We start from the raw sequence: 144,179 nt of genomic DNA on the forward strand, positions 1-144,179 counted from the left end.
TTTTTCTTTAATCTTCCATTTTAAAGTGGTTATTTTCCTTAAACATTAAAAAAAAAGGAAAAGAAAGCAGGGTCTCTTGTTTCTCCTGAAACAGCTGAATCCTTAGTCATTTTCCTAAGAAGCCACTTCAATATAAAACAAAGAAAACTTTGGACTAGACAGATGGCTTTATTTACTTAGGTAAAGTTCATATCTGAAGCGCTTGCCAGACGAGTAAAACCACATCTTCCAAATGAGATTGCCAAGCAGGGTTCACACATTCAGGCAGCATAAATGGCCACCATAGGATGTGTGTCTTCCCCCTGAGGCACCTTACAGTGCAAACACCCCTCCAGGGGCCTCCCCCCAGCCCCCCTCTCCCCCCCCCCCCACCTCTCCTGGACCGGCCACCTGGTCTCCCCTTATAGGGAAAACTGACCACCAGCCATCTCACTGGGCCAAAGAGGTCATGTAATCATAGCGCATCACTTCCTTTATGCATGCAAACCCTGAAAACCCTACCTCACAAAGATCTCTATTTTATCTCCACTCTTGACATTTCTTTGCTAACAGCTTGGCATTGTTTTGCAAGACGGTTTCTGCTGCAGAGTGAGGGGTTTGTAATTACTTCAGACGCAGGGCACCTGGCCGCCACAGCCACCAGGACGTGAGAAGAGGATTTTCTAAAGAGCGGACTCTTGCACAGCTCTCAGGAGCTGGAACAAAAGATAAATTATGCACACCTGGCGTGCCCATTTGCCTACAGACGCCAACAAGTTGGACTGGCTGCTTGTTAATGTAGATATATTCCCCCCCATTTTCTCTGTTTCTTGGGCATCTTTATTCTCATGTTCATATATCAGAATAAACTTATATTTAAAAATGTAACCTTTTGCCGGCGTGGCTCAGTGGTTGAGCGTCGACCTGTGAACCTGGAGGACAGGGTTCAATTCCCGGTCAGGGCACGTGCCCAGGTTGCGGGCTCGATCCCCAGTGTGGGGCGTGCAGGAGGCAGCTGATCAATGATTCTCTCTCATCATTGATGTTTCTATCTCTCTCTCCCTTCCTCTCTGAAATCAGTAAAAATATTTTTTTAGAAGATAAAAAATGCAACTTTTGCCCTTTCCCAACACCCACTTCTTAAATTTAAAAAACCTGACTCTGGTGTGACTAAATTGTATTCTCTCTGTTCTCTGTTTGGTACTCACACCAATTCTGTGAGAAGACACTAAATCTTAGAAGGGACATACTTTCTTACAGTAAAAATTCTCTTGATATTTTGTAAAAATAAATGTTTTAATTATGTTTAAATTGGAAAAGAGATTCCAATGAAAAGTTTCCCTAACCTATTTCACAGGTGAGGAGACTGAGGACCTGGGAATTGCAGAAGCCTGCCCAGGATCGCACAGCCATGCCTGCCCGCAGCCTCCCATCGGCAGACTCTGAAAGGAGCTACCCTCCGTAGTATTTCTTCAATCGATGTTTCTCTCTCTCTCTTTCTGTCTCTCCCTCTCCCTTCCATTCTCTCTAAAATTCAATGGGAACATGTTCTCAGATGAGGGTTAACAAAAAATAAAATAAAATAAAATATAGCCGTCAGAATAAATCACGACTGAAACATACAGACACTGTAAGACAGTGTTATGTTTTACAGTGTTTGTTTACTTCACCCTTTTTTAAAAAAAATTTTATTGATTTCAGAGAGAATGGGAGAGGGAGAGATAGAAACATCAATGATGAGAATCATTGACCTGCTGCCTCTTGCACGCCCCCTGCTGGAGATTGAGCCCACAACTTGGGCATGTGCCCTTGACCGGAACTGAACCTGAACCGCTTCAGTCCGCAGGCCAATGCTATATCCACTGAGCCAAACCGTCTAGGGCTGTTTACTTTACCTTAACATTCCATGGGTACAAATTAAATCACAAATTTGTTCAGATACTGGAAACAAGAGTGTGTTCTTTGTAAGCGGTAATAAGCCAACATTTGGTTTCAAAATGGTAATGCTTAATAAACTATATGTGCATCCAATATGTTACACGTACAGAATGGTGTCTCATGATTAAAGGAGCTGTAGTTAGTCATAAAAAATATATATAAATGAGGTCACTGAATTTCATAATAGAGGTGCATTAATCTCAGAAACCTTTATTACAGAAAGCCATTTGCACCATTTGAACTACCAATAAGGAATAATTTGAGTCAAGAACGTACCTTACAACTTCTCGTATTACAAACGTATGGGGCAATGTTATGTGCTGTAATTAATCTGTTCGTGAGAGCAAAAACAAGGAGGTTCTGTGCCCCAAGGAAAGTCTTTTTCCTTTTGGTGAACTAAAGGAATATAGCTTTTTAAATAATGTCTCATTTTATTATTCTACAATTAGAATTATATAATTAGAGCTATATTTTATAATATAATATAATATAATATAATAAATATAATATAATAAATTAATATATTCTAAATATAATTAGAATGATATTTGTTTCCCAAATAAATAGTAAGGTGTAAGATAGAGAAACAAAAATTGAATCTGGGTGTTTTTTTAATTACCAATTCTTGTTTTATGTACTTTATAAGTTATTTCTATTTATTCCATAAAGGCAGAAAGAAGCTTTTTCTGTACCACCAGTGAAAAATACCAGCTGTTATGATTTATTGATTTGTGCCATTAATTTTCCTCATGCCTTTTTCTGCAAATGTAGTAGATAATTCTGAGAAGGACCAGTAGGGGGAGTTCTTACTACAACTATAAAACAAAGATGGCTCTTGCCCTTTACTGATGGGAGCCAGTGGTATTTTCCTTCCATTTGTCTGTGTACTGCAATTGGCAAACGAAATGCACTCTCCATAGCCAGCAGACGCGAAATATAAAAACATTTAAATAAAAGTTTATTAAATCAAAGAAACAAGATGGAAATGTAGGATCATTTTTATAAAACTTTTTTTTACCATCTAGATTAAGGCAAAAAATATGTACATCTGAAGACAATTAAACATTAACTAATGTCTTTAAAAAAATGATATACTTTAACAGGAGCACATAAATCTGAGACTTTCTTAAATGTTCAATTAAATATTTTCATTTCAAAAACATTCCATTTCTATACTGATCAACTGTGTTCCTGCTAAATGCTTCAACAGAATTCAAAAGCTCACCTGCAGGCCCATGTCGTGTTCCCTCAGGTGGCCTTGATGTTCCATCGGTGACTGTACTGACTCTTTCCATCTCTTAAGTATTTTTTTATGATTATAATTTTAACTTGGCATCTATTATGAAAAATATAATCTATACATATATGCTCTCATATACAAAGTTTTAGCAAAATACACCTCTGGGAAATTTATTTTGAACTCCTGTGTGAGTGTGTGTACATGTGTGTGTGTGTGTGTGTGTGTGTGTGTGTGTGTTAGTATGTTCCTATGGTTGTCTGTATTAGCAATCTTGTGCTGGCCCATTAATATTAATGGTAAGATGATCCATCTTTTCTTTTTTTTAATTTGAGAATTAGCTCAAGGTTTCATGGCATTCAATCATCTGTGGAAAGAATGGAGAAGACAGTAAACAAACGCATGAGAGACAGCAAGGCTGCATTTTTAACCTTTCCTGGCGCCGTGCGCCTGACTTCCAGGCCTGGCAGCGGAGCCAGGCCTCCATGCGTGAGGAGCAGATGGAACAGGCAGTAGTAAGACATTATAAACATTTTTGAAAATGAGTCTGCAAGGCCAAGTGGCCTGTGGAGCAGTGACGGGGGAGAGGAGATGGAGGAGAGAACCGCATCCTGACTTTGAGCCTTTCAGCAGGTGGCGATCACTACCAAACGATGCTGGTATGAAAACCGTGGGGCCGGGGAGGGGCGGCGAGAGCATGGGGGGAGGAGCAGCTGCTCCCCTCCCTGTCCTGTGTCGGCCTCTGTGTCCCGGCAGATATTGTCTATGCTACGCCCATTTGTTTAGTTCACATTTTAGGCCAATAGCTACAGTGGATGCAACCCAGCCAAAGGCAGGGCGTTCCATGAAAATACGCAAGATGCTATGCAGATGGGCACTAAAACCCTCATTACCTGCAGGATGGAATCCAAACCCTTAGCATGACATTCAGGGTCTCCACAGTCCAGCCTCGCACAGCCGCTCCCCGCTGGCCCCCGCCACGCCATTTCTGAGAGGCCACACTCGCCTGAAGTAACGGTCAGGCCGTCCTCTTCACGCTCTTGCCCACCTGAGCTGCCCTCCTGTCCACCTGCCAAAACCCACCCCGGCTCTGCTGCGAGGCCACTTCCTGGGACAGCGCCTCTCACCTCCTCACCAGCCCAAATTGCTCTCCTCTGTGCCCCAACAGCACTTCGTTATTTCTTCATTCCATCTTTTCGGCCCAGCCCGGCCGGTGTGGCTCAGTGGTTGAGTGTCAACCCATGAACCAGGAGGTCACGGTTGGATTTGACACAGGCCCGGGTTCCTGTCTCCATCCCCACTAGGGGGCGTGCAGGAGGCAGCCAATGGATGATTCTTTCTCATCTTGGATGTTTCTCTCCCCTTCTCCCTTCCCGTCTCTGAAAGCAATAAAACATATTTTTAAAAAAACACAAACATGTTTTGGGTGTAAATGTTGAACCTCCCTCTTAGCCTGCCAGCCCTTTAAGGGAAGGCGCTCAGCCGTGCAAACGCGCAGAAGGGCCCTTGTGTCCCGGGCAGCCCACGGCGCTGCCAGGCCTTCCCCGCAGCCTCATGGTCACCTGCCTGGGTTAGAACCCTCCATTCGCCGTCACCGTGGTGCCACCTTGGGTCTGTTGCTTCGATTGTTGGTGCCTGCGTGACCCCATTTGCAAACTGGGGTAACACTGGTCCTTGCTCACGCAGTAACTGTGAGGCGTGTAACAGATGGTGTGAGGCGGGTTCCTGGCCAACAGGAAAAGCTTACAATCCACTGTTTGTATTATTTTTGCTGCTGCTGTTGTTTACTCTAGATAGCCACGCTGTAAGGTAGGCGCGATCTTAACCTTTTCCCAGAGCTCCCAGCGGGAAAGGGGGGATCGGGACTCCACGCCAGGCTGACCCCAGGGACAGCGGTCCCGATCGCGCTTGCCTGAACATGTAGCACTTAGCACTGTTTCTCAAATAAAAGGAAAGTAAGTTTTAGTAATGTTGTTGAGTGTGTAACAAATGAATGAAAAGAACTGGCTTACAACCTTGCTTTGTGTGAGGGGATCAGAACCAGAAAAAGCCTCCGAGATCATTGAATCTGAACTCTGTTCTTTAGCGATGAGGACACGCAGGCACATCCATGCACTTAGGGAGTTTCCTGAACAGCTACTAACTGTGAAGCGCTGATGTGAGCCCTTGGTGGGTGGGGGAGCGGAAGGCATGGTGCCTGCCCTCAAAGAGGGTGTGGACCAAGGGAAAAACCTTCGCGTCTCCTGGCCCTGCGAGGGGCGTGGCATGTGGAACTTCTGAGTGACAGCCAAGACCCCAAATGTCCTGGCTTCCAGCTCCATAAGCTCTCCATTTTATTGTTGCTTTATAGGGTTAGAGCAGGAAAGCAACTCAGTGGAACGTGGACATTTCTCAAGGAAAGGGTTTGCTTTTAATAAGTCTCATGTCCAGCCCTGGCCGGTATGGCTCAGTCGGCTGGAGCATCGTCCTGTACATCGAAAGGTGGCGGTTCGATTCCCAGCCAGGGCACATACCCAGGCTGCAGGCTTCCATCCCTGGCCAGGGGAGTACAAGAGGCACCCGATCAATGTCTCTCTCTCTCTCTCTCTCTCTCTCTCTCTCTCTCTCTCTCTCTCTCTCTCTCTCGTCAATGAAAAACACACCCTTGTGTGAGGAATAAATAAATAGATAAGTCTCTTATCCAAGGGATTGGCCCTGAGCATATCTTGAAGGAGTGGCATCACACAGGATTAAATACACAATCTGCCGTCTGCTCTCACTGAGCTTCAAATGCAAGAAAAACTCCACATGGCCTCCAGGCAGGTGTGTGCAGCCTGAATCACTGCTACTGCCTTTCCCCACCCGCCTTTCCATGCATTCTCTCCTTCCTGTGGATTCCTGGTGAGGGACTTCGTGTCCATTGCATGGGACCATGTGAAGATTAAGTAAGTCAAACAGATAATGAAAAAAAATGGCAGTTTAAGTAAATTAATAATAAATGGTGATTTGCTTAGGAATAAAGGACAGACGCCACGTAAAGAGATTCATACTAATGCCTGTAGCTGAACTGGCAATGGCATATATCTGAGTACAGGCCTCATTCAGATCTTTAGTGATCTTCCCCAAGCAACAGGTGAAGTTAGGCTCTGTGCTTGCTTACTGCAGGCTAGATTTAATCGTGGGTTATAAAACGGATTGAGTGAAACCAGCAAGAGGAGCAAGGAAGGGACAACCCAAGGCCATCCCTCCACAGAAACACGAAAAACTAAAATCAACCTTATCACAGCCCTATAAAGTAACCCAAGGGTTACAGCAACCGAGTGAGCACGCAGCCAGTGTTCACAGTGTCGCAGGGAGGAGATCTTCGTGGTGTTAGCCTAGCCTCCCCTCCCCCCCGGCTTGGTGGAGGCCTTAAACACAGCCATCTGCGTTCCCAGTGTGGGTGCCTAGATGGGGAGGGAGCCAGGAGGTCCTCGCTCCCACAGACAATAGAAGAAAAGTCAACCAGAAAGTCTATATCTGCAGAGGCAGAGCTGCCTCAAACAGACTGTCAAACTACAGCGGGAAGGCTGGGGAGGGCTGAGGGGCGGGGGGGGGGGGGGGGGGGGGGGGGTAAGACGGTGTAAGAGATCAACCGAAGGGCTTGTATGCATGCATATAAGCATAACCAATGGACATAAGACACTGGGGGGTAGGGGAGGCCGGGGGATTGTTAAGGGCGGGGAAAAAAGGAGACATATGTAATACTCTTTGTAATACTTTAAGCAATAAAACAATTTTTAAAAAAGTCTATATCTGGCAAAGCTATCATTCTTAAGAGATTCTCAGGTAAACAGAAGCTGAGGGATGTCATTACTAGGAGGACCTGCTCTATGAGAAATGCTCAAGGGCGTCCTTGAAGCCGAAGTGAGAGGACACAGGCAGTGCTGCGAAGCCACGAGAAGAGACGAAGAGCACTGAGACAGTGTCGACTAAGGTACATACGGAAGCAAACATTACTGTATTTTTGGTTTGTCACTCCCTTTTCGTTTCCTCTGTGATTTGAAAGACAAATACATCTAACAATGATTGGAAATCTATGCTAACGGACATGAAATGTATAAAGATGTCGTCTATGACAACATCAAGAGGAAGGAACAGAGATGTACAGGGTCAGAGTGTGTACATGCTACTGAAGTTAAGTTGGTATTCATTCAAACTAGGTTGTTTTAAGTTTAAGATACTAATTGTACTTCTCAAGATAACACTTAAGAAAATAACTAAAAATCACCATTAAGAAAATAAGAAGGGCCCTGGAGGGTTTGGCTCAGTGGATAGAGTGCCGGCCTGCAGACTGAAGGGTTCCTGGTTTGATTTCGGTCAAGGGCACATGCCTGTGTTGTGGGCTCGATCCCCAGAACGGGACGTGCAGGAGGCAGCCGATCAATGATTCTCTCTCATCTATCTCTCTCCCTGAAATCAATAAAAATGTATTAAAGAGAGAGAGAGAGAGAGAGAGAGAGAGAGAGAGAGAGAGAAATAAATTTCAAATAGAGATAATGAACCGGTAGCCCTTTCATTGTCTGTGTAGAGGAGTGACTTGCAAGAACACTGAAAAAGAGTTACATGCTTTGTTATTTTGACATAAAATATCAACGTGTATGAAGATCACTGTGGTAGGCAGAATGGGACATTCAGAGATGTCCATGTCCCTGTCCCTGTCACCAGAATCTATGACTACACTAGGCCACATAGAAAAGGGAATTAAGGTTGCAGATGGAATGAAGGTTGCTCATCAACTGACCTCTAGATGGGAGAGTGTCCTGGATTACCCGATGAAGCCCAGGGTCGCCACAAGGGTCCTGAGAAGCGGGGGCAGAGGCAGAGAGAGATTTGGAGAAGGCGCGAGGCTGCTGGCTTTGGAGATGGAGGCAGGGGACACAAGCCACGGAATGCAGGCAGTCACTGGATGCGGGAAAAGGAAGGGAGCGGGCTGTCCCCGGGACCTCCAGCAGCAACCAAGCCCCGTTGAAACCTTGATTTTAACCCCTAGGGTCCATTTGGGCCTCTCTTCGTAAGAGAATAATCCTGACCTGTTTTTAACCACAAAGTATGCAGTAACCTGCCACAGTGGCAATAGGAAACTAATGCAACACCATAAAACTTGAAATACTGCAACAAGTGGTTAGAGAATCAAAATTCAAAAAGCATTTAGTTGTAGGCTCTGCCCAGGGAAGCTTGAAATGCCCTCAACCTCACAGCTTATTTATAAAAGACAAGTGATAGAGGCTTTCCCCAATTGGATAATCACCCTATTTGTGAAGCTGAAAGAAATTTAATTTCTTAAACTGTTAATAATTTTTAAGAAGCAGACTTTGATCAATCATACTAAAGGTAAGACTGAATTTTCTTTCTAATTTCGGCATAGAAAACCATTTCAGCACAGAGTATTTCTCATATGGAGAGGTAATTATGGAAAATGAAGGCAAAATTGCAGAAAAGAATTACTATTAAAAAGATGTGTCAGACAAATCATTGATAAAAGTATGATGGTTTACTATATTTTCTGGCAATGTGACATTGATCAGCTTTCTAGATATCTGATTTTGCCTTTATTTTCTCATTCTAAATAAATATATAACTCTAACCCAATTTTACATTTGTAACTTTGTATTTCATCTCAAATTTGTATAAGCTTCGGGGCCCACAAAATCCAGCTTCTCCCTGGACACCAGGCTCTCTGCTAAACTGCCACATAGACGGTCCCAGCCTTCCCTTCCCACCATCAGCATCTCCATTTAAACACAAGTCTCCTGCCCAGGTTACTCCGTGGTCTCGAGCACCCTGTCACAGGGCACAGGTTCTCAAAGTGTGTTCCCTGAGCCAGCCACATCAGATTCCTTGCCAAGTCAGAAGCCCTGGTTACCAAGCCGTCCAGGTGATTCTGAGGAGCTAGTTTGAGAACCACTGTCATAAACTGTACTAACACCTCTATTCTGGAAGGCCAACAACAATTACTCAGGCACCGCGGGCCCTCACCGCATGGCATGGCTGCCCCGGTGTGACAGCACCCGGGCCCACTCAGCAATGGCTCTCAGGAATTCCGCTCATTCGCGTGATGAGAATAAAGAATTATACGGAGGAGCAATCGACGAGCATTGGTCGTTTTCAGGACGGATGCTGTGTTCTAAACCTTTAACTGGAACCGTGTCAGAGGGCAAAGCCAATGTGGGGGCGTCTCCATCCTTTGCAAGACCGACTCCGGCAGTAAGGCGACATCTTGTGGACAAACGTGGGCATTTCACAAAAGTAACACGTGTGGGGTGGGCAAGGTTTTGGGTTTGTTTTTGGTTTTTTTGGTTTTTTGCTTTATTTTTCCTCCAATCTGTCATAGACTAAAAATACTTTGTAAACGACAAGTTTTCGAAAAATAAAATTAAGCAAAGATGTCAAAAAACAAAATTCAACTGAGGAAATTTTAAAGATCTTACTGGCTTCATTCAATGATTCATGAATCGGGCAGCATCCAATCCAACATAGAAAGAAGCTCTGAGGAGCTGGAGAGGGAGCCAGACAAAGTGCTCTCATACAAGGACATAATTCAGATATTCTGATTGCAAAAATAATAGCACCAAGGCCTATAGAACCTATAGCTCTAATTGGTCTTTTAAAATTTTTACTGATTTCAGAGAGGAAGGGAGAGGGAGACAGAGATAGAAACATCACTAATGAGAGAGAATCATTGATCAGCTGCCTTCTGCATGACCCACACTGGGGATCGAGCCCGCAACCCAGATGTGTTCCCTGACCAGGAATCAAACCGTGACCTCCTGGTTCATAGGTCGATGCTCAACCACTGAGCCATGCCAGCCAGGTTCTAACTAGTCTTTATGAAATGCTATTAGTACAGATATCTTACCTGTCTTCATAGGGATTATTGAAAATATTTATCTTCTGTGAATACCTACCACTTGAGAAATCTTTTATGCTTTTCTCCACTGCCAACTTCTGTATGTCAAAGCTTGCTTATTTATCATATAAATCGATTGTCATAATAATGTTACATCTTTGTAAATTTGTCAGTGTAAATATGTGTGTGTGTTTAAGGACTATTCAACAAATATGTGCCTTCTCTTCCTCAGGGAATTTTAAATGTGTAGCAGCATCAGAAATCACCACAAGCTGTGTTCTGAGGCTTAAAATGGTGTTTGATTAATTTTTCAGATGCCAAGACTTTGAGCCAAATTATTCTGATTCTGATCCTAGAGTTTGAAGAACAATAATAAGCCACCACCTTCCTTCTTATATACAGTTGAAGGTTCTGATTTAATTCCAAGTGGGCCCCATCTGCTGCTTCCTTCTCGTTTGGTGTTCTCTTTGAAGCACTTATATCTCTCTTTGGGAAAAAAAGACCCCACTAATGTCACTTGAAATATACTCTTTTTGTCACTGGTCCTACCTTGGGAATGAGGCTAGCGCATCCATCCCACGGAGACTAATGGCTTGCTTGCTCTGTCACACACGGGGCTAAGCATGAGATGCATTTAAAAACTTAAAGGCAAGTATTTGTATTTCATTTTCAGTGGATTCGCCAAACCTGATGCCTGATTACCCTGGCTGGCTACTGGAACACCACACTCCATTTCTGCCCAATCTCAGCATGCAGGAGAAACACTGATTTTTCAACCAAAGACCTTGTATGCAGATATGGACACAGACAATAGGGAGCTGAAGGCCTGGGGCCGGGGGCAGGGCAGGCTGGAGGGGGCCAATAGGGGGGAGAGGGGACATGTGTAGCACTTTCAACAATAAAGAATTATTTTAAAAGAAACACTGATTTTTGTCCATGTGCTCATCAGTGAATCTGCTGGTCATTCCAGCCGGGCAAGGACCTTGCGTGACCAGCCTTGAGAGTGAGGGAATGGCCAGGAGATCCTCCTCAAGGCTGACAAAACCGCCAAGGCCCAGACACAGGCAAATTAGACACAATTTATAGTTTTAGTTATAACAACCTTCTCCTTTCTCTGACTGACAAGAGGTCATTGTAGATGGTTCCTTGGCTTTCCCCATCTGTTAAATAAGAAAAACTGTAATGAAAACAGTCATGCCCTGGCCAGTTTTGCCCAGTGGATAGAGCATTGGCCCACGGACTGAAGGGTCCCAGGTTTGATTCTGGTCAAGGGCATGTACAGGCTCCATCCCAGGCCCTGGTTGGGCTCATGCAGGAGGCAAGCAATCAATGTGTCTCTCTTACATCAATGTTTCTCTCTCTCTCTAGAAATCCCTTCCTCTCTCTCTAAAAATCAATGGAAAAAATATCCTCACAACAACAAAAAGTCATAAACTAGGGTTCTTGCAGTGTGGACTGTGTCATGACTGAGGAGAGGCAATACCTCAGGCAGACTTCTCCAATGAACAGTGTTTTATGGGATGACCTACAATGTACCAACCTGTCAATGTGTTTCTGCCAAAAGTAAGCCAGACTCATTGTTGTGGTGCTTACAGAAGGTTGGATTCTTCAACTCTAGCCGCTTCTTATGGTATCATTTAAACATGACCCATAATAAATACTTAATGAGTCATTTAATAACAATAACAAATAATGTTGAATGACCTTAAACTATTGATGAATTTAACTTTGTATATATATTTTTATATAATTATATATATAATTTTATATATTTATTTATATATATATATAATTTTTTATTGATTTCAGAGAGGAAGGGAGAGGGAGAGAGATAGAAACATCAATGATAAGAGAGAATCATTGATTGGCTGCCTCCTGCACTCCCCCTACTGGGGGGATCGAGCCCACAACCCAGGCATGTGCCCTTGGCCGGAATCGAACCTGGGACCCTTTAGTCAGCAGGCCGAGGCTCTGTCCACTGAGCCAAACTGGCTAGGACTTTAACTTTTTAAACACAGTGTTTAGACATTGATGGAGATGAGGTCTGAAATGGTCACAGAGGCCACTGGGCAAATGCCTAGATTCTCAAAACATATAACATTTTCTAAATATTAAAAAAAAAAAGGAATTATAAAGTCTTCTCTCACACTCCTCCTTATAAAAGAATTCAAAATAATGTAGATATTCCCTTATCCAAGAGGTGGAGCTTAATCGCCATCCCACCTCTTAAGCATGGACTAGTGTCTTGTTTCCAAATACTAGACAAAGGGGGAAATCGTGATTTTGCAGTGGAGAGACCTGGAAAACACCAGCGTACACAGTGATGACGGTGCACATCATCTGGGGTGTCTGGGATGTGATACGTTCCCTGATATGATGGGCACTTAATCTCTGTGGTCTTCATTCCAAATGCCGACAACTCCAGTCTAACCTTGAGAAAAACATCAGACAAACCCAGGTTGGGCAACATTCTGTAGGGCACCAGGCTGCTCCTCCTCAAGGCTGTCAGGATCATGAGAGAAAAGGACTGAGTCACAGGCCAGAGGAGATGACGGGGCCATGATAACGAGATGCAATGTGGTACCTTTTACTGGGTCCTAAAACATGAAGAAGACACGAAAAATCGGGTGAAAGCTACATGAAGTCTGCAATTAAATTAACAGTAATGTAAGTACTGATGCTAACTTTTTAGTCTGACAAATGGTGGTGGAAGATTTTAGTGATGGGGAAACCACCTGAGGGGTATATATGGGAAATCTATACTATCTTTGCCACTGAAATTATTCTAAAATAAAAAGCTTATTTTGAAAAGTCTGTTCTTTCAGAATTGAATCAATAATTGAGAAATGGCAAGATAACACAAGTCACATCAAATTAGCTGTTCGTAATTAATGTAAGGAAAAAGACTAAAATTTGAATGCATGGCCAGATTGTTAAAAAAAAAAAAAAAATTTAATTCTATCATTTCATTACAGTATTCAGCTCTTTTTCTTGCCATTTTACCTTCAGCCATTACATTTTTTTTTTTTTAAGTGTCCCTCCAGCCCAGCCAGCATGGCTCGGTGGCTGAGCATCGACCTATGAACCACGTTATGGTTCGAGTCCCAGTCAGGGCACAGGTTGCGGGCTCGATCCCCAGTGTGGAACTTGCAGAGGCAGTTGATCCATGTTTCTCATCATTGATGTGTGTGTGTGTCTCTCTCTGTGTCTCCCTTCTTCTCTGAAATAAATTTTAAAAAATATTTATAAAGCCTTCCTCTGTTTTTCATTCCATATTTTTCTTAAATGCCTTCGTGAAGCGGGAAGCTGTCATCAGGACTATTTCCGCTCTCCCTGTAGCCCTTTGGCTTGCCCGTCCTTATTCCCAAATAGTTCAGGAGAATCACCTCACCCCCCTGAGCAGTGTCAGTACAACTGTGAGTCAAGTTGTGGAGCCTCCCCTGGCCAAGGCAGGACAGAGGGCCACACTTAGGACAATCCTACCGCCTCCCTAGAACCTCAAGCAGAACAGAGGGACAGAGGATATGCCACTTGGTTATGCCAGCGGCTGGGCTCTCACAAGTCTGCTACTGAGACCTCTCAAGTTCCCCAATTCTGTTTCTGAGCCTGGTTCTCCACCCTCCCATCACCAGTGAACTCTCTGTGCTCCCCACCAAAATGACCTCTGCCCTGGGCCTATTACAGAGCCGGTGACTAAGCGACTAAACTTTGCTTCAAAATAACTCAGGAACAGAGGGAAATGGGTGAAGATAGAGAAAGCATGATTACTAAATCTGGGTGGTGAATACTAGGCATTTTTTACACTATACAATTCCTCTATTTTAGTATGTTTGGAGTTTTCTATAATTTAAAAATATGTTAAGAACGTGTCTAGCTTTATTTTTTTGTACATATCTGTCCAATTTTTCAAACACCATTTATATCCATAAAAAGAAATCAAGATTGTTCACCTTATAGTAAAAAAAAAGTGAGGTAAGCCAGATGATTTCCAATATTTTATAAAGTTTTTAAAATTTTCTCTATTTTCCAGATAGAGGTACAGGAGGGATTTAAAACAGAACTGGACATCAGCTGTTTAATGCCTCACTCCTGAAACTGAGGATAAACAAGGAACACCAGACAATTCAGGAGCACTTCTGACGTGGAATAAAAACAAAATTAATAGAAAAAAATGCCTTGGAGACAATAGAGGACATAAAAGAGAACAAAAGAAAAACAATTTATATCTTCAGAGAAATGTGAAAAGATAATGGACCCTATCACGAAAGATAATCAGCACTCTTGAAAGTTATAACCATAATTGTCAACATAAAAATTCAATGAAATGGTTTAAAATTGAGAAAACTCTCAGAAAAGACTAAAGTTTATCAATCAGATAGAAAATAGGAACTCAGAATACAAGGGAAATGGAGTTCTAAAAGGTTTAACATACATTTGAGAAATAAAGAGAAAATTTTAAGACTTCCCCTAGCCCAGGTGGTGTGACTTGCCATGACCTGCAAGACTAGGTTTGGGATCTGAAGGAGGGGCTGACGCACAAATGAAAATCCTATACAAGAAATATGAATTTAGAAGGCCCTGGGCGGCAGGTGGAGACCTCTTTCCAGAAGAGGCACCCTGAGTTCTGGCCTGGTTCACTTTTTATTTACTTGAATATACATTTGCCCTTTAGCAATGCATACAGGCAGATCAAAGGTAAAGTTTGGTAAACAATGTAAGAATTATCAGGTCAGGAAATTGCCTTGAGCCATTGCGCCCACAGCAGGGTAGTTTTATGCTGATTTTCAGTCCTGCTTAATAACAAAGTCCATTGGCCTTCCAATGTTTCTTTTTGCATTTTTATGCTAACTGCTGCTTGCTTTAGCCTCCAGGCAGTGACTCAGTGGTTGAGTTTCAACCCATGAACCAGAAGGTCATGGTTTGATTCCCAGTCAGGGGAGGCAGCCGATCAATGATTCTCTCTCATCACTGATGTTTCTATCTCTCCCTCTCCCTCCTCTCTAAAATCAATCAAGTATAAAACTTCCCCTACGTGACGTGTATCCTTAGGTTGAAAAGATTCACTGATTAACAGCAAGAAAGGAGGCAGGGAACTGCAAGACATTATCATGCCATTTTATAGTTCTAGGTCTAAAAAGCTCTTAAAGATTTCCGGAGAGCATAGACGTGGGCTAAAAACTATAGAGAACACAAATAAAATGGCATTTGTTTCACAATAACTTGGAAAGTAAAAAACAATGGAGTTAATTTCTGAAAAATTCTATATCCAATTAACTGTCAAGTGTGAGCCTATTTGTTATATTAGCAGAGATTCAGAAAATTTATTTTCTACTATTTTTTCCCCTAGGATCATAAGCTCCAGCAAGAGAAACAAGAAACAATGGCTTTCTAACCAAAAATGCTAGAATGTCATATAGGAGACTTAGAAAGAAATGATTAGTTTGAAGCAGAAGAACTAATGTTTCCAAGATGAGGTCTCCGAGGAAAATGTGACTTGATGGAATAAAATGTGAAGCATTTGAAAAGATTAAAGCTATGGTAATTACACAACAATAGCACCGAAGACAACAGAAAAGCTTCAAATAAAGACCATGAACTGTACAAGACAAGAAATGTAATCACAGTTCAGGACTTGGCTCCGCAGACAATATTTAGAGCAGTGGTTCTCAACCTCGGCTGCACATTAGAATCACCTGGGAATCTTTTTAAAGTCCTGGTTTCTGGGCCTCATCCTCCGGAAATTCCGTTTCTTTGTTATGGGGTGGGGCCACAACATGAGTCACAAAGAAACAGAATTTCCGGAGGATGAGGCCCGGAAATCAGGATTTTACAAAGATTCCCAGGTGATTCTGATGTGCAGACAAGGTTGAGAACCACTGAGTCAGAGGGTCATAATGTAAATGCTAATGAACCAACTAGAAAGTTAACAGAGGTAGCCAAGAAAGTTCTTATGACATAATTAAATCTTCACACCTCATGAGAAAGAGAACATGGACACAGGGCTTGCAGCGAGGAGCCACCGGGGACTGTGCCTGAACACTTACCTCCCATTGGGACTTTATCTGGAAGAGGAGCAGGAGGACGCAGACCTTCACCGCAAGGAGGTACACGGCCACACCCTCATTCAGTGGAGGGGTGGCCACAGCCACAGGCCGGGCGCACGTCTCTAACGTCGGACCACCCAGGCCAAGCAGTGGCTGCTCCTCTTGATCGGGAGCTTGGCAAGTGGGGACTCCGAGAAGCAGGCCCAAGGCCTTGAGATGCCGCAGTGCGTCCGAAGCCAACCACTGTCAGAGTTTGGCTGCCAGCCGTCCCCAGCATTCGGCTGCACCCCACAGCCTCGACTGTGCCAGTCAGGATGGGAAGTTGTATTTCTGTTCCAGGTCCAGAAAAGCAGCAAAATCAGACCAGTGAACCCGAGGCTGACCTCAGGACCAGCTGCATTGAATAATGACCCCCTGCCCTCGTGCTAGCCCATCAACCAGTGGAGACCATAACCCTGAAAGGACACACCTGGAAAACTGCTGAATATTCTATTGCGATCTCCGCCCTTAAAACCCTTAGGATGGAGGACCCAGAGGGCTCTTCCTCCCGGGAGCACACCCGTGCCTTTCTCGGCCCCAAGCAGGTTACCATTAGCTGCCTCACTCCCGAGCTCCGAGGGCCCCTCCTTTACCTCTATAACTTCTGGGGACTACTTTTTATACCTGTGATTAACCACATAAACATTCTCTTATAAATATAAAAAAAGAGAAAGTCAATAATGTAAATTGTTATCAAGAAACAGTAGTATGGTCATATAATTTGGAACATAAGATAAAAATGGCCAAGTAGTATCATCTCTAAGTGGCAAAACTGGGAAATAAGACAAAGGCTTAGGTGCATACTAAATTTGTTTTTACACCATGGTAATTTTTAAAGTAAATGCAAGTAAAAGTTTAATTTTTGCTCATTTCTTCTTAGTATATATCCAGGCATATTTGCCAAAATAAGTAAACTACTCACACAATTTACATACACCTCATTTACTTTGCAGTGAAACATGATTTAAATATCCATCCTTTTAACAATGAAAACATTTCTATTAGAACCTGAATAGTGAAATTCAGATTTTTAAAAAGTTTTACAATAGCTCCTGTTTTCTGAGTAGCCTGTTTTTAGAAATTGTTTGAAGCACTTTAGATTTGTAATTTTTATCACTTAATCTTCAAAATAACCCTATGAAGTTGGTCCTATTATAACACAATTTCATACATGAGAAAACTGGGTTCAGAGTTTATGCAACTTGCCCGAAGTCAAGTTATAGCTAGACCTGGAATGCAAACATTCTGATGCCAAAGCTCTCAGTACATTTTCCTTAATCACCCAAAGGTAAGGATACAATTGATGAGTTCTGATTTGCAGGTTTCATTTTCTTTCTTTTTTATGAATTTTTAATTTATTTTACTAGAGGCCCGGTGCACCGATTTGTGCACCAGTGGGGTCCCTCGGTCTGCCCTGGGGGGATTGGACCGAAACAGGCAGTCCAACATCCCCTGAGGGGTTCCCAGATTGCGAGGGTGCAGGTAAAGTTGAGGGACCCCACCTGTGCACCAGGCCTCTAGTATTCATATAAGATCTTGTTAATCTCTTCCCACCCTCCCCGCCCCCTTCACTCTGAGATTCATCAGTCTGTTCCAGGTTTCCATGCTTGTGCATTGAGCATCTGCCCCCTGGTGGTCAGTGCATGTCATAGCTACTGAACTGTCACTTAGGCCTTTATATATAAAGAAAAGATTGGTTTCAGGGAGGGAGGAGATAGAAACATCAATAGGGAGGAGATAGAAACATCAATGATGAATCACTGATTGGCTGCGTCCCGCATGCCCCCTACTGGGGATGGAGCCTGAAACCCAGGCATGTGCCGTGACCAGTGTCGAACCCAGTGCCCTTCAGTCCGCAGGCCAACACTCTATCCACTGAGCCAAACTGGCTAGGGCTCATTTTTTTTTTCTTTGTTAAGAAAACTGCATTGCCTTTCTGCTTTATAAATGTATATGTGAACACTGACAAGATGGACATAAGAAAAACTATAAGCTACAAAATTAAAGAGCAGCATTAACGAAGCGATGGATGTGACATCATGTGTCAGCCCACTGTAACTCCACAGCACAATGACCACATATTACATTTGAAGGGCTCCAATTAAGTAAAAATGGCCCGACTGGAAGATTCAATTAGACCCAAAAAATCTGCTTTTAAAAACCACTCTGTATATTAAGGAATTTATTGCTTTGGTACTCTTTGCATTAAGATGTCATGAAAGGATTAAATAGAAACATGTTAAGTCATTTGTTCATTTATTCATTAATATGTCAAATTCAGTTTTCTATACACTATGGTGTTTATTCCATTTTATGTACTATTAGACATACATATTTAAAAAAATATTTAACTTATTTTTATGAAGAAATTAAATATTTTCTGGGGGAAAAATCATTTTATTTATTGTTCTCTATAGCAACAAACCTGAAACAAGTCTCATCCAACTCAACTAACTCATTTAAATACCTTTGCTCCATGGCAATTTGTTTAAAATTCTAGTTTAGTTTACACAACTCTATTCTACATAACACTGTTTTACCCTGTTACATAGTATATAATTAAAGAACATTTTTGTAATTAACATGTTTCTTTTGATATAATACAGAACAAGTTTTTCCCATATCCCGCAAGCACTCAAATATATTAAAAAGGTATCCTTCTTAAAAGGCACACACATTTACAGGTTCAAATCTTTATTGTTTTAAAATTCTACATGTCTTTTACAATACAATATTTTGTTATTTAAATGACCTCTAAACAGTTAATGTACAATGAATATGTTTTTTCTGAAACGGAACCATGAATTATAATTTCATCAATATAATTATTCTTAACAGAATAATAAAGATGTTGGGAAGGTTTCCGTGCTGCATTTAAAGTGTCAATAGCACAGACTCTTCCCTTTAGAACCCAAGCGACCGATCTGTTGAAAGTGCTTTTAAAGACTGATAATTATGGCTGATCTTAAAAATCAATCAATCAAATTGAGTTCCTTTTTGTTTTGAAACATCAAAGGGCATTAAAAAAATAAATGAAACAATTTGCTTTAGTAATCTACAGAGGCAAACTCAAAATTATGATTATCTGCATGCAATAACACTCCTCTTTCTTTAAATAGTTTTGAAGAATTTATACATTTTATAAAGAATGTGTTCAGAGTGCAAGTTTTTGATACTGATTTCACAAAAGGACAAATGCTGGTAATAACAACTAACATTTACTATCTAAGTTCAAGCTAATGTATATGTAACAGGCAATTAATATGGCTAATCATAAGCCACAATGCACAGGGTATGCCCTTTGAGAAATGAACTAGTTTGGTCCGCATTTCATTTGGATAAAAACAAAACCAAAACCAAAACCATTTTAATTCAGTCAAATGTCTTGTTAAATTTATTGTTCTAAAGGGTATGTAGCCAGTTAAAAAGTAAATGATGTACACCAATGAAGCATATTGTCACGCTGAACTTTTGTATAAAAAGATGGCTTGCTGTTTTTGGAGTGATGAATGAACACTGTAGGATAAATCAGGAAAATGTCACAGAATGTATTAATTTCTTCCAAGTTATACTTTCTTATTCCACGACACAGCTTTCACTCTGTAAAACTTTGTTCCCAAAGGAACTTTAAATCTGTTTTGTGCCTAAGAAAAAAAGAAACCAAATTACACAGGTGCCATCATATCATCCTACTCAATGCTAGAGTATTGGCGGGAGGGGGGGCTCTTTGTCACACTACACAAGATCTTCCCCTCACCAGTGAAAATATATTGAGCCACTAGTATTGATGAAGAATATAGTACAAAGTGAGCCATAAATCATTATTTTAAAGTACCAAAGAAACTTCAATACTACACAATTTAAGTTCTATTAGTGTTTTGGAGCAAAGGGGCCCAAAATTACAGAGTTAGGAAATATGCTCACTAGATTTCACTGATTGTGTTGTACTGGCACTGCTGATATGACAGTCAGGTGCATTTTTAGCCATCAATATTATACTTCAATGGGAGTAGAGTATGAAAATAAGAAAATATCACTCTATTTATAAATAGATTCACTTTTAATCAGCAGTTATGTTCCCATTAAAGGTCTCACTCAACAGAGCAAAAAGACCAAGACAGCACTATGCAAGATTTCTATATAAAGTAGTGTAAGAATTTTCTACATAATTCCTAGGTTTATAACATATGATATAGTTTTTACCTTTTTGGCTTGACAGTATTCCTTTTCCATTACTTTTCCAAGAACCCAGGGTCTTCTAGATACACCTGAAGCTATTAAATCAAGAGATTAGTTTCTTTTTAAAAGCGCAGTTATAATTATCATAAAATGTAATTGTCAGAATCAAAACAGACTAATGCAAGACTGCTGAAATCACGAAAATGTGTAACCATTTTCAAAACAACACTGAATTCAGTCTACTTTTCAACAGGTAATTTTGATTTCATTTATTCATTAAATATAGGTGGTAAGTCAAATCACAGAACTAACAAAATTAAAGATATACAAATAATCTAAGTATAAATTACAAACAAATCTAGAAATTCTCTAAGTTAGCTCAACAGTGCCATCTACTGAAAGTGCTAAGATGACCTTTTCCATTCTGAAAACAGGCCAAGTTATGCAGACAAAACTTATTTTCTAGATTCTAAGAAAAGCCCTGCTTTTTGAGAGGCACTGCTTTTAACTCCAATGCTCAGGGGCAGGAACTGCACCTTTCTCCCGTCTGTACCCACAGTGCATGGAAGGGTGAACACAGTCAGTGCACAATAAATAACTGGCAAGTCTACAGGGTGGTGCTTGAGCAAAGGGGAGGTGGAAAATGTGGGAGGAGACGGAATGAAAAGGCTTGCCCTCTGGAGCCCAAGTGTGACAAACTAATACTCATTCTCTTTCAATTCATCAGAAATTCTCATAAAAAGTTGAATTCAAAAGTTCTTTGGCCAATAAATTATCTGTTTCGAAAGTCTTTGAGATTCCCAAGAGAAGCCAAAATTAATTTGTATCCCATAAATATAAATAAAAGATATCCTTGCCGGGGGTAGGGGAGGCCGGGGGAAGGTCAATGGGGAAAAAAAGGAGACAGATGTACTACTATTTGTAATACTTTAAACAAGAAAATAAAATTTAAAAAAAATAAAAAGTAAATTAAATTAAAAAAAAAGATATCCTGAAAAACCATCAGAAATGTACATACATAGAGACTATCACATAATAGAAAGACAGAGAAGCCCCTAGACCAGCCGTGGGCAAACTACGGCCTGCGGGCCGGATCCGGCCCATTTGAAATGAATAAAACTAAAAAAAAAAAAAGACCGTACCATTAGTTCACACAAACACCCCATCCATGCTTTTGTTCCGGCCCTCTGGTCCAGTTTAAGTGGCCCTCGAGTCAAAAAGTTTGCCCACCCCTGCCCTAGACCACAGGATGTGAAAAATACTATAAATGCTGTAATATAGCATTTCCGATAATTCATCGTTTATGAAAAGACTCATTCTAAAATGAAATGCTTATGTTTTATGAATGAGAACTAAAAAGTCCCACTGTCTCAGACATAAAAACACTCTGCTAGTCCACACACCCCTAGGACAGTGGTACAGGGGTACTATATCCCCTGCTCATAATCCTCACCAAAAAAAAAGGGGGGGGGGGCGGGGAGGGCATAAGGAGGATGGGAGTACCATGGTAAATTAAGACTGTTGCCCTAGCCGGTTTGGCTCTGTGGATAATAGAACATCGGCCTGCGGACTGAAGGGTCCCAGGTTCAATTCCAGTCAAGGGAATATGCCCAGGTTGCAGGCTTGATCCCCAGTAGGCAGCATGCAGGAGGCAGCCAATCAATGATTCTCTCTCATAATTGATGTTTCTAAGTCTTTCTCCCTCTCCCTTCCTCTCTGAAATCAATAAAAAATACATTTTTTTAAAAAAGACCGTTAAATTATTTTCTGCAAGACTTTAAGTGCCTTTAAAATTATAATGTGCACTGTGAATCCGAGTATACAAAATTTAAAAACTGAATTCCCTCCCTGTCCTTTGGATATGCACATTGAAAATATTTAAAGATAAAGAACCAAGATATAACTTCACTTCATATGGTTCTGGAAACAACAATGTGCACATAAAACACTGTATATATTTTTGTATTTGTACATTAGACATACACGTATAGAAATAATAGAAATGGGGGAAAATGGTAACAAAAGGTGAACATGAGTAAAGGTATATGGTTGGTTTTTTTTGCACTATACCTATGCTACTTTATGATAAATTTTTTAAAAAAATTTCAAATGAAAAGCTTAAACAAATAAAAAGCAAACAACTACAAAAAAACACAGAAGAAAATATCAAGCTCATTGTTTTCAAGGTACAAAGCCCACTCATCTCATAGTTACATGAGAAATGCACGTATTTATGGACATTCTGTGTAATCCACCACCAGCAGCCACAGCGCAGTGATTGTGATGCTGGCCTACTTCAGAAACTGGTATTTGACCAGGTTATCGTTCCAAATAGAAACAGCATCTAAGTACACATACATTCTTGTTTTTCTACTGAGGTGAAGTATCCCAGGGTATCATCCTGTGCTTTTAGAATTCTTCCAAGTAACAGAAAAAATGGAAAAGTGACAGGGCATAAAGGGCCCCCTCCCCGACCACTTTGTCCAGCACTATTTAGAGCTGTGTCCATTCCAGCCTAATTACTGCTCTCCCTCTGGGGCCAGCGGGGATGAAGATGAGAAGAGACCCAGCTTGGCTGGGGCTCCTGCTCATTGAATAATTACGTTACCACTGTTCCATGAGCCTAACACTGAAAAACTTTCCTTCTAAACGGTGAATACTTTTTCCCACCGGCTTTTAAAATACAAAAATCATGGCCCGCTAATGAGTGTATATCCAGAAACAATCAGTTAAAACCATAGGCAGAACTACTACAGAATGTGAATTCTTTGTCCTAACACAATTGCATCTGAAATTTTATATTCATTAACTCTAGGGGGCAGAAAAACGCAAATATAAACGAATGAGAGAACAGGAATAGCTCTGAAGAGGAATGCAGCCAAGCAGCAGGCTGACACACAGAAACACAGACAATGGTTTTCCCAAATCAAACAAAAGCCTGTCTTAAGGACTGGGAAGAGAAGGAGCTAGACGTGAGGACAAGTACCACCCATCATTAAAAAACCAGTGTGAGAGGGAGTGGAGTAGGATACACGTACATTCTCTTCCCTCCCTAGATGGACTGATAACTACACTGGGCTGGCAAGAAAATGCTTCTTACTATTGGTCAGTATAGCAGGTCACTGGCAAAATAATCCCCTGCCCCTTCGTCAGCTTTCTCTTATTTTGAGGAAGGAAAATATGTACTAGATAAAAGGGGGGGGGGGGGGGGGCCGACAGACGGGACACAAAATAGCTTGTGGCAGCAAAGAGCTATTTATTTTGAGCCTGATTTTGGGCTAGACTATTAAGTAGTCTAGAAATTATTTTAGAAGATTTATACCTGATTGCTGAAAATAGTTCAGTACATCAGACTCAGAAATCACTAGTCCATAGATGCATCTCATTAAAGCCTTCAGCAAAATTGCAAATTATTTAAATTTGGTAGATATTTTTAAAAATAATAGGTAATAGACATTATAATTTAGTATATTTTAAAACTTATTTTTGCCTTTAAAAATGTTTAAGAATTGACATTTTAATAAAAAATAAAGTAGAAACACGGGATGATAAATAAGACAGAAAAAACATTTTATAATTTGTCAAAAAAAGGTAATGTTATTAACAAGCAGGTAAGCATAAATAGATTGTACTTATATAAGAATTGTGACAATTTAATTCTGCTACTTCTAGGATATGAGATATCTGGTTCAATTGCATTAACTACGTTGATTTAGAATTGTCAATAGAATCCAGGAAATTAACCTGGATACTGTAGATTTTATAAACAGATTCTGACATATTTAGACAAGAAATAAAAATCTGTAATATATTCTCTCCATTCCAGGTTTTATTATTTTAGTTATGGATATGACACTTACCACCCTCACCTGGTTTGAGATCCAGGGCAGGCAAAGACTCTGAATGCAGAAAATATAAGGTTGGACTAACAGTAAATAATACGTAATTGTCGTGGCGCTCGTCTAGGATAATGAGAACCAAATCTCCCACCTGAAAACTAAATAAAGGAATGTTATTATCTACCTGAAAAGTTACTATCACCCTATCCTGAAAACTTTAAGTATATATTCTGCAATGTTTAACTATAATCAAAGTATCACAAAGGCAATATAATTTTCACATTTACTATATACACACACACACACACACACACACACACACACACACACACATATATATATCTCCTATATAATAAAAGCCTAATATGCTAAGTGTCCGGTTGTCTGTTCAACCAATCAAAGCGTAATATGCTAATGATATGCTAAGGCCACTCAACTGCTCACTATGACATGCACTGACCACCAGGGGGCAGATGCTCCGACCGGTAGGTTAGCTTGCTGCTGGGGTCTGGCCGATTGGGACTGAGCAAGATGGGCTGGACATGCCCTGGAGCCCTCCTGCGGTTCCTCCCCAGCTGGCCAACCTCCCACGTCCCTCCCACGTCCCTCCCCGGCCCTGATTGTGCACTGGTGGAGTCCCTTGGCCTGGCCTGCACCCTCACAATCCGGGACCCCTCAGGGGATGTCGGAGAGCCGGTTTCGGCCCGACAGTGGAATGGCCAGTAGCTATGACACACACTGACCACCAGGGGGCAGATGCTCAACACAGGAGCTGCCCCCTGGTGGTCAGTGCACTCCCACAGGGGGAGCACCGCTCAGCCAGAAGCCAGGCTCACAGCTGGCAAGCGCAACCACAGTGGCGGAAGTGAGCCTAAGCCTGCAGTCGGACATTCCCGAGGGCTTCCGGACTGCAAGAGGGCACAGGCCAGGCTGAGAGAACCCTGCCCCCCAAGTGCACGAATTTCGTGCAAGGGGCTCGGCCCTTGCAGCCCCGGCCCGCCCTAACAGCCCCTGCCGGTCATCCAGAAGGACGTCCAGAAGGCCATTCGGCTATTCGATCTAATTAGCATTTTAGCTCTTTATTATATAGGAGATATATATATTACCCTACCCAGCACCTAACTGGAATGCTGGTCATTTATTTAAGATGTCCAAAGGATGATGCCAGCAACTGTCAGAAACCAAAAGCTTTAAAAAATAAAAATTGTAATATTATCTATTGTTTAAAGAACAAAAATGGCAGGGGGCGGGGGGAGAAACTCACTACAGTTCATCTAGTCATAGGAAGAAGGTAATCTTCCTAACCTTTCATTTTACAACAAGAAACACAAATTCAGAGGGAGCAAGTTATAGTCTCAGTGGCAAGGAGATCACTGTATACTATTCTCCATCTCTAAGTACAGTGCTCTTCAACTTGGAAAAGCCAAATGAGTTAGGGTTTTGTTGTTAATTAGGTTTAAACAATGGAAATTACTAATTTCGGGTGAAGGGAGCAAGAAACCAAAGAAATGGTACCATTTGTCAACATGCTATAAGTGGCGACTGTTTCTTCAGAGTTTTCTTTAGAAATGTTCTAAGTATCAAGAGCCATTCAGAGTTATTCTCGGATTCCTTAGTTGTCAAAATAATTTAATTTAGTGGGCCCTACACCTAATAAGTCATCAAAAGCAGAGGAAGCTTTTAAATGACAACAGTCTTTTATTCATTAGTTATTTACCATGCAAATATCTGTTGCCCACCTAACATGATGTGAAGGTAGTGCTTTGGCTAAACACCAGAAGATGAGCTGTCAAAGGTAGATAAGTGAGGCCCTGGACAGTTTGGCACCATGGTTTAGAGTGTTGGCCCACCAACTAAAGAGCCTCAGGCTCGATTCCCAGTCAAGGACATATACCTCAGTTGCAGGTTCAATCCCTGGCAATCCCTGGATCAGCTGGATGGGGCACAAACAGGAGGCAACCAATTAATGTGTATCTCTCTCTCCTCTCTCTCTTCCCCTTCCCCCTCCTTCCACTCTCTCTAAATATCCTCACACCTGGGGTGAGGATTTTTTTTAAAAAGGTGGACAGGGCACTCTGAGGAAGTGTTTCTTTCTTTTTTTAAAGTTCATCTCTCTCTAATCTTTGAAACACCATAAATTGATTTGATTTGACATACAGCTGGCAGGTAAAGTCAGATACCACCCTTTCAAATCACTGAGAAAAGATAATTAAAGCTCCAATAGGAGACATTTCTAATTCAATCATAATGTTACAAGAAATCATCATTTAGAAAAACCTAAAAATATATATATTTTTATTGATTTCAGAGAGAAAGGGAGAGGGAGAGAGAGAGATAGAAACATCAATCATGAGAGAGAACCATTGATCGGCTGCCTCCTGCATGTCCCACACTGGAGATCAAGCCCACAACCCAGGCATGTGTGCCCTGACCGAGAATCGAACCTGTGACCTCCTGGTTCATAGGTCGATGCTCAACCACTGAGCCACACCAGCTGTGTGAAAAACCTTGCTTTTTAATAAAATTTTTTCACCACCAATACAATTCAACATTATTCAGTTCAGTAAAATTTTTTGCACAGAAAAATATCCCCACAAAATATAAGTAAAATACTTACTCTCGAATAGCTATCTTTTCAGAATGCCTTGAGGATACTGAAGACATGCTCTGAGACATCTAAAAACAACAACAAAAAAATACAAACAGTTCATAAAGCTTATACAATTAAAGCATGACAGTTATTAGGTCCTATTGCAAAAATTTTGTTCAATGTTATACACACTGTGTCTGTCCCAGTTTTTAAGAGTCCAAGTTTATATGGTTCATAATAACATAATTCTTTTCCTTCAACAATCACTTTCAGTGGACAAATTTACCTACATTTTTACTTTATATTATTTTCTGAATCCAATTTGGCTGGATTAAAAACAATATAGAATTACATCTTTTTTTAAAATAGATTTTATTGTTTTTTTTACAGACAGGAAGGGAAAGGGATAGAGAGTTAGAAACATTGATGAGAGAGAAACATCGATCAGCTGCCTCCTGCACACCCCCCACTGGGGATGTGCCCACAACCAAGGTACATGCTCTTGACCGGAATCAAACCTGGGACCCTTCAGTCCACAGGCCGATGCTCTATCCACTGAGTCAAACAGGTCAGGACTGGAATTACATCTTATTTATAATTACATACTTAATCTTAAAAATTTCACAGGGAAAGAGATTGACACGTATACTTCCCAAGCAGAGTGGGCCCAAACCTGGTTATACAAATCAACAAAAGGTGAACAGATCTCTCTTTGTTTATTAAGTTTAATTTTGATGCTCAGAATTTCTTCCATTTCCCTCTGAACACTATCTTGAATAATGCAGGATTTCAATTGGTGTTTGAAAACAAAAGAGAAAGAAAAAACTACAACAATAATGACTAGAAAAGCCTAAAATTGTATAGCAACTGATGACCATAATCATCCAAATGGTCTATATGCTGCTAGTAATGATAAGTTTGACCATCCATTTTCAGAACACACGCAACTTTATTTAGATTTTTTAAAAAGATTAAGTTTTTGATAAATTTATTAAAATGAGGACTTGGATCAATTGAGAAAAACTTACCAGTCTTTGATTTAACCGCTTGTTTTCTTCTTCTTTTAATTGTAATGTCTGCAGGGGGAAATAAGAGAGACCCGTGGTTTGGTTTATCCTTGTACTTACTCAAATCTAAACATGATTGACAAAATTTTTTAAACTTCAGATTACTTTCAGTTCCAGTACAGAAGTTAGTGGGAAATGTTTATTTATTGATCCTTTCCCACTGTTTTAATTTTTTTCTGGATTAAAAAATAATGAGAACATTTTTAGTATATTTACCTAACCCAACGATTTTAAAAGTTTAATGTGCATTAGAATTGTATCACTTGTGGAACTTTTAAGTATGCAGTAAATAGCTGAGATCTATCCCCAAAGACTGCTAGTATGTCTGTTCTAAGAAGAGGTATCTGGATATATCCAGATTCTGATATGTGATCATGCAACCCTTCAATAGCAGCAAGAACAACAATGAATGCAGGTTAGAACTAAAGCTGAACAATTTTTACTAGGTTCTTATAAGCTTGTAAAGAGAAAAAAAAATTGCTGAAAATCTTAAAAACAAAGGAATGAGAAGTGCTCTATAAACAATTGGGAGGAAACTACTTATTACCAATGTTCATTTCAATTAATCTCTATAAAAAAAAACAAACACATCGCTTTTCTTCATCATTCACATAATCTATTTTTGCCCAATCCAGGTAAGTATTCAATGCTTTGTTTTTGAAATACGCATACTTATGTTTTAATGAATTCTGAGCTATTGAATAAAACTATTATTGTACATAGTTATTTTAAAAAGACCACTAACCTTTTTCTCTAATATAGACTTCATTTACTGGAAACATGACAAATAAGAGTCTTGAAATGATATTGCCAACTGTTAAGCCATTTCTCAAAATATTAACTCCAAAAATAACCATTAAAAAAAGATCTGCCCCAGCCGGCATGGCTCAATGGTTGAAAATCAACCTATGAACCAGGAGGTCACAGTTCGATTCCCAGGAGGGTACATGACTGAGTTGGGGGCTCAATCCCCAGTGTGGGGTGTGTAGGAGACAGCCAATCAATGATTCTCTCTCATCATTGATGTTTCTGTCTTTCTCTCCCTCTCCCTTCCTCTCTGAAATCAAGTATATATTTTTAAAAAAGATCTAATTTATAAACAGGTTATGTTTTCAGCACAAGACATATTTAACTGCATCCACATAATGAACATATAAAATACTGCAGTTAAAGAAAATAATTTACTTACTCGTTCTAACAGCATTATCCTCTGTTTTTCTTCAGATAGCATATGGATGTTTTCTCTAAGAGACAATGAATTATTTTAGTTTATGTCTAAAAATTCTGGACTTTACATTCTTCAAAAGAATTTTAGAAATTTAACTATTACTACAAAGCACTTTAAAATTAAAGGGTCTGAACTAAATTGTAGAAAGCATCCTGTTTAAGTTACGGTACATTTCAATGGTGTACATTCTTTGTAGCAAAGCTCCTCTAATTAGACATATAAAGCTTTTGAAATTACAAGCAAAACATTCGTTTATGCTTTTTTCTAGAATAATGTCTTTTATTTCATTTTTTATTTCTTATTAATCCTCACCCGAAGATATTTTTCCATTGATATTTTAGAAAGAGTGGAAGGGAGGGGGAGAGACAGAGAGAGAGAGACATTAAAGTGAGATAGACACATTATTTGGTGGCACGCCCCCAACCAGGGCCGGGGTACAAGCCTGCAACCAAGATACATGCCCTTGACCAGAATCAAACCTGGGACCTTTCAGTCCGCACGCCAACGCTCTATCTACCGAACTAATTTTTTCAGGAACCTCCATACTGTTTTCCATAGTGGCTGCACTAATTTGTAATCCCACCAACAATGTCTGAGGGTTCCCTTTTCTCCACATCCTTGCCAGCACTTGTTTCATTAATGTGAGCTATTCTGACAGATGTGAGCTGACTTAACACCAAAAAATAAATAATCCAAATAAAAAATGGGCAGAGGACCTGAATGGACATATCTCCAAAGAGGACATAAACATGGCCAACAGATATTTGAAAAGACGCTCAACATCACTAATTATGAGAGAAATGGAAAATTTAAATTATATTAATATTTACAACTTGAGACTTTATTCATTTGACTAGAGGCCCAGTGCACGAAATTCATGCGGGGGGGGGGGGGGGGGCGGGCGGAGGTGTCCCTCAGCCCGGCCTGCAGCCTCTCCAATCTGGGACTCCTTGGGGGATGTCCGACTGCCGGTTTAGGACCGATCCCACAGGGGCAGTCGGACATCCCTCTCACAATCCAGGACTTCTGGCTCCTAACCACTCGCCTGCCTGCCTGCCTGGTTGCCCCTAACCACTTCTGCCTGTCAGCCTGATCGCCCCCTAACTGCTCCCCTGCCAGCCCGGTCACCCCCAACTGCCCTCCCCTGCAGGCCTGGTTGCCCCCAAATGACCTCCCCTGCCGGCCTCTTTGCTCCCAACTGCCCTCCCCTGCTGGCCATCTTGTGGCAGCCATCTTGTGATGACGTGAGGGTGGCCATCTTATGACGACATCGTGCAACGCCACCTATGCTTTTATTATATAGGATATGTAGTTAATTTTCATAACTGTTTTTCTATTGCTTTATTTTTTTACTTTTTGCTGAGAGGAAGAAGTGTCCTACCCTAAATATGTCTATAAAATGTCATTTTACGCCCTAGCCGGTTTGGCTCAGTGGATAGAGCATGAGCCTGTGGACAGAAGGGTCCTGAGTTCAATTCCAGCCAAGGGCACGTACCTTGGTTGCAGGCTCCTCCCCTGCCCTGGCCCTGGTCAACACTTATGCAGGAGGCAACCAATAGATGGGTTTCTCTCACATCGATATTTCTCTCTGTCTTTCCCTCTCTCTTCCACTCTCTCTAAAAATCAGTGGAAAAATATCCTTGGGTGAGGATAAAAATAATAATAAAAAGTTCTCATTTTAGCCCTGCTGGTGTGGCTCAGTGGTTGAGTGTTGACCAAGAGATAACCAAGAGATGAACCAAGAGATAACAGTTCGATTCCCTGTCAGAGAATATGCCTGGGTTGTGGGCTCGATCCCCAGTGTGGGGCATGCAAGAGGCAGCTGATCAGTGGTTCTCGCTCATCATTGATGTTTCTATCTCTCTCTCCCCCTTTCTTCCTCTCTGAAATCAAATAAAAATATATATTTTCTAAAAGTTCCATTTCAGTTTTAATCATATTTAATTCAGTCACATTTTAAAGCACCTATAAATTAACAATTGTTTGTTGTGAACGGTGTCCTCTCTATGTATACAATTTCCTATTTAACTTTTCTAAACCATTACCTTTATGTGGCTTATATATTTTTTCATTATTTGCCTTATGTATCTTTCTCAATTGCATTAAATCAAATGTTCTATATTAATTTTTCTTTAGATGCTTTTTTTTGTACATAGAATGCAGTTGGATGCTTTTTTCCCAGACAGGTTTTGTAGAGAGGTTAGTTTATTTTTTCACATACATTTGGACTTGCTTCTGTCATTTATGTTTTCTAATGCCATGGTCTCTATATATGTTTATGCTTTCCGTTTTCAAATTACACTTATGTGTTCTATTTTTCACGTACATTCTTAAGCCTCATACCTTTCCAGGTCTCAAGGTTAACCAGTTTCTAGTCCCTTCTTTTGAACTAAACAGAAATCTACATTCATTTTTACTTTTCAAAAAACTCCTCTGCCTTTCCCCAATACACCCTCACCAAAATGAATATATTCACTATTGGAGTAATGCCTTTTCCTCCTAGGTTATGGGTCTCAAAGTTTAAACACTCCTGTAAATAAGAACAACTTAATACTACTATAGCAACACTTATCTTGGCAGTCTATGGAAATATGCCAGAGTGATTCATAAGACACACAATCAGTCATATTAAAATATTTGTCATGTTTATAGCTTAAAGAATTAAAATGGCACAACTTTTAGACATAAGAGCTATCAACCAGTAGTGCTAAATATATTTCCTACATCCAGAACTTTTAGTTTACACTAGTGCAGTGATGGCGAACCTTTTGAGCTCGGCGTGTCAGCATTTTGAAAAACCCTAACTTAACTCTGGTGCTGTGTCACATATAGAAATTTTTTGATATTTGCAACCATAGTAAAACAAAGACTTATATTTTTGATATTTATTTTATATATTTAAATGCCACTTAACAAAGAAAAATCAACCAAAAAAATGAGTTCGCGTGTCACCTCTGACACGCGTGTCATAGGTTCGCCATCACTGCACCAGTGGCTTAAAAGCCTAATATTTGAGACAGTTCAAAAAGGTGTACTTACTGTACGGACATCATGCTTGTCTCCATTGCTGAGTCCACTCTTCCTTCATCTTGTGTTTCGATGGCTGACTTCTCCGTTTCACCTGGGAGTTCAGGTGCACAAGCTCCATAAAGTTCTGGGGCTGTCGCTACATACGGTGAAGGAACAAAACTGCTACCACGCAGCTTACTGACTTCTTCCTCAAGTTTTTTCTTTTCTTCCAGCAAGCGAGCTCGATCTTCAGATAGGGACTCTATCAAATCTAAAGGGCACCCCAAGTTGAATTAAGCATTACAGAATATTCTTAAATGCTTTCTAATTTTAAAACAGAATTAAAAATCATATTACAAAACTTTACTAACCTTTATCTCGCTCTTGCTGCTGTATTGTACTTTTCAACTTATCACTAAGGTCATTAATTATGTTTTCTTTTCTCATTTTCTCTCTTGTTAAAACAGTGTTAAAGTTGGTCTGGAAGACAAAATGATTAAGTACATAAATTGTTGCCCTGTTTGGCTCAGTGGATAGAGCGTTGGCCTGCCGACTGAAGGGTCCCAGGTTCGATTCCGATCAACGGCATGTACCTTGGTTGCGGGCACATCCCCAATAGGGGGTGTGCAGGAGGCAGCTGATCGATGTTTCTCTCTCATTGATGTTTCTAACTCTCTATCCCTGTCCCTTCCTCTCTGTAAAAAAAAAAAAAAAAAAAAATCAATAAAATTTATTTTTTTAAAAATTGTCTGCATGCACATAGAAGCTAGGACTAAAAAAATAACCTTTCAAATATTTTTGCATGTTACATTTATATGTGGGGAAAAAAGTGCAATTTACAAATGTTTATGTTTTAATGAAAATGCTATACTGTAGTAAATACAATGTTATTGCATTTCCCTGGTTCCATATAAAGATAATATTGTTCACATATTTACTGTCAGAGGAAAAGCAAAATTTGGGAAAAAGAAAATGATCAACAAATTAGCAAGTGCTATTTTATCTATTCTTTTAGTAATCTTCCGGCCTCTGGAAGCTTCCTGTCTTTAGCTAAATCTTGGTTAGCACAGTAACATTTCAAGAGAGATTTTATCGCATCTCCATCTCATCTCTGTATATTTCAATGGCCACTGCATATCTGCTTTATGGCCAGACTTAATGGTCTGGCCCCCACTTATCTCACCAGCTTTACCACTCACTATTGATCAATATTAATAACTGAATCAGTGATGTTCAATAACAATCAACTGTAATCTACCAACAGCCTAACATGAATAAGAATTATAAAAAGTAGCCCTAGCCGGTTTGGATCAGTGGATAGAGCGTCGGCCTGCGGACTGAAGGGTCCCGGGTTCGATTCTGGCCAAGGGGACATGCCTGGGTTGTGGGCTCGATCCCCGGTGGGGGGCATGCAGGAGGCAGCCAATCAATGATTCTCATCATTGATGTTTCTATCTCTCTATCCCTCTCCCTTCCTCTCTAAAATCAATAAAAATGTATTTAAAAAAAAAGATAAAAAGTAAAAAAAATAAAAATTGTGCTGATGCAATTTAGAAAAATAAAATTTTAAAGATTATCATCTCAGTATAAACACTTTAATTTTGCAAAAGAACTTACCTGAGTTTTGAAGAGATTAAGAGATGTACTTAAGATCACATAGGTAGTTAAGAAACTAGAAATAGCCCTAGCTGGTTTGGCTCAGTGGATACAGTGTCAGCCTGCAGACTAAAGGGCCCCACGCTCGATTCCAGTCAAGGGCACATGCCCGGGTTGCGGGCTCGATCCCCAGTAGGGGATGTGTAGGAGGCAACCAATCAGTGATTCTCTCTCATCATTGATGTTTCTATCTCTTTCTCCCTCCCCCTCTCCCTTCCTCTCTGAAATCAATAAAAATATATTTTTTTAAAAATAACATTTAAATTAAAAAACTAGAAATATAATTCACATTTCCTAATTTATAATCTAAAACTGTTTCATTTTGAAGCACCTGTCCATGTGACATAATGACTTGTAAAAAAAATGTTTTCCATCATGAAGGTATTTAATAAATATTAACAGGGTCAAGGTAGGAAAATCACTTCTAAGATATCATAAACCACTAGCTGCACAAAGAAATTATATTTCGCAATTTATGTTGCCTTTCTTTAACCTACAATAATAAAATGGGGCAGGAGAACATACCTGCTGTTCAGCAATCAAAGATGTTCGAACATTTTGCATTTCTTCATTTTTTCTTTTCTCTTGTTCTTCAAGTTGTTCTAAAAACTTAGCTTTTTCTTCCTGAAGCTTTTCTTGAAGTTCAGCAACCAGGCTTGAAGAATCTTCTCTGGTAGATTCAATGGCAGAACTTGAAAATTAAATATAGTATTGCTTTTTTTTTCAAATTTGCAGATATAATCCCAAATTACCAAATACTATAACTAGCTGACATCAGAAAAGTTATATATCTTCAGATCTAACAGTGGTTATTATCATTATTCGCAAATGACATGACATTGTACAAAGAAAACCCTAGAGACCACCAAAAAACTACTAGATTTAATAAAGGAATTCAGCAATGTAACAGCATACAAAATTAATTCCCAGAAATCTATGGCATTTCTGTATACCAATAATGAACTCTGAAAGAGTTCTAAAAAAAAACAAAAACAATCCCATTTACTATTGCAACAAAAAAATTAAAATACTTGGGAATAAACTTAACCAAGGAGGTAAAAGACATATTCAGAAAACTATAGGAAGTTGAAAAAAGAGATGGAAGAAGTTATAAACAAGTGGAAGAAAATAGCGTGTCCATGAATTGGTAGAATCAACATCATTAAAGTGTCCATACTACCCAATCTATAGATTTAATGCAATCCCTATTAAATATCAATAGCATATTTCACAGATCTAGAATACTCCAAAAATTTATATGGAACCAAATAGACACAGCAATCTTAAGAAAGAAGAACAAAGTTGGAGGAATCACAATACTAATAACAAATTATACTACAAAACAGCCTAGTAATGGCACAGAACAGGCATATAGATCAATGGAAAAGAACAGAGAACCCAGAAACTGACCCAAGCTATTATGCTCAATATCTGACAAAGGAGGCAAGAGCATACAATGGAGTAAAAACAGTCTCTTCAATAAATGGTGCTGGGAAAATTGGGCAGATATAGATGCAAAAAAATGAAACTAGACCACCAACTTACACCATACACAAAAATAAACTCAAAATGGATAAAAGACTTAAATGTAAGTCATGAAACCATAATAATCCTAGAAGAAACCATAGGCAGCAAAATCTCAGGCATCTCTCGTAGCAATATCTTTACGGATACATCTTCTAGGGCAAAGGAAACAAAGGAGAAAATAAACAAATGGGGCTCCATCAAAATAAAAAGCTTCTGCACAGAAAAAGAAACCATCAACAAAATGAAAAGGAATTCCACTGTATGGGAGAACATATTTGGCAATGATACATCTGGTAAGGGGTTAATTTCCGAAATATATAAGGAATTCATACAACTTAACAAAAAGACAAATAATCCAATTTAAAAATGGGCAAAAGACCTAAATAGACACTTCTCCAAAGTGAACATACAGGCGGCCAAGAGATATATGAAAAAATGCTCAAGTCACTGATCATCAGAGAGATAAAAATTAAAATGACAATGAGGTATCACCTCACACCTGTCAGAATAGCTACCATCAACAAATCAACAATGGGTAAGTGTTGGCAAGGATGTGGCGAAAAGGGAACCCTAGTACACTGCTGGTAGGAATGTAGACAGGTGCAGCCACTGCGGAAAACAGTATGGAGTTTCCTCAAAAAATTAAAAATGGAACTCCCGTTTGACCCAGTGATCCCACTTCTAGGAATATAGCCTAAGAAACCTGAAACACCAATCAGAAAGGATATATGAACCCCTATGTTCATAGCAGCAATATTTACAATACCTAACATTTGGAAACAGGCCAAGTGCCCATCAGCAGATGAGTGGATAAAGCAGCTCAAATTTTTAAATGATACTTTATCAGTAAAGGAACATACACAAGAAAATTACACACTCCCACCTTTGCATATATTAACACCCTAACAAGTCTGGAAATTAGAACTCAAAAAAAGCTGATACATTTGTTCAGTTGGGAATTTCCACACTATTATACCCAGAACTTGAAATAAAGAATCTCTGGTTGATTGTTACCCCACCATTAATAAACTATGTGTGTAGCAAAAGGTTGTATTATACTTCATGTTTCTAGTAACTAGGAAATCCTCATTGAATACAAACTAGGTTGTCTTGATGCTTGTACTCTATCCTATCATTAACTATATTTGATTTGGTCTAATAAACAATTGTTTGTCATGGGTTTTTGAAATTCTTCTTTTGGGATTAAAATTTAAAATTTTTAATGTCCCATACTCTCCCAGATCTGTATAAACTACTCCTTAGAAGCATGACTATGAACAGTATAGAAGTAGATTTTCAGATAGTCTACATTCATTTTCTTTATACACAGGAGTATAAGAAAGCCCTTTTCTAAAGATTTGAAAAGAAAAAAAAAAAGCCCCTTCCCCAAAAATTCTCTAAATAATGTATACTATTGATTTAATTTTACCAGTTATATAGGAAAGTTATTTTAATTTTGCATTTCCTTCACCTCAAGTAGACTGAACAAGCTATTCACATATAGGCTATTCATATTCTTTGTTCTGTCTATTCATATCCTCTGCTCGTTTATCTAATAAATTGTACCCTTTTTAAAACTGACGTGTGGCCCTGGGCAGTGTGGCTCACCGATTAGAGCGACAGTATGGGCACTGAAGGGTTGCAGGTTCCATTACCAGCCAAGAGCATGTATCTCTGTTGTACGTTCAATCCCCGGCCCTGGTTGGGGCATGTGAGGGAGGCAACCAATTGGTGTCTCTTTCTCACATCAATGTGTCTGTCTCTCTCTCTCTCTCTCTTCTCTCTCCACCCCTACCTTCCATTCTAAGTATCAATGGAAAAAATATCGAGTGAGGATGTTAAACAAACAAAAAATTTGACTTATGAAAGAGTTCTTTCCTCTGCATGAAAGAGAAACTGAGAACTACATTATGTAGAATCCCCATCCCAGTAAGTTCTTGGAGTTTCAAGTTTGTCCACAAAAGATACCCACACAAAATCTGGAGTGCTAAAGAGAGACAATGTTTCTCCAGAGATGGCTGTGCTCTGACATGTGGCAACTTAAGATTCATAAGGGGTTTCTAAGCAAACTACCTGATTGGTGTCTCAGTAGACAATTAGTAGAAGTCTCCTAAAAATTGTAGGTATCCTGCCCTAGCTGGTTTGGCTCAGTGGATGGAGTGTTGGCCTGTATACTGAAGGGTACCAGGTTCGATTCCAGTCAAGGGCACATGCCCAGGTTGTGGGCTCGATCCTCAGTTGGGGGCATGCAGAAGGCAGCCGATCAATGATTCTCCCATCATTGATGTTTCTCTTTCTCTCTCTCTCTCTCTCTCTCTCTCATTCTCTCTCCCTCCTCCCTTCCTCTCTGAAATAAAAATATATATTTAAAAAATTGTAGGTTTCCTAATCAGCCAACACTTTGGTGCTTCAGATGACTTTGAACCTATAGACATCCAGGATATTGACTCCCTTACGCTTCCCTTCTACCACCCACCTCTCCCAAAGTTCATTAAGTTCTAATTCTATTAACTCCTTTAACCCTTTGCAGTCCAATTTTATTTTTGGAATTCAAACAGTCTGGTCCAAATTAATTGACAGGATTGAATGTTGAACTGGTTTGCGGTGTCAACCTCAGCCTCAATGTTGGATCTGCTCATAGTGCCTGGTTTGTCGAGTCAGCCTCCAAGTTGGACCGGAAAGGGTTAATCCTATATAATAAAAGGCTAATATGAAATTAGACTGAATGGCCGAACCGGAACCGAACAACCAGTCGCTATAACGTGCGCTGACCACCAGGGGGCGTGCGCGGAACATAGCGGGCGTCGCGTGTAGCGGGATGGTGGAGCATGTGAGCAGGGGCGCCAGACCAAGGCAGGGCGTAGGTCACTGTCATCGGGGTGAGCCTCTGGTGGTTACTGAAAATTCCTTGCTCCAGCGTGCCACAGTCTCGCCCGGCGCTTACACCCACTGCCGGCACCAGAGCCGCCGCTCGCACCCACTGTCAGCGCCAGCCCCACTCGTATCCGCAGCCAGAGCTGGTGCCGCAGCTTGCACCTGCTGGCCCTGATCGCCCCTGAGGGCTTCTCCACCTTCCCCTGCTCCTCAGGGGCGATTGGGGCAGCAGCCGCTGCTCGCACCCGCCGACCACACCAGCCCCGCTTGCACCTGCAGCTGGCACCAGCCCCAATCGCTTCGCACCATCAGCAGATCCGAATGGGGATGGCGCCGTCAGAGCATCAGAGCGGCGGCAGCGGGAGCAGGGCTGCCGGCAAAGAGGGGACCAAGGGCTGCGGCAGGAGGGGCCAAGACCCACCCCTGTGCCCACCACAGCCTCGCAGCCCACAGTTCCTTTCAAGGTACATGAATTTGTGCACTGGGCCCCTAGTCTTGAAATATGTAAAAGAGGTTCTGGCCCTGGCCACTATGGCTCAGTTGGTTGGAGCATCATCCTATACAACGAAAGGTCATGGATTCGATTCTCAGGGAACATACCCAGATTGTGGTTCAATTCCTGGTCAGGTGCCGAAGGGAGGCAACTGATGCTTCTCTCTCAGGGATGTTACTCTTTCTCTCTCTTTCTCTTTTGCTCTCTCTCTCTCTCCCCCCCCCCTCCTCCTTTTCTCTAAAAGCAATAAAAAAGCAACAAAAACATATCTTCAGGTGAGGATTTAAAAAAATAAAATAGGTTTTATTTCTAAGCTCAATCCATAGATAGATACAAATATAATTGTAGGGAAAAATAAACTCTAAAGATGGGAATCTGGAATTCTCTGATGTTTCTATCTGAAGGCAGTAATGACCTCACCACCAGTGCAAAATGGAACTTTGGTAGACCAGGGCATTCCAAGTAGAACTGCTAACAACAGTAGTTATCTGGGATCAGATGGCTAAAGAAAGGGTTTTGGAGATGCCCCAGTTGTCTCTCCAAATCTCACTACGCCTCCTTTACCAGAAGCAGCCTTTCTCCCTTATTTGAGACTAGAGGCCTGGTGCATGAAATTTGTGCACTGAATGGGGGGTGAGGGGATCCCCTCAGCCCAGCCTGCACCCTCTGGCAATCCGGGACCCCTTGGGGGATGTCCGACTGCCGGTTTAGGCCCGATCCTCCTGTGGGATCGGGCCTAAACTGGCAGTTGGACTTCCCTCTCGCAATCCAAAACCACTGGCTCCTAACCACTCACCTGCCTGCTTGCCTGCCTGCCTGCCTGATCGCCCCTAACCCCTCTGCCTGCCTGCCTGATCACTCCTAACCACCTCTGCCTCAGCCCCCGCCACCACGGCTTCGTCCAGAAGGACGTCCGGAAGGTCGTCCAGCTTTCCAGTCTAATCAGCCTATTATGCTTTTATTGTTATAGATTAGTGTCACCTTACCTGAAGTCCCCTTCTCAACAAGCTGATCATTCTCAACCTCCCCACCATTTCATTACTCCCAGACCCACTGCTACATTCAAATCCCCTGTTCCAAGGAAGTTAAAGGAGGAACTGCAATTCCAAGAGGTTTCATTTATTTTGAAAGAAACATAGGAAATATGTATGGAAATAGATCCAATGGGAGTTAGACAAACAAAATGTTTAAACAAGCCAAAATCATTTGTATAAATGTAATGACCAGAGATTCTAGATTAAATGTTACCTTTTAACAGTTTGCAAGGTTGGCTGCCTGAAACCTGGACCCAATGGCCAATATTAAACAAAAATAAGAGGCCAAATGAGATACGCTAGACCACAGGCCAGGTCTAACCTACTATTATCTGTTTGGGTAAGTAAAGTTCTGTTGGAACATAGTGAAACCCATTTATATTGTCTCACTCCCGTTCTGCTACAACAGTAAAGCTGAGTAGCTCAGATAGAGACCATCTGGCCCACAGAGCCTAAAACATTTACAATGTGGCCCTTTACAGAAAGTTTGCTAACCATTCTCTACAGTGTAGACGAGTCTACACCAGTGATTCTCCAAGTGTGATTGATCCACAGAATAATCTGGGGGTAACTAGAACACATTCAGGGGATCAGTAAGGTCAAAACAATTTTCATAATAATACTAAGATGATATTTGTCTTTTACAACTTGTTGACATTTGCACAGGTGATAAAACTGCTGACACCTTCACATAAATTGAAGACAGTAACACCAAACTGAACTTTTAATCATTATATCCTTTACTTCAAGACACAAAATGAAAAAGACAGGTTTATTTTGAAATATATTGATGTACTAAAATTATTAATATTATTGAATCCCGGCCATTAAGTATACAATTTTTTTAATATTCTATGTGACAAAATGACAAGCATATGTAAAGCACTTCTGCCACTTACAAAGTATGTCTGTCTCATGGGAAAATACCTATATAATTGTTTTGGCTGTGTGCAGAATTGGCTGCTTTATTCATGGTATACATCAGACTTGGGTTTTTGGCAGATAATTTTGAGAAAGTATAAAATTGATCCTATTATTTTAATGAACAACTGACAAACTTGTTACCAATGAAAAAAATGTGACTCTTTAACCCTTTGAGTGCCAACCAATATCCTAGGAACTATGCTAAAATTGCCAAGGCATTTTTGCTGATTTTACAGCAGTTTAGGAAAAAAATTATGAATCGCAAGTAAATGAAGTTACATATTCAAAAACTTAAGGAAACCTTTACTACATTGACATATTTAGCAATATCATCATCACTAATAAAAGCAGATTTAGAACTGGACACCATTTTGAAGCTTTGATAGCGCTCCCGGCACTTTTGGCAAAAGACAGGAGCGTGATCGCGCTCTCCGGCACTCTAGGGGTTAAAAAGGAAGTTTGTATCTGCCACTATGAACTTGAGAGCTTCCCAGTACCTAAGATCCATCTTATAAAATCCACAGGTATATTAACAAATGTGATTTGTTAATAAAATGTATCCACATCTGCAAGATCTGCACTACAATGAACCAGTGTTTTCCAAATGACCACTTTATTATGCTACAAAATCATGCATGAGTAAAATATCCAAAGTGGTAGTTTAATGAACATTAGCATAAAGATTATCTTAAAAATCCACTGACATGGGTTCAAATTCCACAATGAAACTAATGCTTAGGAAATTATCAGTTGTTGCATTCTGATTTAGTATCAAGGAAAAATATCCACAATTATCTGAAAGGCTATTTAAATATCCCTCTTTCCACTTTCACATAAGTGAAAGGCTGGATTTTCCATATACTTTCTTATTTCCATTTCTAATACAGAAAATATTGATACCCATATAAGCAAAATCACTTCGGAGTCCTTAATAATTTTTGAGTATGTAAAAGAGTACTGAGACCAAAGTAAGAACCATTTACAATTGGTTTCTACATATTTAAAGGGTAACACACACACACAAAGTGTGCGCACACACACAGAAAAATATGATGAAGTCTACATGTGACCAGCAAATCCTAACGTACTTACTATATGTCCCTTTAAAGAACAAACTTTCTGGCCCTTAGTCTACAGGAAGGCATCCAAAGAGTGATGGTAGCAGGTGTACTGGGAATTATTACACGCCTGGGAGAGGCCGGAGAATAACCCCTTCAGCACAGCTTTGAGAAACACCTCGAAAGGCTCTCTGCAGGACAGGGGTGGCAGAGGGAGATAAAACCACCAAAATTCAATGAATTTCCGTGGAATACCAGGATTCTGGAGTGGCAGAGGCCAATTAGTAACCCTTAATCAGAGACATGATGTGGTGCCATTACAGACAGCACAGAGCAGTACTCAGGTCTGACCCAGAAGTCTTTGGCACAGGCTATCTCTAAGGTTACAAATAGAACAGGTCGATAAGACTTATTAAAAGTGTTTTTTAAAAACTTGTGGGCAGAGAGCTAACTTAAATCAAAAGACTCACTATTCCTCACTCAATTCCAGTATCTGTTGGTCACCAACTACAATGCCAAAATTTTATACTATTAAGTCTTTTTTCTAGCCCTCACCAAAAGCACCTGTGGCAATTTTCCAGGTGAGTATGTATTCAGGGAAGGTACTTAACCAATTTTGGGGGACTACTGAGCACTGGCTCTGAGGGGATTCCAATGCCACCGAGATCCACCAGATTACTGATAGAGAAGTCTGGGCCCAGTGGGCCCCTCATCAGAGGTAAGAGATTATCTCCTACATCCAGAACCTGCAGTAAAAAGCAACTGATGGGGAATCCCTGTTGGTCTCCTAACTCATAGAATGAGGACCAAGTAAAATCCCTAGAACTGTCTCTCCCTTCAAACCATATAGGGGAGGATATTTTTATCACATTTTTGACTTAAATATATGTCCTGAATAAAATGTAAAAAAGCATGCAACAGATTATCGTAAATTTAATCAGGTAGTTAACTCCAGTAAATCTGCTGTTTCACATGATATCTTTCCTGCAGCAAATCAACAAGGCCTAGTGATTTGGTGATTACTATTATCTTGGGAAGATTTTCCTTCTACTTATTTGGTGATTTCTTCCCCATCTACACCTATTAGTACAATTCAAGGGTTGACAAACTTAAACAAGCAGCAAGTTGGACTCCCACAGGCATGATTTGTCAACCGCTGGTGTAGACCACACGCAACAGTTTGATCTTACTTAGAGACAGCAATATACTTTCACTGTCTGATCTCTGGGTTATATCAACTCTCCAGTCCTATTAAAATCTAGTTTGTTTTCTTGCTAGTCCTCAAGGTACCACATTATACATTTATGGCAATATGCTTCTTCTTTTTTTTTTAATATATTTTATTGATTTTTTACAGAGAGGAAGGGAGAGGGATAGAGTTAGAAACATCGATGAGAGAGAAACATCGATCAGCTGCCTCCTGCACACTCCCCACGGGGGATGTGCCCGCAACCAAGGTACATGCCCTTGACCGGAATCGAACCTGGGACCCTTGAGTCTGCAGGCTGATGCTCTATCCACTGAGCCAAACCGGTTAGGGCGGCAATATGCTTCTTAAACCTAGTAAAAAGGAAGAAGTAACTATGTGAGCTAACCAGGGAGACGTTTATTACCAGAGAGTGAGCAATAAAGCCCAAGAAAAATTAGGAGCTTGTCAGTACAGAAAAATTTCTACGTATCCCGGGGTCTGGGCATGTGAGATATTCCTTCCATGGTGAACAAGCAAGCTGCCATTAGGTGAGCATCCCTGAATTCTGGGAGCAATATACTGTACATTTAGGTATGCTGCTGTGACTCACTTACCAAATAACTTTTAAGGTGGCCTGTTCTGCAAATGATCCACAGCAAGAGACACTCTTGCAATAGGTCCAAACTATCATGCAAGCTGCTTTACCCCTTGCGCCATATTTACCAGCAAATACTTGAAGTGTCTACAGCAGGAATGGATACTGTATGAAACTGTTAGCAAGTCCTAAGACAATCAGTTGAGACCCTTAGGATTTTTGGAGCTGGTAACTATTTTCCTCTGGTAAATGGCTTGCTCCTGGGTCTATACAGAAACTGAAAGACTTCACATGGTCTCCCAAGTTACCATGTTACCTGAGTTGTCCATCATAAAGTACATACTAACACATTAACCGATGAGGCACTCCATCATCAAATAGATGTGGCATGTATGGGTTGGAGCTTAAACAAATCCTGATGGCACAAGTAAGGTCCAAGAGGTTCAGGTTCCCAAGATTCTTACTCCTGCTACATTGCTTCTTTTCTCTCCATCACAAGTATGGCATTCAATACGGGGGTGGAGGGACACCAACCAACCTGGTTTCCTCATAATTCTGCACAATATGCTGACACTATTCAAGAGCACAGTTCAAGTATTAGAGCCCACTGAGAAGTGATCCTGAAGAGCAGCAGTGAAGGAAAATCTTCCCAGTAGCAGTATATCAAGCAGTGTACTTGGAGTTGCCTAGGATAAATGGCCAGGACTACAAATCAAGTGATTCATGGATATTAGCCAAAGACTTGACTAGACAGCAAGGGACTTGGAAGAAACTAGACTGAGATCTGGTGACAAGATTTGCAGAAGAGAAATACAGGTGAACCTCTTGAAATGAGCACAAAGCATAAGGATCTGTAAGTCCTCTGAGTATATATATTATGTCCCACTTTGAGGAACCTCATAATCATCAGATGGGCACGTTGAACATTCTGTATCAGTCAAATTCTTTAGCCACACACACCAGTCCTGTTCAAAATGCTAATGACATGCAGTGAGATTATGTATGGGCTCAGCGATGGGGGCTGTCACTAACACTGAGCCCCCAATATTTCAGCACTTCCTCGGGAGATGAGCCAGACACTTGGTGACAGGTCAACTACCCTTGACCACTTCCATCATGAAAAGTAATCTGTTCTCACAAAAACAGTCCATTATTCTCTTTCCGTGCCCACAATGTTTCTGCAAGAAAAACCATTCCTGAACTTACAAAATGCCTTATTTCTGCTATGGTATTCCACTAGAATTGCTTCTGAAGAAGGGATTTTACTTTACAGTGAAAGATGTGCAGCCACGGACTCATGCCCATAGGAGTCACTAATCTCACCATGTATGCCAATCCCTAAAGCAGCTGGCCTGATACAACTGTGGACCAAACTACTGAAAACTCAGTTACAGCTACTGAAAACTCAATGGGTGAAATTTTGCATGGCTAGAGTAAAGAATGCATACATGCTCTGCACCTACCTCGGTTGCAGGATTGATCCCTGGCCCCAGTCGGGGTGCAAACAGGAGGCAACCAATCGATGTGTCTCTCTCACATTGATGTTTCTCTCCCCGCCCCACCACTCTCTCTAAAAATAAATAAATGGAAAAATATCCTCAAGTGAGGATTACCAAAAAATAAATAAGAGTCAAATGAAAAACTACAGCAACTATATTATAGGATGGACCATTAATGACAGTCTCCTCAGATCAACAAGTAAAATCAGCTGAGGTAATGTCTAAGGTAAAAAGTGGGTGTGTAATAGAAGCAAGTTATAAATACCTACTAGAGTTACAAGGCTAATTACAGCAATAAAGACTATAGGACTTAAGATTGCATAAATCAATCAATCTTCATCTTTTTTCCTTCTCCCATTTCCCTAGTACATAATGTGTTGTGATAATGGTAGTTATCCCCATATTTCAGCACGCAACTTGCAGAATATCAAAAAGAGATGTAGCTGTGTAAAATGAATGGACATCTCTGGGATGGCTAGAATGGCCTAATTTGACTCTCACCTTTTGAAGACAGGGTTTGGTAATCTGAGGAGATATGAGGCATATAAGCTCAATCACGTTAGACAGAAACGTAACATTGCAAGTATCTTTATTTGGAAGTTCAATATGGGTAAAAGAGATTTCTGATTACTAAGTTTAAAACGAGGTATACAGTGCTAGACTGGTGTCATCTTGCCATTGCTATCACCTCTTTTCTCATCTGCAATGTAAAGCAGATTCTGTATTTCCCAGAATCCCCTTAATAACTTCAAGTTTGCCAATGAAAAGAACAAGTACAAGTTTGGAGAGTAGAAAAGCAGCCCAGGCTAACTCTCCAGGGGTGGCTGTCTCCAGATGCAGTTTCACAGGAGCCTCCTGCCAAGAAAATGACAACTACCCATTGTGTGCTGCAGATGGAGCCACATCACTGGGGCTTGAAGAGATTCTTGAATGTTGCAGCAGCTTCCCAGTGAGCCATGGAAAACATGAGCTTTGGTGTGTGCTTAATGTCTCTTTTCCTCATATTTCACTCAGAATTCTCCTGGCCTTCAGCAGTGACTACTTTGGCCTTACCTGCCCCAGTTCTATAAAACATTTCATGCAGATTCTAACTCCTATATTACACCCTCTAATTCCCATAGAATACAGAAGAGGTTTAACTGTACACCAACATATATTACACAGCAGAGACTCAATCACAAGCGACTGTGCAAAAGTGGTGAGGCGAGAAACAGAAATTCAAATATAATGTACATATAACTATAAATATATTCAACTGGAAGAAGTAATGATAGAACTAATCGATAATGTTCTAGAAACTTTTTATTAAGCCATAAAATCCTTCAATAAATTTTAAGGAACAGAAAAACCTGAGAAACATTTTCTCTAATAAAAAGTTGTATTAGTAACAATAAAAGTACAAAAAATGCACTATATAAAACCTGGGATTTAAAAACATCTTTTGAAACATCAAAGAAATAAATGAAGTTGTAATATCAAGAAAATAACAATGATGAAACTATATAGCCCCAATCTAGAATTTAACCTTTACTAAACACTGCTCAGAAAAAAACTGTTATCTTTTATACATACAAACACAATTTAAAAAGAGAAAAAATAAGTAATTTTCAATTGAAGAATTTTGAGAAAAAAACTTCAAATAAACCAAAGAAAATTTATACCCTAACCGATTTGGCTCAGTGGATAGAGAGTTGGCCTGCAGACTAAAGAGTCCTGGGTTCGACTCCAGTCAAGGGCACATGCCTTGGTGGCAGGTTTGATCCCTGGCCCTGGTCGGGGCGGGTGTGGGAGGCAATATTTCTTTATTCATCTTTCCCCCTCCTCTCCAATCTCTCTAAAAATCAATGGAAAAATATCCTCGAGTGAAGATGAACAAAAAATGAAATTTGTAAGAAAGGAAAAAGAAGCTCTTGAAAATATTTTTAAATTTTCAAAAAAAATTTTCCTCTAGAAATCCAAAACTGTAATCCATTATTAAAATCGACTATAGATTTTCAAAATGTTTACAATAAACGTTTTAAAAGTTTTTATTTCATAAATATATCTCAATTGCTACATTTACCTAAGATAAATAAATAAATCAAGGTACTGTGCTTACTTCCACACAAAATTGACATTCGAATCACCAATGTTTTTATTTTATAATCACAGACTAAAGTTCTTACCTTTTTCCTATTTGATTCTCAAGATGTTTAACTTTTTCTAATAACTCTTTCTCAACAGCTTCTCTCTCCAATTTAAATTCATTTAGGGCCGTCTGAATAGCTTCTTCTTTTTCACTATTAAGCTTCTGAATTAACTCTTCTCTGTCTTGTTCCTGGTTCATTATGAATTTCTCTTTGTCTTTCTCAAGTTTCTGGATAACAGCTTCATACTTCTCTTCTTGTTGGGTGAGTTTTTCAGCTTTTTGTTTTTCAAGCGCACTCAATGCAGAGTCCAATTTACCCTGCAGTTCAACTATTTCTTCTTTCAGGTTTTTTTCTATTTCAAATGCTTGATGATGCAATGCTGTTACCTGGTTTAATTCAGCTTTAAGCATATTAGATTCTTCTTCGTGTCTACTAATCAACTCTGAAATACACTGATCTTTTTCAATTGTCATTAAAGTTCTTAGCTCTGCCAAGCCCACCTGGTAACTGTCATTGTTATCCTGAATCTTTTGGTTTAGTTTACTTATCTCTGTTCTCAAATTTTCTGTCTCTTGTTCAAGGAGAGATTTTAAGGTCTCATTCTGCTGGGTTCTACTTTCTTCCAGCAAAATTTTTATTTCATCAGTTTCTGCTTCCTTCAATGCAAGTTCAACCTCTAACTTACATCTCATATCTGACAAATCTGAAACCTTGAGTTTTAACTCCTGTAGCTGTCGCTCTTTTTCCTGGATAATTGTGGCATGGGACTCTTGTATCTGATCAATTCTTTGTTGATTTTCATTTTTTAATTTCTCCAAAGAATCTTTGTGGTCTGTCATAACTTTCTCGAACTCCTGTGTGTGCCTGACATGCAGGGTGTCCTCTAACTCCCTTAAATGACTTTGCTCTAAGCTCTGCAGTTCTGTCCTCAACAACTGGATCTTCTCATCATTTTCAACGTGGAGCTTTTTAAAGTCTTTTAACACTCTCTCTCGTGACTCTTTCAGTTCTTTAATTTCACAATTTTGAGTGTGCATTACGTTTTCCATTTCTAACAACTTCTGGTCCTTTTCATTCTGCAGGCAGATGATAGCTTCTTTTTCATGCTTAACCAAAGCAAATTCATTATCTTTATTTTGTAACACCTCCTCAAGGCATACTAAGTCTCCTTTAAGCTTTTTAATTTTGTTTTCATTTTCTTCACTGTCTTTTATTAATGCATCAAGTTTGTCTTCATAATCACTTTTTAAAGACTGCAATTCTTTTTGATGTTTTTCATTTAGTGTTATTTCCACAGAGTATTTTACCTTTTCAATAATGTTTCTTATTTCTATTGCTATACACTTTAAAGAATTTGAGAAGTCACACTGTTCTTTTTGTACAAATGTTCTGAAGTGGCAAAGGTCTTCTTTGATGGTTTGTATAGTTAATTGTGAGTCTTGGGCAACAACCCTACATTTTTCCAACTGGACACTTAGAGACACATGATCTCCTGAGTCCTCTTTACCACATATATTTGTATCCTGCATACGTCTACTATCTATTGCATTGATAACTGATGAATAAAGTGATTCCACCATCATTTCTGGACTTTGTGGATCACTTATTGGATTAGGAGATGATAAATTTTCTTCTATTACAAACTCATTCACAGCAGACATAAAATCTGATTCAGGACTTTCTGCTAATGAATCCAAATCTAATGAAACTTGGTGAAGTGTCTGTTCTCTGCTTGGATGGGGGATAGTTTCAAAATCAAATGTATGTGCATCAATGCTATCTGGAGACAATTCTTCTAAGGGACATACTGCAGGACATAAGGGATCCTGCACAGTGAGTGGAGGAGGAGTTCTTGGTGAGGTAGTTGTTGTAATTCCTGTTGCACTTTCTACTCGTGGTGAGGAAGTCGACTGTGGGGATGTCTGACTCATGGATGCCTAGAAAAGAAAGAGAGGCTTATATAGCTACAGCAGTATCAACATTTTACACTAATAAAGTGAGCCAATTGAAAGAACTTAATTTGCCTTTTGTTCACTCAGTAGATCTGTAATGGTCTGTGACATTTCATCCAAACTTTGTGCTGCTTTTACCAAGTTATGTAGAGAAAGTACATGCTGGTGTAGAGGTTCAAAGTCACAGAGTAAGGGGACCCTGAAACAAAATGTAATCAAATTAGATTTCTGATTCATTAATTAAAAGATGAATTAAGTATAACCAAATATTTTAACCTATGTCAAAAATCACTACTGCAGCCCTGGCCAGTTTGGCTCAGTGGATAGAGCGTCAGCCTGTGGACTGAAGGGTCCTGGATTCGATTCCGGTCAACAGCACATGCCTAGATTTCAGGTTTGATCCCCAATAGGGGGCATGCAGGAGGCAGCCAATCAATGATTCTTTCTCATCATTGATATTTCTGTCTCTCTCTCTCCCTCTCCCTTCCTCTCTGAAATCAATAAAAATATTTTTTAATTTAAAAAAAATCACTACTGCATTATCATCCTTTTTCAATCATTACCAGAAAGAGCTAAAGAAACCTAAGACATCATCATTAAAATATAAATCTCCCACAGTATGCGAAGCAGAGTGACTACTAGAAAAAAATTAACTGTACATAAGACATTAATTTCCTTATTTTCTGATTTTAATAGTCCCAGAAATTTCCTAAAGTAGTCATAGGAGGGTCAGTCTATCATAAAACAGTTTTCTATCCTGGCATCTCCTAGGAGGGCTGGTGCTACTTTCCACAGCTCCAGAATGATGTAAACAGAGTAAGGTGATATCTACAGTTAAAAATACTAATGACATTTACCTGAGGAATGGCTGAACTTCTGAAGGACAAAGTGATTGCAGAAACTGTAAATCTTTTAATGAAATATCTGGAAGCTCACAGTCAAACTTTCGAGGTTTCTGTGTCTATACAAAATAATAATAATAATAATTCACCACAAAATATACGGATAAATTAATAAATGGTCTCTTACTATAATCAAATTCAGTAAAACAAATAAATAAAAATGCTTCAAGTGACCTACTCACACTTAATAGAAAAAAAATAATTAAATATGAAAAACTAGTCAATGACATGATGTAATATTTTTCTGAGTCTTGAAGAACGGGGATACACAGTTGTTGATAATCAACTGGTGTATTTGTTCCTGCCTTTAGTTTTCAGCATCTTTTTATGGAAATTCTAACATTTCCATCAACATTAAAGGAATCATTTGTTTCACTAGTACATAGATTATTTCCAAATTTTTCCTTGACCTATAAAATGATCATGAAGATCTATTATCTGGCTCTAGCCCTCTATCTACTCCTATGACCTGTTAGCATACCTTGTTGTTTTAACATGCTAAAAAATCATTTTTTCCCATGTAACACTTCCTTCCTTGCCATTGTATTTTAAAAATACAAACCCCTAGCCCTAGCCCCGTGGTCGGCAAACTGCGGCTTGCGAGCCACACGCGGCTCTTTGGCCCCTTGAGTGTGGCTCTTCCACAAAATACCATTTGCGGGCGCGCATACAGTGCGATTGAAACTTCGTGGCCCATGCGCAGAAGTCGGTTTTCGGCCTGGGCGAGTCTATTTTGAAGAAGTACTGTTGATATTTGGCTCTGTTGACTAATGAGTTTGCCGACCACTGCCCTAGCCCATTTGGCTCAGTGGATAGAGCGTCAGCCTGCAGACTAAAGGGTCCCAGGTTCAACTCCGGTCAGAGGCACATGCCTGGGTTGTGTTCTCAATCCCCAGTAGAGAGCATGCAGGAGGCAGCCAATCAATGATTCTCTCTCATCATTGATGTTTCTATCTCTCTCACTCTCTCCCTCTCTGAAATCAATAAAAATATATTTTAAAAAATAAATAAATAAAATACAAACCCTTAGTCAATTAAACAAAAATTCTGATAAATGCTACCATTTCCTTATAATATGGCCAAGAAATGTACCTTTAAAAATAACTCAATTTGTTTCCATCATTACCTAAGCAGATTGAGAAGTGTCAAGATGCTCTTCATTAAACAGAGTTTCCTAGATAAATAAGTGTGGGAACCCTATTAAATCACTCATTCTTGATATTTAAAAATGCATGCATTTAAAGCCCTAAGAAAGCCTGCAGCACAGAAAATGGTTTAATAGCTAAGCAGAATGTCTAAGGCAGTGATGGCGAACCTTTTGAGCTCGGCGTGTCAGCATTTTGAAAAACCCTAACTGAACTCTGGTGCCGTGTCACATATAAAAATTTTTTGATATTTGCTACCATAGTAAAACAAAGATTTATTTTTGAAATTTACTTTATATATTTAAATGCCATTTAACAAAGAAAAATCAACAACCAAAAAAATAAGTTCACGTGTCACCTCTGACATGCGTGTCATAGGTTCGCCATCACTGGTCTAGGGGGTAGGAGGGAAATCTACAGCATTTCCTAAACATCTTTGACCATGAAGTCTGGTTTAGAAATATGCCAAACTTATTTTTCATGGTTTCAATTAAAGCTACTTGAATAATCACCCTATTCTTATTTGTTAAAACATAAATGAAAGAAAGGGGGTCGATAGGTAAGAGAATGAAGAAAGGAAGAAAATAGGCAAGGACAGGAGAAAAAGAAAAGGCAGGAAGAAGGGAAAGAATGAAGGAAAAGGTAAAGAGGAGAAAGAGAAAGACAAAATACAATTAAGAGAATCTAGTCCTATCAACCTTAACAGTGTAGTAAGACATCCCCTTGAGTTACAAAGACTCTAAGTAAAAAACTATAAATGTATTTTAAGCAATTGGTGTTTTTAAAGCCAAAAGCTTTTTATGTAGATAAAATATATATATATATACACACACACACACACACACACACACACACACACACACAGTAATAAAAGAGAAAGATGCAAATTGACCATACCTTCACGACGCCCACCAGCCAATCAGGAGTGAGTATGCAAATTAACCCAACAAAGATGGCAGGTTAATTTGCATACGCAGGCGCCAAGTGGCCAGGGACAGGGTGGAATGCTTGCAGGCGTTCCGCACCGCCCAAGCCGCTCCGGACCTCTGGGCAGTGTGGGAAGGCAGAAAGGCGGCTCCGGCCAGAGCGAAGTCAGTGCCGGCAGCCAGGGGAAGGAAGGTCCATTCTTGCACGAATCTTCGTGCATCAAGCCTCTAGTATATATATAAAAGGCTAATATGCTAAGTGTCTGTCCGGGTAATGATGTCACGAAGCAAGGCCTGGCTTCCTCTCCCTAGCAACTAGCTCCTTGGAATTTCTTCAGCCCAGGAACACAACTTGCTTTATAGCCAGGTGGAAATATTTTACACTGTAACCAAATGTTTGTGAAGCGTTTTCCTGTGCCTCATCTCATTTGATCCTCACAGAAATCCTAGAGTAGGTAGATAGGAGATTCGGTGGGATCCTATTTTCTTTGCATTAGCTGGAAAACGGAGATTTAGAAAGCTTAGAAACTTGACCCAACTGATAAGAAGAAATGGTGGACCTTGAAAATGACTTCAGGTTTTCTCACTGTGCAGAATATAGTCAAACACTGCTGCAGTTAAATATTTTACCCTTTGTTCTCCCTGCGTAATCTATAATAATAATCTGCTTTGTGTTCATATTTACTGCTCTGTTGCTGACAATTATCTGAAAGAGAAGTTGGGGTAGTTCACTGGGCTGAAAAAAGTTTAGCTAAATCAGAAAGCAGGTCTAATTAAGCAAGTTTATTCTATATCTATAAAAGGCTAAGTTAACTTGCACACGCACGATACATATAAAGCTCTCGCTGGCGCCAATCGCATGCATGTGTTTCCATCTGTCATTGTCAATCATGAATTTGGTTGAAACTTCTATTATAGAGAACGGGCAAATAGCGGTATTAAAATATTTCTTCTAATTAATTTCCTTTCAATGTGCACAAATTCGTGCACCCGGCCACTAGCATTCTGATAAATACCACTACTTCTGAAATAAAGGTTAGAACACATACAAAATTTTGTCATGATTAGGAAATAAATACATACACAAAAGGACGAAGGCCAGGAGTCCAATCCTCTAAATAGGCGATTTCTTAAAAAAGACTTCCCTGTAGAAAGAAATTAATATGATAACTTTGAGATAAAACAAAACAAAACAAAACAAAACCCTCTGGTTTGTGAAAAAAAAAACTGACAATACTTCAAGTTTAAAATTAATAATGGATTCAACTCTACAGTCCTTAAATATTTCTATGGATTTCAATGCTAATTAAAATCAGATACATGCACCCTGACTGGTTTAGCTCAGTGGATAGAGCGTCGGCCTGCAGACTGAAAGGTCCCAGGTTCGATTTCGGTCAAGGGCATGTACCTTGGTTGCGGGCACATCCCCAGTAGGGAGTGTGCAGGAGGCAGCTGATCAATGTTTCTCTCTCATCGATGTTTCTAACTCTCTATCCCTCTCCCTTCCTCTCTGTAAAAAATCAATAAAATATATTTAAAAAACACACACAGATACATGTTATATAATGCTGTGTTCATATTTATAGACTAAAAACAGCATTTTTTACTTAAAAAAATAAACAAGTTATTAATGAAGAACACTTACTAAATAATTTCCCAAAGGATTCCCTTTTTGACTTTTCAGCTTCATATAATCGCTTTCCATCTGTGACTAAAGCACCAGCCCACTAAAAGGAGGAAAGCTTATGTTAATATCACTCACAAATTTATTAAGACTCATACACACTTAAAACAGAATTCAACTTGCATACCTCCCTGTAGTGTTTTATGAACATTTTTCTCCTTACAACTTCAACAACAGCTAAGCAGTACATCTGAGGAACTGTACTAAGAGCTTCAACAATTTTGACTCTTTCTAACAGCTCTATTACGAGGCGAAGTAAAGCTTGCAATTTCTCTCCATCTTGATCAGCATGAAGCATTACAAAGCAACACCACCTATAGAATGAAATTTAAAAAATATAAAAATACTCTAATGTCAATTTAGTGGCAAGAGAAAACACTCCACCACTTGGGAGAAATCAAACATCAATTCTAAACATCCTAAATAAGGTAACAAAATCACTTACTTCAATCTGACATGTAGGTTAGTTGCTAGCTCTTGTTTGGCAGTGGTACACTTCTGTTTAATATCCAACAGTTTTCTATGATTTTGCAACATAATCATCAACTGGTTTGCATGACTCAGGCATAAATCAGGTAATACAGATGCATCCTTCAAGTTTTCAGCTCTCATCTGATTAGCTAAAAATCCCTTTGAGAGAAAATATTTTAAAAGGTATTAACTTGGTTACATGAGAGATATGAACATTCACTTAGGAGAAATATCTTTATGTTAAACAAGAACTGTCTTACTTTCAAAGATTGTAAAATCTACTCTTTGAATGTGGAACATGTGGTCATAACAAAAGAGTCGGTTTTTAAGAAATCTATACTCTTAATTCTGTTCCATTGTCATACTAGAAAAAAAGTTAAGCCCAGGGAGATAAAATAACTTATCCAGATACATTCAATAACTTAATTAGAACTAGAAAGTATGTTTCTAGACACCTACTACACATGGGTGGGTAAGAGCATGATATTGTATGAAACATGATCAATGATTTAAAGCCATGAAAGAGTAGCTGATTTAATCTTGACCAATGATATTTAATTGTATATTATATACTTCCTCATATAAAAAACAATCAATTAACTTTGCGCTTTTTATTGAAAAGCCATTCCTCTCAGTATTTCTGGACTATCTTTTGTTCCACTGACAGATACATGTTTTGTGCTATCTTTAGAGCAATGACTAAACTGTACAATTTTACAGTATATTTTATTATTTGATAGGAAAAAACTTTTCTTAGCTATCCTCACTCATTTATTTTCATTGGTGAACTTTACATCATTTTGCTAAGTAGGGAAGGGATTGGCTTTAGGCTATAAATTTAGATAGATGTGCCATATTTAAAAGTCTTCTTTTGTTCAACCAGCCAAATGAAAGCCCAACAGCAAAGACTTTAAAAAAATGTTCAGAGGGTATAATTATAATCTATTGATTAGGTTATTACTAAGTATTTTTATTGTGTTTATAGGGCTCTTTTCCTATTCTATTTACTGGATAATACATTACAGAAGGTTTCGGATTTGAACATTCATCTGACTGCCATACTTGCTGTATAAATGATTATCTTTCTAGGGATTTAACCATACTGATCAGCAAAGAACTGCAAATGTGTCTTCCTAATTTCTAGTAGTTCTCTCCATTTCATGTTATTCTAAACATCATGCACATACTTAAATTTAAATGATGTGTATTTAAAATTAAGTCAGAATAGTTTACATAAAAATATAAGACAATTTCAATAGTAATTTTATCTTACTTTTCTTTCAAAATGGGATATAATCAACTGTGGCTATACTTTTTCTGTAACTTAATCCATTTAAAAATAACATACTGCTTTTATCTCCTGTCAGTCTTAATAGGTTTTTAATTACTTTTTACTTAATCCAAGAAAAATATAGAATCCCCAAATCTAAATTCTGGACCATTAATAAAGGATTTCCTGACACCAAAGCCACATTATTTGTAATACAGCACACTGAGGGAAAATACACCTGATCCAATAAAGACCTAAAGATCAGGAAAAAACATGCCTGGGCAATGTTTCAGTTCTTTAGGCTGTGCCTAAAAAAATAGCAATATAGCCCGACCGGCATGGCTAAGTGGTTGAGTGTCAACCTATGCCCAGTGAGGACACATGCCCGGGTTATAGGCACGTGTGGGGCACATAGGAGGTAGCCGATCAATGATCCTCTCTCATCATTGATGTGTTTCTCTCTCTTCTCTCTCTCTCTCTCTCTCTCTCTCTCTCTCTCTCTCTCTCTCTCTCTCTCTCTTCCTCTCTGAAATCAATAAAAATATTATTTAAAAAAAGAAATACTAATATAATACAGAATGTCAATAGAAAAATTAAAAATAAACTAAAAAAAGCCTTAGCCAGTTTGGCTCAGTGGATAGAGCGTCAGCCTATGGACTGAAGGGTCCCAAGTTCAATTCCAGTCAAGGGCACATGCCTGGGTTGTGGGCTCGATCTCCAGTGGGGGGTGTGCAGGAGGCAGCCAGTCAATGATTCTCTCTCATCACTGATGTTTCTATCTCTCTCTCCCTCTCCCCTCCTCTCTAAAATCAATAAAGATAATATAAAAAAATAAACTAAAGAAATACTAGAATATGCACATAAAGATACACTGTGATATTAAAACAATGTTTGTAATAAGAAAAATGAAAATAACCTAAATGACTATCAAAAGAAGTACAGTTAAATCAATTATTTGATTCATTTTATAGAAGGTTAAAAGAATGACAATGGAGAAGAAACAAAAGATCAAGAATTCAGAGTTCTGCCTCTAGTGATGGCAGACTATGATGTAACAGTAATGTAAACCAACCTTCCCATGGCCTTAGTTATTAGATATCCAAGAAAGCAGTGGAGTCAGACATATTGAAGGCGCCAGGATTTAGGAGGAGGAGGAGACCTGAAGAGGTGAGTTAGGCAACTGGGAATGCTTTGCCCTAGAGACAATTGCTGATGCCTGAAGAAGAACCCAAAGCTAAGAATAAGGTTAGCAATCCTTCTGATAGTTCCTTGTGGAGCTAGAAAATAAAAAATCAGACACCAGTGCCAGCCAAAGAAAATGACAATGGAACACACTTTCCAAATAAAATAACAACAGAACACACCCCCAAAAAGCTATCTATCTATACTAATAAAAGGGTAATATGCTAATCAAACCACACATCTTCCGGACATCCTTCTGGACAAAGCAACGGTGGCGGGGGCCAAGGCAGAGGTGGTTAGGGGTGATCAGGCCAGCAGGGGAGAACAGTTAGGGGGATCAGGCTGGCAGGGGAGATCAGTTAGGGGCAACCAGGCCAGCAGGGAGAGCAGTTAGGGGTGACCAGGCCAGCAGGGAAGAGCAGTTAGGGGCGATCGGGCAGGCAGGCAGGCAGAGAGGTTAGGGGCGATCAGCCAGCAGGAAGGTGAGCGGTTAGGAGCCAGCAGTCCCAGATTGTGAGAGGGACATCCCCCGAGGGGTCCTGGATTGTACAGGGTGCAGGCCAGGCTGAGGGATCCCCCCCACACACCCCCATCCACGAATTTTGTGCACTGGGCCTCTAGTATATATATATATAAATAAAAGGTTAAGTGTCCATCCGACCGGTACCTATGACGCACACTGACCACCAGGGGGCAGACGCTCAATGCAGGAGCTGCCAAGCTGAGGTGACTTGGCAGCAGCGGTTCTCAGGTGACGCACCCCTGAACCAGAGAAGAGGGAGCCCGATTCCTCATGGGGCCGCATGATTCCACCTTCAGCTGTGGGTTATGTTGTTGCTGGGGCACTATTGGCCCCGAATCTAGTTTACTGCACACTTGTGTTTGCATTCCACACCCTGTACGACCGCAACTTTGCAGAGTGCCCTCTTGCACTCCAGAACCCCTAGGGGGATGTCAGAGAACTGGTTTCGGTCCGATCCCTGCAGGCCAGGCTAAGGGACCCAGCTGTCAGAGGGACCCTGCTCACTCCACAGATGCCCTTCAAGCTATGCCAGCAGGAGGTTGGCTCCAGGGTGTGTCTGGCCCATATCGCCAAGTCCCACCCTGCTGGCCACCTTCTAATGAATTTCCTTTCAATGTGCACGAATCCATGCACCAGGTCACTAGTATCCTACGAAATTGGTAGACTCACCATCACAAGGACTGGAAAACCAACTTCCCATCTAAATCTCTGAAATGGGATTAAGGTGATGATCTAAGATTGTAATCACCCCTATCATATGCCAAAAGCAAACAAATTCTCTCTAGAAAACTGTAAGAAACAACAGAAAATATTCAAAGACACACAAAAACAGGTAATGGTGTTAACAGATATAGCCTTTAATTACTAGTATATGCTTAATGTATTCAAAGATATAATGGATAAGACCAGATGTTTTGGTAGATAATTTGAAGCTATATAAACAAAAAACACTAAATTGAAAATATAAAGCTAAGATTAACAAAGAATATCAAATCAATAAAGTTTAATAGCTATTCACACCTGAAAAAAAATCTGAAAGTTAATTTGAACTGATAGGTCAAAAGAAAATATCCCAAACTAAGTGCAGATAGATATAATCATACAAAATACAGAAAAGGGTAAATGGGAAGGACGAGGAGAAAGGTCTAATACATGTATAATTAGCATCAACGTAGGAGAAGAGAGAGATACAAAATCAAGATTTGAAGAGAAACTGATTGAAAGCCACAAATTCAAGTAGTACTACAAGCCCAGTGCAGGAGGAATATAAAGAAAGCCACATCTTGTCCTATTATAGTTAAACTGCTGAAAACCAAACCAAAGGTAAAGTGCTTAAAAGCAAATCGCTAACAGCCTAAAATTCGCTATCAAGAAAATATCCTTCAGAAATAAAGGTGATTTAAAGAGAATTTCACATGACAAAAACTGAATTTGCCACTAAAAGGAAATAAAGGACATTTCCATGTATATTATACACCAAATATTACTTAAAAGGAAAAAAGCTAATATGATAAATAGAATTAAAACATAAAATTTTAAAATAAAAATAATCCAAAAGGCAAAATTAGAGACAAAAAAGGACATATAATTAAAGGAAAAATTACAAATGATTGATTTAAATGTAAATATTCAGTATTTACAACAAATAAGCAGACTAAATGTTCCAATTAAAAGATTTCTCGCCGAAACCGGTTTGGCTCAGTGGATAGAGCGTCGGCCTGCGGACTGAGAGGTCCCAGGTTCGATTCCGGTCAAGGGCATGTACCTGGGTTGCGGGCATATCCCCAGTGGGAGATGTGCAGGAGGCAGCTGATCGATGATTCTCTCTCATCGATGTTTCTAACTCTCTATCCCTCTCCCTTCCTCTCTATAAAAAATCAATAAAATATATTTAAAAAAAAAAAAAAAGATTTTTCAACTTACTTTGAAGCTATAACTGATGCCAAAACTCTTGACAAATACATAACAAATAAAAACTACACACATACAACTTAATTCAGTTTGCCAATATGTTACTCTAAATCCAGATATACATAAAAAAGACAATATATTATGATGACACAGTTAATTCCATGAATCTGAATGTGGTTCAAAATTAGAACTGCCCATCCATGTGGCTCAGTGGTTGAGGGTTGACCTATGAACCAGGAGGTCACAGTTCGATTCCCAGTCAGGGAACATACCCAGGTTGCAGGCTCGATTCCCAGTGGGAGGCATGCAGGAGGCAGCCAAGCAATGATTCCCTCTCATCATTGATGTTTCTCTCTCTCCCTCTTCCTTCCTCTCTAAAATCAATTAAAAATATTTTTAAAAATTAGAACTTAAATGTAACTTTCATAATCTGAGAAAGGGTATCTACTGAAACAAGGAGAGAAAAACCTACTATAAACATTAAAATTTTGAAATGTTGGCCACTTTCTATAGATCAGGAATTAAACAAGAACTCACACTATTGCAGCACTGTATTGGTGTTCCAATCAGTGCAAAAAAGACAAAATAAAGGAATTCAGTTCACAGCACAGTGGCTGAATCCTAAATCACGAGAGAAAAGGAGAGGGTGCAGAAATTACAAGATAAATTCCATCAGTAAATTATACATTTGTACCCATTAAAATGTTTACTCATTCGTATGTTCTAATGAAAGAACACACTCACACCCCTGGAAAAGCATGTTTAAAAGTCAACTCTTTTGCTATAGACTGTTTTGCCAGAGTGCCTGCCAGGGTAGATAGAAGACAAAACTGTGATGATCTAAACCAGTGGTTCCCAAACTTATTTGGCCTACCACCCCCTTTCCAGAAAAAATATTACTCAGTGCCCCCTGGAAATTAATTTTTTTTAAATTTTAATAGCAATTAAACAGAAAGATATATGTATTAATGTTTCTACCTTTTTCGTAAAATATAGTAAAGAAAGGTGTAAATTAGAAACATTAAGTTTTAAATTATGAAACTATTTATTGAACTCAGAATAGAAAGGTAATACAAAAAAAGTTAAAACAAATGCACCTGTGGCCATCACCGCCCCCCTGGATCGCTGCAGCGCCCACCAGGGGGCGGTAGCGCCCACTTTGGGAATCACTGATCTAAACAGTCACTTGTATGGAAGAAAATGTCTAGGTTAATTAATCCCTTTTTGTGTGTGTGATGAACCTTATTTGACAGAATTCTTGGAACATTGCAAACCTTATTTGACAGAATTCTTGGAACATTGCATTAAATTAAACCTAAAAGCCTAAGTATTAGTAAATTCTTTAAGATTTTATATTTTCCTTCTGTCCTTTATAAATTTCATTTTTCTGTGTACTTTTTTGAGAAGGGAGCAGAAAGTATTCACATATTTAGTGCAATGACTGCTTGATATGTTCTCTCAACACCTTTTTTTCAGCTGCTCACAGCACTTTCATTGCTTATCTTTCAGTTGTCATCTAAAATAGTCTAAGCTCAATTTATTTTATCAAACCAAAATATTAAGAACATGATTTATTGCATGGAAACAATAATACTGCACTCACAATATTCAAGGGTGAAGTGAAAATATGGTGCATACCAAATTGATATTGCACATAAAATAACTTCATAGAAAAGTTACAAATTCCTTTTCATGAGAGAAGTTTGAAATAAGCACCTGAGCAAGTTCTTTCTGCTCATTCACCAGTCGGCCACAGCTAGCAATCATCTGATCCAGGGCATACAGCCGATCTTCGAGTCCTTTAATGGCTTTCATATTCTGATTATCAAGTTTGGCAATAGTTTGACGGCATTCTACTATAAATGGTCGAATAATCCTTGGATCAAGCTAAATGACAAGAACACATGAATAAATTGTCATCAAATAGTTTGATACAGCTTCAGAGAAAAATACAGGAATCTGAGGTTTTATTTTCAGAAGAAGGTCAAGAATAGGATAATTATGTTAATAAAACACAAGTACTATTGGTTATATGGAAATACATAATTAAGAATATAGCCCTAGCCAATCTGGCTCAATGTATAGAGCATCATCCTGCAGACTGAAGGGTCCCAGGCTCAATTTTGGTCAAGGACATGTACCTTGGTTGCAAGCTCAGTCCCAGGCCCTGGTCAGAGCATGTGCAAGAGGCAACCAATTAATGTGTCTCTCTCACAGCAATGTTTCTCTCTTGTATCTCTTCTCCTCCCTTCCACTCTCTAAAAAAGTCAATGGAAAAATATCCTCGGGTGAGACTTAACAGTAGTAACAAAAAAGAATATATATTTCCAGGAATTACACATTTCAATCAATGCCACAAATTATTCAATTGTCACTATCACAAATAAAATGTAATTTTCAAGGTCTAAGACACATGTTTTGGTCATTGACTATCTTATCAATCCCACTTCTAAAACATAACATCTTCAAATGTCCTTCCCTCCTGGAGTGATTGCTGTTCTCAATCCCTAGTTCCTCAAGGAGCTGGATCAACTAGTCTCCCCTTTCCCTTGGAATACTTGACACTGGCAGGCTTTTTGCATGCACTCTCCATAAAACCATTAGGCCAAAGATCACCAATGACCTTGTTTCACTTGTGGTTCTTTTACATTAAGCACTGAAGACCACCTTTTCCAAATTTTAAAGATTTTGGTATTACTTCAGGCATTCCTTCACATACCCTTTTCTGGCTCCTTTTCCTACCTAATCTATAAACACAGATGAACCAGAAGCACTCAGTGCTTATTAGGCCATTTTTACTCTTCTCTATATCACTTCAGCATAATTGCTATAGAGCTAACTCCCGATCCTTTTTTAATCCCTGATCCTTATACATTTTCATCCTGTGTTTCTGACTGCTTGCTAATATCTGTGTGTGGATATTAACTACTAGAGGCCTGTTGCACAAAGAGATTCGTGCAATAGGCCTTCCCTTCTCCTGGCTGCGGGTACCGGTTTTCCTCCGGCACCTGGGACCCAGGCCTTTGCTCCGGCTGAAGCCGTCTTCCGTCCTCTGTCTTCACGGCCCCAGCCGGAGCCGCCTTCCGTCCTCCGTCTTTGCTGCGCCACTTTGGAGCCTATGTATGCAAACTAACCGCCATCTTTGTTGGAGGTTAATTTGCATATCACGCTGATTAGCCAATGGGAGGCGTAGCAAAGGTACAATTACCCTGTTTGTTATTAGATAGGATGATATGTTCTATTACTAACTCATTATAAATGTTTCCTATGGAAATCCCTAAATGGTTTCTTTCAACCCACAATGACATCCAAAAACATAGAATATAGTAAAGGCTTCTATGATCTGATACCAGTAACTCCTGCCAGACCTACCTTCTTTTGAAACTGAATTGCCTACTGTATCCACACAAACCCTGTGTTTCTCTACTTCTAACCTTGGTTCACCTTGATTGTACTGCCTAGCTTTTAAAGCCCATCGCTGCCTCTCTGTAAGGGTCATAGTCAAATACTACCTCCTTCATGATGCCTTTCATCATCTCTACACAGTCAAAAGGACCGTAAATTATTTATGTACAGCTTCTGGTTCACAGATAATATACAAAAGCAGTTAAAAATAAACCATTCTAATGTTATTATCAAGAATACAATCCTATCCTATATAATAAAAGCCCAGTGACCAAACGGCAGAATGACCAGAATGACCAGAATGACCGGTCGACCAGTCGCTATGACGCATACTGACCACCAAGGGGGCGGATGCTCAGTGCAGGAGCTGTCCCCTGGTGGTCAGTGTGCTCCCATCTCCGGATCAGCCAAGTCAGCCGAATGGCACTCCCACAGCCGGCCATGCCCCCAACTAGTGCACAAATCCCATGCACCGGGCCTCTAGTGTAATTAAGAAGAGGCTACCATTTGTGACACCACAAAAAAGGAAACAGACATTATTTAAATATAGGCAGCACTTCCTTTGCACTGAAACTTGTGCATATATGAACACCTTCTCTCTTTTCTCAATTTTGTGGTAATTGAGTCCAATGTGCACACATTTCCAATCCAAAGTATTGTACAAACCAAAGACTAGCTGTAAATCATTAGAGTGATAAAGGGCTAAAAAGAGATGACTAAAATAGATTCAAATTTTCAACTTAGGCAAAATTAAAACAATACATAGAATTAACTACTCAAGAATGTGTGTATTTCATTGAATGTAAATCATCAGTATAAATAAAACCTATAAAAAACAAAATTTTCTTTTACTCCAAAACTCATTATTTCTATTTTAACACAATACTCATTCTCCCATTTCATAAAGTAATTAGTATAAATAATATAATTTCAAAAACAAAAAGTATCAAATTAACATTACTTACCCTGCTCATTGAATCAAAGCACTTCCTAACTAATGATTCCACGTCATTAGGTCTATCTTGAACATTTATCCAGTCTAACAAAGAAACATTAAAAAAAGGCAGATCTCTGTCTTTAGCATCTACTGAAGTTTCATCCTGCTGAGCAGTACTTTGACAAGATTCCCCAATTTCTTTTCCACTTTCAACATCTGTGGTATCTGGGGCTACATGTTCCACTGACTTGTGAAATGAGGTTAACAAGGATTTGTTAGTTGTCCTAGGCGTATCGGGAGAGAGCACCAGTTCAGTGGAAGTTTTCATCTCAGCCTTTTCTGAGCCTTCATGTTCAGGTAAAGAATCCATTCTTCCCAAACATTCCCTGTAACTATGTCTGGTTAGGCACTCCAACAGTGGAATCTTGGCCATTACTGAAACCGCAGTTCCTAAACTTAAAATATAAAAGTTTTGTTAGGAAAATAACAGGACTACTCTAATTAGAGATCAACATTTTGAAAGATTAGCATTTTATTATTACACAAATCTTACCACCTCTCTATTATGCTATACATAGGTAAAGCAATCTAGGAGGTGTTTAAATGAAGCCTAGTTAGATAGAGAGAAAGGTATCAACACATTTAAATTCTATTCTAAAGTAAAGTTTGTCAGTTCACACTAAATAAGTGAACACCTGATTTTTATCAAACCTTAAGCTATAAGAAATTCAAACTTACAAAAAAGATTTACTTGTCCTGACCGGTTTGGCTCAGTGGATAGAGCGTTGGCTATGGACTCAAGGGTCCCAGGTTCGATTCCGGTCAAAGGCATGTACCTTGGTTGCAGGCACGTCCCCAGTGGGGAGTGTGCAGGAGGCAGCTGATTGATGTTTCTCTCTCATCAATGTTTCTAACTCTCTATCCCTCTCCCTTCCTCTCTGTAAAAAATCAATAAAATATATTAAAAAAAAAAAAAGATTTTCCATAGCAGTCCCTTAAAAGATATTTTTATCTTTTAAGTCAATCAAGGATTTTTGACATACTGAAAGCACAGGATAAAATTAACAATCTTAATAAAGATTAAGGTAACTCTTACATTCATCAGACCCTGAAAATAAAGTAGACATATGTTGTCAAAAGCCATGGGTAAAAGATAAAATCTTGATGATGTGTCTTCTGTAAAAACATGTAAAATGATTCAGGGTCCTACATTAAATTGACATATCTAAGTGACTCTCTAAAAAATAGTTACTTAAAAAGGTTTTTATATAAACTTTTAAAAGATATTTCGAGTCTTAATTAATGATTCCCTTCCTTCCCAAGATTTGTCCCATTGTCAACTTGAGGCCAAAATCTTCTAAAGATTCAGCCCACAAAACAGAAACTTGATTTTATTAAAGGTTACTTGAATGAATGAATGAATGAATGAATGAATGAATGAATGAATTTTTAAAAATCCCAATTCAAGGCAATAAAATACCAAACAAAAAACTGAAAGCATATATACATATATACACACACACATACCTTGCTATTTAGAAAACACATTTTCTATATTTTCATATTCATTATATCCCTTTTTAAAAAGAAGCAAAGGGTATCAGGTGTGCTTATATACGAAGAACCAGAAAACCATCTAAAGAGATCTAAACCATCTAAACAGAGCTAGAAAACATTGGCTTTTTTCTATCTTAGCAAGCCTAAATCATATGGCCACATTTTTTTTTAAATGCCAAGATAAGAAACAATTTATTATAGAGAGAAGAAAAATTTCTCATCCAAAATATAGAAATCTGTACAACTTTGCCACAATCAATATACATGAACTGTACAAATTTACACCAGTTCATAATTTACCAAATAAAAGATGACTAACGAAGTTCACAAAATAGATGGTGGTTTGTGGAAAAGACTTTTACCCAATTAAGTACAAGGAAAGTTACAAACCAGACCGCCACTTTCTAAAAATAAGAAGTTTACTAAGTCTTAGAAAACTACAAGCTAGCAAATGTACAGAGCTGGCTGGTGCTACCACCACAGTTGAGACAGTGTCTTTTTAAGGGTCTTAAATTGTAAAGCCTGTTGCCAAGGCCGATTCTGGTCACTTGCTACTTTCAAGGCCAAAAACACAATACAAGGTCTGACCATTTCCCCAGGTCATGCCTACTACATTTGTCTTATGTACATTTATAAATATTTAAGTGCTAGGTAAAAGTCTTGTCATAAAACTTCCAGTACTACCTTGTTTAAAATGTTGAGCTTTCCTATGCAGCTTCATATGGCCACATTTTAAAAGGAAATTATTTTCCTTGATTGGTTAATGTTTTGAAATTGTTTCCATTTCTTTCTTTCTTTCTTTTTTTAATATATTTTATTGATTTTTTTACAGAGAGGAAGGGAGAGAGATAGAGAGTTAGAAACATCAATGAGAGAGAAACATCGACCGGCCGCCTTCTGCACACCTCCTACTGGGGATGTGCCCGCAACCAAGGTATGTGCCCTTGACCAGAATCGAACCTGGGACCTTTCAGTCCACAGGCAAACGCTCTATCCACTGAGCCAAACCGGTTTGGCGAAATTTTTTCCATTGCTATTAGATATATTATTTTTTTTATGTTACCTTTACTTTATTGGAAAGTTGGTAGCAAGATGAGAGGATGCAAAGATTCTTTGGGTCAAAAGTATTTTAAGACTTTTACATAAAGAAAACAACACAAAAAAAAGAAATGTGGAAGATCTGTAAATATGTGGTGAGGAAAACTGGCCATTATTTTGGAGTCTATAAAAGACATCTTAGGTCAGCCGGTGTGGCTTAGTGCTTGAGCTCCACCTATGAACCAGGAGGTCATGGTTTGATTCCTGGTCAGGCCATATGCCCGGTTGCAGGCTTGACCCCCAGTAGGGAGCATACAGGAGGCAGCCAATCAATTATTCTCATCACTGATGTTTCTATCTCTCCCTCTCCCTTACTCTCTGAAATCAATAAAAATAAGTTTCTTTTAAAAATTAAAACGGTATCATAAAGTCTCAAAAAATGAATTTCAATTATGTCCTACATTAAATATTAATTACTAAACTACTGATACTTTGCAAAGATATTTTAAACATCTTATTATCCATTTTAATGGCACACATACTGAGTAAGTTTTAGCTTGATGTCTTCTATGGATTGCAGATAATTTGAATAAATATTTTCAAACTTGAAAAGTAGCTTTTGGTATGAATTTGAACAGTCCTCCAGATTGGCCATGATTGCAGCCCAGCCCTGGTGTTGAAGGTGTTCATCATGGACCAGACTTTCACAGAAGGAGCTAAGTTTCTTGGCAACTTCATACATTTCCTACATTGAAAAAGAAAAAACAGTAAAAAAAAAAGGTAATGTTTCTGTGCACGTATCTATATATGTACTTACATGTGTGCATGAATGCATTCTGAACACATTTTAAAGAAAGCATTGTTAAGGGAATGCTTTAGTTTATCTTGTGCCTGCTTATTATAATAGTGGAGGAAGAAAAACACCTAACTCGTTGATGCTGGGAGTATATACTGGTAAAGCATCTATTGAGGGCAACTCAGCAATAACTATCAAAAGTAAAATGGGTCCAGGTGGTGTGGTTCATTGGTTGAGCCTCGACCTAGGAACCAGAGGTCATGGTTTGATTCCAGGTCAGGGCACATGCCCGGGTGGCCAGCTCAATCCCCAGTGTGGGGCGTGCAGAAGGCAGCCAATCAATAATTCTCTCTCATCACTGATGTTTCTCTCTCTCTCTCTCCCTCTCCTTTTCTCTCTGAAATCAATAAAAGTATTTTTTTAAAAAGAGCTTAATCAAATAAAGACTAGTCAAAGATTTTTTAAATTTCAATACTATGAAATAAAATGCAAAGAACCTCAATGTCTATCATAAATAATTTGTGCCAATACAATGAAATGTATGTATATTTATATATGATATTGATATGGAAAAAGCAACATAAAGCATTAAATTTAAAAAGTAAGGGTGTTGGATTCATAAGTTAATATTCTTTTTTTCTAAATTGATTTTAGGGAGGGTGTGAGGGAGAATAGAAAAGTGAAGAGAGAGAAGAGAAAACATAGGAGAAACACTGACCCACAACCTAGGCATGTGCCCTGACTGGGAATCGAACCGGCCACCTTCTGGTGTATGAGATGACACTCCAGCCAACTGAGCCACATACCTTGCTATTTAGATTTGAATGCTTTAGAAGTAATAAATGCTAGATGTTCACAAATGACTAATAATTCATAAAAATATTACCAAGTATATGTGTAAGACTTCATTTTGTTAAGTGCACCAGTTGTTAATTTTTTAAGTTGTATTAGATGTAACTAAGTACTATTACATCTCAAAATATACTTATATCTTACCACTGCAAGCTGTGTTCTTGAAGCAACAGTGTGAAAAACTGCAGGCATCATTAGTGACTCTTCAACTTTTATTTCCATGTCATTTTCTGTTGAAAAGGTAGTTTTAGGTATAGCAGGTGGAAGCTCACATAAGATCATTTCTTTGTTAAAAAGAAAAATTGGATTTGTGTCCTATGAAAGTAAAAATGCAAAGAAAAAAACAACACTGAAGTAAAATATTACAAATACTAAACATGCACATTGCCCTAATACATGAAGCAGATAAGCCTTAATTCTGAACGCTGAGTTCCCCGTGCCCTATCTGAGGAAGCTGAAGCAGGTTTGAGTAGAAGGGCTGCTAGGACACCTACCGTCCCAGCACTGTAGGTGCACACTCTTCTATCTGCAGCCATACACTCTCCTCCATTGACCACCAGCACCTGGTGCTGAATAGCGATCTTGTATTTGCTATGAATAGCATGCTTAAGATCTGTAACACTTTAATAAAAAGGTAAAAAATCAGTTATTTACATTAGCCCCATGACAAATATGCTTACTATCAATGTAATACTATGTAAAATATCTGATATAAGCTTATTTCTGGAATTGGATTTCATAATTTATCTTAGGTAAATAAGTCAAACCATGTGCCACTTCTAAAAGTGAGTCTATAAAATAGACAGTAGACATTTATTTTTGTGCTCTTTATATAATGTAGCAAAGGAATATGCTCAAATTAGCATCAGGTCTGTTAAAATCCTCAAAACATAGGATGTATGATAAAAGCTCCACATCACATTACACAACCATATATTAAATCTAAACCATATGAAAATTACAGTAGGCCCTCGGGTTATGTCAGAGGTCCATTCCTATGGTGCTACATAACGCAATTTCGCCGTAAGTCGGAACCCACCTACATAAGCACCTACATCACTCACGCGGAGCACATACACAGCAGTAATGAGTGAAACCGTAAAAAAAATTTAAAAGAAACAATTCCTGACCTTTACTTGTGGTAAATAAATAATAAAAAACATAAAGCACATATGTACATACATCGAAATGACAGAACTTTTTTTTATACATAAATGGGAGATGGCGATGTAACCACAAAACAACGTAGGTCAAGTCTGACGTAACCCGAGGACTGTCTGTATATCCTTTTCCTATCTTTCAAATATCATTCCTTTACAGGTAAAATCGCATTTTATAAAACGAAAAAATTTTAAGTTAATAATTTCACAGTTCCATTTTAAAACTAAGATTATTAATTCCATAAATTATAATATTTTCAGTGTCAAAATTCTATTTTGTTATCAAATCTTTACTATGATTGCCACTATAAAAATATAAGCAGATTTAGAAATACAGGGTGGGGCAAAAGTAGGTTTATAGTTATTCATATGAAAAATAACAAATAATAATAATACAAGAATAAACTCGTTTACTGTACTCACTTGTAAACCTACTTTTGCCCCCCACCCCCCGGATTTGCTATTTCAATTTCCCTCCGTTTAGCCTCAAAATACATCTTTCCTCCCCTGAGACTTCTCCCCATATAAGAGGACATTTATTAGTCAAATATTTGAAACCCCTGCATAGCTAGAATATTAGACATATGATTCCCACTAATTCGGCTAAAAGTCAAATACTGTCTTTAATCATATGAGGGAGTTTTTAAAAAATCACTAAAAAACATGGGATTGATACATGTTGCTTTATATAGCTAGCAATAATCCCCTTAGCAGTGTACTGTGAAACTTAGAATAGAAATCAGCTATGAAAACTTACTTCTAATTGATAACTTTGGTTTGAAATCAGTATATTTGTGGGTGAGTTGTTTCTTGTGAATAATATAGTCACACAAATAGAATAAAGCACAACTTAATGATTTTAACTTTAGCATTTCAGAGAAAGATAACAATATGCTGGGATGAAATATTGCATTTAAGACTTGCTATATCACTACTCTTATTTAACAAAGCAATAGTTTTCACAAATCAAATTGTTCCTGTTAAGTTTTTGCATGTACAAAATGCAAAGCTGATGCAAACAAATGAAATACAGCTCACGTTTGCACTGTAAGTTCAGTGTCAAATGTTAGGGTAGTTCCAGTGTTAACCAGAAATACATATAACTTCATGATGACTTCTCTGGATTCTGTGGGCTTATACCTCACACTCTGATATAGTTACTGAAAGAAAGAGACACGAAAAGTGGTCAAATTTAAACACATACAAATACCATCACATAAAGCAAAGCACAGTTGTACTAGATAAATAACACCACCACCAAATAACATAGGTTTTTATGTTTAAAATGGCTAACTGGACAATTAAGTAAACTTGTTGCCTAAAAACAAATAGTAATGATACGAGTAAAATGCATAACTGTTTTACCATTAAAGCATAGTTTAAACAAAATGGCCAGTGGTTAAAAAAGTTATGTGTACATGTCACTGTTCTACATTCAAATAAAACAAAAATTAAAAATTTGATCAAACATCTTTCTAACTCCACTTTTTCCTTATAACAATAAAATCTTAAGGTTAAACTTACAAAGAACAAATAAAGTAGCCACTAACTTGCAAGTTAGGGGAAATAAGTTAGTTCCAATTCCTTCTCCTGAGCTGCCTGAGTTCCATCTGCACTCGGACCCTGTCCTAGCCGGTGGATAAAGCGTCAGCCTGTGGACTGAAGGGTCCCAGGTTCAATTCAGATCAAAGGCACATGCCTGGGTTGTGGGCTTGATCTCCAGTGTGGGGCATGTAGGAGGCAGCAGATCACTAATTCTCTCTCATCATTGATATTTCTCTCTTCCTCTCACTGTCCCTTCCCCTCTCTGAAATCAATAAAAATATATTTTGAAAAAATAAAAATATATATTAAAGAAAAAGAAACTCGGGCCCTAATAGTTTTATCACCTCGTGAACAGTATAGTGTGGAAATCAGAATATTTAAAATAACTTTGCCACTAACTATTTGAAGTCAAAACCTTAAAAAACATGTATAAAATAAAGCAGGGTGGGGAACCTTTTTTCTGCCAAGGACCATTTGGATATTTTATAACATCATTCATGGACTATACAAAATTACCAACTTAAAAGTTAGCCTGCTATCTAATTAACTCACCCCTAATGCCTTGGCAGCACAAAACCAAATGATTTCTTATGCCTTGTGCAGCCCGCAGGCCGGACATTCCTCACCCTGTAAATTAGGGGACAGATTTCAATGTCTAGCTTTTTTCTTTTTTTTTTTTTAACAACTGGGGTAAAAAATCCCTAAGATTAATGAAAGATAACAATAAATTGCCAGAAACTAGTATCTTTCTATTCTTTCCACATGGACTCTACAGTAAAATTATCAGGAAAGAAAAGGCAAATAAAAGTTTTAAAATAGTTGCTTCCCAAATCATTGTTCTAAATGCCTTAGATCTATTAAAAAATCTATTATAAAGGTAGGAACTGTGACTTACCGTCAGGCACTGTGAAAAGAACTACCACTTTTCTTAAAAAGATTAAAACTGGCTTATGTTTGCTTTGCTTGATATTGGCAACTGAATGGCATTACTGGTTAAACTTGGTGAACTGAAAAAGAAAAATTTCTGGATTACTATGGAGAGAAATAATTCAGTATATGATGACAATATATGGTTACTATTCTCTTCCTTTTAAAATTACCTTCTGAAAGAGTAATCTCTACTCAGTCTTTTTCCTACCTGCACATTCACTGGAACCACATGTGACTTGGACCCACACCACACCATTAAAAGCTATCAAACAAAAAGTCTCCAAAGAACTCCCCAAACTGCTAAACCCTACAGCGTTTCTCAGTCTTTACAATATAATGGCAAAAGAGCCCGGAATTGTGGAGCCAGACTGCCTGAATGATTCTGGCCCCATTATTTGTACATGATCTTGAACAAGTTATTTCAATTTCTTTTTTTTTTAAATATAACATAGGAATTAAAATGGTACCTTAGAGCAGCGGTCGCCAACGGGGGTCTGCGGACCACTGGTGGTCCATGAGATCTGAAAGGTTGGCGACCACTGCCTTAGAGAGCCCCTCCACCTCCATCCACACTTCAGTGAAATCCTGACACCACCACCATCATCATCATCATCTCCTGTCTCCTCTCCCCTACCCCAACCAATCCTTGGGTGTGGGCAGCGCCTATGATCTGTTTCTAATCAATGAAATCAAAGGTGATGAAATTTCACATGACTGCTTCTGAGATTACATGAAATTATACCTCCCACCATGCCATTGGTTCCCTCCCCTGCCAGCTTTGATGAAGTAAATGAGTTGCCATATGGAGAGGCTCACGTGGCAAGAAACTGAAGTTGGGCTCTGGCCAAAAGCCAGCAAGAAGCTGAAGGCCTCAGTCCTGCAGAGAACTGGATCTAGACAACCACCAAGAGCTTGGAAGCAGATCATTCCTCAGTCAAGCCTTACGCAAGACCCCTAGCCCTAGCCAACACTGTCACTGCAGCCTTGTGAGACCCTGAAGCAGAGGAGTAAGTCAAACCATGCCTAGAAACTGTGAAATAAGATTTGTGTTGTTTTAAACAGCTAAGATTGGGGTAATTTCTTTCTCAGCAAGGGTATTGCACATCATAGGGATGCTACAACAATTAAGTGGGGGGAGAGGGGAGTTAATGTATTTATGGTGCTTAACAGATAATAAGAATTCAATAAATAACCCAAGTACCCCTTTTGGGGCACCTCTTCCTCTGCTAACTCTCCAGTGTTTGGGTGAAATCTCAGCCATCCCTCTTCCCCCTTTTACAGCAGCTCACATGCTCCCACAGCTGCAGTTTACCACCACTGCCGATTCCTGAACCCAACCCAAATCTCTCTCTAGACCTGGATCATTTACCCAACTCCTCTCAAACTCAACAAACCCAATTTTCCCATATGCATTTCATTATTATTATTTCTAAAACTGAGCTTTTTTTTTTTCTGCCTCCTAACCCACTCACTTTTCAACTGTTTCTGTTGATGGGTCTACACTGAGGCAGTCTCTCAAGTGCTATCCTAGATCTTTCATCTTTCTCACAGATTATATATATAAACATCAGTTAAGTACTTAAGTACTTATATCCAGTCAATTCTAACACAAATATTTACTATCTATTACTATTCCTATTGCTACTGCCTTAATCAGGCCCTCCGTGATTTCTGGAATTTTACAAAAGCTTTTACAACCTGCTCCATATTTCCTCTATCCCTAGTCCACCAACTTCCACACTACCTTCAAAAAACCATTCTAAATGCTAGGCCAGGGGGCGGCAAACTGCGGCTCACGAGCCACATGCGGCTCTTTGGCCCCTTGAGTGTGGCTCTTCCACAAAATACCGACTTCTGCGCATGGGCCACAAAGTTTCAATCGCACTGTACGTGCGTGCCCGCACGTGGTATTTTGTGCGAGAGCCACATGTGGCTCGCGAGCCACAGTTTGCCAACCACTATGCTAGGCTAATAAAGTTTTATGCTGCTTTAAACCAGCTATGATTATTATTTTTATGTCAGCTACCATTTACTAGTATGAGAATTTACTATATTCTAGACAACTACTCTAAATGTTTTGTTAAATAAAATTCTTACATTTGATCCTCACAAGAATCCTTGTGGTAGGCACATAATATTACCATCCTCATTTTATAGATTAAAAACTAAGAATTAATTAAGGACCAATTGTACCTTCTCAACCCTTTAACCAGTACAAAAACATCTACTAAGACAGCAAACATTATATGGCAGCTTCCTTTCCACCACAACCTACTATCCTCATCTTCCTCACAATTCCCAAACACTAACTTAAACTCCTGTAAAAAGTCTCCTGTTTTCCCTATCTAAAATCCTCCTTTCTCTACCTATTATTACTCCTTCCCCTTTGCCCTACTCTCAAGCCCCACACTTTCTTTCACAGATTTAATCATAGTATCTTTAGCTATGCTATGTACTCTGTCTTTCTATGCTTGCAGATATTTTGATGTTTCTATTCATAGTTCACAACTCAACTGAATAGCAAGCTTCTTTAAAACAAGGACTGTTCATTCCTGGGAACTAGTTCTGAAACATGTCTAAATAAAAATGAATAATTCTATACTAGTAAAGGATTATTCTATATCCTTGTAAAGACCATTAAGAAGTCACATGCTTGACTCTGACCACAGAATTTCTTCAGGTTGTTATCAAAGAAAGATCCCTAGATTTTCCAACATCATTATCTCCATGACAATAGGCTCCATTTCATTCATCAGCCCACCACTATCATTCAAATACTTGACAATGCAACCCCAATGAATTGGTCCAATTGAACAGTTACTCAAGTTCTACTTAGCTAAAATATATGTCACTGTTATACTACAGATTAGCACCAAATCTTTTAATGAATAAAACAAAGTGACTAGGAAGCCAACAGACTAAAGTAACAAATATAGTTGATTATCAGAGCCCCCAAGTAACATAGCTGGATCCTTGGGTGAGTAACAATAAGCAAGGTCCTCTGCCAAAACTATTTGCTAAAAGTCACTAAAACACTCTGGATGGGTAGCTCAGTTGGTTAGAATAGCATCCTGATCCACCAAGAGCACATACAAGAATCAACCAATGAATGAATGCATAAATAAACAGAACAACAAATCAACGTTTCTCTCTCTCTAATAAAAACATAAAATAAATTTAAGCCACTGAAAGTTTGAGTATTTCATACCAGACCATGACCAGTATATCCTGATTTATATTACTTGTCTTTCACTTAATAATCATCTTTCCACATTACAAATGCTTCATAAATATTAATATTGATGGCCAAATAGCATTCCAACTTGTGAATTCACCATAATTTAATACTATCTTATAGATATACTTTTTTTCTTATTCTTATGACTAGAGGCCCAGTGCACAAAAATTTGTGCACTGGGGGGGGGGGGGTCCCTCAGCCCGGCCTGTGCCCTCTCGCAGTCTGGAACCCCTCGGGAGATAACGACCTGCTGGCTTAGGCCTACTCCCAGGTGCCAGAGGGCAGGCCCAATCCCTAGGTGCAGCCCCTGGTCAGGCTCAGAGCAGGGTCGATTGGGGAGTTGGGTTGCCGCCCCCTGTCATGCACAGAGCAGAGTGGATAGGGAGGTTGCGATGCCACCTTCAGTCACACTCAGGGTAGGGCCGATTGGGGGGTTTGGGCACTGCCCCGTCACACTCAAGGCAGGGTCGATGGGGAGGTTGTGGCGCCACCCCGTCACGCACAGAGCAGGGCCAATGAGGGGGTTGGGGTGCTGTCCCCTGTCACGCACAGAGCAGGGCCCATCAGGGGGGTTGGGGCTCCGTACCCTGTCACGCACAGAGCAGGGTCAATCAGGGGGTTGGGGAGCTCCCCCCTGTCACTCACAGAGTAGGGCCGAGAGGGGAGTTGGGGCGCTGCCCCCTGTCACACACAGAGCAGGGCGGATCAGGGGGTTGGGGCGACGCCCTCTATCACCCACAGAGCAGGGCCGATCAGGGGGTTGGGGCGCCTTCCCCTGTCACGAACAGAGCAGGACAGATAGGGAGGTGGTGGCCCCGCCCCCTGTCACACACAGAGCCGCAGGGCGATCAGGGGGTTTGGGTGCTGCCCCCTGTCATTCTGATCCTGGTACCAGGAGGCCTCTCGGCTCCACTGATTCCGGTGCTGGGAGGCATATTACCCTTTTACTATATAGGATAGAGGCCTGGTGCATGGGTGGGGGCCGGCTGGTTTGCCCTGAAGGGTGTCCTGGATCAGGGTGCAGGTCCCCACTGGGGTGCCTGGCCAGTCTGGGTGAGGGGCTGAGGGCTGTTTTCAGGCTGGCGGGTGACTGAAGCTCCCAACCGCTCCTTTTTTTCTTTTTCTTTTTATTCTGGGCCAGCTTTTGCTCTGACTCCAGCTCTGAGGCCTCTGCTGCTGAAAGCAGGTATCTGGTTTGTTTGGGTTCTATAATCGAAACACTGTATCAACTCCAGCTCTGAGATGCCGGCTCGCTGAAAGCAGGTTTCTGGGGTTTAGTTTAGCTTCTATATTTGTTACAATGTTTCAAACTGCAAGCTCAGAGGCCGTCAAGGCAGGCAGGGAACGTTGGTTTCCTCTGTCACTGAAGCAAGCAAGCCTCATGTTAGTTTCAAGCTGCCTGGCTGCCAGCCGCCATCTTGGCTGGCAGTTAATTTGCATATCTTGCTGATTAGCCAATGGGAAGGGTAGCGGATGTACGCTAATTACCATGTTTCTCTTTTATTAGATAGGATTATTCTCATAAAGTAGATTCATAGGAGTTAAACTGCTGGATTAAAAAAATCCAAATATTTTAAGGCTATTAGGAGATTGATTCCTTTACCAATTTATACTCCTCAGGCAATATATTTGGTCAACCAGTTGACTACATCCTTTTAATATCATATTTTTACTTGTTTGCTAATATTTATTTTGTATTTAAACACTGTCTTTGATTATTACTGAGTTGTAACTTTATTCATTCCCAGACTGCCTGCTGTGTATCATGCACTCTAGTAGAGATAAAATATAATCCTATATAACAAAAGCCTAATTTGCAAATCAACCTAACGGCAGAACGACCGGTCACTACTATGATGCGCACTGACCACCAGGGGGCAGATGCTCAATGCAGGAGCTGCCCCCTGGTGGTCAGTGCACTCCCACAGGGGGAGCGCCACTCAGCCAAAAGCCAGGCTCATGGCTGGCGAGTGCAGCGGTGGTGGCAGGAGCAGCGAGCTGAGCGGTAAGGAGCAGTGAGCAGGCGGGCAGTGAGGACAAGGATGTCCTGGACTATGAGAGGGCGCAGGCTGGGCTGAGGAAACTCCCCCTTCCCATTCCAGTGCATGAATTTCATGCACCAGGGCTCTAGTAGTATATATGATTAATAGTCCCAGGACTGCTATGAACTCCAATTACCAGGAAGAATGAAGTCCCTATCTTACAGGGTTAGCTTATAAATTAAAGAGGACAATATATATACAGCACCCAACACGATGCCTAATACAAGCACTCAATAAAATGTATTGAATAAACACAATTTGTACATTCATGTGCTAGGAACTAAAAATATAAAAATAATGGGGGGAAGTTGTGATATCTGCAGTCAGGAAAAGTAGGGATATATATACATGATACTTTCTAAGAAGTGTACAGAGTGTGACAGGAAAATATACAAGGCACTTGTACTGACAAGAGTAGCCAGAGGGGCCCTGACCGGTTTGGCTCGGTGGATAGAGCATCGGCCTGTGGACTGAGGGGTCCCAGGTTCAATTCTGGTCGGGGGCATGTGCCTAGGTTGCGGGCACGTCCCCAGTGAGGGGTGTGCGGGAGGCAGCTGATGGATGTTTCTCTCTCATCAAATGTTTCTAGCTCTCTGTCCCTCTCCCTCTCTGTAGAAGGTCAATGGAATATATTAAAAAAACAAAACAAAAAAAGAGTAGCCAGAGGGTGCATCACCAGAAAGGGCATGCAGATCTGAGAGAAGCTGGCAAGAGAGGAAGCTAGCCAGATAAGCAGGAATCACATGACTGTACTCAATAAAGGCTTGATGAGTGAAGGATTAAATAGATTGGTTAAAAGGAGTCATCTTTTTTTCTGAAGGATTAGGCAAATAAAAGGATGGTTGGTAACTAACATGGAAGGAACACTGGTGACTGACTAATTCATTCATCCAAATCCAACAAACACTTATTGAGCTTATGTCCCAGGACTGGGTATTCTGTGAACAAAATAGACATGATCTTTGCCCTGATGGAGTTCAGACTTGAAGGAGAAAAAGGCATTTAAAAAAAAAAAAAGATGTAATAAATGCAATGAAAGAAGAGTGGGCATGAAGGAGGTCCTTTAGATTTGGGTGATCAAAATAGACTATGTGGGTTATATCCAAATGCAGTCATAGGGGATGAGAAAAGACCTGTTACAAGAAGGCACAACATTTCTGTAATACTAAACATTTCATAATCACTGTATTATTCTAAGTGTTTTCTTGTTTCCTTTTAAATAGTTTACCTTTCTTGCCTTGATATAATTTCACACTTAGAGGAAAGTTATAATAGTACAAAGAACTCCTAATACCTTCTACCCAGATTCACCACCATGTACATTGTGCATCATTTGCTTTATCATTTCAGCCACTTCATGCCCCATACATCTACATATTTCCCATGAACTACTTGAAAGCAATTTGCAGACAGATGTCTCTTTAACCATAAATACTTGGAATATGTGTTTGCTAACAGCCAGAATTTTCTCATATAACCAAAGTACATTATCCAATCATTAAATTTAACAGTGATGCAATATTATTATCTAACTAGAGGCCCGATGCACGAAATTCGTGCAAGAGTAGGCCTTCCTCCCCACGGCTGCTGGCACCGGCTTCCCTCTGGTACCTGGGGCCCGGGCTTCCCTCCAGTCGCCGGCACCCAGGCTTCCTTCCGGCCTCCAGCACCCAGGAACTGGGCTTCCCTCGCAGAGAGAGGCCTCACCCACCTGCCACAGCCCACTGGTCGGTGGCCTGGGCCTCCCTCTGTGGGGTGATGTCCGGGCCCTGACCAATCGCATCGCATCCACCTTGGCTCGCCTGGCGCCAGTGGGTGTCATAGTGTGGTCCTGGATGGTCGTCTGGATGGTCACCGTTCGGTCGATTAGCATATTATGCTTTTATTATATAGGATCCATAGTCCATATGCAAATTATTACTCCAATAATATCTTTTACAGCGTTCCACCCTATCCAGAGACCAATTCAGGATCACATATTGCATTTAGTTGTAAAATTTTTCACTCTCCTTCATTCTGGAACAGTCTATCAATCTTTTTCTTTTTGTGGTCTGTGGCAATAATGCTCTCAATCCAACAGAGGCTTTAGGAATTATTAAAGAGTAAAAATGACCTAAGTGCCATTCCCGTTCCACAATACTTATAGTAAATGAAGGAAACTGATAAGCTGTAGCAGCTACTGTGTGCATTCATTCAAACAAACACCAATCTCTTCATCTGATGTTGACTACAAGAAACAGCTCGCCCTGGCCGGTTTGGCTCAGTGGATAGAGCGTTACCCTGCGGGTTCAATTCCAGTCAAGGGCACATGCCCGGGTTGCAGGCCCGATCCCCAGTGGAGCATGCAGGAGGCAGCCAATCAATGATTCTCTCTCATCACTGATGTTTCTATCTCTCTCCCTCTCTCTTCATCTCTGAAATCAGTAAAGATATATTTAAAAAATATTAAAGAAATAGAGCCTGAACATGCTGCCCTAGAAGAGTAGATCCAACTCAGAGAGCAAGACAATTATCCTCATCTGCAGTCCCCATTCTGGCCTCCAATGTGATGTCCCAGGGGAGATCTGCCTCCCCACTCTACTTGTCTTCACTAGTCATTTATATTTAGTTCTCCAATTGTTATCTTTTCCTTTAATCCTCACCTGAGGATATGTATTTATTGATTTTAGAGAGATGGGAGGGAAAGGGATAGAGAAACATCAGTTGCCTCCCATGTGGGCCTGGACCAGGGATGGAAACCCACAACCTGGATATGTGCCCTGTCCAGGGATTGAACCCACGACCTTCCAGTGTAAAGGATGGCACTCCATCCAAATGAGCCTGGCCAGGAATCCAATTGTTATCTTCATGTATACATAAAATAGAGAATAGAATGAGTTTTGGAATCAGAAGATCTGTTAATTCAAGTCCTGTCCCCACTATTGACTTTGCGACCCTGACTGGCCTTATTTAACAAATTACTTTGATTACAAAATGGAAAGAAATTATCTGTATCTCATAAGGTTATTGTGAGGAAGTAAAGAAACATCTACACATATATGGAAGAGCGATGCAAACTAAAGTGCAATACAAACATCAGTTACTATTATTAACTAATCCAGATCAGTGTCCTGAACTCAGCTTATGTTAAGTATCTCAAAGTAGAAGTCATTCTGTTACTTCAAACTCATCATGTCCCAATCTCAATTCAGTGCTTTTCCTTTAAAACTATTCCCTAACTTCTTTCGTCAACAAAACCTATCACTCTCTTTTTACTCAAAACTTGTTATTTCTATTTAAATCCTATCCATTTTTTTCCTTCATAATCCAACCCCTCATTTTCAAGTGACATTATCCTTATTTTAGAGCCTGCAAATGCCTGTAAGTCTCCAGCCTTCTCCAGCCCTTCCTGAACACTTCTACCAGTTACCACCACGGCAGTCAGGCTGCTTCCTCCTCAAGTATCTTCTCTAGAGCCTCACTGTTGCCCACAAGAGCCACCAACCAATGGTGTTCCCTGCTCTATTGTTTCTTTGCAGCTATCTCTTCTGACCTCAGTTCAGTAGCCAGGTGGTTTCACTTAATTTCATTATCTGCTTGCCCCTTGAAACAAGTAAATTTGCCATCTCTGGCATAAAACTAGATTAGCATTACAATGGCAGATTTGGGGGCAAGTCTAATCTCATCTCTCCCAATGAGGCTTAGATAACCTTTACACAACAGTTCACCATCTATAAACTGAAATATTACCTTTTACAGAATGGATAAGAGGGATAGAAATAATGTACTTCAGATTCGTTCACAATGCAAAGATAAACACTTTAAAGATGGTAGCAATTATAACTTTAACTCCAACATTCAAGGACTTAATAATTAACCCCAGTGTATTTTTCTAGAAGTTATCTCCAACTACTCCACTACAAAAAACCTATACTCTTACTTTACAAAATCCTGCCAGATAAAATCTCCCCCATTTCTACTTATCTAAATTTTACTCATCCAAGAATGGTCCTAAGTACGGTCCTATTAGCACTTCTGGGAAGTCTTCCCTAATCACAGGTGGTGGCCCACAGTGTTCTTTTCCCCACTTCTGAACTTACAGAGCTCTTAACTACAGAGGTAATATCAATTATGTGATATTTTCAAATCAAAGTGATACCAATGTAATAACCTGATTATTAATCAACAGGAAAGGAGCAAAGGGAAGGCCGGATAATATAGGCATGCCATTTGTACAGCTTTTTGCCAGAAAGCTGCAATTTAACACTCTCCTGGTATGTTCTCCTCAGATTGCTGGAGGAAGAGACGGGACAATAGACGCATGCCCAGTGAGGTCTAGGTGATATAGAAAAGGTGATTACCTGTTAGCCACACCTGGGAACAGGACATTGGCCAGAACAGACATGGGCACTGCAAGGGCAGAAAACCTGAGATACACAAGCTCCTGAACAAACGAAGTTTGCTCTCTTGGCCCTCTTGCACTCCTGGCTCTCCTGTTGCAGGGGGCACGCTCCCACAGCCATGTGGGACCTGACTCAATCTCACCAAGGAACAGAAACTCTGGACAGTGGCTTTGCTCCTAGCTCTGCTGAAGCCGCAGCTGCACATTTCCCAGGACTGATTTAAGGGATATGGAACTTTGGAAACTGAGGGATATAATTTCGCACAAATACACCTTTCCACCACATCTCATTCTCCCACGCAAGTCTTGGAAAATTCTTTCTCAAGATACAAGAACCAGACCTCCAGCTCCCAGTGGGAAAGGGACAACCCACTCCACTAGCAATGGAGAAATCCCACCCATGCAATCTTCCAATAACAAAAGGACATTTGTTCCTCAAGGATCCCTCTGGGATATAGTCAGCTATAAATGGGGGGGGGGGGGGGGGGATTATGTTTTAAAATATGAATGTTTAAAATAAGTATGTTTTAAAATACTGATTCCAATGCATTGATTCCCAAATATACAGGGGTTGCAACTGGGCATAAGGAAAAGAACAAGAAAGCATCTCTTATGCTCATAAAAAAAAAACTAAAAAAAAACCGCTCTAACCAATTTACTAATTGGAGAATAATTTACAATTCCTCTTCGAGAGATTACCACCATAATGATAAGGTAGGTCATTCCAGCTTACTGTGAGATAGTCTGACCTATTCAAATTTTAGAATTAGCTTCTTTATATGGGGAGAACAAAGGGAAAAATTCCCAGTGACATTTTCTGACACCCCAAACTGAACACATTCTGTCTTTTTTATTGATTTCAGAGAGGAAGGAAGAGGGAAAGAGAAAAAAGCATCAGAGAGGGAGAGAGAAAGAAGCATCAATGATGAGAGAGAATCACTGATTGGCTGCCTCCTGCACGCCCCCTACTGGGGATCGAGCCCACAACCCATATTGGCTGGGCAACACATTCAATCTTAGAGTATTCCCCAAAATCTCTTTCCATAGAGATTCAGAGCCTGATAAATGAATATCTTGCCTACAACTAAACAAATATCTTCATATAAGAACAGCACTAAAAGAATGGCAATAACAGGAATACTTTTTAATAGTTTAGGTGTGTCCTTCAGAGTTTTTTCCTATGTATACAGGAAATACTTGTGTATACACAGACAGTTGGTTTTGTAAAAGTGAAATAACATCATACATACCACTATACAACTTATTTGGAGTGGTGTCTGACATTCATAAAATTATGTATAATGCTCAACAAAGATCATTTAAATTTGGAAATGTTAGTAAGTAAGCAATCTGAAAAAAGTTATCCCAATTGAGAATATCATCAGACTTTGTCATTTTGAATTAGTATTATTGTTTCATTTTTTTCATGTATATCATATCATTTGACAGCTTCTGCTTAACAAAGACTCAAAAGAACCATTAAAATGAATTTAAGTCAAGTCTACTACAAAATATCTCTCCTACCTTCAAAGTATACCAAGTAAGGAACTCACAGCTATTTTTCCTACATTACTATAATCAATTGGGGTATGACCCCCAAAGCTGTGTATGGTATAATTGTTAAAAGATAGCAATTTCAAATTGTGACGCTACCTTTAAGTGTGAATTCTGGTTTTTTAATTCTTCATGTTCGTACTGTATGCCATATATATATACATATATATATATAATTTCAACAGATAGTCTGAATAATTACTGACCAAACGGGTGGAGGAGGGAATGGGGGTGGGGGGGGGACGGACACCTGTAATATTCTCAACAATAAAAAAAATTAATTAAAAAATAAAAAGAGTGACTTATCCATGTCCTATCATTCTTTTTCTTCTTCTAGAACAGTGATGGTGAACCTATGACACGCATGTCAGAGGTGACACGCGAACTCATTTTTTTTGTTGATTTTTCTTTGTTAAATGGCATTTAAATATATAACATAAATATCAAAAATATGTCTTTGTTTTACTATGGTTGCAAATATCAAAAAATGTCTATATGTGACACAGCACCAGCGTTAAGTTAGGGTTTTTCACAATGCTGACACGCCGAGCTCAAAACGTTCACCATCACTGTCCTAGAACTACCCTACTTGGTAAAAGCCCAAATGCCTTCAGTATATTTTCTTCAAATTTCCAAGAATGCTCAATTATAATTATTTTTATACACAGCTCCAATTTTCTTTTATTAGATAAGAATACTTTCTTACACATTCTTATATTTCTCACAGTAACTGGTTCAATGGTCTGTGGTAAGTAAATAACTGTAGGAATGAATGTGTGTGGAAAGGAACTGCTAGATTTTTCACGAGTTTTTTAAACCAGTATTTTCTGTAATACACAAGGAAAGCTTAATTGGGGTTAGAGAATAGTATTACCTAAATGAGAAAATTTTACTAACCATTCCTTTAAAAAGAAAACATTAATAAGTTATACACATTTGCAATGTAAAGCATCTAGCAGGTGCTTCAACACTGGCTGAATGCGCGAAATTCTCAAACTCAGAAGCCAAATAAAGCTCTTCTCAAGCTTACATAATAACCGTTCAGGTTCAAGTGTGGCTTTTCAAGAACAAAGGTCTTGTGTCCTCTGCCCTTTTGGACTGTATAAATTTGATTTACTAAAAAGTCAACCTGCCAGGCATTCCAACTTTGTGCTAGTTAGCAAGGGTCAGAAAAATTTTCTCAAAAGACAAGAATACTACCTCCATTGCCTTTCCTATTATCCAATAACACCATAAGAATTAGGCCAATAGAGAGATGCAAATAAAAAACAACAATGAAGTATCACCTCACACCCATCAGAATGGCTACCATCAACAAACCAACAAATGACAAGTGCTGGCAAGGATGTGGAGAAAAGGGAACCCTAATACACTGCTGGTGGGAATGCAGACTGGTGTAGCTGTTATGGAAAACAGTATGGAGTTTCCTCAAAAAATTAAATATGGAACTGCCATTTGACCCAGTGATCCCACTTCTAGGAATATATATCCTAAGAAACCCAAAACACCAATCAGAAAGAATATATGCACCCCTATGTTCATAGCAGCACAATTTGCAATAGCTAAGATCTGGAAACAGCCCAAGTGTCCATCAGTAGATGAGTGGATAAAAAAGCTGTGGTACATTTACACCATGAGTACTACGCAGCAGTAAAAAAGAATGGAGGGACCTGGAGAGTATCATGCTAAGTGAAATTAAGTCAGAGAAAGACAAGTATCACATGATCTCTCTTGTATGTGGAATCTAATTAACAAAATAAACTGATGAACGAGTGGATCCAGAGACATGGAAGCATGGAACTGAGTGAGGAATCTCGGAGGGAAGACAGGGGAGGGTGGGTGAGTGGGAGATAATCAACCAAAGACCTTGTATACATATAGGCATAACCCATGGACACAGACAATAGGGTGGTGAAGGCCTTGGGGGGGGGGGGGCTGGAAGGGGTCAATGGGGGGGTAGGGGGGACATATATAGTACTTTCAACAATAAAGATTTTTAAAATTAAATTTAAAAAAAAGAATTAGGCCAATAACTAATCCTAATGTAAACTAACATAAAAGATTCAAAGTAGGCTAAATAAAATTACTTTTAAAAAGTGGTCTGAGTTCATATCCAATTTCCATCAACAGATATTTATTAACAAACATTTATCAGCATCTAGGTTTTAAAACACTATGTAGCCCTAGCTGGTTTGGCTCAGTGGATAGAGAGTGGGCCTGCAGTCCTGGGTTCGATTCCTGTTAAGAGCACTTGCCTCAGTTGCGGGTGTTGCAAGCTCAATCCCCGGCCCTGGCCAGCCTTGCAGGAGGCAACCAATCAATGTCTCTCTCTCACATCCACGCTTCTCTCTCTCTCCATCTCTCCTCCTCCCTTCCCCTAAAGTTTAGGGCCTAAACAATCAACGGAAAAAATATCCTCAGGTGAGGATTAACCAAAAAAATCAACAACAACAACAAAAACACAACACTATGCAAACACTAACATAAAATCATGACATAAGCATTTCTGAGAAAATATGTTCGTTCAGGCCACATTCTGTCACATTAAATAACAGAAAGCAAAGTATCTTCACATCCTTAGCAATGGTCCACTTACAGATCAAATAACCTCTCAAAAATTACATCAACCACCTTCCCCGGTGGTCCTTCTGCTTCTCATACTAATATCAGCATTGGAAGGGGGACCCTTTTTGTATCAAATAGCGAAATACAATAATGAGATTCTCCAATAAACCCAGACTCGTCTTGCTAAATTAAAAATAGTTGCCTCAATTGCTAACCTTCCAATCCTTGGGATGAACCATTCAAGCACCACACACACACACACACACACACACACACACACAGGAAACTATGCGATCAAGTGGTTAGCGATACAGACACGTTGCAGACGTCAGGCGAGCATTCCTATCCAGCTTGATGTCCTGTAGTAACGTGACTACCAAGAGGAAGCGCATTAGTCGTCCCTGGCACTCAGGCCCACATCGCTTGGTGGTGTGACCACACTTGAAAGAGTCACGACGGAGAAGACGAGATTGTGAAACTATCAATAATAAACAAAGCGCATCCGGCAGGCCGTGGAAGGAACCGTAACGATATTCCGAGAAGCTGCCGTTTCTCCTGCGGTTCTGCTGCTACCGAGGAAGTTGTGAAACCCGCATACATACATACTCCATCCCGAATCCATCCGTGGGGCGGGCGGAGGCTGAGTCATTCCTCGGAGTAACTTTATCCCGATCCTCCAACTCCGGGATAGGGACGAAGACGTCTCTCTCCCCGTTTCGCCCGCTGAACGCTCGGTTCGGCCTCGGCCCAATTCCACTCCCCGGTTTCTCAAGTCGAAGGCACCCTGAGGCTCAGCTGAGCCCAGCAGGGGTGGCAACGAGTGAGGAGGCGTCCCGCTGGGTTCGGGCGTCTCTCCCCACCGGCCACTCCCGCCAGGCTGCCGGGGGGCGCGCCCCGACGGGCAGGCATCCCCGGTGCCCCGCCGCAGGAAGCCCAGGCCGGCCCGGCCCGGCGAGTCCGCCCCACACCTCCCGCAGCCCGCGGGGCTTCAGGGAGCCCTGTCGGCACAGGCGCCGCGGCGCTGGGAGGCGACCGCCAGGCAGCACCTGCCGGCACCGGCGCGCGGGGCCCGCGGGCTCACACCTGCGCGCGGGCGGCGCTCCAGCCCCGCCGGACCCCGGCGCCCGGGCCCAGCGCGGCCGCGGCGCCAGATGGGGGAAGAGGACGCGGGCGGCGCCGGCACCCACCTGGCAGCACCTCCTCCGTCGGCGGCAGCAGCAGAGCCGGCAGCCCCTGGCACCATCTTCCGCCGCCGCCTCGTCCTCGGCGGCGGCTACCAACCGCCCATCCGGCTCTGCCAACCGACACGATCGCCGGCGTCCCGGTGCCGGCCGCGGCCCCGAACTCCGGGCGGGAGGGAGGGGTCCGGGCGGAGGAGGGACGCGGTCAGGCCCCTCGGCTCTGCGTCGGGGGCCGGGGGGAAGGGGGCCGCGGCCCGTCAGAGCCGAGGGGCCGGGGCGACGGGAGGAGCCTGAGGCAGCGCCGAGGGGTCGGCAGGGCCGCGGACACGGCCGCGGCTGGGTTTGTTATTGTCGACTCCGTTCCTTCCTCCGCGGAGCATGCCGGGAGTCGGCGGGCGGGGGAGGGGCGGCCGGCGGCGCAGAGGGGCGGCGCGCAGGTCCGGAAGTCGGCGGCCTGCCGGGAAAGGGGCGGGGCCCGCGGCCGGCGCTGTCCTCTCCTGACCTGGGGACACCGTGCTGCGCGGCCTGGGTACTGTGGCCGCGGTCGGGCGCGCACTCCCTCAAGGTGAGCTTGACCTTCTCTGCCCCGGCGAGCCGGCCGGAGCCGGGCGGACCCTGCGGACGTCTGGATCGGCTCCAGGTGAAAGGGCTCGTCTCAGCCGATCGCGGGGCAGCGGGGCCAGCCCGGGGTCGGGGTCTGGGCTCCTGCCCGGGTCTCCTGCCCCCTGGGCAGCCCGCGTGTTAGGGGACGAGGGGCCTGTGGGCCGGCGGGGCAGGGGCCGGGCTGCCATCCCCACCCCCACCACATCCCGGAGGGCCAGGACTGCCCGCGGCTGACAGGTGTCCGCCTGGGGGGCGGCACGGGGTTTGCAGCCCAGGTGAGGCCAGAAAACACCCGACCGGGAGGAGAGGCCAGGCGCGGTGGGCTGGGAGGGGGTGAGCGTCGCGCGACGCCGGGCCGCCCCTCTTCGGCCTCATCAATGCCGAGTTCTCCCGTTACAGCGAGAGCGCTGAGCTCGACCCGAAAGGGCAGTCCTGGTGGAGAAGAGCATGCACAGGCAGTGACTTGAAGCCACAGGCTGGGGTGTTAAACGTCGGAGAAGTTACACGTGGGAAATTATCTGATGTTTTAAATTCCTCTTATATCCAGGAATGTGTGGTACGAGTCAAGCGTAGCGGTTGTTACCACTAAGTCATCAGAGGGCTTTTGAGTTGGTGTTTCATAAAAATGGTTTTCCACCCTTTTCAAGGGCACCAAAACAGAACAAATACCATTAGAAAGTAGCGTGCAATCCTTCCTTTGTCGTGGTGGAAACTGATTTTTAACAAACACACACAAAAAGTACATTGAACCAACCGGTAAGCATTAGGGATTTTCGGTTTCCATCCCTCTGACCTGGTATCTGAAAGTTACGTTTGAAAAGAACTATTTATTACTTTTACCACTTTGTTTTTAATTTTTCGTTCCTATGTATTGCAGAGAGATCTTGTGTTGGCAAGTCATTTTACTTTAGGTATTGTTTGTTTGTTTGTTTGTTTGTTTCAAGCTGCAACTTTATTACACCACCCCAGCAAGACACAGCAGAGAAGAGAAAATGAAGAGACTGACAGGTTGCTATGCCTTGGAGGAAGACATGAACTGATTGTTAGGGGTAGCGTAGTAATCAGCACACAGAAAATAACGTGGTGAGAAGGGATTTAACCTAAAAACTGGTAAGCAAAATACAGCACCAGTAGGCCTCTAAGGAGTATATTGGTGCTTGACTGTCCTCTTAGTTATCAGGGACATTCATGATTACAAATAATCTTGGCATGTAAAAGCATCACTGGAATGTGCCAGTGATAATGTCTTAAATAATAAAATGTTTTAAATGTTACTTGTCTCTCTGACTTCTTTCTTTGGGGAAAAAAAGAAATAAGGTATTCCTCATCTCTCTTAGTCATAGGCTGGAAGAAATGACCAGAAGTGATTGGTTCATACCTTACAGATTGACACCTTCTCCAAAGCATAAATGTTAAGCGTGTTTATGCATCTCATGTTCTTTCCTGGTGATAAGTGAAAATGTATTAACATTCTTTTATATATATGCAGGAATCTAGAGGACGTACCAACACAAGTTATAAAACCACGTGTCCAGAGTAATGTTTCAACAAGTGGCATTTTCCTTCAAACAAGGATATTGAAAACCCTCTGCTCTCTTCCTTCCTTAGTAAATAAAAACAAGAACAAACAAAAAAGCCCTCATGCAGCATTACTTCTCAACCAAGCTTCTTTTACAGGAAGTCTCGTTTTCACTTACTGTGCTTTTCTCACTGAAATTACATGTTAAGAGGGACCTCCAAATTATTGTGTTAAATGGACAATTCTGAGCCTTTCAACATTCTAAGGCATTTGCCATTTTTAATTATTTAATCTTTTTATCTCCCCCTTTTCTTTGGTAGTATCTCTTTCTTGGCTCTTAAATCTGACCTTTTGCCTGGCTATTGTGGCTCAGTAGTTGAGCATCGACCTATGAACCAGGAGGTCATGGTTCCATCCCCAGTAGGGGGTGTGCAGGAGGCAGCCAATCAATGATTCTCTCTCATCATTGATGTTTCTATCTCCCTCACCCTTCCTCTCTGAAATCAATAAAAAATATATATATAAATATGTTTTAATCTGGCCTTTCTTTCATTTGGTCCTCTTCCGAATTGTCAACACAGTGTAAATTATACAAATACTAGAGGCCTGGTGCACAAAATTTGTGCACTGGGTGGGTGGGGGGGCGGTCCCTCAGCCCAGCCTGTGCTCTTGCAGTCCCAGACCCCTCGCTCCTTACAGCCCGCCTGCTCGCTGCTCCTTAGCACTGCCACGGAGGCAAGAGAGGCTCCCGCCACCACCACTGCGCTCGCCAGCCATGAGCCAGGCTTCTGACTGAGCGGCGCTCCCCCTGTGGGAGCTCACTGACCACCAGGGGGCAGCTCCTGTGTTGAGCATCTGCCCCCTGGTGGTCAGTGCGCATCATAGTGACCAGTCATTCTGGTCATTCTGCCATAATGGTCGTTTAGGCTTTATTATATAGACTAGAGGCCTGATGCACAAAATTTGCGCAAGAGTAGGCCTTCCTTCCCCAGCTACAGGCACTGGCTTACCTCTGGCACCCGGGACCTGGGCTTCCCTTGCAGCCCTGGCTTCATCCAGAAAGACATCTGGTCTAATTAGCATATTACACTTATTGTTATAGATAAGGTACTATGGGAGAATAGACAAGAAAGACTTAATCTTGTCCTCATCACATTAACTTTTTAATAAACATTTAGGTTCTTTGTTAGATTTACAGTGTGGGCAATTAGTTCTCTTTCAGAGGGGTATATAGGAATAAGTACTTCAAATTAGTCTCAATCTTTAAAATCTTATTTTTTCCTTCAGGTCTCAACTTTAGTGTCACTTTCTCAGGGAATTTTTTCCTAACACATCCATAGTTCTCCTAAATTCTTATATTAGTGTCTATCTAACCTGCTGAAATGTAAGTCCTTTTTTAATAGAGGAACTATTTTCCCAATACCTGTATAGTAGTGTATACTCAAACATTTGTTCAGTGCCCTACCCCTTTTTAAGGCCTTCAATTTATAGCTCAACCTACTTCCCAACTAGTCTCTTACTTATTCCATTCAAAACTAATCTGACCATGTCTTCTCCCTGCTTACAACCTTCACTGGTCTTGTTTTGTATATTAGATAAAATATAAACTACTTAACATAGCATAAGAATCTTAGGTATCAACCCATCTCTGCAGGGGTGGGCAAAAGTAGGTTTACAGTTATGACTGCAAAACAAGTTTATTCTTGTATTATTTTATTGTATTATTTTCCATACAAACAAGTGTAGACCTACTTTTGCCCCTCCCCTGTATCGTCCCGCACTTTTCCCCTTTACATGTGCCTTATGTGAGTTTCCTCACCCAGTAATATTCTTCCCCTCTTGCTCACCTTTCAAAGTCATCCCTTAAAACACATCTTGGACATTAGCCAGCTTTTATCTGCTAGACAATGTAGTGCTGCTCCATATCACACTACTGTAAATGTTTGTCTCCCCTCTAAGTTTGAAACCGGTAAGATTAGGAACTCTCTTCATTTTTAAGTTCCTAGAACTTCATAGAGCTTAACACATAGCAATTAATCTATTTGAATAAAATAAATTCAGCAAATATTGAAAGCCAAGTAGGTAAGTTACTGTGGGAAATTCATGCCCTCAAAAATCTCATACAGGGACCATTAAAAAAATCACTGTAGCCCAGCTGGCATGGCTCAGTGGTTGAGCGTTGACCTATGGACCTATGAACCAGGACATCACAGTTCAATTCCAGTCAGGGCACAAGTCCATGTTAACTGGGTTCTCATCATTGATGTTTCTATCTCTCCCGTCCTCTGAAATCAATAAAAAATATATTTAAAAAATCATTGTAATGACGAGTTTATATGATAGTCTTCTCTGTATCCTTGGGGGAGTTGGTTCCCGGATACCTTCCCCCACCTCCATGGACACCAAAGTCTGCAATGCTCAAATCCCTAATATAAAATGGCATATTTGCACATAACCTATGCATATCCATGCAAACTTTAAATCATCTGTAGATTACTTATGATACCTAAGACAATGTAAGTACTATGCAGAGTTGTTATACTGTGTTATTTAGGGAATAATACAAGGAAGAAGTGACACGATCAGTACAGACCCAGCCTTTGTAGCCCTAACTACATAGTACACATCAGCCACAACCTAACTTTTTAATATTACAATCTGTGATTGGTTGAATCTACAGATGATAAACTCAAAGATATAGAAAGCCAACTGTACATCAGGATATTGGAAAGATCATGGCATGCATGCTATGTTAACGGCCTGATTTGAGATTTCATTCTGCGTATGTAGTAGACATTTCTCAACCTGGTGTCACTACCCTAATTTTCTTTTAGGTTGTGTTTAAACAGTCAGCAGCCATGATGGACATAATTTGACTTTTCAAAGTATGAATTGCAATTTTTCATTTTTGAAGGTTAACCCGCTTTTTTTAAGTTTTGTACTTTGTTTTTAAGATCATAGCTAATTCGGTTGTAAAATATGGTCATACACACTAAGGCTTCTGCCACTATGATTATAAGTTAATATTTTTAGTAGTATTTACAGACCTTAAAACTGCCCTACTCAGTTGGTGTGTTGATACTCACACATATTATTAATGATAATGGTAGTTCACTTATGAGTGACTACCTTCAAAGCCAGTGATGAGCCTCTGAGTAATGATGTTTCTAATGCTGCAACACATACAAGAAAATTCTTTCAGCATGCTTCATTTTCCAAAAGATTTAAAACAACAGATTGAGACAAAGCATTTTTTATGTTCTGTTTTTCATTATTTTGAAGAAAAGCTTCTCAGCAAAATATCCAAAATGATAGCTGGAATGTCTTAAATCAGAAACTGACAGTCCTACAGATACAGATGTGGATTGGATTCAAACAGCAAGTGGTAGTTGGACTTCAGGAGCTTCTTTGACTGTGACCCACATTAAAAAATACATTTTTGCGTCCTAGCTGGTTTGGCTCGGTGGATAGAGCATCAGCCTTCGGACTGAAGGGTCCCGGGTTCAATTCTGGTCAAGAGCACGTGCCCAGGTTGTGGGCTAGATACCAGTAGGAGGCGTGCAGGAGGCAGCCAATCAATGATTCTCTCTCATCATTGATGTTTCTATCTCTCTCTCCCTCTCCCTTCCTCTCTTAAATCAATAAAAGTATATTTAAAAGAAAAAAAAAAAACATTTTGCCCTAGCTGGTTTTGCTCAGTGGATAGAGCATCGGCCTGCAGACTGAAGGGTCCTGGTTCAATTCCAGTCAAGGGCACATGCCCGGGTTGTGGGTTCAATCCGCAGGGGGGCACGTAGGAGGCAGCTGATTGATGATTCTATCTCATCATTGTTTCTCTCCCTCTCTCTCTGAAATCAATAATACATATATATATACATATACATAAAAGATACATTTTAACACTGTGACCTGGTTCAGGCCTCTAGCAGTAAAACCATATTTCACGAAAAAGCACTTACTGCTTGTGATGTACTCTGATGTTTTCTATTCTATTTTTTCCAATGCTAGTAAATTTTCCAACCCACTAAATTGATTTTACCACCCTCTAATGGCTTGAAAGACATTAGATTTGATAAAAGGTCCCAAACCTTGAGAATCTTTGCTCCTAGTATTTCCATCAGTGGCTTCCACACACCCCCCCCCCTTTTTTTAATGGCATCCCTCAATGGTAAAGTTTTTGATATGTTTATTTTTAAAAAACATAACCTAACTGAATCCCATAAAACATTAGAGGCCAAATATGGGCTTTACATTTATAAACCTATTTAGTTGCCTTAATAGCCCTATCAGGTTTCTATTAATTTTCAAAGATGATAACAAAGATGTGGAGAAGTTGGAACTCTTAATATATTGATGATGAGATTGTAAAGTGGAGCAGCCACTTTGGAAAACAGATTGGCAGTTTCTCAAAGTTTCAACAGGTATCACATAGCCCACAATTACACTCTTAGAGAAATAAAAACATGTCTGCAAAAACTCGGACACAAATGTTCATACTGAGTTATTCATACAGTTAAAGTGAAAACAATCCTAATGTCAACTGATCAATGGATAACCATAATGTGGCTGGGTCTCAGAATATTATGTGAAGCAAGAATTTCAGTTCTTGCCCTGACCGGTTTGGCTCAGTGGATGGAGCGTCGGCCTGCGGATTGAAAGGTCCTGGGTTCGATTCCTGCCAAGGGCATGTGCCTTGGTTGCGGGCACATCCCCAGTGGGAGGTGTGCAGGGGGCAGCTGATCAATGTTTCTCTCTCATCAATGTTTCTAACTCTCTATCCCTCTCTCTTCCTCTCTGTGAAAAATCAATAAAATATATTTAAAAAAAAAAAAAAAGAATTTCAGTTCTTTAATAAACAGTATATGGCCCAGCAAGTCTATTCCCAGGTTGTACTCCAAGAGAATTCTATTTTTAAAAGATTAAAAATGTATGTCGAAACAAAAAACATATGTCCAATCAAAAATGTTCATAGCAGCATTCTTAGTAGTCAAAAAAAAAAAAAGGAAGAGACCCAAAAATATCAACTGATGAATGAAAAAACCAAGTGTGGCCTATCCATACACTGGAATATTGTCTGGCAATGAAAAGGAAAGTACTGACCATGGTACAACATGGATGAACACGCTAAGTGAAAGAAGCCAGTCAGCAAAAAGCCACATCATACTCTATGATTCTGCTTATATGAAAGGCCTAGAATGGACAAATTCCTAGACAGAAAGTGGATTAGTGGTTGTCAGGGTCTGGGAAAAGGGAAAAATGGGATATGACTGCTAATGGGCAGGAGGTTTCTTTTGAATATGATGAAAATGTTCTGAAATCAGATAATGGTGATGATTACACAACCTTATAAATATCCTAAAAAACACTGAATGGTACACTTTACAAATGGTGAATTTTGGTCCAGCTGGCATGGCTCAGTGGTTGAGCGTCAACTTATGAACCAGGAGGTCATGGTTCAATTCTGTAGTCAGGGCAGATGCCTGAGTTTCAGGGGGCGGGGGGGGGGGGGGGGTTGATCCCCAGTGTGGGGTGTGCAGGAGGCAGCCAATCAATGATTCTCTCTCATCATTGATGTTTCTATCTCTCTCTCCCCCCGTCATCTCTGAAATCAATAAAATTATTTTTTAAATAAAATTGTTGTTGTTTTTTTGGTTTTTTAGATTCCATGTATAAGTGAGATCATGGTGTTTAATATTTGCCTTTCTCTGTTGTTGCAGTTGACAAGGTTTCCTTCTTTTGTTTGGCTGAATAATATTTCATTGTGTATATTATATAGGCCACATTTCCTTTATCCATTCATCCATAGACAAACACTTCAGTTGTTTCCATATCTTGGCTATCATAATATAATTAGTACATAACTTTTAAACTTGTGCACATTTGTTAAGTATTAGTTTAATAAGAATTCCTTTCCAGGATATTAGTATGCTTCATGGCAAGACTACTGTCCCAAATTATGGAACTATTAGTATATACATACATTTTAAAAGGGACATTTTTAGACATAAGTACTTCTAACTCTAGTAGATCCTTAGTCTTCTGTGTGCATTTAATTGACCCTTGTTGAATAAATACTGTATTACGTTTATAGCTTAATCAACATGAAGTTGGCTCAAAGAAAAAATTGTCCAGAAATGTCTCAATCAGCAAAGCCTTGGTGCACAATTTTAATTTGAATGACAGATAAATAATTAGAGGAGGTAGAATTATTAAGATAAGCCCTAGTCTAAAACATAGCACAGGAAAGAAGCTAGAACCTTTTAAAATATTCACAAAATATTCTTTCATATCTACAGTTGTAAACTTTAGGAGTTGAATTCTAAATATCAGATAGAAAGCTAAATACCAGGAGGAAGTATGTGTGGCATTTTTCTAAGCATGAAATTTCCAAGCATGGCCTCAGTAAAATTAATCACATTAAGTGCTCCTTTGCCCCAGCCACAAAATGCATCATACCCAATTATTAAACACTGTCCTATGCCAATACTGGCTGTCAGTGGAAGCTGCCCCTTGTCATGATATGAAAACCAACTGAGGAATCAGAATATATGAACTTAAACTTGAGCTTTAAATAATTAGTCTGTTCTTTTAACATTATAGCAACCTAGCAACATTTATTCTTTGTTCAGTAAATATAGACAGGGTGTGGTGGCCCTTAGCCAGCTGGGTGTGTCTCTGAAATTCAAAAGATGACTAATGAGGTGCTGTTTACATTTAAAAGTAGAAAAATTATCCTTAATGTATACTATTTCTTTGACAGATGATTGAGGTTATTAATGAAAATTATAAAAATTGAAAAAATACACAGTTCAAAAGCATTAAACTCTTTGAGGACAATTTTCAGTCTCAAAGGTTTTTGTTTAAAAATAACATACTGCAAAAAAATAAAATAAAAAATAACATACTGCATGCTTTCAAAATAACACCAGGGGTCACTGTAAGCTAGAAAATTTTAAACATGTTTGAAAATGTTGTAATGTTAATCACATGATTTTTATTTGAATACTTGTTTGTTGGTGACATTTTTTTAAATCTCTGCTTTCCTTCCTATTGGCCCATATTACTTTTAATCATCTTCTAACTGTCCAAATTTAATTCAACTGAAAATAAAAACTCTCCCTTTATTTTTCATAAGCACTGGCACAATCAGATCAACATGACAAAGTGTTATACTTCCAAGAATGTTGGAAATACTTTTTTTCCAGCAAAAAAAATTATGAGATAAAGCTGAATTTTTTTACTTTGCTGCGTGTAATAGCTTTCCGCCTAAATTTACATGTTTTAGATGGAAACTAAGGTTAGATGATTTCTAATATCCTATGCAGCCTAGTTTTGTAATGACACAATTAAACGTGAACTACCTATTGATTTAAGTATTTTATACAATACAGAAGGTCACAGAACTTTATTCGTGCTCCTGGAGGACCATTTTGTTTAAGTACAGGCCTGGGGGAAGACAGAATGAGATGTAGGGCTATTTCAGAGATGTAAATAGCTAAATAAGAGATGATTCTGGGATTCTCTACCATACAAGACAAAGCTAAGTTCTCTCCTTGAAAACAACCAACTCTCCAGACAGCCTTTGGCTTCCTTCAGATCATGTTCACACATATCTCAGTCTCAACTTAATTCAATCCTGTGTAACTTCTTTCCCCACCAACATGAGGTAACCTCTCCAACACTCCTTCAGACACACACAAGCCAATCAATGAAGTGTTTTTCTATGTCAAGGTCTTGAACCAGGGGCTTTAAGGGACTTCTTTGGGTTTCTTCAGCCATATCTTCAAATTCCTCCAACCTTTGCTTAAACCAGTCCTATTTCCCAAAACCCTTGCTTTCCTTATACCTAAAAGTAATACAAGCCTGGCTGGGGTGGCTCAGTGGTTAAGTGTCAACCTATGAACCAGGAGGTCATGGTTCGATTCCCGGTCAGGGCACAAGCCTGGGTTGGGGGCTCAGCCCGCAGCGTGGGGTATGAAGGAGGCAGCTGATCAATGATTCTCTCTCATCATTGATGTTTCTCTCTCTCCCTCTCCCTTCCTCTGAAATCAATAAAAATATATTTTTTAAAAATAGCCGGAACCGGTTTGGCTCAGTGGATAGAGCGTCAGCCTGTGGACTGAAAGGTCCCGGGTTCGATTCCGGTCAAGGGCATGTACCTGGGTTGCGGGCACATCCCCAGTAGGAGATGTGCAGGAGGCAGCTGATCGATGTTTCTCTCTCTTCGATGTTTCTAACTCTCTATCTCTCTCCCTTCTGCTCTGTAAAAAATCAATAAAATATATAAAAAATAAAAAAATAAAAAAAAATAAAAGTAGTACAATGTTATGTGTCAATTACATCTCAATAAATGGGCAGGGAAATAATTAAATGAGAAAAGTATGAAAAGATACATACTGAACTGCTAACAGTGGTTAATGCCAAGAAGTAGAACAGGATATTTGGGGTTAGATAGAGAGCTCTTTTTTTCACTTTTTAATACTTTTCTGTAGTTTGAAATATGTGCCTGTCACAGTGACTCCACTAGGAATCCTATATAATAAAAGCCTAATATGCTAAGTGTCCAGTCGTCCAGTCAGCTGTTCAACCAAAGAGTAATATGCTAATGATATGCTAAGGCCGCTCAACCGCTCACTATGATGTGCACTGACCACCAGGGGGCAGACACTCCGACCAGTAGATTAGCTTGCTGCTGGGGTCCAGCCGATCGACACAAACCCTGGAGCCCTCCCATGGTCCTTCCCCAGCTGGTCAACCTCCTGCGTCCCTCCCCGGCCCAGATCATGCACCGGTGGGGTCCCTCTGCCTGGCCTGTGCCCTCTCACAATCTGGGACCCCTCAGGGGATGTCAGAGAGCCAGTTTTGGCCCAATCCCACAGGCCAAGCCGAGGGACCCCACTGGTGCACGAATTCATGCACCGGGCCTCTAGTCCAATATAAACAAGGCCATCTTCCTCCTGCAGCTTTCAGCCAGCCTGCAGCCCAGGGAAAACAGCTGGTAAACGTAATGCAGTGTCATGAGCACCAAGATTATATGATGTGATACATTTTGGAGTCCAGACTTCAAAATATCCTATTATACTTATTTTTAAATATTGGTCAAAAATTGACCACTAAATTGACTACAGTGACTTAGATTCAGGTCTTAAGAAGTTTATGCTCTATTAGAGAGGACAATGATGTTAATTAATTAAAGAAAAAATTGTTTAAATAGAAAAGATATTTAAAATGTTCCCACCTCAGGAAATAATTTGTGTGTAAAATTTGAGGGACTTTGGGAGTGACTGCATAAGGGTAAAGAAGTGGGCTGTAGATAAAGTCAAGATAAACTGTTTAAACTTTATCTTGAAGGACTTATTTAGGGCTTTTAAACAGACTGGCACAAAAAAACAACAGACAGCAAGAATCAGATTTGGCTTTTTGGAAAATTGCTCTGGCTTTTGAGGAGTAGATTAACAGACACAGGAGGTAAACATGGAAACTAATGAGGTGGGAGTAGGAATGAAGAGGGGAAATACTTGAGTTTGTCTAACTGGATGTTGTTTATTTTTTTTCACCACTGTGGTGTCCTCAGTGCCTACTATCAGTGAAGGCATTAATAATATACTTATATTTACAATTAAACCAAGTCTGAATCATTTCAGAAACCCTTAGCTACCATTCAGTATTATCTGCTTTATGCTTGGTTTTGAGGCAAAATGATCTGGCTTGTTAAGGAATGGTGTGATAAGTTGTAATGTTTTTGTCCAGAGAAGGCCTGAGAGAGCTGCTATCAACAAGGATTCTGGATGGATTTCCACCTCGGGCCCGCCCTAAGAAAACTAAAATATACCTCAAAAGTATCAAATGGATTTCAAGTAATTTACTTGCATTTTAGAACTAAAACCTAAAAATATTGAAAGCAATACAAAAAGTCCAACATTCAATAACATAAAATTGACACTGGCATCTAATCATAAATTACCAGGCATACAAATAAACAGCAAAACACATTTCAACACCAAGAGAAAAAAAAACAAGATACAGAGCTAGATATGAAACCTTCAATACAATCAGCAGATGAGACATTAAAATGACCTGTGTGCGTACATGCATAACCCATGGACTCAGACAATGGGGTGGTTTGGGCCTGTGGCGGGGTTTGCAGGGGGGGGGATGGCGGGGGGGACTGAAGGGGGTGGATGGGGGAATATGTAATACTTCCAATAATAAAGATTTAAAACAAATTAATTAATTTTTTAAAAATACACTTTAGCCCAGCCAGCATGGCTCAGTGGTGAGTGCAACCTATGAAGCATCGACCTATGAACCAGGAGGTCACGGTTCAATTCCTGGTCAGGGCACACACCCAGGTTGCAGGCTTGACCCCCAGTGTGGACCGTGCAGGAGGCAGCCGATCAATGATTCTCTCATTATTGATGTTTCTCTCTCTCTCTCTCTCCCTCTCCCTTCCTCTCTTAAATCAATTAAAAAAATATTTTTATATATATATATATAAAATCCAACTCAGAGGAACAGATTTTCTTTTTAAAAAAATGAAGCAATATAATATGGCCTAAAATACATAATAAATGTAATTAGAGTCTCAGAAAGGAGGGGTTGGACGTTCTGTTCAGACAAAAATATTTGAAGAAACAACGGCTGAATATTTGCCATGTTTGAAAACTATAAACCAACAGATCAACGCTCAACACACCCCAGGTAAAAGAAACAGGAAAATAAACACAACCAAGCATATCTCACAAGACTTAAATGGCAAATTAGCACATGAAAAGATACTCATAATTATTTGTTACAAGGGAAATTACATTTAAAATCATATTGAAACACCACTTTATACCCAACAATGATAAAATTAAAGACTTCCAATACAAAATGTTGGCAAAGATATAAAGCAACTCTCATACATTTTGGGTAGAAATGTAATATGGTACAATTTAGAAAGTGCAGTCATATAAAGTTAAATGCTTACATAGCTCTCAGTAATCCACTCTTGTATTAGCCATAGCCATTGCTATGCCCACACAAAGACTAATACCGCCGATCTTTAAAGCAGCTTTACTGATAACAAACTAAAGCTAGAAACAACTCCATGTCTCAATAGGTGAGTGAATGAATTATGATACAGACAATTAATGGATTTGGTAACAGCAAGGACCAAACTACGGATTCAGCCAACAAGGCGGAAGAATGTCAAAAGCATTATGTTAAGTGAAAGTCAGTCACAAAAGCACTCCCCTCACACTATTGCTGACCCTGCACAAAAGATGATTATGCCCTAGCTGGTTTGGCTCAGTAGATAGAGCCTGCAGACTTTAGGGTCCTGGGTTCGATTCCAGTCAAAGGCAATGCCGGGGTTGTGGGTTCGATCCCCAGTAGGAGGGGTGCCAAAGGCAGCTGATCAATGATTCTCTCTCATCACTGATATTTCATCTCTCTCACTCTCCCTTCCTCTCTGAAATCAATAATAAATAAATAAATAGCACTAAAGGAAAACAAGTTTATTTTTAAAAAAGATTACTATCCGGTTCCACTTCTATAAAATTCTAGAAATGGATAAACCACAGTGACAGAAAGCAGATCATTGGGTTCCAGGGGTTGGGGAATAAAACTGATTTTTAAAAGGGCACAAAGAAACTTTCTGAAATGATGGACTTATTTTAGATCATACTTTGGGTGGCAATTACAAGACAGTATATATTTGTCGACATCAAACTATCCATATGAAACTGGTATGTTTTATGTCTTGTAAATCATAGCCAATCAAAACGAGAGTGAAAGAACATCCCTGAAGCTATGATAACAAACAGAATGGGGGAAAACAAAGTGGGATCTGAAATCTATGAGGACTGCTTGCTCTGAAGCACTAGTGAGATACTGGGGCTGAGACGGAAAACCATTGCTCTGTTGCAAGTGTGGACGTAAGAAGGGCCACATGCTAACCTGACTAACTCAGCGAAGGCCGGCGTGATGGCCTTGCAAACTCAAGGGACCTACAGTAACCACAAAGGGTGGTCTGAAATTAAAACCTTTTAATTAAAAGGCAGTTTGCAGTGGGTAGTCATGTCCTAGGCCAGTATCTTCCCTGACAAAGATCAACTTTGATCTTTACTGCGCCTATTATTTTCTGCATCTAACATAACACACCTGTGGAATGTCAGAGTAACTTGTAACTTCCCTTTTTCCAGACCCCCTCAGGGTACATCAAATGGTACCAAGGGCAGACCACAAATTCCCTCACTGTTAGTTATCTTGTTTGTTGTTGACTGTTAACTATCCTGTACTCACCTATGTAAAAGAAATATGTGTCTATCATTTTATTTTGCCCTCCCTAATCAATCACCAATGGATTTCATGTAGCCCACTTAAGTCTCCTCCTTTGATTGTAATGTAAAAAACAAGGTGGGGAAAAAAACAATTCTCCGAAGCACCGTCTCAATATGTTGAGATCCTGCTTCCCAGCAATTGTCGACAGTTTGGCTCAAATAAACTCACAAAAATTCTTTACAGGTTTGAGTGTTTTTTACATTACCTCCTTATGGCAGGCAGTTAGACATAAGCAGAGCAAAGACAATGGGCCAGGTAGAGAAGGTCACCAGGGTGGAAAGTTCTGGGTGCCCAGCAAATGACAATTGTAGGGTGGGACCTTGCCCCTGGGTGACCTTTCCTGTCCTAGGACATCACTGATCTCTAGGGAGCACATTCTCCCTAGAGATAACATTTAGGCCTCTGTTGTATTTCAGCTCCAGGTCCAAAAAGGCAACAAAACCAGACCAGCAACCCCAATGACTGCCCTCAGAACCAGCTGCGTTGAATAACGACCCCTTGCCCTGGCACCAACCCATCAGTGGAGACCACAACCCTGAAAGGATACACCTGGAAAAATGCTGAATAGTCAGTCTATCAATAGGATATTAATAGACCTCCCCTAAAATCTCCAGGAAGAAGGACCCAGTGCGCTCTCCCTCCCAGGAGCATGCCAGGGCCTTTCTCTTTCCCTTTCCCTTCTCCTTCCTCTGCCTCCCCCTCCCTGCCCCAAGGTCACCATTAGCTTCCTCACTCCCAAGCTCCTAGGGCCCTTTCTTTGCCTCTAGAACAGTGGTTCTCAACCTGTGGGTCGCGACCCCTTTGGGGGTCAAACGACCCTTTCATAGGGGTCGCCTAAATACATCCTGCATATCAGATATTTACATGACGATTCATAACAGTAGCAAAATTACAGTTATGAAGTAGCAACAAAAATAATTTTATGGTTGGAGGTCACCACAGCATGAGGAACTGTATTAAAGGGTCGCAGCATTAGGAAGGTTGAGAACCACTGCTCTAGAATGTGTTTGCTGAGCCCATTTCTTCTAGGAATTACTGCTTGTACCTCTGTAATTTACTCAATAAATGTTCTCTTATAGTTTGGACCTTGGCCCTGAATTCTTTCCTGGCCAGAACCCAAGTACCGAGGTTGCTGAACCCAGGTTTGGTCTGACCTCCCGGGTCAGACACCAGGTGCCTTTCCGCCGCCTACAATGTGAGGCTGGCAGAAGAGGGCGGTAGATGCTCTGTGAGGCAGGGGACAGAGAAGGGGGAAAGAGGTCCCATGAGTTCTCGTGAGCACTGCCAAGTAGATCGTGACAATTTAGCAAATTTGGGGGAAAGAAGTACAGTAATTGCAAACACAAAGAGCTGAAATGCCATTACAGGAAGTGTAGATACTTGAACCACTAGCTCATGGCACATTTCCTTCAAACACACTCTCCTAAGAGTATTCTCAAACATTTGAACTAAAACATTTATAATAAGCTTTAAATAATGTTCAAGGTAAGCATGCTGCCTTTCTTCAGTTTCTCACTGTCTCTCCTTCTCCCTTTCACTCTCTCTAAAAATCAATGGAAAAAATATCCTCGGGTGAGGATAAAATAAAATAAAAAATTGTCAAAATTCTTCCAATTTCTCATTGCAAAAATACATTCCCACTAAAAGCTATTCTTCTGCCCTGGCCAGTTTGGCTCAGTGGATAGAGTGTTGGCCTTCGGACTGAAGGGTCCTGGGTTCCAATTCTGGTCAAGGGCACATGCCCAGGTTGTGGGCTCGATCCTCAGTGGGGGCATGTAGGAGGCAGCCGATCCATGATACTCTCTATGTTTCTCTCTCTCTCCCTTCCTCTCTGAAATCAATAAAAAAATATATATATATTTTTAAAGCTATTCTTCTATAAGAAAAATTTATCTTTGCTTTACCTTCAGGTTTGTACAAAGACCATGCAGATGCTAATTTTATTTTAAGGTGTTTTTAACCGAAAGCTTAGTCAGTGTTCACATTCAACAAATAAACAGTTTTATTTGAAAATTATTTAGGGAATAAATGGTGATGAAAAAATAAAAACAAATAACTAAAATACTAAAAAGGAGAAAATTATTTAATTAACTTTAAGTAGAATAATCCACACGGAAAATGTTTTTTAAATAGTTGCCTTTTCTTCCAGGTCATTTGATTTAATAACAAACTAAGTGCTAAAAAATGACTGAACTATTTCACTTTGTTGCTGGCAAGAAATGAATTCAGTACTTTTTGTTTGAAATAGAAAGCAATCGGAAAAGGTGTCTCAGTTACATTTTAAAAATCCAACCCCACTCACCTCCTGGCAGAGGTGAAACGCAGAAGAACAGCAACTACTGCAAAAAACGTCCATAGATCTTCTTTAAATTCTCCTGGGCACATTTATGCATTATCTTATCTCTGGCCATCTAATTTAAATCTGAAAGAAGAAAAAAGATCCCTTGGTCTTCAGGAACAGTTACTTAAGTCTCTGAGGAGATAAGATATAGATTTATCCCAGGAGAGAACCTTCCCTTGGGGAACTTTGTGAAACTGTCATCAAGTTCTATGCTATAATAAACGAGATTAATTCATTATTTCAGTTCATAGTTTTTGGGTCCCTCCTTTGTTCCAGGCAGTATTAGGCACGAGAAGTGGTTTTGCTTTTGTTTTTTGCTTATTTTGGGGTTAATCTTCACCAAGGATTTTTTCCATTGATTTTTAGAGACAGTGGAAAGGGAGAGGGAGAGATAGAGAGGAGCATCAATGTGAGAGAGACACATCGATTGGTTGCCTCCTGCATGCACCCCGACCAGGGCCAGGGAACCTGCAACCAAGGTACATGCCCTTGACCAGAATTGAACCTGGGGCCCTTTAGTCCACAGACCTATGTATGCTCTGTCCACTGAGCCAAACCGGCTAGGGCTAGAAATGTTTTTTTAAATCCAATCAGACCAGGTTTTGTCCTCAAAGCACTTACAGCCTTGGGGAAAAGAGTGCTAAGTAAACTGTTGAGGTGCCATTACAATTTAGTATGGCAAGTGCTGTGATGTTGTTATGCCCAGATTTCAGGATCCCCAAGAAATCACACCAGGGAGCCAGCCGTGTCCGATGCAAAAGCATAAGAGTCTTTATTCAAGCTAGCTCGGCTCCCCGACCACACTCACCAACGCAACAGCAAGCCAAGTGGCAGAGAGAGAGAACTCTGTGTGGAGAGAGGTTTTATAGGGGGGTTGGAGTAAGGGGAGGAGAAAGGACTGTGGGCCCTGCCGATTGGCCAGGCGCAAGTCGGTGTCTTGTTACACAGGATGTGGTCATATCTATGGCGTGCACTTCCCTTGATTGTCATTGGTTAGTTTAAAGAAGTCCTGGGTGTGGCTAGCAGAGGCTTGGGCTTCCGGGAAGAAGCCTTGCCAAGCACATGGCCAAGGTAAGATGGAGGGCGTAGCCCTTACCCTGGGGCAAGATGGAGGGCGTAGTCCTCGCCCTTTTAATGTCACAAACAGCACTGGATAGCTGTGCGATCCCAGGAGAGGCATGGCCCTGAACAATGACTTGGAGGTGAAACAAAGTGTAGGGAGAGGGCAGTTAGCCAAGAGATTTGGAAAGCTATTTCTCTAAAGAACAGAAAGATAAGCCAGAGAATCTGGCCTAGGGGAAGAAAGGCCCTCCTCTCTCTCCCATGTCCCCAGGCTAAGAGTCAGTGTTGGCGAAAGCCCAAGGCTAGCAAGGGCAAGAGGACATGGATACCATCATGGCAGTTGAGAATTTCAAGATTGGAGAGTGTAGTAAACAAAGGCATGAGATTAAAGGAAAAGTAAATTGAGTCAAGACTGTGAAATTATTTTATGACAAGTTAGAGGCACTGACTAATTAGGGGAAGCCACTGAAGGTTTTTAAGAAATTTTTATTTATTGGTTGATTTTAGAGAGAGTGAGGAAGAGAGAGAAACATTGATTTGTTGTTCCACTTATTTATGCATTCATTGGTCAGCTGCCTCCTACAAGCCCCCCACTGGGAATTGAGCCCAAAACCCAGGCATGTGCCCTAACCAGGAATTGAACCAGTGACCTCTTGGTTCATGGGTTGACACAGTTGACTCTCAACCGCTGAACCACACCAGCCAGGCTCCAGAACCTTCTTAGTAAACTCCTTGCATTTGAATCCTTGTCTCAGTCTGGACAAAGGGAAATGCAAACTAATGAACAAATATTTTGTCGTTTGACCATCAGGATAACTCTAAGACAATGGCAGAATATTATTTCCCTCTTGAGAAACAAAATAGAGGTTGTGCATTTTTCAAAGCCACCCACATAGTAAGAAGCTGAGTCAAGAGATGAGCTAGTCTTCTGATTTCAGGTTCAGTGTTCTTTTCCTTATATCATGAGTCCCTATATCAGTGATGGCGAACCTTTTAAGCTCGGCGTGTCAGCATTTTGAAAAACCCTAACTTAACTCTGGTGCCGTGTCACATATAGAAATTTTTTGATATTTGCAACCAAAGTAAAACAAAGTCTTATATTTTTGATATTGGTTTTATATATTTAAATGCCATTTAACAAAGAAAAATCAACCAAAAAAATGAGTTCGCGTGTCACCTCTGAAACGCGTGTCATAGGTTTGCCATCACTGCCCTGTATCAATGTGTGCTCTTGTCCACAGGGTTAGTAGATCACAACAATGAGGAAAGAGACAGGAAAGTACGAATAACTATGTGAATACCAATAGATAAAGTGATGGAAATATGTCAGGGAAACAAGGGTCTCAGGTTAAGAAAAAGGGGGGGGGGCATTATTATTATAAGGGAGTAAGGCATAATGTAAAGAATTAGTCAGAATAAGGGATAGTCCAGGAGAACAGGACTATTGAAAATCATGCTTAGTTCACTCTCCCTCCCAGGAACATGCTTGTGACTGCTATTTCCCACCCTCTGTGCAGAAATCAGACATGGTAAATAGCCCTGGAAAGCCCACAGCTCTGGATTGGGGGTAAGGGTGGAGGATTGAAAAGTATGTGGTTTCATGTCTTCCCCCACAGGCCTGCACCTCCTGAACTCTAAGAGACTCCATGAGACTTGCAACCAGGGGAGCAATGGGCAGTGGCAGCTCGTCCCGGCTTAACTTCCTGAATCTGTCTCCAAGGCCCCCTATTTCTCTGACTCCAGCGAGCCTACAGCAACCCTCCTGGGCTCACTTCTTTTCCACAGTTTCTAGAGCAGGGGTCCTCAAACTATGGCCCACGGGCCACATGCAAATACAAATATTGTATTTGTTCCCGTTTTGTTTTTTCACTTCAAAATAAGATATGTGCAGTGTGCATAGGAATTTGTTCATAGTTTTTTTTTAAACTGTAGTCGGGCCCTCCAACGGTCTGAGGGACAGTGAACTGGCCCCCTGTTGAAAAAGTTTGAGGACCCCTGTCCTAAACCCTTCAGAAAAAAAGAAAAATATGTTTACACTAATGTGATAAGTCAAGAGGAAAGAGACCAAAGATAGAGATAAGATTGTTCACTGTAGAAAGTAGATTTGAGAGGAACCCATGGAACGGATTTCAGATGGTACGTGTGCTCTAAAGGAAAGATAGGAGCCGCATCAGAATGCGAGGATTTTTATTCTAGTCCCTGTGGCCCGCTGGAGGTGTGGGTAATGGTGGTGGCCTTTCTGCCAGAGAGGGCTCTCTCCAGAGCCTCTCAGAGAATGTCTGAGTTCACGTTCAACATTGTCTTTGAAATACTAGAGTAGGGAGAGGTGTGGAATCTTCTGAGTCAGGGCTCGTGGTCATTAATAAGATAGCATTTCAACATGATAGAATCATAGATAAAAAAAATACTCCAGTACCGGTCTAATCTTCATTTTCATTATTCTACTCCCTCCTCCTCCTCCTCCTTGCCTATCTGACTCTTTCCTCCCCACCCATGGCTATTCATCTAAAATCCTAATGGCGCCTGTCTGTTGGCATTCAGATTATTTGATTCCTTCTAATAACTTTTGTGGGTGAGCAGAACACCCAGCCCTTCTAACCACACAGAAATCTTGTTGTGCCTTATATGATAATGAAGTGTTCCCATAAAACATTCCTTCCACAAATAGCCATTGAAATAATATTTATACTGTCTAAATTAGTCACATTAAGGCAACTTTAAAAAAATGAGATTAAATAAGATAACAGATGCCTGGGGATTAACCAGAAGGGCCTTTGTGAAATCAGAAGGCCTGGTTTCTCTCTTCATTTTACTTCTGACTAATTGCGATTCCATAAACAAGGCATATAATAGTCTCATTAAAAGATCCTGTTGAGAAAAGCAGGAGCAGGGAGCCATCTGGTGTGTGAGGTACCTGCTGGTGGAAAAAGTTATGGGGCTAAACATAATCTCGATATGATGTGTGTTAAAATTAGGCAAACAAGCCAGCTACTGACCAACCAAAAGACTGCTATTTCCCACCCTCTGTGCAGAAATCAGACATGGTAAATAGCCCTGGAAAGCCCACAGCTCTGGATTGGGGGTAAGGGTGGAGGATTGAAAAGTATGTGGTTTCAAAAAGAACATAAAAAAAAAGGAACATTGAAGATGGAGGCATGATCAATAATAGTCCATGATGCCTCTTAACAGATTTGAATACAGTATAGAGCACATGTGTGTGTGAAGAAAATGAACTATGTAATATAAAAAGGAGTGCCTGGCCCTGGCTGGTTTGGCTCAGTGGATAGGGCGTGGGCCTGTGGACTAAAGGGTCCAGGGTTCCATTCCGGTCAAGGGCACATGCCCAGGTTGTGGCTTGATCCCCAGTAGGGGTGTGCAGGAGGCAGTCGATCAATGATTCTCTTATCATTGATGTTTCTATCTCTCCCTCCCCGTTCCTCTCTGAAATCAATAGAAATATATTTTTAAAATAAAAAAATATGAAAAATAAAAAGGAGTGCCTGTCCGGCCGGTGTGGCTCAAAGGTTGTATATTGACCTATGAACCAGGAGATCACGGTTTGATTTCCGGTCAGGGCACATGCCCGGGTTGTGGCCTCGATCTTCAGTAGGGGGCATGCAGGAGGCAGCCGATCAATGATTCTTTCTCATTATTGATGTTTCTATCTCTTTCCCTCTCCCTTCCTCTCTGAAATCAATAAAAATATGTATTTTAAAAATCATTCATCCTCCTGTATGAGTCTCAGAAATTCTTTTTCTGTAGATACATAAGACCCCACCCCAAGCACTCAGTGGGGAAAGGGATAACTCACTTCCACCAATAGCAATGCCACATAATTATTACAATACTCCTGACTATATCCTATGTAGAACTTCACTTCCCTGCGACTATTCTGTAACTACCAATTTGTACTTACAAATTTCTCCCCCCTTTTCTTGCATTTCCTTACCTCTCTTCCCTCTGGCAACCACCAAAATGCTCTCTGTGAGTCCTTATGGTTTATATGTCTCCCTAATCAGAAGGTAAATAGCTTAATTCATCCTATTTAGGGAGATAGATAGCAGAAATCCTATTAGTGCCAATTGTGTGGCTGTAAACTGCTTGGCTATTTCATTATCTGTCTCAGTTTCCCCATTCCATTTGTCCTGGCTCACCAGCCTGTCTCAAGGTGAGTTTGCGTAAGTCTAGGCATGGCCCTCTAAGAGGATTGCCTGGGACTCCAGCAGCCCCCCACCTCACTGGATTTTTTTTAAAAACATATTTTTATTGATTTCAGAGAGGAAGGGAGAGGGAGAGAGAGATAGAAACATCAATGATGAAAGAGGATCATTGATCAGCTGCCTCCTGCATGCCCCCTACTGGGTATTGAGCCTGCAACCCAGGCATGTGCCCTTGACCAGAATGGAACCCAGGACCCTTCAGTCCGCAGGCCAACACTCTATCCACTGAGCCAAACCAGCTAGGGCTCACTGGCTTTTACAGACAGAAGTTATGGGGACTTCTCTTCCCAGCCCTGAGCTGTGGGGGTGCTGATGTTGGACCAGACCCGTTGTTCCTTAGTTGGGCCTCTGCAGCTGAGATATCTCTCCCAATTTTTTTTTAATTGTAGTGATTTTATTTTATTTATTTATTATTTTGGGTTAATCCTCACTCGAGAATATTTTTCCATTGATTTTTAGAGAGAGTGGAAGGGAGAGGGAGAGACAGAGAGAAACATTGATGTGAGAGAGACACATTGATTGGTTGCCTCCTGCACACAGACCAACCAGGGTTCAGGAACCTTTAATTGAGGTACATGCCCTTGATTGGAATCGAACCTGGGACCCTTCAGTCCACAGGCTGATGCTCTATCCACTGAGCCAAACCAGCGAGGGCCCTTCCAGTATTTAACCACCACAGGTGGGTGTGGGGTCAGTGTGTTCAGTGTCTCTGCTCCCACCAGTCTTGATGTGGCTTCTTTATATTCTTAGTTATGGGACTTCTGTTTAGCAAGATTTCAGGTGTTCTGAATGATGGTTATTTTTTATTTTAGTTGTAATTTTGATGTGATTATGGGAGGTTTTGAGTATGATATTTACGTATGCCATCATCTTGACCAAACTCCAATTTTTATAGTTTTCAAATTTTCTATATATTTGAAACTTCTTATAGTAAAAGAATGAAACATTGAACATGAAAGATTTTGTATATTTCTTTTACCAATTCTACTATAGTTCTTACCCTAGGAATGATAACAATAGAATAAACACCTATCTGACTCAAAAAAAACTTCTGAGCCAGGGTGGGGTTTAACCTCAAGATTCCTACCCTATCCCAGTTTGCCAACTTCCCTTAGTAAATCTGAGATAATCTTAATATTATTTTATGTCTTTCTCTTCTCTTTTGATTCTTGCCTTTTTGATATCAGGAATGCATGACATTTGTCTGAATAACTCAAACTTAGTCAAACTTAGAATGAAAATAGAAATAAATTATAAACCAGAGGGAGAACTAATTTACTTCAATTCCATTTCAATCCTACTTTTTCAAAAAATAAGATTTGCCTCTAAATCAGGCAGAATTTATATTCATATTACACAAATTACAGGCATACACATAAGAGAAGAGTTTGTTTAGCTTAGGCTAGTAGGCTAGTTAAGTATAGTCCTAAAAAGATTAGTTTTTTATTTCCCTGAAAACATTCCCCTAGCATGTCCAAATATACATATGAAGTATGTTTTGTGAGACACAAAAAGTTTGGAATTTGATACTGTCTCTTCTATTTATCTGCCTTGTTTGTTAGGGACAAAAGTTTGAAACCAGCTTAGAGTCTCAGTCTTAAAATGCCTACAGTATTCCTATAACAGAGGTCATTACTGGCCTTTCTCTATTCTGGGACAAAGGGGTCTGAGACCATTTGACCAATAATTATTAAGTGAAAAAGCAGTCCCTTATCAGACATTTATAAACTTCTTCCCTTTGTATACATTCATCTGTGTAATCTTGCTGCCTAGCTTGGTATCTAGAAGATAGTATGTGTGTTATTAACTAGTTAAGTTGAATGTCATTGATCTGGGGGAGGGAGGGTCTTTCCTATCCTATCTAATAATAGACAAACATGGTAATTGACCATACCTTCGCTACACCTCCCATCGGCTAATCAGCGTGATATGCAAATTAACTGCCAACAAAGATGGCGGCTAATTTGCATACTGCAGGCAGGGCGTGTCAGCACCATCCCACCTGCCCTGCCGCCATCCGGGCCTGCTATCTGCGACCCGGTGGTGGGAGTCCCGTGTGCGACCCGACCCGGGGCAGCCAGGTGGTGCAGCAGCAATCGGCCGGCCCACCCAGGCGTCCCATGTACGACCCAACCAGGGGTGGTCGGGCGGGGCAGCAGCAATCGGCCGGCCTGCCCAGGCGTCCCATGTGCGACCTGACCCAGGGCAGTGGGGCGGGACAGTGTGGCTCCTCTGTCACCCTAGCTTCCTCATCACAGCTCCCTTGGGGGCCTAAGCCTTTAGTTGGACATCCCCCGAGGGCTCCCTGGCTGCCAGAAGGATGTCTGACTGCAAGCTTAGGCCTGATCCCCCGGGGAGTGGGCCTAAGTCAGCAGGTGGACATTCCCAAAGGGGTCCTGGACTGCAAATGGGTGCAGGCCAGGCTGAGGGACCCTTCCCCACCCCAAGTGCACAAATTTTTGTGCTCCGGGCCTCTAGTTTTGGATAAAAGACAAAGAAATTAGCAGGATGACCATTGGAGATTCATGTCTAACTTGCCACTCTGATTTTCACATTCAACACGATTTCACATCCACTTGATCTTTCAAACAGTTCAGAATGTTTTCATGAGCCTGCCTGGAGGGTCCTCTTCCCCATTCAGTTCACAGAACATCTGCGCCAAAGTGCGCTGTGCATATGGGATCGACTACTAGTGCTGCAGGGCCGGGGCAGCCATCATTGTAACAAACTGCTGCATGTTCTGCCACAAAACAGTGAGAGGAGTATTGATTGGATCTTCTCCCTGCTCCCCCAGAACTGCTCAAAGTTGGATGTTTCTGTTGAGTTTCTAATTTTTTTAAAAAAATCTGGCACCTTATTATCATATTTTAATACTGGAGAAAATTTGGTGTAGTCGTCTGGGCCTGTCATGCATCCCATTCAAGGGAAAGAGGAGAAGAAGAGGAATGGAGGAGGGAGAAAGATGATAAATCTAACTGAGCACTTATTAGGTGGCAGGAATTTCCATATGTTACAGATTTCAGGCATTAAATATTTATTTAACGCTCATTAGGTGCCATGGATTTTCATATATATTCGCCTCAATTAATCTTCAGAGGGACATGTGGGGTCAGTATGATCATAATACCCACTTTTTGGGGTAAGGGATTATAAATTTATTAGGTCACCTAGAGACCAGATGGCCTGAGCCCCAAAATGGTGCCTGCCCATAATACCCATTTTTGGTACAAATAGGAAGTTGAGGTTCAAAGAAATGAAATGATTTATCCATGGAATTTGAATCTGAGCCTGACTGACTTCAAAGCCCACGCAGCCTCCATTCCATCACCCGACCCACACAGGTTCCACTAACAAGAGATGTCTGATTTCTTTCAGATTTACAGAACTCCACTTTCTGGAGCCCAAACTTTAGGGAAAGATTCAACTTTCTTCAGAGGTTTTGGAAACATAGTTAAGTAATAAGTTCGCTTGTCTCTTATTACTGCATCGACTCTATTTCTTGACTACCTCCTATCTCTGTTTAGTAGAGGGGACCCGGGTTAGCGGTAATGGATACAAAATGAAAAAGGCGATGGCAGGCAGTAACCTTCGGGGCAGCAAAAGTGCCATTTTGGGTAGGAAGTGTCTGTGTCTCCAGTGCAGTGATGGCGTGGGCCAAGATCACCCAGCTGGGACAGGAAATTGGCTGTGTATTTCTGCCTCCTGCCGGAAGGGGACTGTGGTCTTCATGCAGACGCTTGGCCCCTGCACATTGCCCTCCCTGCACTGTGGGGTTCCGGTTAGTCTAACTCAATGTGGCTGGCAGCCATCATCCAAACTGACTCCTCTCTCCTCCGCTACGGAATTGTCATTTCCACTTCCAACTGCCTGCAACTTGTCATCCTTCCCAGATACATTTCCATCTTAACACAGTTCTTACCGTGCCAGCCCTTGGAATAAAAATGTTCAATATTTTCCCATTGTAATCAGAATACAAGGTCTTATGTGATCCGGCCCAGCTCTCCCATTTCATGTCTCATTACTCCTTTCCTCACTCTTGGGAGCCAGCTCCTTGCTCATTCTCGAACACTCCAAAGTCATTTTCATTGGCTGTAACCTGGCATTTGCTGTAACCTGGTTCCTTCTCACCATCAGGGCTCAGCTCATTTGAAATCTCAAAGGAGCCCTTGCTCACCTTCACCCTTAGATGGTATCTTCCCCACCCACGTCGGTTTCAGTTTTCTCGCATCACCCTTTTTTGAGAAAGGTCAGAAGTCATGCTTTAGATTTGTTAATTGTGTTTTTTGACTCTCTCTATTGGACTGCACGCTCCGTTTGGCAAGGGCCATTTCTCCCTGTTCCCACTATATTCCTTGCTCATAGAACAGTAAAAACTCAAATTGGCAATGTACTAACACCAGGGATGGCTGACCAGCAGTGGAATTCTAGCTACTATGGCAAGCTGGGAAAGATTTAAAGCCGGCACGGAAATAGGAAACAGACGTGGGGATCAGGTACTATCATTTCCCCAAGAGTTCTCCAAGTTACTGGAATACCCAAGTCATCTAAGAATCCTAATGGCGCCTGTTCTTGTTTTGCTTGGTTCAATATGCATGAATTTTTAGTTACCACCGTTCAGTTTACTATACCAGTCCCCCAACAACATTGTTAAAATTTCAGTCATCACAAAACATTACCTGTGAGTAACTGGATAAAGTACAAATTTAACTGCTAGTTCTTCAATGCATACATTACACAAATAACAAATCTGATCACATCACATCTTTCTAAATCCGTCAGTGATGGGTTACTGAACCCTTTTACCTAATACACACACACACACACACACACACACACACACACACACACACACGGGAAAGTTGTGTTGCCTCCCTGTCTCTCAGTAATAAACCCTTGTGACATTTTGTTATCAGAGAATTGTGTGGATTGCCTTTCTCCATTGCTGGTGTGAGTGGGATTCTTGGGGTACCATTGGACTAAGCATTTCTGGAGGCCCCCACTGGAGGAGGAGATGTGGTAGAAAGCTTTATTCTCATGGAATTACATCCTTCGGTTTCCATAGTACTGTTTCCCTTAATCCAGTCCTGGAAGGTGTGCAGCTGGGGGTTCAGCAGAACTAGAAGCAAAGCCAGTGTCCAGGTTCTTCATCCCATGGTGGAGCTGGGCCCGGTGCAGCATCAGACTAGTTACAGTCCATTAATCCACTGTGTGTGGGTCCACGTGGCTCTGTGGGTGAATGCAGGAATGTGAAAGCCCCGAGGAACCAGGAGCAGAAGAGCACAAAACAGCAAACTCCTTCGTTTAGAAGCTTAAATATCTCAAATCTTCTGGTGGTGCTTGCAGTGGCCACGCCTACTCAGGCCAATGACCTATTTCCAGGGGTGATTAACAAGCAAGTACCTTCCCTATGTCACCTAGACTTTACTGGGCATGCGTCTCAACTGCAGCTTCCTGGCATGCCTATATGATTTGGCCTCCCCCAAGCTGGTCAGGTTCAGCATGTGGCCCCTTTTTGGCCACACCACTGAGAGCCTCGCTGGACTCAGCCCTTACTGTACATGAGGCATAGTCATCAAAGTCACACTGCAAACTTTGTTGTGTAAACTTGTTTCTTGACTCTCGCTGGTCATGTTGTTTCGATACCTGGTCTGCCTTTCACATCTATTGTAGGTTGTGCTGGCCTTGGAATCAGAAGGCCTGAATTTAAGTATTGACTCTGGCCTACCAATTTCTTTCTCTGTAAATTGTGGACAAGAATGCTCACTCTGCTAAGCTGGTTGAAAACTTGTCCTATTAACTCTCCAAGGATAATGGCCTTGCTCATCTAATTCATCACTGCTTCCCTAGTCTATATATATAAAAGGCTAATATGATAAGTATCCCTCCGCCTGTCTGACCGGTAGCTATGATGCACACTGACCACCAGGGGGTAGACACTCAACGCAGGAGTTGCCGAGCTGCAGTGACTTGGCAGCGGTGGTTCTAGAGTGATGCAGCCCAAAACCAGAGAGGAGAGAGCCTGATTCCTCGTGGGGCCTCGAGATTCTACCTTCGGCCGTGGGTTATGTTGTTGCTGGGGCACTGTCGGCCCCGCATCTGGTTTGCTGCACACTTGCGTTTGCATTCCACATCCTGTACAACAGCAACTTTGCAGAGTGCCCCTCGCACTCCGGGACCCACAGGGGGATGTCCGAGAGTTGGTTTTGGCTCAATCCCCGCAGGCCAGGCCGAGGGACCCCACTCACTCTGCAGATGCCCTTTGAGTCCTGGCACCACCCCAGGTGTGGCCGCCTGGGAGGGACAGCAGGAGGTTGGCTCCAGGGCGTGTCCGGAGCATCTCGCCAAGTCCTGCCCTGACAGCCACCTTCTAATTAATTTCCTTTCAATGTGCACAAATCCATGCACTGGGTCACTAGTGTCTTATAAAGAGCCAGATTATCGCAAGTACTCAACAAATGTGGTTGTACTAAATGAATGATTAAATGTCTATCAAGTTCATTATAAATTGTACAATGGCATAGATATGTTAGGAGCTTTAACTACTGATCTATAAATAGATGACATGTTTATTGTTGATGGGAGTCGTGTTCTACCCCACAAGTGAAGACTACCCAGCACTTTCTGTTTTGCTCATGATGGCGCGGGAATCTTTTCTTAGTGCCTAGCAGAGTGTGGGCATGGTGAAACTGCCTTTCAAACTTGTTAAGCAATTTCTTTAAAATGCTAGGAAAAATAGTGGTTTGCTATTTTTGGTAGTAAATACTTTCTGACAGCTAATGACAACTTGAAAGCCAACATTGATCTTTCTTCAGATTTCTGTTGTCCTGGAGGGCTCATTTGCATTTTTATGTGCTGTGTTTTTTATCTTATTTCATGAGAAAAGGAAATGCTTATAAACAATGTATCTGCCTTTTGTTACGTTTTTCTTTTCTTTTTTAAAACATTGATGAGAGAGAAACATCAATCAGCTGCCTCCTGCACAACCCCTACCGGTCATGTGTCCACAACCAAGGTACATGCCCTTGGCCGGAATCGAACCTGGGACCATTCAGTCCACAGGCCGACACTCTATCCACTGAGCCAAACCAGTTAGGGCTTGTTACGTTTGTCTGAAGGGCAAAAATACCTTCATCTAATGCCTTTCACCTGTAATGATTTTTCTTTTTTTTTTTTCTTTTTTTTTTAAATATATTTTATTGATTTTTTTACAGAGAGGAAGGGAGAGAGATAGAGAGTTAGAAACATCGATGAGAGAGAAACATCGATCAGCTGCCTCCTGCACATCTCCTACCGGGGATGTGCACGCAACCCAGGTACATGCCCTTGACCGGAATCGAACCCGGGACTTCTCAGTCCACAGGCCGACGCTCTATCCACTGAGCCAAACCGGTCTTGGCTGTAATGAGTTTTCTGTTTCATTTTGATTTGATTTTCTTTCAGCTCTGCTACATCAATAGTCAGAGCTTGAAATATTATATTTAGGATCCCTTTGCTGGAAGAGCAAACTAAGCATTTCATTTCGTGCTATAGCCCCTGGCGGCCCCTGGGGGACAATGTCACTGTTTCTGTGCTCGTGACTGTTAGGTGCAACAGTCCTTTGTTATTAGTAAATCTTCTGAAGGTAATGTTTCTGGGGAAGAAGAGAAAGGTGTGAATATCTGAGTATTCCCTGCATGTAACAAGCCAACCGTGTCACATCGGTTCAGTACCTCTGTGCGTCAATCCGTTTGCATAGGGAATAAGGGCACTGGGAAGTAAAACTGCCAACAGTGTCAGCCTGGATAGGAGAATGATATTCTGAGTTTAAAAATATATACGCAAAAATGGAATTTACTCACATGGAGCCTCAAAGATTGCTCTGAATGCCACTAATGTTGTTATGCTGAGACGGACTTATGGAGCTTTATAATTGGAGGCTCTATTTTTACTGTCATGAAGACATGGAGGCCCAGACAGGCTAGTAGCCTGTCAAAGGTCAGGCAGCTAGCGAGTGGCAAAGGCAATGCAGAAACTAAGATGCCTTTTAAGGATTGTTTTTTTGTGTTTTTTTTAAATATATTTTATTGATTTTTTACAGAGAGGAAGGGAGAGAGATAGAGAGTTAGAAACATCGATGAGAGAGAAACATCGATCAGCTGCCTCCTGCACACCTCCCACTGGGGATGTGCCCGCAACCAAGGTACATGCCCTTGACCGGAATCGAACCTGGGACCTTTCAGTCCGCAGGCCGACGCTCTAGCCACTGAGCCAAACCGGTTTCGGCAGGATTGTTGATTATTCGGTTTGGAAATGACCCAGGGCTACTGCTTTTCCTCCTAGGTCTCACCTCTATTTTAAAACATTTACTAATTGTACCTGATAGGGCTGGCAGGTAACTCCTCAGCCAGTACATTTTGTACTCTGTAGAGGATTTGGTAAAGTATTAATGGTAAACTTTTTAATCTATGTCTTCATGGTTTCTCCTTAATTAAAATATTTCAATGGATAGATAGCTCTTCTTTACCATAGCAGCATGGCCTCATATCAATGCATTCTCAGAAATCTGGTAATAATCTGGTTCCGGATAGCATTATTAATTAATGTGCTATCTCCTATGACATAAACAAAAGAAACAGAAAGTGGTACTTTGCGATCGGGTTCAGTAGTCATACATGGGTTGCAATAAACAATGCATGTCAGTAAAAGTCATATCACATTCTTTGGAATAAGAGATGGGTTAGAGATATTGTGACTTATGGCAGAGGTAAGATTGATGAAGAGAGACGTTTTAAAAATATAATGTGAAAATGTTTCTGTTGGTTGAATAAAATTGTTTATAAATTTTATTACAAATGTTGTAGAGTAGAGGCAACTACAAGAATTTCTCCGGTTTTGCATAAGATATTTTCCTTCTTTTCTTTTTCTCAAGGCAGCCAGAGAAAAGAAGAAAACACCCTCTAAAGGAAAACCCAATAGGTTATCAGCAGAGTTCTCTACATAAACTCTACCAGCTGGAAGATAGTGGAACCAAATATTCAAACTACTGAAAGAGAGAAACTACCAGCCAAGAATAATATATCCATCGAAGTTATCCTTTAAATATGAAGGAGAAATAAAGACTTTCCCAGACATACAGAAGCTGAGGGAATTTATCACCAGAAGACCCCATTACAGGAAACACTCAAGGGGGTTATTCTACCTGAAACAAAGAACAGAAGGTCACAAAACTATGAGTAAGATCACCAACAAACTTACAGCATAAACAGGGACAACAAAAACATAAAAGGGAGGAGGGAAAAGTCTGTTTGCAAAGGAGGATGGAAATCAGATGCATTCAAAAGAAAAAGGACTAGTTTATATATGAAACTTTCTTTTTCCTAGCCTAATGGTAACCGCAGACAAAAACAAAACAAACTGAGACATATAGCTAAAGAAAGAGAAAAGAAGTATGAAATACCATCAAATGAAAACAACAGACAGAACACAAAGGAAAAAATCCAATAGAGGCACAGAACTACCAGAAAACAAAATATAAAATAGCTATAGGAAATCCTCATACAGCAATAATTACTTAAATGTAATGGACTGAATTAACCAATAAAGTGGCACAGAGTAGCAGATTGGATCAAAAAAAAACAACAAAACAAACCATATGTTGTCTTCAGGAGATACAGCTAAGCTGCAAAGACAAAGTTAGACTCAAAGTGAAAGTGTGAAAAACAGCATTCACAGAAAAGCAGATGTAGACAAACGTATATCTAACAAAATAGATTTCAAGATAACAAAGGTAACGAGAGATAATGATGGACATTTTATAATGATAAAGAGGACACTACATCGAGATATAGGCTGATTGTGGGTTCTTTTCTTGATAAACCTTATTAAAATTTTGTCAGTGTTACTGTTTCAACATAAAAAACAAGAAAAGACACCTACAGAATAGGAGAAAAATTCTGAACTCATATATCTAATTTTTTGGCTTGTTGATTTTCATTATGGTTTACTCCTCTCATCTCCAAGCACAGTTCTCACCAGGCACTCAGGGGATGTTTCTTGAAGTAATTTCTCCCTTCTGTAATACAGAGACGCTTGTTTCCCCAGTTGCTCTCTGCATTTTTATGGGGGACATGTACGCATTTCTTATCTTCTCCCATCGATTTTAAGGTCTTCAAGAGCAGAGCTATTCATTCAGGGGGAGAAATAGGTATGAAGTAGGTGGGGGCCTGGGAGCCTGGTTGGGGAGAAGTTTCTTCCAAAGGGTGCTGCCTAACAAAATTCATCTGGATCTGGAGTGAGAAGATGGGATTTTTAGAAGAGTCCACTAGACTGTAACCTATGTAGACATTTAGTTCACCATCACATTTTCAGCCTTGTACAAAGTAGGTAGCTTAATAAATAGGAAGGAAGGAAGGAAGGAAGGAAGGAAGGAAGGAGGAAGGAAGGAAGGAAGGAAGGAAGGAAGGAAGGAAGGAAGGAAGGAAGGAAGGAAGGAAGGAAGGAAGGAAGGAAGGAAGGAAGGAAGGAAGGGAGGGAAAAACAGCATGATTTGTACAGAAAACTACCAGTCTTTTGGCGGTGTGAAGCTTGAAGTGAGCCTGGAAGCAGTTCCTGTCAAAGAGGCATTGCCTGTGGCTAAGCTGCCCTGACAGAGTAGCTGATGCCACACCCTGGAAGGCTGGCTGAAGGACAGTGGCAATTATGCTGATGACTCTGGGACTTGTGTGAAGGCCAGAGTTGAGCAGGACAAGTCTGATGGCCGGAAGAAGGATAATAACGCCTTTGTGGTAGATCAGGCCTGAGCGTGGGTAGTTTGGTTGGCGAGAAGACAAGGAATTTGAGAAAATCAGCAAGCCCTGGTAATTGATCAGATGTAGATGCTGGGGGAAGTAAGTAAACGAGGATCATTTCCATGGTGGTTTCATTGAGTTGAAAATACAGAAAGAAGAGCACTTTTATGGGGGCAGATGACGAGACTGTCTGTTGGGATATGTTCATTATATCTAAATTAAATAAAAAGTGGGAGTTGGAGAAAGAGACCTACCTAGTCCAGCAACCACAGTATAGTGAGTGCTCAATAAATGATGGTGACTTCAATTAAGTTACCATGGAGAAGCCAGTTTTGCTCTACCTTTGTTCATCTGTGAATCACTTGAGAACAGTTAAGTGACGGAGATGCTAAGGCCAAAATGTGCCCATTAAAATAAGAACTTTAAAGAAAGTTTTGATCAAATTAATGACAGGATGCTGTAGGTAACACCTTTAAAGTAAATGTCAAGATACGGGCTTACATGTAGTGACCTAAAGGACGAGAGATGAAAATGCTGTTGGCTAGACCTCGCCCTGATTGCTTCAAGCTGCTCGGAAGATCAGTAGCTAACCAGTCAAAAGCCTGCATGATGAGGAGGGCACGTTACCTTTAACTGTCTCTTACAAGGCAGGTCGGTTGTCACATTAAAACTGGCAAACAGTCTCACTTTCCTTTTGAGGGCTCATTAACTTTATTTTTAAGAACTTTTCCCTCTGTAACCTTCAGAAAAATGCCAGCAATTATAGAAAAGGTGAACCCACAGACCTAATGATCTGAAAACTATTAAACATTTCTCCCTCAACATCCTTTGGTGGCATAGAATTTATTGCAACTTAATATAATAATTTAAACATATTTCCATGTAAAGTGTAATGTATTTTGCTAAAAACTTTCAAAATCAAGGTGTCAATGCCACCTGCCTTCCTGCAGAAGTAAAAATTTTAAATATAAAATCGCTTTCCAAGTCTACTACTATATGATCATAATTGAATACACAGAAACGAATATGTTGTTGATCATTTCAACAACTATAAAGTGAATGCTGCCCAGGTTGGTATGGCTCTATGGTTGAGCATTGACCTATGAACCAGGAGGTCACGGTTCACTTCCAGTCAGGCACATGCCCGGGTTGTCCCCAATAGGGGGTGTGCAGGAAGTAGCCAATCTATCTCATCAATGTTTCTATCTCTCCATCCTCTTTCCTTCCTATCGCTCTAAAAATCAATAAAAACATATAAATAAATAAATAAATAAATAAATAAATAAATAAATTGGTTAAAGCAGTACAAACTGCAATTGGAAATATCTGATAATGTTGTGGGTAGACTTCAGAGTATATAAGGTATGTTTTCTATGTAAATATATTTTACATATCTATGTATTCACTATTTTTTTGTGATTATAATAATTTCACAAGTGCTGAAAGAAATAACGTCCTTATGTATAGTTAATTTATTTTCAGTAGTATTTCATGACCCTAGATTTTATAAATATGTTTTTTAATATTACAAAAGTAATATATCTTCATTATACAAAAGTTTTGGAAAGGCAGAAAAGTGTAAAGAAAATGAAATGGCCAAACCATATCCTATTGAAATACATCTTGATGTATATCCTTTTATAATTATACACACTTGCATATAATTATGTCTATGGAAACATACATACACACATATACTTTTTAATATGTTTTTATTGCTTTTAGAGAGACAGGGATAGACAGATAGAAACATCAATCAGCTGCCTCCTGCATGCCCGCTTCTGGGGATCAAGTCCACAACCCAGGCATGTGTCCTAAACAGGAATTAAACCTGTAACCTATTGGTTCATGAGTTGACACTCAACCACTGAGCTATACCAGCCAGGCTACACATATATTTTTTAAAAATATCTTTGCTGTTGTTGATTTCAGAGAGGAAGGGAGAGAGAGAGAGAGGTAGAAACATCAATGATGAGAGAGAATCATTGATCAGCAGCCTCCTGCATGCCCCACACTGGGGACTGAGCCCTGACTGGGAATCTAACCTCGACTTCCTGGTTCATAGGTCTACGCTTAAATACTGAGCCAGGCCGGCTGAGCTATACTTTTATTTTTAATCCTCACCTGGGGATTTTTTTCCATTGATTTTAATTTTAATTTAATGTTTTCATTGACTTTTAGAGAGAGGGAAAGACAGAGAGAAATATCGATGTGAGAGAAACACATCGATTAGTTGTCTCCTGCACAAACCTTGACCAGGACCCCGGCAGAGTACGTGCCCTTCACTGGAATCGAATCCAGGACCCTTCAGTCTGTAGGCCAACACTCTATTCACTGAGCCAAACTGGCTAGGGCACTTTTTAATTTGGTATTGTACTGTACAGTAAGTCCTCAAGGTCGTCAATAGGTTATGCAACTTGAAGTGAAACAATGTATACTAATTTTATCATAGGTTAATTGATATAAATGGCATCTCATCAATATTGAATGAAACAGTGTTATTCAAGAACCCACTGGATAGAAAACTTTATATATTAACTTCTGCTCCTAATTATGAACTGTGATTAAAACTTTGAGAAAAAGACTGAAACAACTATTTGAAGGTGCTGGGGAGCAACCAAAAAAGCCAGGATTTAGGGGATCAGATTGAAGTACAGAGAGAAAAAGGATGGGAAACACACAGAAAAGATAATGAAGGTCTAACACACATGTAATAGGACTCCCAGCAAGAAAGAAGAAAGAGGATGGGTCAGACCAAAACTTGATGAGAGAATACTGAAAATTTCCCAAAATTAAAATAAAATATCAAGTCACAAATTTTAGAAGCTCTAAAATTCAAACCTGGATAAGCAGAAAGAAAATCTCCCCCTAGGTTGCCATAGTATAGCTTCTAAAAGACACAGTCAAAAACATAAAGAACAATTACAGCCCTGGTGTGGCTCAGTTGGTTAGAGCATCCTCCGATACACAGAAAGGTAGCTAGTTCAATCCCCAGTCACAGCACATAGTTGCAGGTTTGATCCCAGGTTGGGATGCATGGGGCGGGGGAGGGGGGAGCAACCGATTGACGTTTCTCTCTCACTCAATGTTTCTAAAATAAACTCTTTTAAAAAGAACAATTATAGAAAAAAGGCAAATTACTTTCAAAACAGCTACAGTAAGACAGAAAACCACATCTCCAATAAATAACAATGGAAGCAAAAAAGTAGAAAAATATTAGAACTATTGCAATAAAACAACTGAAAGTTGTGAATTTCAGATCCAGTGAAACATCCCTCAAAAAATTAAAGGGAGCCCTGACCAGGTGGCTCCGTTGGTTGGAGCATCGTCCCATACATCAAAAGATTGCCAGTTCTATTCCCAATGAGGGCACATACCTGGTTGCAGGTTCAATCCCTGGTGGGGGCACATAAGTGGGTAAAGGAAAGTTTGTATTTCCATCCCTAGAGGCTTCCTCTGCTGGCTACTTCCAGTCAGAAGCCCAGACCCTCTCCTCTAAAAATGCATCATAGCCCTAGATGGTTTGGCTCAATGGATAGAGCCTTGGCCAGCGGACTGAAGGGTCCCAGGTCCTATTCTAGTCAAGGGCACGAGCTCCAGTTGCAGCTCAATCCCCAGTGGGAGGCGTGCAGGAGGCAGCCAATCAATGATTCTCTCTCATCATTGATGTTTCTAATTAAAAATAAATAAATAAACCCTATCTAATAAAGAGGGATGCTAATTGACCCTCACACCATCACAAAGATGGCAGCTCCCACAGCCAATAAGGAGGGAATATGCTAATTGACTGCCCCACCCTCAAAGATGGTGGTGCCCACAGCCACAAGATGGCGGTGCCCAGTCCCCTCAGCCCCGCCGGGGCAGCAGGCACATGGCAAGGCCAGGCCCACCCCCAGGCGGGCTCAGCTGCTCCCCGCCTGCCTCTGGAGTCCAACAGTCCCCTCAGCCCCCCAGCCACCCAGAGCTGCCTGAGGCTCAGGTAACCAGGGCCTCCCGAGGCTTGCGCTGCCGGCAGTGGCAGCAGCAGAGGTGTGATGGGGCATCGCCTTCCCTGATCGCCAGACTGTGTGCTCCCGGACTGTGTGCTCCCACCCTGAGGGCACTCGGATTGTGAGAAGGGGCAGGCTGGGCTGAGGGACCCCCCATCCAGTGCATGAATTTTCATGCACCAGGCCTCTAGTAAATAAATAAAAATGCATCATAAATGACTAAAAATGCACTATATTGGAGCATTTGCCTGATCTCGTGAAAGGAAAATAAAAGGAAACTGAGTAGAATTCTGTGGTTTAATTGCTGACTCTCCCAAAGGGAAGGTGGAGGAAGAAAATGGGAATTGGAGAGAACTAATTAGTTTATTTCACTCAGTCCCCAAAGGGGAGGTGCCCGGGCGAGTTCCGCCTTAGAGAGTAAGAAGTCAAAGCTCCTGAGTCAGAGGTGGGAGCCAGGCAGGCCGCTGCGCTGTCGCTGAGCAACACCCCTGAGACTGCAGGTGGTTGGTTTCTTTGACTTAGGGGGAAGTTCAGGCAGTGTTTGAACTTGCAATGTTTTAGGAAACATACCCTCCAAGGCTATCAGAAGCAGTTTGCCTTTGTCAATCAAGTCCTTGCGTATGTATATTTTTAGAAAGCCTAAAATATCTCAAATTGTGGACCATTCTTTGACACTAACAACCTTGTAATTTTGAGAAGACCAGAGTATTAGAAAAACAGGTAAACTGCATTTTACAATTGCGGTATGGCGTTTAAAAAATAGAATGGAAGCATCAATTGCATTGTTCTCCTTTCACAAAAAACTCCAACTATGGCTTTCTTAAAATCTTAACAGGAGAGCTTTTTACCAGTTCAAATGGGATGAGATTACACTACTGGAAGAAAGAAAAGATGCTGTGATTTTTGAGTAATATTCTCTATTCCACGGCAGTTTCTCTTGGGGTTGGGGTGGTAGGGGAGGTGGGGGTGATGGAGGAGGTGGGGGTGATGGAGGAGGTGGGGGGTGATGGAGGTGGTGGGGGTGATGGAGGAGGTGGGGGTGATGGAGGTGGTGGGGGTGATGGAGGTGGTGGGGGTGATGAGGAGGGTGGGGGTGATGGAGGAGGTGGGTTGATGGAGTAGGTGGGGGGGTGATGGAGGTGGTGGGGGTGATGGAGGAGGTGGGGGTGCTAGGCGGTGGTGGGGGTGCTTGGGGGTGCGGAGGTGGGGGGTGCTGGCAGGTGGTGGGGGTGCCTCGCGGTTGGGTGTCGGTGCTGGCGGTGGGGGGTGCTAGGAGGTGGTGGGGGTGCTATGGGAGTGGGTGGGGGTGGATTGGCGGTGGATGGAGGAGTGCTCGGGGGGTGCTGGAGGCGGTGGGGGGTGCTGGCGGTGGTGGGGGTGCTCTGAGGAGGTGGGGGTGATGGAGGGGTGATGGAGTGATGGGGGGGTGATGGAGGAGGTGGGGGGTGATGGAGAGTGGGGGGGGGTGATGGAGGTGGTGGGGGTGTGATGGGGTGGTGGGGGTGTGGAGGTGGGGTGATGAGGAGGTGGGGGTGGTGATGGAGGAGTGGGGGTGTGATGGAGGTGGGGGGGTTGATGGAGGTGGTGGGGGGATGGATGGAGGGGGGTGGGGGTGGTGGGGGTGATGGAGGTGGTGGGGGTGATGGAGGAGGTGGGGTGATGGAGGATGTGGGGTGGGGGTGATGGGGATGGGTGGGGTGGTGAGGTAGGTGGGGTGGTGGGTGAGGTGGTGGGGGTGTGATGGAGGTGGTGGGGTGATGGATGGGAGGGGGTGTGATGGGTGGTGGGGTGATGGAGGTTGGGGGGTTGATGAGGAGGTGGGGGGGTGATGGAGGAGGTGGGGGTGATGGAGGGGGGGGGGGTGATGGAGGAGGTGGGGGGGTGATGGAGGAGGTGGGGGTGATGGAGGTGGGGGGGGTGATGGAGGTGGGGGTGATGGAGGTGGGGGGGGTGATGGAGGTGGTGGGGGTGATGGAGGTGGTGGGGGTGATAGAGGTGGGGGGTGATGGAGGTGGGGGGGTGATGGAGGTGGTGGGGGTGATATGGGGGTGATGGAGGTGGTGGGGGTGATGGAGGTGGTGGGGGTGATGGAGGTGGGGGGGGTGATGGTGATGGAGGGTGAGGTGGGGGTGGATGGGGGTGATGGAGGTGTGGGGGGATGGAGGAGGTGGGGGTGATGGAGGAGGTGGGGGTGATGGAGGTGGTGGGGGATATGGGGTGGTGTGGGAGGTAGGTGGGGGTGATGGAGGAGGTGGGGGTGATGGAGGTGGTGGGGGTGATGGAGGTGGTGGGGGTGATATGGGGTGATGAGGAGTGGTGGGGGTGATGGAGGAGGTGGGGGTGATGGAGGTGGTGGGGGGTTGATGGAGGTAGGTGGGGGTGATGGGAGGTGGGGGGGTGATGGGAGGTGGGGGTGATGGAGGGGTGGGGGTGATTGAGGTGGTGGGGGTGATGATGGAGGTGGTGGGTGGGGTGTGGGTGATGGAGGAGGGTGGGGGTGGGTGATGGAGGAGGTGGGGGGGATGTAGGGGTGGTGGGGGTGATGGAGGAGGTGGGGGTGATGGAGGGGGTGGTGGGGTGATGGAGGAGGTGGGGGTGGGTAGGTGGGGTGGTGATGGAGGAGGTGGGGGTGATGGAGGAGGTGGGGGTGATATGGGGGTGATGGAGGAGGTGGGGGTGATGGAGGAGGTGGGGGGTGATGGAGGTGGTGGGGGTGATGGAGGTGGTGGGGGTGGAGGGGAGGATGTGGGGGTGATGGAGGTGGTGGGGTGATGGAGGAGGTGGGGGGGATGATGGGAGGTGGGGGGTGTGGAGGATGGTGGGGTGTGATGGAGGCGGTGGGGTGATGGTGATATGTGGGTGGGGGGTGCTGGAGGGAGGTGGGGGTGATGGAGGAGGTGGGGGTGATGGAGGAGGGGGGTGTGGAGTGAGTGGAGGGGTGGGGGGTGATGGAGGAGGTGGGGGGTGATGGAGGAGGTGGGGTGATGGAGGAGGGGGGGGTGATGGAGGAGGTGGGGTGGGGGGTGGTGTGGAGGAGTGGGTGATGAGGTGGGGTGGTGGGGGTGATGGAGGAGGTGGGGGTGATGGAGGAGGTGGGGGGTGATGGAGGAGGTGGGGGGTGATGGAGGAGGTGGGGGTGATGGAGGAGGTGGGGGTGATGGAGGAGATGGGGGTGATGGAGGAGGTGGGGGTGATGGAGGTGATGGGGGTGGGTGGGATGGGGTGGGGTGATGGAGGAGGTGGGGGTTGATGGAGGAGGTTGGGTGTGGGGAGGGAGGTGGTGGGGGTGATGGAGGAGGTGGGGGTGATGGAGGAGGTGGGGGTGATGGAGGAGGTGGGGGTGATGGAGGAGGTGGGGGTGATGGAGGAGGTGGGGGGTGGTGATGGAGGAGGTGGGGGTGATGGAGGAGGTGGGGGAGGTTGGGGGGGGTGATGGAGGTGGTGGGGTGAATGGGGGTGTGATGGAGGAGGTGGGGGGTGATGGAGGGGTGGGGGTGATGGAGGTGGTGGGTGATGGAGGTGGGGGTGATGGAGGAGGTGGGGAGTGGATGGGTGATGAAGGAGGTGGGGGGTGATGAGGATGGGGGTGGGATGGAGAGGTGGGGGGGGTGATGGAGGAGGTGGGGGTGATGGAGGAGGTGGGGGGTGATGGAGGAGGTGGGGGTGATGGAGGATGGTGGGGGGGTGATGGAGGAGGTGGGGGGTGAGGGAGGAGGGGGTGTGAGGAGGTGGGGGGTGATGGAGGAGGTGGGGTGTGAGGTGATGGAGGAGGTGGGTGAGGAGGAGGTGGGGGTGATGGAGGAGGTGGGGGGTGATGGAGGAGGTGGGGGGTGATGGAGGAGGTGGGGTGATGGAGGAGGTGGGGTGAGGAGGGGTGGGGGTGTTGGAGGCGGTGGGGGTGATGAGTAGGTGGGGGGGTGATGGAGGAGGTGGGGGGTGATGGAGTGGAGGAGTGCTGGGTGGCGGTCGGGTCAGCAGAGCGCACTGAGACTGCGCCAATTCTCAGCTTCCAGGCGCACCGGCGGGACAGAGCTGCCTCCTTCCAGCAGCGCCGGGAGGCTGACACTCAGCGGCTGTTCCCGCAGCCTCCGCAGCCTCCGCGGCCTCCCCTCCCGACCTCTCCAGACAACAGCGGACCCTCGCCCAGGCAGGTGAGGCTGAGACTGTGGCTGAGCTTGCTGTTTCCCAGGCGCCCAGAAACGGGGGGACCGAAGCTTGCCATTGCAGAGTTCACCCGGGTCTGCCGGGGTGTCCTAAAACAGGGGAGATGGGTCTCTATTTTTCCTATGAAAAGATTGTTTTCGCTCTATCTCTATCACTTCGTCTCCTGTATTCAGCTGATTAGACTATGATTGCAACAGGTGGCAGAGAGCGATCACGTGGAGCAGGTTTGGGGAGCCGACCCCCGGCCCCGCACTTCTAACCTAAAGCCGCACGCCCAGGAGCCGCACCTGTGCTTTCCTTTGGCTTTGCAGCCCCCGGAGTCCGCGGCGACCGTGGGCTAAGAAGGTGCCTCCCCGGAAGGGCCAGAGCAGGGCTTGGAGCCCCGCGGGGCGGCGGCGGAGCAAACGGCATCGGCCGCACCCCTACCCTCGCCGAGATGCACAACGCGTCGTCCTGGGAGCCGGGGCCCCCCAACGCGTCGTCCCCCGGCTGCGCGCTGGGCTGCCCCAACGCGTCGAGCCCGCCGCCGCCGCCGCCGCCGCTGGCCGTGGCCGTGCCCGTGGTCTACGCGCTGATCTGCGCCGTGGGGCTGGCGGGCAACTCGGCGGTGCTGTTCGTGCTGCTGCGGACGCCCCGCAAGAATGTCACCAACCTGTTCATCCTCAACCTGGCCGTCGCCGACGAGCTCTTCACGCTCGTCCTGCCCATCAACATCGCCGACCTGCTGCTGCGGCGGTGGCCCTTCGGGGAGCTCATGTGCAAGCTCGTCGTGGCCATCGACCAGTACAACACCTTCTCCAGCCTCTACTTCCTCGCCGTCATGAGCGCCGACCGCTACCGGGTGGTGCTGGCCACGGCGGGGTCGCGCCGGGTGGCGGGGCGCACGTACGGCGCGGCGCGCGCGGTGAGCCTGGCGGTGTGGGCGCTGGCGACGCTCGTGGTGCTGCCCTTCGCGCTCTTCGCCCGGCTCGACGAGGAGCAGGGCCGGCGCCAGTGCGCGCTGGTCTTCCCGCAGCCCGAGGCCTTCTGGTGGCGGGCGAGCCGCCTCTACACGCTCGTGCTGGGCTTCGCCATCCCGGTGACCACCATCTGCGCCCTCTACCTCGCCCTGCTGTGCCGGCTGCGAGCCATGCGCCTCGACGGGCAGGCCAAGGCCCTGGGCCGCGCCAAGAAGCGGGTCACTCTCTTGGTGGCGGCGATCCTGGCCGCGTGCCTCCTCTGCTGGACGCCCTACCACCTGAGCACCGTGGTGGCGCTCACCACCGACCTCCCGCAGACGCCGCTCGTCGTCGCGGTCTCCTACGGCATCACCAGCCTGAGCTACGCCAACAGCTGCCTCAACCCCTTCCTCTACGCCTTCCTGGACGCCGGCTTCCGCAGGCGCCTCCGCCAGCTGCTGGCCTGCCGCCCCGCCGCCTGATCCCCGGCGCGCCCCTGACCCGCCAGCCCTGACCTGCCAGCCTCCAGCGCCGCCTCTTCACACCTGCGAGATGCCGATGCTCGGGCCGGACCTAGGCGTGCCCGGAAGTTGAACTTGCCTGGTCCCCTGGGTGATGCTGGAGCAAGCACACCCAGTGGCAGGACGGCGGCGGCTGAGAACGCACACGCCGGCTTCCCGATGCCGAAGGGCACCCCCCTGAACTAGTTCGGGGAGGGGAGCGAGGGGAAGGAAGAAATGATGGGAACTTCCTTCTCGTTCCGCAACTCGCTTTCCGGGCCCCCGCGTCGTGCGCAACCCCGGCTCTAGGTGGAGCCCGCGGCGCTACCTCGGGCGAGGTCCGGGCGAGGTCCGAGGACGCGGCGGCTCGTGGGCTGCGCACTTGCCCCTGCACTTCGCCGCTTTGGTTTCCGGCAGCGACTGGCTGTGCTTTGGCTCAAGCGGCGACAGCCTGCCCATCCCCCCTGATCCTCCGCAAAGTTCTAACAGCCGGAGAAAAGGGTCCGGGCGCGTGCGCTCTGCGCCCACCTCGCCCAGGTGCGCGGTGATGGTGGACGAGGCCCCTCTGTCCTTTTCGGAGTAGCCTCGGGGACAGAGAGAGGGAGAGAGAGGAGGGAGAGGGAGAGAGGGAGAGAGGGAAACAGAAAAAGAGGAGGCGTATGGGGAAGGAGGCTGGAGCTTGGCTGTGACTCTACAACAGGGCTAAGACTAGTAATAATCCCCCTTCCTGATCCAGCCCCTTCTTTCTTTACCAGTCCCCCACCCCCATCCCACCCCTACTCTCACCTGAAAATGCTCCAGGACTCTTGGGCTCCGGGGGACTTCGCGGGCTCAGCTCAGGACAGGCCGGGAGCCCGAGTTGCCCAGGCGCGAGGCTGTGGCGCCCCCTGGCGGAACCAGCTGCCCAGCGCGCGGCGTCCTAAAATGGATCGCGAGCCTGCTAACCTGCTACTTACACCGTCTGTTCAGTAACTATCGCTTCTTTCTGCAGAGGACTTCATTACCCTCACGCTGCTTTCTCCCCGGGGACCTCTCCTAAAACTCGGACCAGTTCATTGCAATTTCTTGTGTATTGCTTTTCAGGATTGAGAACTTTATAAATATACTAGAGGCCCGATGCACGAAAATGGGTGCAGGAGTAGGCCTTCCTTCCCGGCTGCCTGCAGGCACCCAGATCGGCTGGTGGGCTGGCTTCCCTCCAGCACCCCGAATGGGCTGCTTACCCCCTCCGGCTGCCCAGAGGCACCCCTACCGGGTCTGGCTTCCCTCTGCCCCAGCTTGGTCAGGAAGGATGTCCAGTCTAATTAGCATATTACCCTTTTATTATAGATAATGTCCCAACCTCATAAATGTCTGTGAGGAGCAAATGAGGTAAAAAGAAATGCAAAATTATTCTTTCGTTCTCTTTTCCTCGTATTCTTCATCTCTTTCTCTTAGGGACCGCCAGGAAGCTGAAATGAATCTCCCCTTATATTTCTCTCTAATACATTTCTTTCCACTGGGAGCTATGGATTCCATGTGCTTTATTCCTTAGTCCCAGACAGCACCTGGTAGTTAGGTGAACCTGGTCAATACCTGGTTCTGGAATCACAAGGGAGTCGGGCCAGCAACCTTTATTTCATGTCCACAGAAGGGAGATGAAAGTGGAGTAAGAGAGAGGATGGACACTTTGTCCAAACCATCTGCAGTGTGCCTCTCAGACGTGAGGGCAGAGCCTTCACCAGACCATGGTCACTGACTACTTTTTTAAAAAGATATGTTTTTTTATTTGGGATGAATTCAAAACAGGAATGAAAATTTCTACAAATATTTGTTTCCTATGGCTTGGTGTTAAGTGTGAGAAAAAGTATTAGTGTCACCATCAGGTTTTGTTTACTTAATTTAATGGGCATTAATCAATTTCTCAATTACTTTGGTTCAAAATACGTTTTTGAAAATATGGGGAAGGGGAAAACTCTGTCTCGGGTGGGGCTATGCAAACTCCCTCTCTGATTTCGGTGAATGAGAATTGCTTCTTTAGCTCACAAAGTTATTAGGGAAAATGGGATAATGCATAGCTATAAGTTTAGAAAATGTAAATTTAGAAACCTACCTTGGTGACCAATAATAATACATTGTTCAAAATGCAGTTTTTCATCTCCAGTACATGTCAACTGATGGACACTGTGGATTTGAACCGTCCTCTGGCAGTGGGCCTCAGAGGGCCTCTTGGAAATCATCGTAGTATTTCTCAGGTTTCTTGGAAACATTTTATTGATTTTCTCTATGACTCAAAAATTCTTTTATGAATTCTCAATAATTTTTTAAAATATATTTTTATTGATTTCAAAGAGGAAGGTAGAGGGAGAGAGAGATAGAAACATCAATGATGAGAGAGAATCATTGATCGGCTGCCTCCTGCACACCCCCTACTGGGGATCGAGACCACAACCTGGGCATGTGCCCTTGGCAGGAATCAAACCTGCGACCTTTTAGTCCACAGGCCTATGCTCTATCTACTGAGCCAAACCAGCCAGGGCTCTCAGTAATGCTTAAAAATTGAAGTTTTAAGCTTAGAGTAGTTGCTAGACCATCTAAGGGGATGAACACAGAGTAAAGTGGCCACAAACAGACCCAGGTACAAGCATCTGGATTTGAAACTCCTCTGCCTGCATAAACTCAGTAACTGTACTCTGACATCCTGTAGGCCCGGATGGGGAGAGACGCACGATCCATCTGTCCACCGTGTCGGCCCCGCACAGGCCGATCTGGAGCTGCCTTGGACCTCTGGATAGGACTGCTGGACAAATAGACAAACTGGCACCGTTCTGTCATCCACGTCACTGGGTCATGTTGCATCCTGTTATAGCCCGTGATTGATTAAACAGGACTCAGTAGTTCAGTTTCACCCTGGCTTTCTAAATCAGTGGCTAAACTGTTGTATTGTTATTTCTAGGTTGTAGCCTCAGATTACCATGTAGAAGTCCAGAATGTATAGCTCAAACTTCCCTTTTATGCTGTGTCTTCAGTAGAATAAAGATGCAAGTAGCCACATTAAAAGTAGAGTTTATTTACCTCATTGTATTACAGAGGTTTTAACTCGGTGTTGAATTCTTGCAAATCTTCGTGTAAACTGTTATTTGGTTATACCACTTCTGGTATTAAAAATGTCTGTTTGGTCTTTAGTTAAGTTGGTCAAGTTATGTAAGGCACGTGTTTAGGCTTTCCCTTGAGCAATGCAGGCTCTGTTAGTCCACCCTGAGAGAAGCGCAGTTTGAAATAAAAGCTGGTGCATTCTGTGTCATACGTGAATATTCTATTGTCTGAGAACATCAGAATCCATATTCAATCACTTTAGTGTATATGCATTCTTAATTTTTAAAATACTGCCTTCATGCCCTAGCTCAGTGGTTCTCAACCTTCTGGCCCTTTAAATACAGTTCCTCATGTTGTGACCCAACCATAAAATTATTTTCGTTGCTACTTCCTAACTGTAATGTTGCTACTGTTATGAATCGTAATGTAAATATCTGATATGCAGGATGGTCTTAGGCGACCCCTGTGAAAGGGTCGTTCGACCACCAAAGGGGTCGCGACCACAGGTTGAGAACCACTGCCCTAGCTGGTTTGGCTCAGTGGATAGAGTGTTGGCCTTCAGACTGAAGGATTCCAGGCTCAATTCCAGTCAAGGGCACATACCTTGGTTGCAGGCTCAATCCCCGGCCCTGGTTGGGGTACATGCAGGAGGCAACCAATCAATGTGTCTCTCTCACATTGATGTTTGTCTCTCTTTCAGTGTCTCTCCCCCCCCTTCCACTCTCTCTAAAAATCAATGGAAAAATATCCTCGGGTGAGGATTAACAACACTAAAATAAAATAAAATACTGTCTTCATGAACAAGTTACTCAATGGCCCTATTGGTTTGGCTCAGTCGATAGAGCGCCGGCCTGCAGACTCAAGGGTCCCGAGTTCGATTCCAGCCAAGGGCATGTACCTTGGTTGAGAGCACATCCCCAGTAGGGGGTGTGCAGAAGGCAGCTGATTGATGTTTCTCTCTCATCGATGTTTCTAACTCTCTATCCCTCTCCCTTCCTCTCTGTAAAAAATCAATAAAATATATTTTTTTTCAAAGTTATTCAATGGATAAGCCGTAAATAAATAGGAGCGATTTGACAGGACAAGATTATGAATTAAATACTCCCTCTTGATTTTGGCTGATTGTGAAAATGATATATAACTGCTGACTAGCACAAAAATTCTAGAACATATGCTAGGGCAGTAAAAGGATGTTATGTTGTTATCATATAATCACAAACCCCATTTCTTGAATATTTGAGCAGCTTGTGTGGTGAGTGATTGCTTATTAGCACACCCATAACTGTTTTAGCTCACAGTGAGCACAGACATGGCTCAGATGCATGAAAGACAGAGGCTCTGACACCACAGCAATTTAACCTAGTGAGGAATAACTGGAAAGGAGCCAGGGGAAGAACAAATATTATAGTCATTTGTGCAGCTTTGCCACCAGTCTGTCCGCTGCTGGGGAAAGGGACTGGACGGGGGAAGAATAGACCCGTGCCCAGTTGAGTCTGGGTGACATGGGGAAGGTACTGGCCTGTCAGTCACCCCTGGGGACAGTCATTGGCCAGGGTAGATGTGGCCACTGCGAACATGGGCAGATTTGAGATACTTGAGCTCCCAAACGAAGGAGTTTGCTCTCTTGAGTCCTGGCTTGCAGAGCTCTCACGCTCCCACGTTAATGGACTAATGGACTACAGCTAGTCTATGCTGTACCCGACTCAACTTCCCCATGGAATGGAAACTTCGGATGCTGGCTTTGCTGGTAGCTCTACTCACTCCCCAGCTACACGTCTCCCAGGACCGGACTAAGGGAAATGGGACTTTGAAAACCCAGAGATGTAACTCCATGCAAAGAAAAATCACTCACCTTCCCTAGATATCGTCCGGCTCTGACCCCCAGCACCCAGTGGGGTGAGGGATACCCCCCTTCACCAATAACATAACCAGAAAAACCCTCCCACTTACTGAAAACTCTCCTTTCCTTAGCAACATGCTGGGGAAAAAACAGCAAACAATATCCTACCACACATGGCAATCACCTATGCTTATCTACATTAAGGAAGAGATCAGAGAATGCTTCACATAATTGCCTTAGATTGAGCAGATTTGGGTCTGGCACTTTGGTCTCCACTGTATATACAGAGAAGTGAGACACAAGGAAGTGGATCGACTTGACCAGACCCACAAAGACCAATCAGGACCAACCAGAGCCACCTGTTTCCTCTTCTAGAAATTGCTTCAACCTATTCCAGCGGAGAGGAAATTGGTTGCCAGGTATAATTTGAAATTGCTAGATCATAGAAAACATTGATGTCTTTGAAATATTTAACGGATCAGGCAACATATACTTAATACTACATCACGTGGTACAAAGGGAGGAAAAGATTTGATAATAAAACGCCAGCCCTAACTCAGAGAAAGTGGATGGCATTGTTAAAGATTTTTTTTTTTTTTTTTTTAAATATATTTTATTGATTTTTTACAGAGAGGAAGGGAGAGAGATAGTTAGAAACATTGATGAGAGAGAAACATCGATCAGCCGCCTCCTGCACATCTCCCACTGGGGATGTGCCCGCAACCCAGGTACATGCCCTTGACCGGAATCGAACCTGGGACCTTTCAGTCCGCAGTCCGACGCTCTATCCACTGAGCCAAACCGGTTTTGGCAAAGATTTTTTAAGAATAAAAATTCCTTGGCCAGGGCTGGCTGCACCCAGAGCTGGACTACAAAAGTACCACATTCGTTATAATCTGCATGTTCTATGCACATGGGGTTGTGCGCCAGGGAGTACCGTTTATGTAGAACAGAGCTAAGGGTCTCTCTGTTTCCATAGAACGGAGTTTTGTCTTGGGGAACATTGTCCTTGAGCTTAGGGCAAGATACATCTGTTTATTTATACCACAAATCATAAAGTTACATGAAGATATAGCAACTAAAATTTAAAAAGGGAAGAAAAGTTAAAATGACATCTCTGAGAAGCTCTTAAAATGGGTGAACTGCATGTTCCCCACAAGCCAGAACTGGATTAAAGGATTTCTTCAAATACCTACTGGCAGTGAGAGTAGATTGCACTCCACAAAGGCCTCAGGTGAGTCCTGCACACACAGATGCCCAGGGAGGCAGCTGTGCATCTTTCCGTGAAACCTGGATCATCTGAAGAAGACTGCGCGGCCGGAAGTGGTGCCTGAGGGTGACCCCATGACTGCACACACCAGGCCGCTGCCCACCGCGGAGAGTGGGCAGAAGTTCACCGCTAAATTGCACACGGTCAGCAATGTAGGAGAGATGGTCAGTGTTCCCCAAAACAGGGGCTTACCATTTGTGGATACTAAATAGTAACAAAAAATAGATGTCGTAAGTGGCTCATCCATTTGACAAGTTATTTTGCTTTAAACAGCAGTGAATTATGAGACTATTGAGTATAGGTGATATGAATGAAGCAATCACATTAGGAAAGGTACATTTGCACCTGTAAAAGCACCAAATGTATTATCCAGATTCTCCTACACCAGTGGTTCTCAACCTCGGCTGCACATTAAATCACCTGGGAATCTTTTTAAAATCCTGATTTCTGGGCCTCATCCTCCGGAAATTCTGTTTCTTTGTTATGGGGTGAGGCCACAACATTAGTAACAAAGAAACAGAATTTCTGGAGGATGAGGCCCAGAAATCAGGATTTTAAAAAAAATTCCCAGGTGATTCTAATGTGCAGCCAAGATAGAGAACCACTGTCCTATAGGATGTTGTTTTTAAACCTGTAACTCCTGCCTTTCACACAACTGGTATTCTTTAATATATATTAAAGAGAAACATAAAATTGGTGTCACTAATAAAAGAGAAACATGCAAATTGGTGTCACTCTGCTATGCCCACCAGCCGATCAGGATGAGTTTGCAAATTAACCCAACAGAGATGGCGGTTAATATGCATATGCAGGCAGGGAGGGAAGACTGAAGGCTCCAGCCCCAGCGAAGACTGAAGACTGAAGAGGCTTGGCTTCTCTGCTGCGGTCAGAGCAAAGGCCTGGGTCCCGGGTGCCGGAGGAAAACTGGTGCTGGCAGCCAGGGAAAGGAAGGCCTATTGCATGAATCTCTTCGTGCAACGGGCCTCTAATATTAATATATATATAATTTTTTTATTGATTTCAGAGAGAGGAAGGGAAAGGGAAAGTTAGAAATATCAATGATGAGAGAGAATCATTGATTAGCTGCCTCCTGCACATTCCCTACTGGGGATCAAGCCCATAACCTGGCACATGCCCAGACCAGGAATCAAACTGTGACCTCTTGGTTCCTAGTAAACACTCAACCACTGAGCAACACCAACCAGGCGTAACTGACATTCTTATTGCTACATTTTTATTTGTTCTCTTTACTGGAGAATCCCAGGGACACTATTTTAAAGGGAATTTCTTACATACTTCTGAAAGAAATTGGATCTAAGCTTTATTATTACCATTTGTTATTATAGTTAAAATTTATAGTACACCTTTAAACATATATATTTATTTTATATATTTTTATTGATTTCAGGGAGAAAGGGAGAGGGAGAGATAGAAACATTAGTGATGAGAGAGAACCATTGATTGGCTGCCTCCTGCACACACACACCCCCCCACACACACACACTGGGGATCAAGCCACAACTTGGCATGTGCCCTTGACCGGAATTGAACCCGGGACCTTCAGTCCGCAGGCCAACGCTCTATTGACTGAGCCCGACCAGCTAGGGCTAAACATATTTATTTAAAATGAAATGTATTTAAATGTACAAAGTATGTTAAATAATGAGATTTCTTGTGATTTTTTTTAATACTACTAATTTAAAGCAGGAATGCACTTGCTTCACTTTCAATTGAATGTTTCTGGAATTGTTATCAAATATCACATTATCTCACTTAGTTTTGGAATCTAATAGACAAAATGAATTGACCAAAAAAATATGGCCTGAAGCACAGAGGCATGGAACAGACTGACACACCTTGCTGTGGGGGTGGAGGGATCAGGAGAAACCAAAGAGCTTAAATACTTATATGCGTAGCCCATGGACACAGACAATAGGGGGTGAAAACCTGGGGTGGGGGGCAGTGGGGGCTATGTGGAGGCAGGTAAAGGGAAAATAGGAGACTTCTGTAATACTGTCAACAATAAAAAATATCTGTATATATTTAAAAAATAATTTTTTTCTTAGCCAGAATTTGGGTGAGAGACTGTTAAAACTAATTAAAATGATAATTCTGGTTAAAAAAAAAATAAGTGAAGTATAAATTCAATGGTTTTGGTATATTATGGCATTATTATTTTTTAATTGTGATATAATATATATAATAAAATTTACCATTTTAAGTGCCCTATTGAGTGGTATTAAGTGCATCTGTGATGTTGTGCAACTATTGTAACTGTTCCCAAACCTTTTCATCCCCCAAGCAGAAACTCTGTACCATGCAATAATCCCCAAGCCTCTGGCGGCCTCTAGTAGACGGGGTATGAAATTGCTTATCTAGATAGCTCACAGAAATGGAAGCATGCAATAGTTGTCCTTTTGTCTGGCTCACATCACTCAGCATGTTTCAAGGTAAGCATGCATTTTTCTTGCTCAGGGGTGCGTGGGTCACTGAGCTAGCACTAGGCTGAGGTTGGGTTCAGCTCTGCTCATCACGGCTTCACATTTCCCTGCGACCAGCCATTTCCCAGGGTCTATTCTTCTCACTGAAGGTCACATCAGCCCAAGAGATCAAGCTATGCCAAGGAAGCACATTTAAGGCTTCCACTCTGTTACCTCCATCTAAATTCCATTGGCCAGACCAAGTCACCTGGGCAAGCTCAACATCCATGGGGCAGGGAAATATACTTGGCCCACTCTGGGAGAGGCTCAAAGCCAGGGCAAGGCAGAGAGTGAAGAATTGAGAATAATCCAATCTGCCACACATACAGACATACACAAGTAAATAAAGCCCCCCTCATCCCACCCTCACCCCTCGTTCTTTGTAACCACAGCAGAGATTGGACACAGACACACAGAGGAACAGGGGGAGACGATGGCCATCTACAAGCCAAGGAGAGAGGCCTTGGACATCCAGCCTCCAGAGTGGTGAGAGAATGCATTTCTGTTATTGAAGTCCTCGGTACAGTCCTGTTATCGCAGCCCAAGCCGCTGCAGGTCTTCTTTGGAACATCTCATTCTCCCCAGTTAGGAATACATACTGCAGTGAACATTCTCGGGCATTTGTTTGACGGTGGAAGTCTGACGATCTGTAGGAAACCAGGAAACATGTTGTGTCCTAGATTCTGGCAGATTTGCCGTTGCACCCCCGAAGGGCGTACATAGGGAACTTTCCATGTGCCTATGTGGAGACCAGAAGCTGCGGGATTTGTCTGTACTGGGACATTCACAGTTGCCGGAGCCAGGACTTCTCTTTTCACCTCTGACCTCTCCCTTCACTCCCATCCCACCCATGGGTCATTGTCCCCATCTGCTTGGCAGGGATCACAGCCAGATGGTGGACAGCCTGGGCTCTAACCACAGCCCACAGACTGTCTTTCCTCAAAGGTTCCCAGCAACCACTGCTCCATTTGGAGGAAGTCAGGATGAGTGGGTTCCAGACCCAAAGCTCAGAAGCATGTGACCTGGCAGTGGAGCCCCCGGGGGAAGCTGTGCTGGCCAGGGCTGGGCTGGTGGCAGTTGTAAGAGTGGGGGCCCCAGGTAGGGCAGCCCCAGGCCTGGTGTGGTGGTGTCAACAATGCAGGGACTCTTGGTGGTTGGAGGCAATGGAGAGAAGCTTGCTTGGAGGAGGCGGGGGGGCAGGAGGCACACCCTTGTCTGGGTCAGGAGTGGGTTGTGGAGGAGACTCCACAGTTGGCCCCAGGGTTCTGGGGCCAAAGGATAGGTGCGAAAGAGGCAGCTGGGAGCTGTCCTTGGAGGGCCTTGGGCAGTACCTGGGGGGAACCTGGGCAACACGCTTGGGCTGAGGCTGCCCCGAGGCTGCAGTGGCCTCCACAGTGCCCTGAGGCTCAGACTGTGGTTGGCGGACCTAGAGCAGATTCTGTGAGGAACTAGCCTGGTCCTCTGGAAGGGGGCTCAGCCCGGGCAGTGCCTGCTATGCCCCCAACTCACCTTTCTTGAGCTCCTGCCGCACAATCTGTGTCATTCTGTTGAGGAAGCCCTTCTGGTCATAGGGAATGAGGCCCATGAAGGTCTTCTTCTTGGGGGACAACAGGAGCATATATATGCGCAACTTGCTGTGGTCCATGAAGAGAAAGTGCACGAAGCCCCCACAGTCGTTGCCTATAGTGTGGTAGAGGCTTTTGTGGGACTCCAGGTCCAGGTTGGTGAAGGAGAACTGGACCCTCCTTGAGTTCCGGATATAATGGCCCAGTGGGATCAGCTGCTGCGAGGGGAACAAGTTCATGATCAGCTTCTGAGGCCACAGGTCTGTTTTCAGATTCTCACCATGATCCAAGTAGACCTGGCAAGGCAGTGACCGCATCAGCAGGGTGTCGGTGCCTGGTTTGAACTTCTCCTTCCACTTGAGGACCCTGCTCCATGCCAGGGATTTTTTGGAGATTGGCTGCTCCTCACTGAGGGCCAAGTCCCCTAGCGGGCCTGGTGAAGGGCCACTCTCCTCACCTTGGGATACCATGCCTACCATGGATGGTGACCCAGGCTGTGCAATGCGGGGCAGGCCCTGACCAGGGGTCACTGAGAACTGGTTCTTTTTTACGGTTTCTGTGTCCTTTTTTATGGTTTCCATGTCTTCTTTTATGGTTTCCATGTCCCCTTTTATGGTTCTGTGTCCTTTTATATGGTGTCCATGTCCTCTGGTATGGATTCCACGTCCCCTTTTATGGTTTCCATGTCCCCTTTTATGGTTTCCATGTCCTTTTTCATGGTTTCCATGTCACCTTTCATGGTTTCCGTGTCCTTTTTTACGGTTTTCACGTCCCCTTTTATGGTTTTCACGTCCCATTTTATGGTTTCCACGTCCCCTTTCATGGTTTCCGGGTCCTTTTGTATGGTTTCCGTGTCCCATTTTATGGTTTCCATGTCCCCTTTCATGGTTTCCGTGTCCTTTTTTATGGTTTCTGTGTCCTTTTTTATGGTTTCCATGTCCCATTTTATGGTTTCCATGTCCCTTTTCATGGTTTCTGTGTCCTTTTTTATGGTTTCCACGTCCCATTTTATGGTTTCCATGTCCCTTTTCATGGTTTCTGTGTCCTTTTTTATGGTTTCCACGTCCCATTTTATGGTTTCCATGTCCCTTTTCATGGTTTCCGTGTCCTTTTTTATGGTTTCCACGTCCCCTTTTATGGTTTCCACGTCCCATTTTATGGTTTTCATGTCCCATTTTATGGTTTCCATGTCCCCTTTCATGGTTTCCGTGTCCTTTTTTATGGTTTCCACATCCCCTTTTATGGTTTTCATGTCCCATTTTATGGTTTCCATGTCCCCTTTCATGGTTTCCGTGTCCTTTTTTATGGTTTCCACGTCCCCTTTTATGGTTTTCATGTCCCATTTTATGGTTTCCATGTCCCCTTTCATGGTTTTTGTGTCCTTTTTTATGGTTTCCACGTCCCCTTTTATGGTTTCCACGTCCCATTTTATGGTTTCCATGTCCCCTTTCATGGTTTTCATGTCCTTTTTCATGGTTTCCATGTCCCATTTTATGGTTTCCATGTCCCCTTTCATGGTTTCCGTGTCCTTTTTTACGGTTTCCACGTCCCATTTTATGGTTTCCACGTCCCCTTTCATGGTTTCCATGTACTTTTTTATGGTTTCCATGTACCCTTTTATGGTTTCCACATCCCATTTTATGGTTTCCATATCTTTTTTTAATCCTCACCCAAGGATATATTTTTTATTGATTCTAGACTAAAAGGAAGAGAGAGGCAGAGAGAGATAGAGATAGAAACATCAATATGAGAAACATTGGTTCCCTCCCATATGTTCCCAACCAGGGTTTCATCCAACAACCTGGGTATGTGCCCTAACTGGGAATCGAACCAGTGACCCTTTGGAGATGGGACAATGCTCCAAACAACTGAGCCACTTCAGCCAGGGCTCCATGTCCTTTTTTATGCTGTTAAAGTTCTAAGTTCAACTATTGTTCCCCTAAGCTCACTGAGTACCATCATTATAAACAGTGTTTGGAACTATGCATCTATTAGATTGCTTGTCTCCCTTCTGTTTAGTTCTTTTTCTGGACTTTTGTTCTGTTCTTTCCTTTGGGACATGTTTATTTGTCTCCCCCTCTTTGGCATCTTCCCTGTGTCTGCTTCTGTGTACTAGGTAGAGCTGCTATGTGTCCTGGGCTTCGTAAAGTGGCCTAATATAGTAGCTGTCCTGTAGGGTCCAGTGGCACAGTCTCCTGATCACCTAAGCTGCGCACTCCAGTTGTGCCCCCAACCTACACCATCATGTGCTCTGTACACCCTCCTAATGTAGTTGAGCCTCAATTGCTGTAGGCACCTCAATGGGAGTTATTTACCCCCAGGTCGATCAGCTGCAAGCACCAACCACTGTGGAAGGTCAACTGTGCAAGGGCGTACCCCACAGAGCTGGACTTACCTCAGTGGGGCAGTGGTGCCTGCTGAGTCCACCCCTTGAGTGTGTCCCCTGTGGAGGAAGTTGGTGGTGCTTCAACATGGTCTGAAGCTGTCCACCAGGTGTGCTGGCTCTGGGGCCTCCTAGGAGGTGCTGGCCCAGGTCAACCACTACCTGTGTTCTGCCCAGGGCTATTGGGCTTGAGCTACAAAGCAATCTGCAAAGGCTGCTACTTGTGCTAAGTTTGGAGATGCCCAGGAGACGCCAAGATGTGAACCAAAGCCAGATGCTGCTAGTGCTGGGCCTGGGGCCACTTTGTGAGAGGTACTGCATGCTGAGGCTAGATGCTGCTTATCTGAGTGATTTTAGAAAAGTCTGAAGCATGAGCAAAGACAGGCCATTATATTAAAAGCCAGTTGGATGGGGCAGGGACTCAGATATGGCCCTTGCCTATAGGCTCTTTGGACATATTTATTTGTCTCCCCCTCTTTGGCATCTTCCCTGTGTCTGCTTCTGTGTACTAGGTAGAGCTGCTATGTGTCCTGGGCTTCGTAAAAAAAAAAAAAAAAAAAAAAAAAAAAAACCATACACACACACAAAAAAAAAACCCACCAAAAAAACAATGGCCCTGCCCTTGCCTGTGTTGCTCAGGGTAAGAGCTTCAGCCCATGCACTGAAGGGTTTCACTTTTCTGCACTGAAGGGTTTCACTTCCCTGCCCCTAGTTGGGGCGCATGTGGGAGGCAACCACTTGATGTCTCTCTCTCATCTCTCTCTCTCTCTCTCTCTCTCTCTCTCTCTCTCTCTCTCTCTCTCTCTTTCCCTTCTCCCTTCCTCCCTCTTTTCCATTCTCTCTGAAAAGCAGTAGAAATATCCTCAGGAGAGGATTAACAAAACAACAAAACAAACAATTCCATTTCCAGTTTCTTTCAAGCAGCTGCCTCAGCAATGGACTCAGAGGCAGTGAATCTGAATGAGTGCCCGGGCACTGCTGGGACTCCAGGAGCCCTCCCTCCCTTTGGCCTTAATCCCCACTCATTTCTACAGCCAGAAGTTATGGGGATTTCTCTTCCAGCCCTGGGACCCTGGGGTAGGAGGCCTGGTGTGAGGCTGGGACAGCCGAGATATCCCTCCCAATTTTCAGCCCGTTCCATGTCTGGGCCCCACATACCAGGCTCAATGTGGCTTCTTCTTTAAACCTCTAGTTGTAGGACTTCTCTTCAGCGAGATTTCAGGCAGTTCTGGATGATGGTTGTTCTGTAGTTTAGTTGTAATTTTTATGTGGTTGTGAGAGCCAGGCTGTGTTTACGTGACCGGGTTTCCCCTTGCCTTTCTTCAGCTAAATGGATGGTCCCTTCCTGTGCCATCCCTGATCACTACTTCCTACTTCCTACTTCCTTTTTTGCTATTGCCCTCCTTCTGGGCGGGCAGATAAAGCCACTACTTCCTCCAGCTCAGATACTCCCAGAACAACCAGAAGGGGTCAGTATTTTTTTTTTTTAATATATTTTATTGATTTTCCACAGAGAGGAAGGGAGAAAGATAGAGAGTTAGAAACATCGATGGGAGAGAAACATCGATCAGCCGCCTCCTGCACATCTCCTACTGGGGATGTGCCCGCAACCCAGGTACATGCCCTTGACCGGAATCGAACCTGGGACCCTTCAGTCCGCAGGCTGACGCTCTATCCACTGAACCAAACCGGTTTTGGCGGTCAGTATTTTTTTTAAATATATTTTATTGATTTTTTACAGAAAGGAAGGGAGAAGGATAGAGAGTTAGAAACATTGATGAGAGAGAAACATCGATCAGCTGCCTCTTGCACATCCCCTACTGGGGACGTGCCCGCAACCAAGGTACATGCCCTTGACCGGAATCGAACCTGGGACCTTTGAGTCCACAGGCTGATGCTCTATCCACTGAGCCAAACCGGTTAGGGCAGGGGTCAGTATTACAATTGCCCCTCATTTACAGACATGCAAACCCAAGGACAAGCAGTACCTGCCCACGTTCAAAGCTCTGGTAGCAGCGGAGGCAGGATTCCATCCCGAGTCAGATGACTGCGCTGGCATCTCACCCCCAGCAGCAGCTCCTGACAGTGTTTCCTCACTTCTGCACGCCTTCAAATAACTTTGAGAAATATCTAAGCACGTCCTTGCATGATGTTCAGTGGATATCTCAACTTTCTCATAAGCGCAGTTACAAAGGATGTAATTTCCAATACATATATGCTGATTTAATTAAATAAATAAAACTGCATATATGATTTTTAACATGCATCCAACGAAGTCTAAATAGCCCATGGAGCCCGGCCAGCACGGCTTAGTGGTTGAGCATCGACCTATGAACCAGGAGGTCATGGTTCAATTCCCTGTCAGGGCACATGTCCAGGTTGCAGGCTCGATCCCCAGTGCAGGGCGTGCGGGAGGCAGCTGATCAATGATTCCCTCTCATCATTGATGTTTCTATCTCTCTCTCCCTCTCCCTTCCTCTCTGAAATCAAGAAAAAATATATTAAAAAATAATAAATAAAAAGTGTAGAGTGGGTCAAGAGGCTGGGTGAGTGACACAGTTCCCAGGGAAGGAAGCAGGCCAGGAGCAAGGCCCTATGTGGGGAGGGAGTCACCTGTGGTGCTTGGGAGGCGGCACAGGTTCCCAGGCCTGGCCCCTTCCCCACCCAACTTGGTGATGTGGAAGGACTTGGCTGCGGGCCCACGTGTCTCATCTCATTATTCCGGCTGTGACAAGCCAGAAGCCAGGGCGCAGCCAGCTGGGCAAGTCCAGGGAGGCTCAGAGAGGCCGACTGTAGGGAGGAAACTTCCCTCAGACACGCCCCGTGGGAAGCAGCCAGTGGTTCCTTGTCACCCGTCCAGGGCAGTGGAAGGCCAGCCTGCCCGCTCCATTTGGACTGGGTGCGTGGACGTGTGAGTCCGCCTGTTGTTGCTGGAAGCTTCTGAGGGTCGTTGTGCAGAATCGTGCCAGCGGAGCTCTGAGAAGGAAGGGCTCAC

The 144,179-nt window shown here is 42.1% G+C and overlaps 4 protein-coding genes across 14 annotated transcripts; 2 read left to right on the top strand and 2 right to left on the bottom strand.

Moving 5' to 3' along the window:
- Nucleotides 1–18,344: 18,344 nt before the first annotated feature.
- On the bottom strand, nucleotides 18,345–86,288 carry RB1CC1 (RB1 inducible coiled-coil 1). 11 transcript variants are annotated; one of them, XM_036338590.1, is made up of 24 exons: nucleotides 86,149–86,288; nucleotides 71,147–71,258; nucleotides 69,745–69,866; nucleotides 68,041–68,167; nucleotides 67,691–67,861; nucleotides 66,441–66,643; nucleotides 63,332–63,758; nucleotides 60,678–60,848; nucleotides 54,050–54,234; nucleotides 53,732–53,918; nucleotides 53,566–53,647; nucleotides 53,004–53,065; nucleotides 49,805–49,908; nucleotides 49,020–49,146; nucleotides 47,032–48,932; nucleotides 34,199–34,343; nucleotides 32,389–32,497; nucleotides 32,048–32,288; nucleotides 28,970–29,024; nucleotides 27,742–27,789; nucleotides 26,741–26,799; nucleotides 24,145–24,281; nucleotides 20,309–20,379; nucleotides 18,482–19,749 (listed from the first exon to the last, which is right to left on the bottom strand). In XM_036338590.1, the coding sequence occupies exons 3-24, from the start codon at nucleotides 69,813–69,815 to the stop codon at nucleotides 19,672–19,674; spliced, it is 4,761 nt and encodes a 1,586-aa protein (XP_036194483.1). In that variant the 5' UTR covers nucleotides 69,816–69,866; nucleotides 71,147–71,258; nucleotides 86,149–86,288; the 3' UTR covers nucleotides 18,482–19,671. The 11 variants fall into 11 exon arrangements, 10 of the variants coding, with proteins under 10 accessions (XP_036194488.1, XP_036194483.1, XP_036194480.1 ...); XM_036338587.1 differs by having other exon boundaries at nucleotides 34,199–34,364; XM_036338589.1 differs by having other exon boundaries at nucleotides 19,672–19,749; nucleotides 24,154–24,281; nucleotides 34,199–34,364.
- On the top strand, nucleotides 80,664–88,019 carry LOC118670833 (collagen alpha-1(I) chain-like). Its single transcript, XM_036338237.1, has 3 exons — nucleotides 80,664–80,714; nucleotides 85,767–86,707; nucleotides 87,690–88,019. The coding sequence occupies exons 1-3, from the start codon at nucleotides 80,664–80,666 to the stop codon at nucleotides 87,739–87,741; spliced, it is 1,044 nt and encodes a 347-aa protein (XP_036194130.1). The 3' UTR covers nucleotides 87,742–88,019.
- Nucleotides 88,020–127,569: 39,550 nt separating this feature from the next.
- NPBWR1 (neuropeptides B and W receptor 1) lies at nucleotides 127,570–132,034 on the top strand. The gene is made up of 2 exons (XM_036338598.1): nucleotides 127,570–129,108; nucleotides 131,258–132,034. Exon 1 carries the CDS (start codon nucleotides 127,570–127,572, stop codon nucleotides 128,551–128,553), a length of 984 nt encoding a protein of 327 aa, XP_036194491.1. The 3' UTR covers nucleotides 128,554–129,108; nucleotides 131,258–132,034.
- A 4,287-nt stretch (nucleotides 132,035–136,321) lies between these two features.
- LOC118670995 (mediator of RNA polymerase II transcription subunit 25-like) lies at nucleotides 136,322–139,762 on the bottom strand. The gene is made up of 2 exons (XM_036338702.1): nucleotides 138,746–139,762; nucleotides 136,322–137,883 (listed from the first exon to the last, which is right to left on the bottom strand). The coding sequence occupies exons 1-2, from the start codon at nucleotides 139,401–139,403 to the stop codon at nucleotides 137,822–137,824; spliced, it is 720 nt and encodes a 239-aa protein (XP_036194595.1). The 5' UTR covers nucleotides 139,404–139,762; the 3' UTR covers nucleotides 136,322–137,821.
- Between the last annotated feature and the right edge of the window lie 4,417 nt (nucleotides 139,763–144,179).

This window comes from Myotis myotis, unplaced genomic scaffold, assembly GCF_014108235.1.
Source record: "Myotis myotis isolate mMyoMyo1 unplaced genomic scaffold, mMyoMyo1.p scaffold_m19_p_16, whole genome shotgun sequence".
In the NCBI taxonomy this organism is placed as follows: Eukaryota; Metazoa; Chordata; class Mammalia; order Chiroptera; family Vespertilionidae; genus Myotis; species Myotis myotis.

Coding starts and splice junctions, on each gene's coding strand:
- RB1CC1 (XM_036338587.1), bottom strand. CDS start 69,815: ATGAAGTTATATGTATTTCTGGTTAACACTGGAACTACCCTAACATTT. Junction 63,759..66,440: donor ATCAAGCTAAAACTTACTCA/GTATGTGTGCCA, acceptor TTATATTTTAAG/TTTAGGAACTGCGGTTTCAG. Junction 19,750..20,308: donor AATACTGTCAAGCCAAAAAG/GTAAAAACTATA, acceptor TTTTTTTCTTAG/GCACAAAACAGATTTAAAGT.
- LOC118670833 (XM_036338237.1), top strand. CDS start 80,664: ATGCCATTTGTACAGCTTTTTGCCAGAAAGCTGCAATTTAACACTCTC. Junction 80,715..85,766: donor TGCAATTTAACACTCTCCTG/GTATGTTCTCCT, acceptor AGCTGAGCCCAG/CAGGGGTGGCAACGAGTGAG. Junction 86,708..87,689: donor CGGGCGCGCACTCCCTCAAG/GTGAGCTTGACC, acceptor GTTTGTTTCAAG/CTGCAACTTTATTACACCAC.
- NPBWR1 (XM_036338598.1), top strand. CDS start 127,570: ATGCACAACGCGTCGTCCTGGGAGCCGGGGCCCCCCAACGCGTCGTCC.
- LOC118670995 (XM_036338702.1), bottom strand. CDS start 139,403: ATGGAAACCATAAAAGAAGACATGGAAACCATAAAAAAGGACACAGAA. Junction 137,884..138,745: donor GCGGCAGGAGCTCAAGAAAG/GTGAGTTGGGGG, acceptor GGTTTCCTACAG/ATCGTCAGACTTCCACCGTC.